Raw genomic sequence first — 119480 nt, 5'->3', positions numbered from 1 at the left:
TACAGCATGTATCAGGCCCAACTCATAAGCATGGCCACATTTTAGATTTGATCATTTCTAAACGTATAGAGGTTAATAATACTGAAATTACTGATGTTGCAATCTCTGACCATTTTGGTGTATTTTTTAATATGTCATTATCTACTAGAACACTCAGTGAAAAGCGTACAATAACCAAGCGTTATCTCAGTGCTGGCAGTGCCGTGGCCTTCACAGACATGATACAGTCCCTCCCTCCCCTCTCAGAAAATGGGAATGAGCTAGTTGAAACATTCGCACACAGAGTTAGGAACTGTATTGATGCTGTGGCACCAAAGGTAACTAAAATAATCTCTGGTAAAATTAAGATGCCCTGGAGAAACACTCCATCTATTGTAAAATTTAGGCAAGATTGTAGGCAGGCTGAGAGACGTTGGCGAAAGTCAAAATTGCAAGTACATTTTGATATTTATAAAACAACATTGCAGAATTACAACAGTGAAGTGAAATCAGCAAGGAAAAACTATTTCTCTACCTTAATAAATTCATCCAATAATAACTCAGCTGTCTTGTTCAGAAGCATAGATCTGCTAGTAAACCCCACCTCCTGTAGCTTCCCTGAGACTGTTTCAGTTGAAAAATGTGAGGAGTTTGCTATATTTTTTAGGGACAAGATTACTAGTATAAGGCAGAACATAGCAACAAGCACTAATAGACCATCAACCCTTACATCAGTTACTCAGCCTAACTTTAATATGTCTTATTTACAAGAAGTTGACATGGTAACACTACTTGATGTGATCTCATCACTAAAATCCTCTACTTGTGAACTGGACCCTTTACCAACAAGCTTTTTCAAGCATGTTCTGAGCTCATTAGCAAATGAAGTTCTAACGATTGTTAATCAGTCTCTGAAATTGGGTGAATTCCCTAAAATTTTTAAAACTGCAATGGTTAAACCACTATTAAAGAACAGAAATCTTGATCCCACAATTCTTAATAATTATCGACCTATATCTAACCTTTCCTTTCTTAGCAAAATAATTGAAAAAGTAGTGTCAATCCAGTTGAATGACTATGTCAAAGTAAATCAAATAAATGACACTTTTCAATCTGGTTTCAGAGCTCTCCACAGCACTGAAACAGCCCTAGTTAAGGTAGTAAATGACTTGAGATTGAATAAGGATGCAGGCAAACTCTCAGTCCTTTTTCTGCTAGATTTAAGCGCCGCTTTTGACACCGTTGATCATGAAATACTTCTTGATCGACTACAGAGCTGGGTAGGCCTTAGTGGCTTAGTCTTAGACTGGTTTAGATCATACCTAACTGGGCGTGATTACTATGTAGCATTAGGTACCTCTTCCTCCACACGTCAAAAAATAACTTGTAGCGTCCCCCAAGGATCAATTCTTGGGCCGTTACTATTCAACCTATATATGCTTCCGTTACCACACATCATTAAAAAACATGGTATTAGTTATCATCAATATGCAGATGACACTCAACTGTATATCTCGCTAGAACCTAAAGCCCTAAAATCAATTTGCTCACTGTTTGACTGCATAGATGATATACAGACATGGATGTCTGACAATTTTCTACAGTTAAATAAACAGAAGACAGAGGTTCTTGTTCTTGGCAGTGATTCACAGAGGAATGATGTCCAGACTTATTTAAATCATATGAATCTGAATGCCAGACAATGTGTTAAGAACCTGGGCATCACCTTTGATAATGAGCTCAACTTCAAATCACACATCATGACTACATGCAAGACAGCTTACTTTCACCTTCGAAACATCACTAAGGTACGAGATATGCTCTCTCCTGCTGACAGTGAAAAACTTGTCCATGCATTTATCACATCAAGGCTAGATTATTGTAATGCTGTTCTATCTGCTCTTCCAAAGAGCTCTATTTCGCACCTACAGCGAGTTCAGAACGCGGCTGCAAGGGTTCTGACCCGCAGGAGAAAGAGAGATCATATTACACCTGCACTCCACTCACTGCACTGGTTACCTGTCAGCTTTAGAATAGATTTTAAGGTTCTAGTGATGGTTTTTAAATGTCTTCATGGTCTTGCCCCTCTTTACCTCAGTGAAATGATGGTTAGATATGTTCCAGTCAGGTCTCTCAGGTCTTCAAACAGTAATCTACTGGTGATTCCTAAAAGCCGATTAAAGATTGGCGAGGGTGCTTTTAGCCACTATGGCCCAAAGCTCTGGAATTCTCTTCCTGAAGAGCTCAGAGGCATTTCATCCTTGCATAGTTTTAAGAACAGTCTCAAAACATTCCTGTTTAGATCCGCTTTTAGTTAAGAAATTCTCAATCTTATTTACTTTATTACATTATGTTGTCTATTATTTTTAAATCCAATTATCTAAATAGTTTTATCTTATTTACTTTACTTCTTATTATCTTATTTACTTTACCTTTTTACTTTTTATGTTATTTTTATATTTTTATCTTTAATTTCTTTTAACATTTTCCTTTTGTCTTTTTGTCTTATCTCCTTTTAATGTTTATTTTATTTATACTGTAAAGCACTTTGAGTTGCATGTATGTATGAAAGGTGCTATACAAATAAAGATTATTATTATTATTATTATTAACCTGTCAGCGACTTCCTCGTGAGACTGACCAGAGTTCACACTGACCACAGCGGTCTTGTAACACCAGCACAACGAGCGGAGGCCGGCGGAGGCCAGCCCATGGGAAGCCCACCTGAGAAACAGCTTCCTGGTAAGCATGAGAAAAGACATCAGTGACCTCATCAGAGCCCAGTGCATCGGGTACAACAACGCCACCCTGAAAACCATAGAAGATCATGCCAAGCATCACGAGGCACAGCTGGCATGGAGAGTGAACAAGAAAATCCAGAAGCAAGCTGAGACCATGGTGCAGAGAACTCACAGAGAACGCGGGAGGGGCCGCGTCAGAGGCAGAGGAAGAAGACGAGGTGGATGGGGACGAGAGAGTTACCCCAGAGGAGAGGTGGTGAGTGTGACAACTGTGGAAAACTAGGACACTTTGCAAGAGATTGTCCTGAAAATGAAGAAAATGCTGAACAGAGAAACAGAAATTCCAGAGATTGACAGGCAGCGGAGAGGCTGGACGGTACAGGACCACTGGAAGACGACAAAAGGAAAGTAACTGGTTTAAATTATGATTTAATTTATCAATGCTTGCAGAAGATTAGTGTAGGGCTGCAGGGCCTGCCTAAAATAAAAGTAATTGTAAATGGTTTTGGTTAAAAAAAAAAAAAAAAAAAGTTTTTGGTTTATAGTGGTGCCACCAAATTCAAAGAAAAGAAAAAAAAAAAAAGAGCCTCTCTGATGTAAATGAAATAATACATTTGAACATGAATTTTTAATTTAATTTAATTTAACTGCTATGGGTTGTGACTTAATGTGTAAATTGGGCCTGAGTAGCAGGCCTGAGGGGTTGTTTATGGAGTGGGAGTTAGCTGTGTTGGGGTTCAGTTATCAGCAGGAGTTCCACTGTATGCTTATGAGCTGCAGAGTGCAGGAGGAGAGTGTTGGGAACACTTCATGTGTGAAGTGTGTAGTTTGTTGCCAGGTGATTTGATGTTGAGACCGTAGGGGCCACTGCACTGCACGCTGCATGTGAGTGAGGGCCCCGATAGAAGTTTTGAGGATAAATTTGATGTTGGAAAACATGATTGCTTGGTTGTCACTGCTATTGTGTGGGATTGCGTGTGGGCTGCGGCAATGGTGCAAACCACATTAGAACAGGAAGACCTGTTCTCATTTCCTCGATCTAAACCACACGTGTCACTAGCAAACGTGTGCGAGGAGCCACAATGGCAGGACGTCGGTGAATGGATGACAGAGATGTCTGACATTACTGATTGGGAGAGAGTTCCTGGCAGGAACACCATGTTTAGCCCTAGCAGGAGGCGTGGATGCAGCCGTGCTGGCTCCCCTGCAGGCGGGGAGTGGAACTGATTAACCCCCTTGGTATTTTTTTAGCTGCCTCCCTTACCCTCTCAGAGAAGAAAAAAAAATGAGAGGAAGAGGAACTCAGAACTGTTCCTGCAGCATTATGGGCACAAGGTAAGAGCGATGTTGGGGCTCATACAGGGGGTGTGAGCCCATACACATCACCCCAAAATCTGACTATAGGCCAAAACAACATCAATACCCTTTGAAGCTTGAGGCGCTCAAAGGAAATTAGGCCAGTTTTTCCAATCACTTAGGCAAGTTAAGAAACCAGGGCGGGAAGAATGGCGATTTGTGCAGGATTTGCTGGCTGTCAATGCAGCAGTACACGTTAGAGCCCCAAAAGTGCCAAATCCTCACAATATTCTTTCCCAGATTCCCCCAGATAGCCAGTGGTTCAGTGTAGTGGTCCTAGCAAATGCATTTTCAGTGCATCCAGATAGCCAGTACTGGTCTGCATTTTCCTTTGAAGTAAAAAAAAAACATACACATCACCCACCATTTACAATGCAGCGCTGCGAGACAGTCTGGCCTCTCTGAAACTTCCAGAGGGCATTGCACTGTTGCACTACGTAGATGTTCTGATACTCTGTGTAAACACATGAGAAGTATGCAAAGAGGGCCATAGTGGCATTGCTACATCACCTAGCAAGGGAAGGCCACAAGGTTCTTAAGCAAAATTGCAATATTGCTGACAAAAAGTGCACTTCCTGGGTCATGACGTAGTATGTACTGAAATTCTGACATAACAGAGACAAAAATAACATTTGTTAAAGAGAATAAGCCCGTTTGAACAAATGAGTCTTAAGAACAGTTTTGAATTCTGAAATAAAAGTTCAGAATTTATGTGTGTGTAGTCAGTGTTCGTATGTGTGTGGGGAGTGTTGACGTTAAAGGACCAGTGTTTTGACTCAAGCCCACAGTGACAGACAGAGGCCAGTAGCCTACTTTTCAGGAAAACTAGACCCCGGGGCAGCCGGGGTGCGGGCACTGGTAGCATTCAGAGATATAGTGGAGTACGCTCAACTCGCCCTTTGGGTCAAACATTTTTAAGGACCAGAGAAAAAAAAGCACATTTATCCACACAAGAGGTTTTGGAAACAATATCACTCCCGCCACATTATTCTGCCCAAGCAGCTGAGCTCACCATTCCTTACCAGCTCAAGGTCAAAGATAAAGCACCAACTAATCTCACAACTGCAATCATCAAATGTGCCGCACACACCAGAACAGGCGACACAGTAGCAAAAGGCAATGCCTTCACAGACTCCACAGCCCAACATACAGTTTTGCAGGCTCCAGTACGGTGGCCGATAAGGGCAAAACAAGTTTACATTTTAGGAAACAAATTTACAAAAATACAAAAAACGAATTTACAAGTATCGAAACACTTTTACCAGCTACCGAAACACTTTTACCAGTAGGCTACCGAAACAAATTTACAAACGGCGAATCTGACGGAAAGGGTAGGTACAAAACAAAGGAAGTGCTTGTTGCTGACCATTGTGTCAATCAAACTTGTTCGCGGGGATAGAGTGAGTGGAGTTAGCGGTCAAGTCAAGATTAGCAATGTTTTGTCCATTTTGCGGCACCCATTTTAGCCAGTTGGCAAGTTTTTGTTTTTCATGTGGGAAGTCTTTGGAGTTTTTAAAAGAGCAGTCAGAAACCGATGCTACGTCGATGTCTAAACCACTTGGAAATGTTAATGACAGTAAGTGTAACGCTAGCTAGCTAGTAATGTAAACGCTAGTAATGTAAGGATAGAATTGTAAACGCTAGCTAGCTAGCTGTCTTTATCAGAGATGTTTTTTATGCTATGCACTCATTTATTTGATTAGAAAAGGGCTGCCAAAATATGAAGCCAGCTTGGCATAACAATCGGGACAAGAATGACAGAAAAAATATTTTGTGGGAGAGCAGGAATGACGGATGTTTGATTGATAACTTTCAGTTGAAAATGTTGATTAGGTCTGTTTGTTCCAGCTGAACAGCCTTGCCCATCTTACAAACATTTCATGGAGTACAGAAACAGCAAATCAAAAGAAAGACAGGCCTTTAGCTGTGGGCCAAAGAGACGATCAAAACAAGAAAGGAGACAAGTTCAGGTAAGTTGCTCAACATGGATAGCTGCAAGAGAATGTGTTTACAGTTAGGTCAGGTTTTATCAGTAGACGAATTTGATTAAAAATGGTAAAAAATCCCAGGCCCGTCGGCGGGCCCGGAATCGATCATAGTGTGTATAATCTATATGACTATTTTAAGCATCCAAGGTAAAAATAGAAAGCTTCTCTATTTTTCATTGCTTTGGGCCATTTTAGCATTAGTTACAGTCAAAAAAAATAATAACCACAGATTAGCTTACAAGGACAGATTTCATTATATAATATTCATTACAGTATGAACGTTTGTATTGCTATTTAAATAGCTGTTGCATATAAAATGTACAGTAATCATATTCTTTGTTTATTTTGCTAGATAAACATTGGATTGATGGTACCACATGGATGTGACTTAAAACCTGTGAGAGGAAAAACACTCCCCTTACTTACTGACCCAGAGATAGAAGCACGTGATTTGCTGAAACAAGCTGTTCAGAAAATGAGGGTGTTTTACAAGGACATGGAAGAAGGACCATATGTCCTTTTGTATCCAGACTGCTCTGAGGTGGTCTATGTGCCTGGGACTGAAAGGTCATTCACATTGGCTGGATATAAAAAGGAAATTGGAAAGACGTATTGCAAGATCACTTTGTTTGTGTGCCTGCAAAAACATTTTGGAGAAGGTCTGTGGATCTGATATAGTACTTTTATATAATTACGGTTACATACATAATTGTGATTTTAATTTTTATTTTGTTTCATGTATCTGCAGTCAATGTTAACTCTGAATCAAACTCTGATTCTGAAATTGTCATCACAACTAGGAGCAGAGCTGAATTCAGTGAGGCTGACACTGTGGTGAGTTAACATTTAAGCAAATTAGGAAAAAATATACTTAGTCCTGAACACTGAATCTGAACTACAGTGTGCATCTCTATGGTCAGTAGTCAGAGTGAGGATATGAGTGGAGGAGTGTGGTGGCTTTAATGAACTGGCTGGTCAGTATATGTGTCGTAAGAGAAGAACAGTACATACTACCTAATGTTTTTGTGAATTGTTTGTTTTTAACCTCAGGTTTTTAAACCCCAGAACCAAAGTACACCAAACAACAGACCCGAAGATGAAGTGTAAGTACTAACATGTAAACGTAAGTCCTTTGTCAAATATAGTATGTGTTGAGGTCACATGTTTGATTTGATTTGATTTAATTTATTCCAAGCCAAGCCAACAATTACAATCCAATATACAATTATATATAAATATTCATATTTTACAGTTACACATATGCATACATTACGCATACATCAACATACATACAACAACTTGGAAAGGAGTGGGATGAAGCCATGCTTATTAATTCCCACCCCCCGTCCATCCCAAATCAGAATCCATCTTTTTGCTGCCATCCACAACCCACAACACTATCACACATACAAATATTATAGATACATAGTATCCCAGATTTATTCCATATTACATATGTCCATTTCACATTACTATGTAGGTAGTTATATCAATATGAATTACTCTACTAACAATAACAACATTAACCATGATAACAACAACAATGGTTATCATCACTATTACTATTAACCATCACCATCATCACTACTATCGTCATCATCAATATTTATTATTATTATTATTTTTACTGTTATTTATATTATTATTATTATTATTTTTAATCCAACAATGACTGCCTAACTGGCTGCCATGTATTGCAACCAAACTGTTTCTTTATATTTTGATTTAAAGTAATGAATATTTGGACATTGCTTTAGTTGTTGCCCCAGTTGGTTCCAAAGCTTAACCCCACACACAGACACACACAAACTTTTCCTCTTTGTTCTTATTGGCTGAATCTTAAAGTTGCCACTACCCCTCAAGTTATATGCCCTTTCTCTCTTTGTGAAAAGCTTTTGAATATTAGTAGGCAAACTATTTTTATTTGCTTTATATAGAAGCTGTGCTGTATAGAAATCCACCAGATCAGGTAGTTTTAGTAATTTAGACTGTAGGAACAACTTATGAGTGTGATCATAAAATCCTACTTTATGGATAACTCGTACAGCACGTTTCTGAATTAAGAAGAGGGGATACAGAGAACTTTTATAGTTATTGCCCCAAATTTCTATACAGTAAATTAAGTATGGCAATACTAATGAACAATACAATAAATACAATGCATTGTAATTCAGGAAGTATTTGACCTTATTGATAACTGAAACACTTTTAGAAACTTTACTTTGTATGTGTTTGATGTGTGGTTTCCAGCTTAGTTTACTGTCTATGGTTATTCCTAAAAATTTTACTTCTGACACAGTAGCAATACTAACACCATCTATATTTATAACCTGATCTAAATTTTCCTTATTGTACCCGAAGAATACAGCTTTAGTTTTATTTAAATTTAAAGAAAGTTTATTAATATCCATCCATACCTTTAATTTATTTAATTCACTGTTAACACTTTGTATTAGGTCAACATAATTATCACTAGAATAAAATACATTGGTATCATCTGCAAATAAAATTAGTTTTAATGACTTTGAAACTTCAAATATATCATTTATATACAAAATAAACAGCTTAGGACCCAATACCGACCCCTGTGGAACCCCACAAGCAACGTCCAAATATCCTGACTCAATTTCATCCATCTTCACAAACTGTTGTCTCTTCGTCAAATAGCTTTGAATCCAATTTAAGGCCACTCCCCTGATGCCATACCTTGTCAGTTTATTTAGTAAAATTTCATGATCCAGTGTATCAAAGGCTTTTTTCAAATCAATAAATATTCCAGCTGCATATTTTTTCTTGTCTAGTTTATTTGTGATCTCTTCTACTGCATCAATTATAGCCATAGATGTTGATCTCTTTGACCTAAAGCCATACTGACTTTCATTAATTATATTATGTTTATCTAAAAACTTCTCTAATCTATTGTTGAACAGTTTCTCCAATATTTTTGAAAACTGAGGAAGTAGAGAGACCGGTCTGTAGTTAGTGAAGATGTGCTTGTCGCCGTTTTTATAAAGTGGTATTACTTTTGCAATCTTCATTTTATTTGGAAATGTTCCTGTTTTGAAAGATAGGTTACATATATATGTTAATGGTTTAGAAATACTATTTACAACTTTTTTAATTACAGTCATATCTATGTCATAGCAATCGGTAGATGATTTATTTTTACACTTATTAACTGTATCGACTAGTTCAGACTCGGTTACTCCAGACAGAAACATTGTACTTAGTTTGCTTCCTATTGATAAATTATCTCTTTGGTTTACTTTGCATTTCGGAATTTTAGCAGCCAAGTTTGGCCCAACATTTACAAAAAATTTATTAAATTTATTTACAACATCATCCATATTATAATTCTCATTGGTCTCACTGTCAGTAAAATAATCTGGATATGATTTCTTAATTTTATACCCCTTAATAACTGTGTTCAGTATTCCCCAAACCTTTTTAGTGTTATTCTTATTATCCACTAATAAATTGCTATAATATATTTTTTTACTAGTTCTCATAATATCAGTGAGTTTATTTTTATAAATTTTATATCTCTGCTCCGACTCCCTAGTCCTTAACCTGATAAACTGTTTATACAAAGTATTCTTCTTCTTACAGGCATTTCTTAATCCATTGGTTAGCCATGGACATTTTATAATGCTATTGTTTTTACTAATTTGATGAATTGGACAGTTTTTATTATATGCTAAAGTAAATTTTTGTAGAAATTTCTCAAATGCACAATCAACATTACTTTCTTTGTATACTATATTCCAGTCTTGTTCTAGGAGATCATAATACAATGCATTGATAGTTCTATCATTTTTTATTCTTTTATATATGGGTTTTTTGGGTGCTTTATCGTGATTACAGTCGTCATCATATATTATAAAAACAGGTAAATGATCGGTTATATCACAGATCATAAGGCCACTAATATTTATAAATTCAATATTATTTGTGAAAATATTATCAATGAGTGTTGCACTGTGAGATGTAATTCTACTAGGTTTAGTAATAGTTGGAAAAAAGCTCATACTATACATCATGTTAATAAATTCATCGGTTGCTTTGTTATTATTAGGATTAATTACATCAATATTGAAATCCCCACAGATAAACACTGATTTATTCTTCATTGTAGAAAAAGTTTTTTCCACCCAATCTGTAAAAATATCCAGACTTGAACCTGGTGACCTGTATACACAACTTACAGTAATATTTTTCTTTTTTCCATTAAATATTTCTATTGATATACATTCTAATGTGTCTTTTATTGTAATAGTCATATTATCTATTACTTTGTATCTAATACTATTGTGAACATATATAGCAACGCCCCCTCCCCTTTTGTTATTTCTGTTCAGATAGTTCAAATTATAACCCTCCAGTTCAAAATCTATACCTATATCCTCATTAAACCATGTTTCTGAAATTGCAATAATGTGAAATGATTGTGGAAACTGTTGTAAATAGTCTTTTATATAAATGAAGTTACTATACATGCTTCTACTATTAAAATGAATAATGGAGAATTTCCCTTTAGAGTTAACATATTTGTAATCATCGTCCGTGAAGTACTTACACTCTATTGTTTTTGATATTAACAGGTTATTGTCTGGATCTAAATCATCACCCAAACCTGACACTTTATGATCAGTGTACTCAAATAAGTTCAGGTCTAAGTGCCCATAATTCACAATCATTTGCTGTATCCCTATTTCTTTTTCCATCCTTATAATTTGATCATTATTAGATATCATTGTTTCAGACTGATAGTTTTTCCTACTCATCGTATTTTTTCAGTTCCTCCAAGTCCTTAATGACCATCACCTTGGCTTCTTCTGGTGTACCTTTAAGTTTTATATATATTTTACAATTCGCGACCCATGTGCTCTGTATTTTGTTTTGTTTCCGCAGATACCTGGCTTTTTTGGCAATGTCCGCATTCCGTTTAATCAAATGATCATTCAAATAAACATTTGTACCCTTCAGCTTTTTCCCTTGTTTCATTAGTGCAAGTTTGTTTTTTCTATTTACAAACCTCAGGATTACAGCTGGTGTGGTGTTACCTATAGCTGGAAGAGGATGACAAGCCTCGATAGAGTCAATGTCCAGATGTATGTCTCTGGTCGCAAGAAAAGCCGCCACTTGTTGCTCCGTGGAGCTCACATCCAGCTTGCCGTCTCTGTCCTCGCTGTCCGCGGTCACCGCACGTGCGTAAGACCGGGGTTTTAGCTTTATGCCGGTCACAATCACGTCGTTCATCCTTGAGTATTGCTCCAAGTCGTCCACTCGTCGCTCCAGCACTGCAATCTTCATGTCTTTCTCCTCGACCAGCGCCCTTAGTTTGTAAACCTCCTCCACAAGTTGCAGAATCTTGTCTTGTTTGGACTTGATTTCCGACACATCTTGTGTGAGAGAGTCTAGAGTCTTCCTGAGATCCTCATTCTCCTCCACTAACGTGCTTCTTTTTGGTGGCATAATGACGCTTTGACGGTATGCACCGCTGAGTAGAGGCCGAGTTTGAAGGTAGGAGCGCCGTCTAGATGTTCGAGCGAGCTAGCTTAGCATCAGGCTAGCCGGGCTGCGACACACACAACAATCTCCCAAAAATCATAGAATCACTATTGTAAATGTATCTGAATGCCTAGATTTAACAGGATTTCAGGTATTAATTTCCAAAAGCATGACCGTTAGACCCTTAAATTTATGTTGAGACCAGTTTTTCCTCTGACTAAGCAGTGCAAAATTTATGTGAAATATAACAATCAAGATTACCCTGTTGCACTAAACTAGTACTTTTAACATATTTCAGAGGTGCAGTAGGACATTCCTCTACAGTAAATCATGAACAGGTATTAAAGCCGGCTTTAGTTCAATTTCTTTGCTTTCAGTTTTGTGTTGTGTTGGACATTTAGGTTCCTTTGTCAATTTATTTTTCAGATAGTAATATCTGATTCAGAGGACAATTTGGTCAAGTCAACTTGCTACAGGTAAGGAAAAAAAAATTTTGATAACTCATTTTGTAAATCACTTAAAGTAGTGTAATTTTTTATTTTTTTTGTAAAATGGCCATTTCTCTACAGTAAATACACAGACCTTTATGCACCATGTGTGGAAGAGGATGAAGAGCCTGTCCCTGTAGATTTTAAGACTATTCCAGACTTGACCATGTAAGCTGACAGTTGCCGGTTGTGACAACACAATTTTTCTCTTTACATTTACAGCTTTAAGATTTAATTTCTGGCAATATATGAAAGCAGCCTTATACTACAGGCTTATGTAGCGTTGTGTAAAATAGCAAATTGTGTACTGTCTGAAATCTTTACCAATGTAGGTCACTTTTGTGTAATTACAGAGAGGAAGTAAAAATTACACTACCTGATATCATCACAAACCTGTCGCATCCAATTGATCATGGAAGAGTCAGCCGGTTCAACATTTCACGGTCAAATGTCTGGGATGGAGCAGTCCGAGGTTTCAAGCGTGCAACCTATTCAGAAAGCTGTGACATGCTGGTCAGATTTACTGATGATGCTGGTGTTTTTGAAGATGGAATCGATGCAGGTGGTCCAAGACGAGAGTTTCTAACTCTACTAACGAACAATCTGAAAGATCGGCCTATTTTTGATGGACCAGCAGGACAACGTTTTTTGGTCTACAATGCAAATGGTATGCATGGGGGGGGGGGGGGTGGGGGGGGTTAGAAATCACTGCCATCTTCTGGTGAAATATAACATGCTGTGGTCAACAGAGGCTGTGGGCCGGAAAATTTGAACGCGGGCCCGCATTTTGCACTAGAGGCTGTGGGCCAGTAAAAATGTGAACGGGCGGGCTATATAGATGTTTATGTAGTGTATCTGAATATAGAAATATTAATAATTTTCATTCACAGCTGTCAGGGAGGATGAGTACTACATGGCAGGAAAGATGATTGCAGTTTCAGTGGTGCATGGCGGTCCAGGCCCACATTTCCTATCGGAAGAGCTTGTACTTTACCTTGCAGGGCAGAGTTCATTCAAAGGAACAGTTGATTTAATAACTGATGAAGGAATAGGGGAAGCTTTGCGAGAGGTAAGAAAACAAAGCCTATGTTAGGGCAGATGCTCTCATTCATCTCAACTTATGATCTTCAGTCATGTTAGAGGCATGCGAGTAGTGTTAGGAGCCTTGCCCAAGTATTATTGGTATAGTGTAGAACAAACCCAGATGGAGTTTGAACCCCATACACTTTGCCTGACCAAACATTGAACAACGTGTAATTGAATGAACCAGTTTTAGTTTCTCAATCAGTAGAGTAAATGCAACTGAAGGGATGCTCATTTCACTACTGAAAACACAACTAATTTAACTTTCTGTTGGAAATAATCAGAAAATTATAGTTTTAAGAGAAAGGTAAGGAGTGACCTTTTTGTTTTAGTTACCTTTTCTCCTGTTTCTCAATGAGCCCACTCTACCCCAAAGCATGGAATATATAAGTGGTATTCTCAGCACAGTTGTAACACTGGTGTTTGTACATGTATTTTCTTTTTTTGTGTTGTAGATTGAGAGTGCTGCTTCAGTGGATGCGCTGCGAGAAAGTATGCTAAGGCATAGTACAATGCTACAGACAGCTGGTTGTCTGAGACATGTGAATACTCTTGAAGAAAAGGGAACAATTGTGTCAGACTATCTTCGATGGTATATTATTGACCGCAACTCGTGTGTAATCAACAGGTAACATCCTATTCTTAGAATTTTGTGTTGGTTTGCCATGTTCCCAACAAGTGCTGCTGGTCCACAGTGTAGCTGTTAACAGACAACTTAGAATGAATACTGTGTGAAGGGCTGTATAAATAATGTACAGCACATTTAAAATGTTTCTGGTGATTTAGCAGATTGTCATTTTAGAGAATGTTTATATTGTCATCATACTATTTGTATTATGTTGGCATACTATTTACTGATTGGTATACTATGATTGGTATAACAGTGTGTTGTCCTCTCCAGATTTAAAGAAGGTCTTTCAGCCCTTCAGTTTTTGACAGCACTGCAGCTTTACCCTACATTGCTGGTCCCAGTCCTGTGCCACTCAGAGAAGAAACTCACTGCTCTCCAACTTGAGAGTCTTTTCCAACCTGACCTCAGTCCATCCGGGAGCAACAGGAGAATTAGAGAAGGTCAAACGTTGGGTTACTGGGCCGACTATCTTCTTGATTGTGAAGGTTTGCTAAAGAGATTGTGTAATAAATGACCATTTTTACTACTAATTAAAAACACTCGCAGTATAAGCATCACAGTTCTATTGCTTTACAGAAGGCCAGGCTGCTGTGTGTGTGGATGACGTTTTCATGTTTGCAACTGGACTAACTTCACTTCCCCCTGCTGGATTGGATCCACTGCCAAAGATTGAGTTCCTGGATGATTCACCATTTCCAATGGCAAATACATGCTCAAACACACTGAAATTACCACTTCTGGATTCATACAATGAGTTTAGGACAAATATGGACTTTGGAATTCAGAATTCCCCAGGATTTACATGTTATTAAACCATGGTATACCTAGGTGATAGATTTATATGTTTGTGATGGAAAACACATTGTTATTGCTATATTTTAAGCATAAATGAAGATGTGAATGTTCTTGATGGCAAATACATTTTGATACAGCAATGATGTATTAAGGGGAGAAACAGTACTTGAAAAAAAATGTTTATTTTCCATATTTGCAGTATATTTCATTCTATGTATTACTGTTACTCCATATTTCAAACATATTCATGTGAGCTTCAAGTAGTTGGAAAGGTAAAATTATAAAATCTACTCAGTTAATGTCTAATCAGAACAATTACAGCTGTGATATGTCTTTGAGACAAAGGTACAGTTGTGCTGCAGTCTCCCAGTTGCTTGGCTTTTGTAGCTGTCTGTGTTCCATCACAAAGTCCAAGTACTCCTGGATGTTTGGGTCACCACACGGATTAACCGTCTGTCTTATCTCAGGAAAACCATCCAGTTCTGTCTGTTCAACTCTAAAGCCACAGTCTCTGGAGCCAAATCTAGATTGAGGAATGGATCTTAATAAAGCATTCATTTACATATATGCCACAAATAACAGCTACAGTAAAGAAACAATACATCACTAATTAGTTACCTGTGTGGTAAGTAGTAAAGTTCATTAGGCACTCCTCCAGGACATGATGCTGTTCTTGAAGTTCGAATCCTGTGACTGTTCCACAGTGTCACACATTCATCCAGGTCCTTCTGTACGACATCGCCAAAGCAAAACCTCAGTAAACACTGATGTTCATGACTTCCACTGAAGTGTCCTGCATCTCTGAGGTCAGCAAATAGTTCCATCCAGAACTGAGACCTTTAGAAATGGAGTGCAATAATAATGGTCTATAGTCAGGTTAAATATACTGTACAATGTAACTGGTGTGTTTACGCTGAATTATCTTCCTATACAGTGATATTCATGTCAGTTAATCTACATGATTATGAATGACAGTAAAAATGTTATATCTTTAGACTAATAGCAATTATGAAAACAAATCCTTAGGGCTGCATACCTTCCCTTTCTCAATATCGACCACCACGACTCAATGCGTTGATTGCTGGTGGATGAGCCATACACGTGACTAGACACTCCTGAGTAGTAGTCGGTGTGCTGGTGTCGAAGAGTGCACTGAACTGCAGCCATAAGGCCATTCTCCGTACCGCAATCGGTCCTCAGTCTCATGGGGACAACACCAAGTTTTTGTGCACAAGAGAGGAAATTGCGAGCGATTACTGATGGGTTATTATTTGTTGGTCCACACACAAGCCACAATACTTTCCGTGAAAACCCATCTATGCAGCCCGAAATGGCCAATCCAAATGGCTTGAGTTTGTCGTAACCATCAGAATGCCATATATAGTTGGGCCCCATTGAATAGTAGGTCCTTCTGACGAACCTTCTGCGTGCTCTCATCTCGCATCCTCGAAGACACCGCAAACTAATGTTTACACCGTGTAAAGAGGACATCATATCGACGATTACATCATAGGAGTGACCTTCATTGAAGTAGCCTATACAAAAACGCATTACGTCGTCTTCTGACTGCTCTTTTAAAAACTCCAAAGACTTCCCACATGAAAAACAAAAACTTGCCAACTGGCTAAAATGGGTGCCGCAAAATGGACAAAACATTGCTAATCTTGACTTGACCGCTAACTCCACTCACTCTATCCCCGCGAACAAGTTTGATTGACACAATGGTCAGCAACAAGCACTTCCTTTGTTTTGTACCTACCCTTTCCGTCAGATTCGCCGTTTGTAAATTTGTTTCGGTAGCCTACTGGTAAAAGTGTTTTGGTAGCTGGTAAAAGTGTTTCGATACTTGTAAATTCGTTTTTTGTATTTTTGTAAATTTGTTTCCTAAAATGTAAACTTGTTTTGCCCTTATCGGCCACCGTACTCCAGACACACAAATGATGCTAACGGATCACAGTAACAGAGAAGACACACCCTTAACAACCAGAGCAATACAAACACAAGCCACAATGTAAGACAAACAGAGATGGGCAAAAGGGGGGGTGCAAAACAATGGGGGGAGTCTGGACACACACACGGAGACAGGTAAGCCGTGTCTCCCTACAGCCTACATGAGAGGACTGATTGAAATTGCTCATGGTAGGAATCAATGAGCAAAGGGGGGATAGTGGCATGCACTAGCATGCACTAAGAATAACCATACTCACCCAAAAAATTTTGTTCACATTGTCTGGTATCCCACCACAGGGGTATAACAGACCTAAACATGCATCCACCGGACACCTGCCGCCGACCGAACCCTTTCAACACTGGCAAATTGATCTTGTTGAACTAACACATGCTGAAATACAGGCTTGTGTGTATGTATGTCTAGCAAATGGACGGAGGCCTTCCCCACCACAAAGCAGAATTCAGATACGGTGGCAAAGATGCTACTAAGGGAAATAATCCCACGATGGGGGTTACCCAGGAGGGTGTCGAGTGACAACGGCACTCCCTTTGTACACGAAGGGCTAAATGAGCTAAATTAACTAAATTTTAAAGGAAATTAACTCAGGAAACAGGATTGAAATGTCTGCCTCTGGTTTTGTGGCAGAGCAGCACTCTGCCCCAAGCTCGCACAGGCTTATCAGCCTTTGAGTTTGTGTTTGGAAGGCCTCCAAACATGGGAGTAGTGCTGCTGGAATGGGACACACACACACACACACACACACACACTTGTTGAGCCATTAATATGTTATCCTGCACAAGTTTGTCTCTATTTTGTCTGAGCAGGTCAAAGCTGTCAGAGGTGTCAGAGAATCCACTGCACGAGTTCCAGCCGGGAGACTGGGTGCTGATCAGAGATCCACGTGCTGCTAACAACCAACACAGCTGTGAAGACCAGCGGCCGAGCCACGTGGACACACCACACCCACTGCAAAAGAGCTCCAGAGCAGCCGCCAGAATGAATGTTATGCTGTTGTTTTTTACATGATGCTTTTCTCAACAGGAGGGGCAACTGTCATCTCCCCCACACCGGAGGAGAGGTGTGAGGGAAAGAAAGCATGTGTAATGTCCAATGTCACTGCTACTGCAGTGAAACCAAACTAGCCCTGTCTGGTTTGCCATCCTTTCCACATGCCGTGAACACCAACACCAATCACTTATGAAATGGCTACAATGTTAATTAACAGACCCATATGCGAGATTGATAACAGGTCAATTCTACAACATGTCTCACGCCATCATTCACAGTGGTAAGGTTCCTGATTGGGTAGGTGATGATGTTGCAAGTATGGATCATAGGAAATAAACGACTGCGAATCAAATGACGAAGTGTCACGAGCCGGCATTCGCAACATGACATTTGACACCGCCCCTGTTGAAGGAGAGTGGTGTCTATGCTCAGAGGGGGCCTTGAAGGCCATCTTTGAATAGGGCACACCAAGTGCCAGGTTGATCTGGTAGCAACAGCCAGAGACGAATCAACATGCACCATTAGACTAAATAACTCCTCTGCAAAATGGAGTTTCACCTCCTGTCATGGCATCGTGAACCCAGTAACAGAAGGGGCGACGATGTGGGCATGCAGAGAGAAAACCTACTCTGCTCTACCTGAGAGATCATACAACGGGGGTCAGTGTTCCTCAGAGGAGGAACGGCAGCAACAATGAATAAGATCAACGGACTTGCAGGGCAAGTTCTGACTTTGGCTTCTCGTACTGAGACTGCCCTGGACATATTAAACAAAAAGTGAAAGAAATTAGACAAGTATAGGTCCAGAATAGACTAGCTTTAGACCTCCTCCTCACAAAAGAAGGAGATGTGTGTAAGAAAATCAATGTTTCATGTTGTTTCAGCATTCCAGATTACTATGATAATATTACTGATTTAATTGATCACATGAAGGCCGAGGTTCAAGAACCTGGTTTGGGTGGATCACTTCATGGCTAGGCCCATGGGGACATTGGATGCTGACTATGATTTTACCAATTGTAATAATCATTTAGTTGTTGTTGTGTTTAGTGCCTTGTATTTTGTCTTGCTGTTCGTCGTGGCTTACTGGCCTTATGCGTCAGCATTTTCAGCTGGCCTTGCACAACGACTTAAAGGAGCCTGAGATAGCAGACTCCTTGGGACATCTGTTTAACGAAGACGTCTGGGACGACCTGGCAACTGGCTGGGTTGTGCCCAATGGCCCTGAGCAGCTTAACTGACTCTAGAGCCTGACTTAAGTTGACGATTTATGATAGACTTAATGATTTATTCTCTCCTTTTTAATGATTACACAGAATCAAAGGGGGGGGGGAGTGTGAGAGAGAAATTATTGATTATTGACTAATCATCATTGATTAGATCATGTTTAGTTATTATAAGAGATCATTATGAACTTTATGATTTAGTACATGTCCATTTTGACTAAGCAGAAGGACTACAATAATGAAGTAGTGTGATTCAGTGTAACCATGTTTAGTTCATATTATGCATGTGTGCTATACTGTGACCCAGGTCAGGGAGAGTGCTGAGGGTAAGAGCACTCTGTTAACTGGTAGTCACTAGGCTACTAGTCTTGGGTCATTTAGCTTTCTCTGCGTTCAACTGATACATCAGTTGCTTCCGCTAACTCTAGGGAAGTCCATATTAGGAGATACACACGTGAGACAAAGTAGCCTGCTGGACGCTTATGTTTTGGAACATGCTGTGGTAAAGATAACCTGCTGTTAGAACTGCTGAATTCTAACAGCAGGATGCTCTAATTGGATGCTCTAAACAGTCCATAAAGAAGCTACAACTTGTACAAAATGCTGCAGCTAGAGTCCTAACCAAGGCCAGGAAATTCGATCATATTAGTCCTACTCTCGCGGCATTACACTGGCTTCCGATTAAATATCGCATTGAATTTAAATTTCTTCTGTTAACCTATAAGGCGTTAAATGGTCTTGCCCCACAATATCTGAGTGAACTCATTGCTTACTACTACCCATCTCGCCCTTTGTGCTCCCAAAATGCTGGATTTCTCCTAGTTCCAAAATTTGTAATACTACAGCCGGAGGCAGAGCTTTCTCCTTTAAAGCCCCTCAATCCGCGATTCTGACACAGTTTCAATCTTTAAATCTAGACTTAAGACTCACCTATTTAATCAAGCCTTCAGCTAAAAATCCCCTTGTCAGACGTTGAGATTTCTGGTAATCTGAGATGTTGATGCTGTCATCCAGCTGTGTCATGACTTGACTGGAAAGCAACGTCTCAGTGAGCCCTCATGCCTATGGTCACCTCTGAACCCCTCCTTTTAGTTATGCTGCTATAGATTAGCCTGCCGGAGCCACATGCTGATCACTGGCATGTGAGCTATGTACATTTAAATCTATGGTGGTTTAAATTGATGTCCACTCAGTCTGTATTGTCTATCTTTTTGCATGCCTCTACCCAAGACTATTGGATACAGGCACCTGCAGGCACCTGGGGGATGGTCTGGCTTGCCGGTGGATGTACTGATGCCGGGGTTGGATATGCCATTGCCACGGAGGGTCGTGCTGGTGCTGGTTCCTGCCTGAGGCCCATCGCCTGCACCGAGGGTACTGAGGCTGCTTGGCCGGGGAACAGGAGCCTTGACTGTTGCTGTGAAACCACCCTGCGACCACGGACTTGTGCTAACAGGCCACCCTTGAAAAAAAGTCTAGCTCCACCACTGAGTACACAGTTGAGAAGATGGTGGAGCATGGTGAACGAAGAAAGGCAGAGTTGTATAATCCAGGTTCAGAAAGTAAAAGTCCTCACCAGGATTTTGCTCAAGCTTGCTAGATTTCTAATTAGTGCAATCCAGGTAAAATTAGTGGAATCAACACAATCCAGGAAGCCTGAGCAAAATCCTGGTGAGGACTTTTACTTTCTGAACCTGGATTATACAACTCTGAAGAAAGGTGAGTTAGCTACCCATCTAGGTTAAAAGTAAAATTTGGGTTGATCTAACTTATAAATATAATTTAATTTAATTTAGACAGTCTTAACACGTAATACCCATGATAAGTTTTACTTACGTGGTCATGGAGTTTTGTACTGATGCGTTAAATGGTTGGAAAATTAAGCTAGCTGGTTTAGTTAGATATCTGGTTATAAGACTCAGCACCCTCGTCGTGTTGTCACATTACGGCCCCCGACCCCTCCCTTTTGGGCGTGTGTTTACATTGTCTACGTCTAGTCGTCTGCATCTGTGGATCTCCGTGGGTGCGGTTACGTCGTGTTAATCCGTCTCACCTGTGGCTCGTCTCGTCATCACTTGGGGTTTATGTGGTTTGTCTATTTAATGTGCGTTCGCGCAGTGTCCTGTGCTCGTCGTTGTTTGAGTCAGTAGATGTTATATGTTCTCATGTTATACGTGCGCTGTCTGCGCTTTAGTTGTGTGAAAATAAGTGACGTTAGCCGTACAAGGTCGAACTCATGCCTCGTCCTTCCAGCCGAGCTCAACGTGACACGTGTCACGCGGCCTCTTCTCGCGCGCTGTACGACTTTGTTTTGAAAACATACAATTCACTTCTATATCGCTAAAAATTATGAGATAAAAATATTGTTTCAGTCAACAGTGATTGAGCTCTTTTCTGAAAATCAGCGATTTCTATGTTATTTTAAATATCTTGGTAATGAAGCAAATGACAAGCGTCCAGAAATCAACCCGGTTAGTAAAAAGTTAAGTGGTCATGCAGTTCAGAATTGGTATCTGTTGAGATTGGTGCCTTTATTGATTGGAGACAGGATAAAGAATCCTTTGGAAAGTAGAGTATGGAAGTTGATTTTACTCCTCAGAGAGGTGGTTGGTTATGTGTGTGCACCGAAGATAACTGTTGATCAGCTTACTTATTTGAATGTCCTCATTGAAGAATATATTCAATCTAGATTCGAGCTATTTCCTGCACACACCCTTAAGCCGAAACATCATTATCTCTCCCACTATCCTGAGCTCATACTTAAATTTGGACCTCTCATTCATCTTTGGACATTGAGATTTAAAAGTATCAAATCAAAAATTATTTATATAGCACCTTCCATCAGTGCCTTGCATTGCAAGTGCTTAACAAAACAAATAAAACAATATCATAGCAACCATTCAAAATAAAAGTAGAAGTAATTTAAAGTGTCAAGAATTATATGTCAAAGGCCTTTTTGAATAAGAAGGTCTTAAGTTTGGCCTTAAACAGAACCAGGTCAGAGATGGAACGTAACTCTAAGGGAAGACAATTCCAGGCAATTGGATCAGCAACAGAAAAGGAGAGATCCCCCCAGTGCTTGCATCTAGATTCAGGCCCTTTAAGGAGGTATTGGCCAGCTGACCATAGGGCTCTGCTGGGCTGATGGATTTGTTCAAGTTCTGTGATGGTCATTCAAAGTTTTAAAAACAAAGACCAGCAGTTTAATCTGTATTCTAAACTGAACCGGGAGCCAGTGCAAAGATGAAAGAACAGGTGTAATGTGCTCAAATTTACGTGCGCTGGTCAACAAACGAGCAGCAGAGTTTTGAACAAGCTGTAAACGAAGCTGTAAACGAATTAATTCCAACATGTAAAGTGTTACAATAGTCGAGTCTAGAGCTCACAAATGCATGGATGGCTTTCTCCAAATCAATACGGCTGAGGAAAGGCTTTACTTTAGAGAGCAAACGGAGCTGAAAGAAGCTTGTTTTCACAACTGAATCAATCTGTTTATCAAGATTTAAATTACTGTCAAGCTTCACTCCTAGGTTTTTTACCACCCGGTTAAGGTGGGGGAGCGAAAAACTTCAACTGAAAGAATTGTTACATGGATTCCTGTTAGTGTGAAACAAAATCCATTCAGTTTTGTCATTGTTCAAATGGAGAAAATTGAGACAGCCAATGCTTAATGTCATTTAAGCAGCTGATAACAGCTTATTTTGCAGCAACAGGCAGATGGATTTGTAAATTATATGCATACAAATGGAAAGAGATTATGACGTGCAATGATAGGTCCTAGTGGCAGCATGTAAAGTGAATCGAGTACAGGCCCCAGAATGGATCCCTGCGGAACACCAGAGGTCAAAGGAGTCGCCGAAGTGGAAGACATCACCCATCATTACAGAGAAAGTTCTGTCGGTTAGATAGGACTTAAACCACTTAAAAACCACTCCCTGGAGACTGATATGGTGAGCCAGATGAGTAATAATCTGATGGTCCACAGTGTCAAAGTTGCTGAGAGGTTTAACATGACCAGCATAACTGGTTTTTGGCATCAAGGGACAAAACAACATCATTTTGTACTTTACGTAGTACAGATTCTACACTATGACGAGATCTAAAACCAGATTGGAATTTTTCAAACAAGTTATGATATTCTAGAAAAGACTGCAACTGAATAAAAACAAGCCTTTACAGAACTTTTCCAGAGATTTGCCTGAAGTTAGAAAGAACTTTAGGATCTAGATCTGTTTTTTAAGGAGTGGCCTGACCACAGCGTGCTTAAAGACGGACGGGACAAAACCTGAACTTTGACAGTGTGCTGTCTTGAAATTTATTAATAGCTGTCTAAGCACTGCTTGAACATCTTGGAAGGAATGATGTCCAGAGGTCAGTTTGTGGATTTCATATGTTCATCTGAGCCATTTAGTAGGAACAGGAAGCTGGGAACAAATTATGGAGTTAAGGGAATATTGAGATGAGGACAGCTCAAACTGTGTCCACAATGGACAGTCAATGGAAGATTTACCCACATTTCAATAGATTATTTTATGGATATTGCAACCCAATTGTAATGCCGAAAATTAGGTAAGGCCAGTCCCCCCAATCAGTCTTCCGAAGTTGAAGCGATGCCCCTTTCAGACGGGCAGGTTTGTTAAACCAAATAAAGGGAGTCAGTACACCATCAAGTTTATTTAAAAATGCTTTGTTTCCAGCACTCAATAGCAAAATTAAAGGAGTCCAGTATGAGAGGCCCTACCAAATCCCAAAGATCAAGGTATAGGGGGATCACGTGACCTCTCGGCGGCGATGCACGAAAAGTTTTGAGCTCTGCTTATAAACCCATAATTTTTCATCTATCCTGACATATGCTGGACTTGCTTTCACTCAGTGCCTTGCTGATATCAATCTCCACATGGAGCACCGAAAAAGAGAAAGTGAGCATTCGCCATTAAAGAAAAAATTCAAGGATCATTCTATCTCTAAAGAGGAGCTGGATGAAGCTATTGCTAACGGCATTAGGCTAGCCCTTAAAGAGCAACAGGCTACCTTGGATTCTGCCGTCGCTGCGGCGGTACGAGAGGCTGTGGACTCGATTCTGACTCCTAGGTTTCGTGATATCCAAGTTAGTTTGCAGAAAAACAACGAAGCCATTCAGAACCTGAGCTCTGAACTCGAACTACAGGCGAAAGCGGTTAAACAAACCCGCGATAGAGTGGACTCCATGCAGGCCGCGGTAAGGGAAGATAGGCGTGCAGCTGCAGACCTCAAAAGTCACGTCGATAAACTTACCGACAAAATTACAGACTTGGAGGACAGAAGCAGGAGGAATAACATAAGACTGGTTGGGCTACCAGAATCGGCCGAAGGGTCAGACGCAGCGGGTTTTCTTCGCGCTAACATCTCTAAATGGATCCCTGCATTAAAGGGGCGAGACATTGAGATCGACCGCGCACACCGCGTTTACAGCGGTAAAGAGAACGACACCGGCCGGCCACGTACTCTGATCTTTAGGGTTCTAAGATGGCAAGACAGAGTCACTATCCTCAACGGAGCTTGGAAAGCTTATCCGGTGAAGCACGCACAAAACACATTATTGGTTTTCCCTGATTTTAGTCCAGCTACAACCGCAAGACGAAAAAGCTTCAAACCAGTCATGAAAAAAATGAGCGCAATGGGTTTACCGTTACCTTTTCTCCTCTATCCTGCAACGATTAAACTGCAACATCATGGGAAAATGGTAACGTTTGATGATCCTCAAAAAGCAGAGAACTTCGTTCAATCACTGTCCCAGCACTCTATCAACGAAGAACAGAGTCCATCAGAACCGCGAGTAGTTGCTGGTGCCCATGTGGGAGATATGGATGAAAGTTAAGTGACCACTAGGCTGTAATGCTTATTCAAACACGAACTATAAAGGCACACTTGGGCTATTTGAATACATATTGGTTTACAATGGGAGTAAGACCAGTTATTAATATTGACACTTCTTTTTGATGGGTTATATGGGTTGATCTCGGTTGTCGTGGGTTGCAGCGGTCATGCCACGGATCAACAGCTGTTTTTGTTTCTTACAGACCTATAGAATTTATATCTGTGCGGTCTGTGCTTTTCTTGTATATAGTTTTCTTATTTCCCCTAGCGACAGACTACAAACTGTATTACTGTGGGTACATCGCTACTACTTTTGCATATGTGCATGTATGTGTACGTATATATCTATATGTGTATATTTTGCTTTATTTGAAGGACCGGTCTCCACCACCCATTCTATTATACATTCGAGGACAATTTGATATAGATTATGGCAACAATACCCCTGAATATATTAACACTTAATGTAAATGGGCTTAATTCAGCAGTAAAACGAACACGAGTTCTGGAGTACCTCCATCGGAAATCTGTCTCGATAGCTTTGATACAGGAAACACACCTTAAACAATGTGATATCCATCGCTTCCAAAATAAGTGTTATAAAATTGTTGTGTCCTCGTCCGCTCCTAATAAAACTAAGGGTGTTGCTATATTGGTTCAAAGGAGACTACCCATCACCATTGACCATGTAGAAAATGACCAAGAGGGTAGATATGCTTTTATTAAAGTAAGACTAGGCACAACTCGACTTGCCTTAGTTTCAGTATACTGTCCCAATGAATTGGATAGAACATTTTTAAGTGGGCTCTGCAACAAACTGCTGGAATTATCAGACTCTCATTTGCTGGTCGGTGGTGATTTCAATGCTGTGATAGATCCTGTAATCGATAAGTCCTGTCCTGATAGCTCTATCATTAAATTCCAAACTTCTTAATACATTTATTAAAGAGCTTGATATTATTGATTTATGGCGTTTTAAAAATAATGCAACTAAAGCATATACATTTTACTCACATAGACACAAGTCTTTTTCTAGGATCGATTATATTTTTGCTAGTCCCCCCCTTGTTTCAGCAGAAACGTCCATCACTATTTTACCTATGTTGTTATCTGATCATTCAGCTGTTTTTTGTAGTTTTCTCCTTCCAGAAATAACCAAAGCCCCCAGGTGGAGGTTCAATAGCTCACTCTTGAATTTTCTTAGTTCAATTAAAACCGAGTTACGTATCTTTATTTCCACTAATAGTTCTCACAGTTGTAACCCTCAAATCCTGTGGGAGGCAACAAAGTGCTTTATAAGGGGGTTTTGTATATCATTCTCTTCAACTCTCTCCAAATCACAAAGACAAACACTTAATGATTTAGAAAATAATATAGAATTTTTAGAAACCCTGCAAAAACAATGTTTTTCTGAAGATCGAATGGTCAACCTAAGATCCTTAAAGGAACAACAAACTTCTTTCAATTGCTAAGGCTGAGTTTATTTTACATAGAACCAGATATAAATACTATGTTGATGCAGAAAGGCCCAGTCACTTGTTGGCTCTCAGACTGAAGGAATGTGAAGCTAAAGCCTACATAAACGGAATTACAAACTCGAATGATCAACTAATCACTGATCCTCCAGCTATCAATGATGTTTTCAAAACGTTCTATACAAATCTATATAAATCAGAGATAGCTTATGATGCCACTCAATGTCAGAAATTCCTGGGTGGGTTAAAGCTTCCAGTCCTTTCACAATTGGATAGAGATCTCCTTGATGCTCCTATAAAATTGGAAGAACTTCACAAGGCTATTAAAGACCTTCAGAAGAACAAATCACCAGGCTTAGATGGGTTGCCACCTGAGCTATACCTTGATCTTTGGGATTTGGTAGGGCCTCTCATACTGGACTCCTTTAATTTTGCTATTGAGTCTGGAAGTTTTCACAGGGATCAGAAAACTGCGTTAATATCCCTTTTACTGAAAAAAGGAAAGGACCCGTTACAATGCTCAAGTTACAGACCCATATCACTTATTTGCAGTGATGTGAAATTATTCGCCAAAGTTCTTGCCTTACGTTTAGAAACTGTGATATCTACATTAATTAACGAAGATCAGGCTGGGTTCATTAAGGGACGTCTTGCCTCAGATAACATTCGCAGGCTGTTCCATATTTTAGATGCTGCACACACGTTCTCTAGCCCCTGTGCTGTTTTCTCTTTAGATGCAGAGAAAGCTTTTGATAGGGTTGAATGGAGTTATATGTGGGCTGTCCTTGAACACTTTGGTTTTGTACAATTCACCTTTGGCATCTGTACTAACTAACAATATCATATCACCTGCATTTCAACTTGAGCGTGGAACTAGGCAAGGATGCCCAATCTCTCCCCATATTTTCTGTTTATCCTTGGAACCTTTAGCGCAAGCCATTAGACAGTCCTCAATATCTCCCATCAATATTCGAGGTCGTAGCAATTTTATATCACTTTACGCTGATGACATTCTCCTATATTTAGACAACTTGGGCACTTCTATACAAATTGCAATGAAAATATTTGACAACTTCAACAGTTTATCAGGGTATAAGATTAATTGGTCCAAATCAGTTCTAATGCCGATAAATGACCTATGCAGAAATGTTACTATCCCTTCAATAATTCCGATTAAGCAGTCATTCACCTATCTTGGCATTGTTGTACATCTTGACATTCACAAATCAAAGGAAAATTTTATGACTACGCTGGATAGACTTAAACATGATCTGGAAAGGTGGAATAGTCTTAAGATCTCCCTGCAAGGAAGAATTGCGACAATCAAGATGAATGTACTGCCTCGACTCAACTTCCTATTCTTTATGCTACCACTCCCACCTCCTCTAAAATATTTTACTGAGATTGACTATTGTTTCAAAATTCTTGTGGAACAATAAACGACCTAGAATCCGGCTGACAACATTACAGCTGCCGAAGTCCATGGGAGGTTTAGCTGTACCAAATTTCAAAGTGTACTTTCTGTCCTTTCAGTTAAGAGTTTTACGTGCTTGGCTCGACCCAGAGTGCAAAACCACATGGGGGGCTATCGAATCTGCCCTTGTAAGGCCACATCGTTTACAGGATCTGTTATTTACAGGTACTGGCTCTAAAAATACCCACCTGAAATTTGGTTGTATTATTGCTCATTCCCTCAAGATCTGGTTCCATGTAGAAAAACTAATTGGGGGACCCTTTAAAATCTGCTTTTCCACTCCGTTATGGCACAATTACAAGCTCTTGAGAGGCACACAACCCTTTGTAGAACCCTCTTGGTCTTCTAAGGGTATCAACATCTGTGGCGACCTCTATCATAACAGAGGCTTCCACTCTTTTCAATCACTAAAGGTTACTTTTGATTTACCAGCATCTACTTATTTTGTGTATTTACAATTGAGATCAGCACTCAGGGCCTATGGAGTCCCCTGGGACTCTTGTATACCCAGTCACCCAGTGGTGAACTGGATACAACCTCACTTACCTTCAAGAGGTTGTGTTGCTAGGATCTATCGCAATCTAATTGAAGTCTCCATAAAACCTCTTTCTGTTACAACATTATGGGACAGGGAACTCGCCACCTTAGGTTGTACTCCAGAATGGGATACTATTTGGTCCAATCTTAGCAGGACATAAAAAAATGTAGCACATCAGCTCATTCACTTTAAACTTATTCATAGAGCATACCTTACACCATACAGAAGATTTAAAATGAACATTCAAGCCGACTATTACTGTCATATATGCAACACATCTGCCCCTGGTACATTTCTGCATATGTTTTGAGAGTGTGTGAACTCAGGGCTGCGTGATATCTTAGACATAGAATACAATTGGGATCCATGTTTATGTCTCCTGAATGACACTTCCAATTTGGAGCTGAAGATGCTACACTGTAAACTATTGTTCTCTGGATTTACTGCTGCTAAAAAGACAATCCTACAAAACTGGATTACGCCTGGACTTCACATGGAATCATACTGGGTAATGAATCTATTAAATATCGCAAAACTTGAAAGTACTGCTGCCCGACTTCATAATGCTAAACCCAAGACAGTTGAAACTTGGCAAATCTTTGTGTTGAGTATTCTGGACTTTCTGCAAAATATACATTGAATATAGATACTTCCTTCTATTTATCCTTTTTATTTATTTATTTATTTTTTTTCTGTGTTTCTGAAGCTGAATGTACCATTCAAATATGTAAAACTTTCTTTCTCTTACAATTGTACTGTTTGTCTGTCGCTCCCCACCCCTCTGTTATTGGAATGTTGTGTGAAAAATAAAAAATTTTGATCAAAAAAAATAAATTAATAAAAATGCTTTGTTGATTAAGGAATTGATTCTGGATTTCAGGAATCTGCGTGGAGAGGGTCAGCTCCATCAGGTTCCTGGGTAACAACAGTGGTGAAGAAAGACCAGCAGCGACTCCACTTTTTGAGGGTTCTCAAGAGGAACAAGATGGAGGAGAAACTGTTGGTGCTCTTTTATAGATCCATCATTGAGAGCATCCTTATGTATTGCATCACGGCATGGTACGGTGGGTGCTCAGTAGCAGACAGAAAAGCGCTGCAGAGGGTGATCAACATGGCCCAGGGGATCACTGGTTTCTCCCTGCCCCGCCTGGAGGACATTGCCACCTCTTGCTACCTCAGAAAGGCGGTCAGCATCACCAAGGATGCATCCCACCCCAGCAATCACCTATTTGACCTGTTACCCTCAGGCAGACGGTACAGGTTGCTCAAAACTCATACAAGTAGGCTCAGGGACAGCTTTTACCCAAGAGCCATCACTGCACTGAACAACATGTAAATAACAGCAATAATGTAAATTCCCAACCCATGTAAAATACTTCCCACATGCAATAGTATGTAACATACACTGTAAATAGCTTGAGCAATATTCAACATATCACGGAAACAATCTACTGAACCATTTGTAAATGTGACACTACTTTTAACTTATGTCGTTTTATGTCATTGTGTGTATTTATTGTCCCATCAAGCACCTTGGAGTAGAATCAAATTTCATTGTAATGCAAATTGACAATAAAGGCAATTCTGATTCTGAAGATAGGGATATGCTGAAATAAGTATAAATTGTAGCTCATTCATTTTAATTAAATAAATACGGCCAATCAGTGATAAGGGTAATGATGCCTATCTATCCAGGTCTGATATAGTTTTGTCAAGTAGAGGAATAAAATTTTCTCCCAGTAAATCATTAAATGAGTGCATAAATGTAATGCCCAAATATCTAAATTTTCTATGAGTTACCCTAAAAGGAAAGGAGGATAAGAGAAGCGACTGAGCAGCTGAATTGACCAAAAATAACTCACTTTTCTGGAGATTCAATTTATAACCTGACACTATCAAAAAAGGGAGGAGCTGGGGTTAGAAACGTATAAAAGATCATCAGCATATAAAGAGACTTTATGCACAGAATTGGAGCATGAGATTCCTTCAAAACCCTGATGTTCACGCAGCCATATAGCCAGGGGTTCCAAAGCCAAATTGAACAGTAAAGGTGAAAGAGGACAGCCCTGACATGTTCCACGCTGGAGAGGAAAGGAGGGAGAGATAGTGCCGTTAGTAAGAACAGAAGCGGTTGGAGCCGCAAACAAAAGACGGATCCAAGAGACAAACCTAGAGCAGCTAAATAGTGCTATTCCACCCTATCAAAGACCTTCTCTGCATCGAGAGAGATGATATCCTCTGGAGAGTCAGAAGGATGAGAGTATAAAATATTTGCCAGTCTTCTAGTGTTAAAGAGTGAATGTCTACCCTGCATGAAACCAGTTTGGTCCTGAGCAATTAAGTCAGGTAGAACCCGCTGAAGATGAGAGGCAAGAACCTTGGCCAGGATCTTAAAGTCCACATTAAGAAGAGATATCAGTCTGTAGCTAGCGCAGAGGATGGGGTCTTTGTCATTTTTGAGTAGAAGTGAAATGGTGGCATGAGACATGAATGTGGGTAGAAGACCAATGAGAAGTGAGTTATTATATACCCTGGCCAAAACAGGAGCGAGAAAGGAGGAAAATTCATTATAAAATTCTATTGTAAACCCATCTGGGTCAGGAGATTTTTTCAGAATTCAAAGACTTTATAGCTTATATCTCTTTAGAAGAAAAATCTCCTGTGCTTTTGCTACTGGTTGTTCCCAATGCATTTTTTTCCCCACACTTTTTTTTATAATAAACTGCTTACATTTTAAAATACATTGTCAGTTATATTGTAATTTTTAAGTTACTGACCATGCAAGTATGAAATAACCATATGTAGAAATAATTTTGATGAGCTGTATGTAGCCTCCGAGTATGAACATCAAGATACACATGCATATCTGAGCGTGTAGTGTGCTTGAGTCATAGACAGTGATGTCAGTAACGCGTTACTTAGTAACGCGTTACTCTAATCTTACCACTTTTTTCGGTAACGAGTAATATAACGCGCTACTATTTCCAGTCCAGTAATCAGATTAAAGTTACTTATCCAAATAACTGTGCGTTACTATTTATATTTTCCCTAGTAAAATATATATTTTTGCTTTCTTCTTGGCTCAGTTCTACTTTTGCGTCTGACCGTAGCGCTCGACCCTGTGAGAGCGCGAGCACGTTTTACAAGTCATTCTGTGCAGTGTCCTCCCGTAACGATATGTGGTAGTATAAAGAAACACCCCTCAAAAACGGGAAGGAACATTTGCCTGACCAATTTTAATGTTGCTTTGTGTTCCACGTTTGAAAAGTGCTGGAATTTTGACTAACGTCGCCTACTTTAAAATGCTTGAAATTGTAATGGTATTTCGTTTCACAAGCTGTCTGACTGAACTGGGGTGGGTTTCCCGAAACGTTCGTAGCGCTAAGTACTTCTTAACCTCGTACGTTTCACAGTTATTTGGATAAGTAACTTTAATCTGATTACTGGACTGGAAATAGAAGCGCGTTATATTACTCGTTACCGAAAAAAGTGGTAAGATTAGAGTAACGCGTTACTGACATCACTGTATATAACTAATACACTACTCAATAGACTACTAATTAACTCATTGATTATAATTCCCTTTATGGGCATCCTGCTGTACATAAAGCAGGACTGGATTTTAATAAAACAATATTTAGATAATGGTTGAACCAAAGTTGATCAACTGTCCAGTGTCAACCGGTTTTCAACGTTGATTCAACGTAGAACCGTATGTGCACTTTAGCGTTGAATCAACGTCACATTTCAACGTTGATTCAACATTTCTACGTTGAGCAAGACAACGGCGAATCAACGTTGAATCAACGTTCTTTTGCTATCTGGGAAGTTGTAAAGTATCTAGTCCCACCACTAGGCCACTATATGAAAGTCTAGCTAGTGTTGCCAGATTGTGCAGTTAACCGCCAAATTATACGGATGTTGTTTGAAGTTGGTAGGGAAACTATATGCTTTCCAAACTAAGGCACACTACAAGATAGGGTCGTGTGTCGCAACACAAAAACGCATTAATAATTTCATACTCTGAAAACATGCAAATATATATGTTTGGAAGATTTTCATGTGTATTGATTTTCGTGCATTTTGAAACACGTTTGTTTTTGCTGGAAAACACTGCAGTAATCTGGCAACCCGGAGGTTACCATTCACGGACATTGTAGCTACCGTCATTCCCAAAGCAGTATAAAACCAGTTAAAGTAGAAACATTCAGGTAAGTCAGGAGACACGGGGGACATTAAGACCACATGTGAAAATGTTGGCTATAAAACGGTAGAAATTAATGTTCTTGAATTTGGCTGAGCTCGCTTCATGTACACAGTGCGTGTAGCTAGCTAGATCCTTAACGGTTCTGGTAGAATGACGAATTGTTTCTTAAAGAAACTGGCTTTACAACGACATGGCATGAACCATCTCGCGTTTCTGTTTGCAGGTCGATGAGCACCGCGATCAAACAATTCCCCTTACTTTCGATTAAGCCGACGAGGGGGCTTGTGGATGAGAAACTTCAAATCGTGGTGAAGAATTTAAGACCAAAACAAGAGGTGACACTTCACTCACTGCATCAGTCAGAAGACAATGATTTTTGGGAAGCTTTCGGACATTATGTCAGCGACGCAAACGGAACAGTGCCCGGTGAATACATTTTTAATAGTAAACATTTTTTGCTTGATTCAGACAAGGTATCTAGATAAATATTTATTTGAGGTTTAAAAAGCTTTGACTACCGATGACTGCTACTTCTTAATTACGTTCATGAACAGGGTTGAGCACATTTATGAATTGGTGCATGTGTGCACGCAGTGGTAAAGGACGCTAGTGTGAGCGGCACCTATGTAGGTGTGGAGTCCATGGGACTGATGTGGAGTCTTCGGCCAGTACCAGGGAGCCGAACAGGAGTAAGGTAATACCTACTGGACTACACCGACGTATGAGAAGGTGTTTCAGTAGTCTTTAATACACATGGTCGTTATTATGTTGGCTTGCGAAGCAGCCAACATACTGTTCTCCCTATTCTTCTTTTTATGTTGGCTTGACAAAGCCAACATTCTGTTATCCGATTTCTTCTTTTTATTATGTTGGCTTGACAAAGCCAACATTCTGTTATCCGATTTCTTCTTTTTATTATTATTATTATTATTATTATTATTATTCTATTTCGATTTTCGGTCGTTTTCACAGGTCACAGTTTTTGAGCTAGAACCTTGAAATTTGGCATGTTCGCAGATCTCATTTGGAAGAAGTGTGCTTGTGCTTTTGGGACATATTGGACATACGGTGTCCGCAGGACAAGTCCTCAAAGTGGACTTTTCCCCATAGGGAATGAATGGCGGAATGTTCAGAAATGTCCCCAGTTAGAGTGTGCAGTCATGAAAAATCATCAAAAATCTCCTGGATAAACAGCTGTAAATTCCTTCCACTTTCATCTAGAAACTCCATTTAAATTTTAAATGGGAGAGAAACTTGTCCTTTCTGTTAAACCAAGATATCTAATCATTTGATCAATTACTTTTAGAGTTATGAGCATTTGTTTGGCATTAGACACAAAAAACGGCCCCATTAACTCCCATGTTAATTTCTCAACATCAGAATTGGATTTTCACAATTTGCCTCTATATTTAACTTGTCATAAATCAGACAATATTGGGTCAAACAACACACAAATTACATCAAAATGATCCGCCAGGGGTCCTCTCTCATACAATATCTTCAGTTAAGCAATAAGTTAAACAGGTACCGAACTACAACCGTTTGTTCGGAGGGTGCAAATCACATTCTAGAGTGGCAGAGACAGTGTCAGTTAAGGGATTTTTCACAATTTGCCTCTGTTTTTAACTTGTCATAAATCAGACAATATTGGGTCAAACAACACACAAATTACATCAAAATGATCAGCCAGGGGTCCTCTCTCATACAATATTTTCGGTTAAGCGATAAGTTAAACAGGTCCCGAACTACAACCGTTTGTTCGGAGGGTGCAAATCACATTAAACAAGGCTTCTCAACTCAGACAAGCAGAGATAGTGACAGTTATTTTGAATGTCTCTCCCCCTCCCCCCACACACGCACGTCCACATACAAACATGTTCCTCATACCCACTCCACACAGACACACACAGCCTTCAACATCATTTAGCAGGATGTCAACATTTAAACAGCCTTTAACATCATTTAACATGGATAACATTAAAACAACCTTTAACATCATTTAACATTGATAACATTAAAACAACCTTTAACATTATTTAGCAGGTTATCAACATTTAAACAACCTTTAACATCATTTACCAGGTTTTCAGCATTTAAACTGCCTTCAACATCATTTAGCAGTTTGTCAACATTTAAACAACCTTTAACATCATTTAGCAGGTTATCAACATTTAAACAGCCTTCAACATCATTTAACAGTGATAACATTAAAACAACCTTTAACATCCTTTAACAAGTTATCAACATTTAAACAACCTTTAATATTATTTAGGAGATTATCAACATTTAAACAGCCTTCAACATCATTTAACAACAACCTTTAACATTAGGTCAATGGAGCAGATGGAGTAGAGGGGCAGATGGAGCAGAGGGGCAGCTGGGGCAGAGGGGCGAAGGGGCAGATGGAGTAGAGGGGGCATATGGAGCAGAGGGGCAGATGGAGCAGAGGGGCAGATGGGGCAGAGGGGTGAAGGGGCAGATGGGGCAGGGGGGCAGATGGAGCAGAGGGGCAAATGGAGCAGAGGGGCAGATGGGCAGCAGTGATAACATTTAAACAACCTTTAACATTATTTAACAGGTTTATCAACATTTAAACAACCTTTAACAAGTTATCAACATTAAAACAACCTTTAACATCATTTAGCAGGTTATCAACATTTAAACAGCCTTCAACATCATTTAGCAGGATATCAACATTTAAACAGCCTTCATCATCATTTAGCAAGATGTCAACATTAAAACAACCTTTAACATTATTTAGCAGGTTATCAACATTTAAACAACCTTTAACATCATTTAGCAGGATATCAACATTTAAACAGCCTTCATCATCATTTAGCAAGATGTCAACATTAAAACAACCTTTAACATTATTTGGCAGGTTATCAACATTTAAACAGCCTTCAACATCATTTAGCAGGATATCAACATTTAAACAGCCTTCATCATCATTTAGCAAGATGTCAACATTAAAACAACCTTTAACATCATTTTAACATTAATAACATTAAAACAACCTTTAACATTAGGTCATCAAACATTCAAAACAGCCTTTTTAGCTGCTTTGTCAAGCCAACATAAAGTTTGTTCCACGAACTTTGCCTTTCTAGTATTATATTGTACTTCTTCCATATGAAATTTCGACACTTTTCACAGGTCGCAATTTTTGAGCTAGAACGTTGAAAATTTGCAGGTTCGCAGATCTCATTGGGAAGAAGTGTGCTTGTGCTTTTGGGACATGTGGGACATACGGTGTCCTCAGGACAGGTCCTCAAAGTGGACATTACCCCCATAAGGAGTGAATGGCGGCCTGTTCAGAAATGTCCCCAGTTAGAGTGTGCTGTCATGAAAAATCATCAAAAATCTCCTGGATAAACTGCTGTAAAATCCTGAAACGTTCACCTAGAAGCTCCATTTAAATTTTAAATGGGAGAGAAACTTGTCCTCTCTGGCACGCCGAGATATCTAATCATTTGATGAATTAGTTTTAGAGTTATGAGCATTTGTTTGGCACCAGACACAGAAAACTGCCCCATTGGCCCCCATATAAATGTATGAGAATCAGAATCAGCTTTGTTGAGATTTTTGTGTGTTTTTAACTTGCCATAAATCAGTCATTTTAGGGTCAAACCACACAGAAATATATCAAAATCATCAGCAAGGGGTCCTCTCTCACACAATCTCTTCGGTGAAGCGATAAGTTAAATGGGTCCCGAACTACGACCGTTTGTTCGGAGGGTGCAAATCACATAAAACAAGGCTTCCCCACACAGGGTGGCAGTTATTTTTGAATGTCTCTCCCCCTCCCCCACACACGCACGCGCACACACCTGCATCTCTCTCATACCCACTCCACACAGTCAAACACATATACACCACAGACACACACACATACATACATGCAGATGGGGCAGATGGAGTAGAGGGGGCAGATGGAGCAGAGGGGGCAGATGGAGCAGAGGGGGCAGATGGAGCTGAGGGGCAAATGGGGCAGATAGAGCAGATGGAGCAGAGGGGGAGATGGAGCAGAGGGGCGAAGGGGCAGATAGAGCAGAGGGGCAGATGGAGCAGAGGGGCTGATGGGGCAAAGGGGCAGATGGAGCAGAGGGGCAGAAGGAGCCGAGGGGCGAAGGGGCAGATGGGGCAGAGGGGCGAAGGGGCAGATGGAGCAGAGGTGCAGATGGAGCAGAGGGGCAGCTGGGGCAGAGGGGCGAAAGGGCAGATGGATCAGAGGGGGCAGATAGAGCAGAGGGGCAGATGGAGCAGAGGGGTGAAGGGGCAGAGGGGCTGATGGGGCAGAGGGGCTGATGGGGCAAAGGGGCAGATGGAGCAGATGGGGCAGGGGGGCAGATGGGGCAGGGGGGCAGATGGGCAGCAGTGATAACATTTAAACAACCTTTAACATTATTTAACAGGTTTATCAACATTTAAACAACCTTTAACATTCTTTAGCAAGTTATCAACATTTAAACAACCTTTAACATCATTTAGCAGATAATCAACATTTAAACAACCTTCAACATCATTTAGCAGGATGTCAACATTTAAACAACCTTTAACATCATTTAACATTGATAACATTAAAACAACCTTTAACATTATTTAGCAGGTTATCAACATTTAAACAACCTTTAACATCATTTTAACATTAATAACATTAAAACAACCTTTAACATTAGGTCATCAACATTCAAAACAGCCTTTTTAGCTGCTTTGTCAAGCCAACATAAAGTTTGTTCACGAACTTTGCCTTTCTAGTATTATATTGTACTTCTTCCATTCCGATTTTCGGTCATTTTCACAGGTCACAGTTTTTGAGCTAGAACCTTGAAAATTTGCAGGTTCGTAGATCTCATTGGGAAGAAGTGTGCTTGTGCTTTTGGGACATGTGGGATATACGGTGTCCTCAGGACAAGTCCTCAAAGTGGACATTACCCCCATAGGGAGTGAATGGCGGCCTGTTCAGAAATGTCCCCAGTTAGTGTGTGCTGTCATGAAAAATCATCAAAAATCTCCTGGATAAACTGCTGTAAAATCCTGAAACGTTCACCTAGAAGCTCCATTTAAATTTTAAATGGGAGAGAAACTTGTCCTCTCCGGCACGCCGAGATATCTAATCATTTGATGAATTAGTTTTAGAGTTATGAGCATTTGTTTGGCACCAGACACAGAAAACTGCCCCATTGGCCCCCATATAAATGTATGAGAATCAGAATCAGCTTTGTTGAGATTTTTGTGTGTTTTTAACTTGCCATAAATCAGTCATTTTAGGGTCAAACCACACCAAAATATATCAAAATCATCAGCAAGGGGTCCTCTCTCACACAATCTCTTCGGTGAAGCGATAAGTTAAATGGGTCCCGAACTACGACCGTTTGTTCGGAGGGTGCAAATCACATAAAACAAGGCTTCCCCACACAGAGTGGCAGTTATTTTTGAATGTCTCTCCCCCTCCCCCACACACGCACGCGCACACACCTGCATCTCTCTCATACCCACTCCACACAGTCAAACACATATACACCACAGACACACACACATACATACATGCAGATGGGGCAGATGGAGTAGAGGGGGCAGATGGAGTAGAGGGGGCAGATGGAGCAGAGGGGCAGATGAGGGTGAGGGGCAAATGGGGCAGATAGAGCAGATGGAGCAGAGGGGGAGATGGAGCAGAGGGGCGAAGGGGCAGATGGAGCAGAGGGGCAGATGGAGCAGAGGGGCAGATGGAGCAGAGGGGCAGATGGGGCAAAGGGGCAGATGGAGCAGAGGGGCAGAAGGAGCCGAGGGGCAGAAGGAGCCGAGGGGCGAAGGGGCAGATGGAGCAGAGGGGCAGATGGGGCAGAGGGGCGAAGGGGCAGATGGAGCAGAGGTGCAGATGGAGCAGAGGGGTAGCTGGGGCAGAGGGGCGAAGGGGCAGATGGAGCAGAGGGGGCAGATGGAGCAGAGGGGCAGATGGAGCAGAGGGGTGAAGGGGCAGAGGGGCTGATGGGGCAGAGGGGCTGATGGGGCAGAGGGGCAGATGGGGCAGATAGAGCAGAGGGGCTGATGTGGCAAAGGGGCAGATGGAGCAGAGGGGCAGATGGGCAGCAGTGATAACATTTAAACAACCTTTAACATTATTTAACAGGTTCATCAACATTTAAACAACCTTTAACATTCTTTAGCAAGTTATCAACATTAAAACAACCTTTAACATCATTTAGCAGGTTATCAACATTTAAACAGCCATCATCATCATTTAGCAAGATGTCAACATTAAAACAACCTTTAACATTATTTAGCAGGTTATCAACATTTAAACAACCTTTAACATTATTTAGCAGGTTATCAACATTTAAACAACCTTTAACATCATTTTAACATTAATAACAAAACAACCTTTAACATTAGGTCATCAACATTCAAAACAGCCTTTTAGCTGCTTTGTCAAGCCAACATAAAGTTTGTTCACGAACTTTGCCTTTCTAGTTATTATTATTATTATTATTCTTCTACAGCAAATTTCGACACTTTTCACAGGTCGCAATTTTTTAGCTAGAACCTTGAAATTTGGCAGGATCGCAGATCTCATACGGGAATAGTGTGCTTGTGCTTTTGGGACATATTGGACATACGGTGTCCGCAGGACAAGTCCTCAAAGTGGACTTTTCCCCATAGGGAATGAATGGCGGAATGTTCAGAAATGTCCCCAGTTAGAGTGTGCTGTCATGAAAAATCATGAAAAATCTCCTGGATAAACAGCTGTAAATTCCTTCCACTTTCATCTAGAAACTCCATTTAAATTTTAAATGGGAGAGAAACTTGTCCTTTCTGTTAAACCAAGATATCTAATTATTTGATCAATTACTTTTAGAGTTATGAGCATTTGTTTGGCATTAGACACAAAAAACGGCCCCATTAACTCCCATGTTAATTTCTCAACATCAGAATTGGATTTTCACAATTTGCCTCTATATTTAACTTGTCATTAATCAGACAATATTGGGTCAAACAACACACAAATTACATCAAAATGATCCGCCAGGGGTCCTCTCTCAGACAATATCTTCAGTTAAGCAATAAGTTAAACAGGTACCGAACTACAACCGTTTGTTCGGAGGGTGCAAATCACATTCTAGAGTGGCAGAGACAGTGTCAGTTAAGGGATTTTTCACAATTTGCCTCTGTTTTTAACTTGTCATAAATCAGACAATATTGGGTCAAACAACACACAAATTACATCAAAATGATCAGCCAGGGGTCCTCTCTCATACAATATTTTCGGTTAAGCGATAAGTTAAACAGGTCCCGAACTACAACCGTTTGTTCGGAGGGTGCAAATCACATTAAACAAGGCTTCTTCACTCAGACAAGCAGAGATAGTGACAGTTATTTTGAATGTCTCTCCCCCTCCCCCCACACACGCACGTCCACATACATACATGTTCCTCATACCCACTCCACAGACACACACAGCCTTCAACATCACTTAGCAGGATGTCAACATTTAAACAACCTTTAACATCATTTAGCAGGTTATCAACATTTAAACAGCCTTCAACATCATTTAACAGTGATAACATTAAAACAACCTTTAACATCCTTTAACAAGTTATCAACATTTAAACAACCTTTAACATCATTTAGCAGGTTTTCAACATTTAAACTGCCTTCAACATCATTTAGCAGTTTGTCAACATTTAAACAACCTTTAACATCATTTAACATTGATAACATTAAAACAACCTTTAACATTATTTAACATTGATAACATTAAAACAACCTTTAACATCATTTAGCAGGTTATCAACATTTAAACAGCCTTCAACATCATTTAGCAGGATGTCAACATTTAAACAACCTTTAACATCATTTAGCAGGTTATCAACATTTAAACAGCCTTCAACATCATTTAGCAGGATGTCAACATTCAAACAATCTTTAACATCATTTAACAGTGATAACATTAAAACAACCTTTAACATTATTTAGCAGGTTATCAACATTTAAACAGCCTTTAACATTATTTAGCAGGTTATCAACATTTAAACAACCTTTAATATCATTTAGCAGATTATCAACATTTAAACAGCCTTCAACATCATTTAACAACAGCCTTTAACATTAGGTCAGTGGAGCAGAGGTGCAGATGGAGCAGATAGAGCAGAGGGGCAGATGGAGCAGAGGGGCTGATGGGGCAAAGGGGCAGATGGAGCAGAGGGGCAGATGGGCAGCAGTGATAACATTTAAACAACCTTTAACATTATTTAACATTGATAACATTAAAACAACCTTTAACATTATTTAGCAGGTTATCAACATTTAAACAACCTTTAACATCATTTAGCAGGTTTTCAACATTTAAACTGCCTTCAACATCATTTAGCAGTTTGTCAACATTTAAACAACCTTTAACATCATTTAGCAGGTTATCAACATTTAAACAGCCTTCAACATCATTTAACAGTGATAACATTAAAACAACCTTTAACAAGTTATCAACATTTAAACAACCTTTAACATCATTTAGCAGGTTTTCAACATTAAAACAACCTTTAACATCATTTAGCAGGTTATCAACATTTAAACAGCCTTCATCATCATTTAGCAAGATGTCAACATTAAAACAACCTTTAAGATTATTTAGCAGGTTATCAACATTTAAACAACCCTTAACATTATTTAACAGGTTATCAACATTTAAACAACCTTTAACATCATTTTAACATTAATAACAAAACAACCTTTAACATTAGGTCATCAACATTCAAAACAGCCTTTTAGCTGCTTTGTCAAGCCAACATAAAGTTTGTTCACGAACTTTGCCTTTCTAGTTATGTTGGCTTGACAAAGCCAACATTCTGTTCTCCCTATTCTTCTTTATGTTGGCTTGACAAAGCCAACATTCTGTTCTCCTTATTCTTCTTATTTTTATGTTGGCTTGACAAAGCCAACATTCTGTTCTCCCTATTCTTCTTTTTATGTTGGCTTGACAAAGCCAACATTCTGTTCTCCCTATTCTTCTTTTTATTATTATTCTTCATCTTATTATTATTCTATTTCGATTTTCGGTAACTTTCACAGGTCACAGTTTTTGAGCTAGAACCTTGAAATTTGGCATGTTCGCAGATCTCATTTGGAAGAAGTGTGCTTGTGCTTTTGGGACATATTGGACATACGGTGTCCGCAGGACAAGTCCTCAAAGTGGACATTTCCCCATAGGGAATGAATGGCGGAATGTTCAGAAATGTCCCCAGTTAGAGTGTGCAGTCATGAAAAATCATCAAAAATCTTCTGGATAAACAGCTGTAAATTCTTTCCACTTTGATCTAGAAACTCCATTTAAATTTTAAATGAGAGAGAAACTTGTCCTTTCTGTTATGCCAAGATATCTAATCATTTGATCAATTACATTTAGAGTTATGAGCATTTGTTTGGCACTAGACACAGAAAACTGCCCCATTAACTCCCATGTTAATTTCTCAAAATCAGAATTGGCACTTTCACAATTTGCCTCTATATTTAACTTGTCATAAATCAGACAATATTGGGTCAAACAACACACAAATTACATCAAAATGATCCGCCAGGGGTCCTCTCTCATACTGTATCTTCAGTTAAGCAATAAGTTAAACAGGTCCCGAACTACAACCGTTTGTTCGGAGGGTGCAAATCACATTCTAGAGTGGCAGAGACAGTGTCTCAGTTAAGGGATTTTTCACAATTTGCCTCTGTATTTAACTTGTCATAAATCAGACAATATTGGGTCAAACAACAAACAAATTACATCAAAATGATCAGCCAGGGGTCCTCTCTCATACAATATTTTCGGTTAAGCGATAAGTTAAACAGGTCCCGAACTACAACCGTTTGTTCGGAGGGTGCAAATCACATTAAACAAGGCTTCTTCACTCAGACAAGCAGAGATAGTGACAGTTATTTTGAATGTCTCTCCCCCTCCCCCCACACACGCACGTCCACATACAAACATGTTCCTCATACCCACTCCACACAGACACACACAGCCTTCAACATCATTTAGCAGGATGTCAACATTTAAACAACCTTTAACATCATTTAACATTGATAACATTAAAACAACCTTTAACATCATTTAACATTGATAACATTAAAACAACCTTTAACATTATTTAGCAGGTTATCAACATTTAAACAACCTTTAACATCATTTAGCAGGTTTTCAACATTTAAACAGCCTTCAACATCATTTAGCAGGATGTCAACATTTAAACAACCTTTAACATCATTTAGCAGGTTATCAACATTTAAACAGCCTTCAACATCATTTAGCAGGATGTCAACATTCAAACAATCTTTAACATCATTTAACAGTGATAACATTAAAACAACCTTTAACATTATTTAGCAGGTTATCAACATTTAAACAACCTTTAACATTATTTAGCAGGTTATCAACATTTAAACAACCTTTAACATTATTTAGCAGGTTATCAACATTTAAACAACCTTTAACATTATTTAGCAGGTTATCAACATTTAAACAACCTTTAACATCATTTTAACATTAATAACATTAAAACAACCTTTAACATTAGGTCATCAAACATTCAAAACAGCCTTTTTAGCTGCTTTGTCAAACCAACATAAAGTTTGTTCCACGAACTTTGCCTTTCTAGTTATGTTGGCTTGACAAAGCCAACATTCTGTTCTCCCTATTCTTCTTTTTATTATTATTCTTCATCTTATTATTATTCTATTTCGATTTTCGGTAACTTTCACAGGTCACAGTTTTTGAGCTAGAACCTTGAAATTTGGCATGTTCGCAGATCTCATTTGGAAGAAGTGTGCTTGTGCTTTTGGGACATATTGGACATACGGTGTCCGCAGGACAAGTCCTCAAAGTGGACATTTCCCCATAGGGAATGAATGGCGGAATGTTCAGAAACGTCCCCAGTTAGAGTGTGCAGTCATGAAAAATCATCAAAAATCTTCTGGATAAACAGCTGTAAATTCTTTCCACTTTCATCTAGAAACTCCATTTAAATTTTAAATGGGAGAGAAACTTGTCCTTTCTGTTAAACCAAGATATCTAATCATTTGATCAATTACTTTTAGAGTTATGAGCATTTGTTTGGCATTAGACACAAAAAACTGCCCCATTAACTCCCATGTTAATTTCTCAACATCAGAATTGGATTTTCACAATTTGCCTCTATATTTAACTTGTCATAAATCAGACAATATTGGGTCAAACAACACACAAATTACATCAAAATGATCCGCCAGGGGTCCTCTCTCAGACAATATCTTCAGTTAAGCAATAAGTTAAACAGGTCCCGAACTACAACCGTTTGTTCGGAGGGTGCAAATCACATTCTAGAGTGGCAGAGACACTGTCAGTTAAGGGATTTTTCACAATTTGCCTCTGTTTTTAACTTGTCATAAATCAGACAATATTGGGTCAAACAACACACAAATTACATCAAAATGATCCACCAGGGGTCCTCTCTCATAGGATATTTTCGGTTAAACGATAAGTTAAACAGGTCCCGAACTACAACCGTTTGTTCGGAGGGTGCAAATCACATTAAACAAGGCTTCACTCAGACAAGCAGAGATAGTGACAGTTATTTTGAATGTCTCTCCCCCTCCCCCCACACACGCACGTCCACATACAAACATGTTCCTCATACCCAATCCACAGACACACACAGCCTTCAACATCATTTAGCAGGATGTCAACATTTAAACAACCTTTAACATCATTTAACATTGATAACATTAAAACAACCTTTAACATCATTTAACATTGATAACATTAAAACAACCTTTAACATTATTTAGCAGGTTACCAACATTTAAACAACCTTTAACATCATTTAGCAGGTTTTCAACATTTAAACAGCCTTCATCATCATTTAGCAAGATGTCAACATTAAAACAACCTTTAACATCATTTAGCAGGTTATCAACATTTAAACAGCCTTCAACATCATTTAACAGTGATAACATTAAAACAACCTTTAACATCCTTTAACAAGTTATCAACATTTAAACAACCTTTAATATCATTTAGGAGATTATCAACATTTAAACAGCCTTCAACATCATTTAACAACAACCTTTAACATTAGGTCAATGGAGCAGATGGAGCAGAGGGGCAGATGGAGCAGAGGGGCAGTTGGGGCAGAGGGGCGAAGGGGCGGATGGAGTAGAGGGGGCAGATGGAGCAGAGGGGCAGATGGAGCAGAGGGGCAGATGGGGCAGATGGAGCAGAGGGGCAAATGGAGCAGAGGGGCAGATGGGCAGCAGTGATAACATTTAAACAACCTTTAACATTATGTAACAGGTTTATCAACATTTAAACAACCTTTAACAAGTTGTCAACATTAAAACAACCTTTAACATCATTTAGCAGGTTATCAACATTTAAACAGCCTTCAACATCAATTAGCAGGATATCAACATTAAAACAACCTTTAACATCATTTAGCAGGTTTTCAACATTTAAACTGCCTTCAACATCATTTAGCAGTTTGTCAACATTTAAACAACCTTTAACATCATTTAGCAGGTTATCAACATTTAAACAGCCTTCAACATCATTTAACAGTGATAACATTAAAACAACCTTTAACATCCTTTAACAAGTTATCAACATTTAAACAACCTTTAATATCATTTAGGAGATTATCAACATTTAAACAGCCTTCAACATCATTTAACAACAACCTTTAACATTAGGTCAATGGAGCAGATGGAGCAGAGGGGCAGATGGGGCAGAGGGGTGAAGGGGCAGATGGAGCAGATGGGGCAGATGGGCAGCAGTGATAACATTTAAACAACCTTTAACATTATTAACAGGTTTATCAACATTTAAACAACCTTTAACAAGTTATCAACATTAAAACAACCTTTAACATCATTTAGCAGGTTATCAACATTTAAACAACCTTTAACATCATTTAGCAGATAATCAACATTTAAACAACCTTCAACATCATTTAGCAGGATGTCAGCATTTAAACAACCTTTAACATCATTTAACATTGATAACATTAAAACAACCTTCAACATTATTTAGCAGGTTATCAACATTTAAACAACCTTTAACATCATTTTAACATTAATAACATTAAAACAACCTTTAACATTAGGTCATCAACATTCAAAACAGCCTTTTTAGCTGCTTTGTCAAGCCAACATAAAGTTTGTTCACGAACTTTGCCTTTCTAGTATTATATTGTACTTCTTCCATTCCGATTTTCGGTCATTTTCACAGGTCACAGTTTTTGAGCTAGAACCTTGAAAATTTGCAGGTTCGCAGATCTCATTGGGAAGAAGTGTGCTTGTGCTTTTGGGACATGTGGGACATACGGTGTCCTCAGGACAAGTCCTCAAAGTGGACATTACCCCCATAGGGAGTGAATGGCGGCCTGTTCAGAAATGTCCCCAGTTAGAGGGTGCTGTCATGAAAAATCATCAAAAATCTCCTGGATAAACTGCTGTCAAATCTTGAAACGTTCACCTAGAAGCTCCATTTAAATTTTAAATGGGAGAGAAACTTGTCCTCTCTGGCACGCCGAGATATCTAATCATTTGATGAATTAGTTTTAGAGTTATGAGCATTTGTTTGGCACCAGACACAGAAAACTGCCCCATTGGCCCCCATATAAATGTATGAGAATCAGAATCAGCTTTGTTGAGATTTTTGTGTGTTTTTAACTTGCCATAAATCAGTCATTTTAGGGTCAAACCACACCAAAATATATCAAAATCATCAGCAAGGGGTCCTCTCTCACACAATCTCTTCGGTGAAGCGATAAGTTAAATGGGTCCCGAACTACGACCATTTGTTCGGAGGGTGCAAATCACATAAAACAAGGCTTCCCCACACAGAGTGGCAGTTATTTTTGAATGTCTCTCCCCCTCCCCCACACACGCACGCGCACACACCTGCATCTCTCTCATACCCACTCCACACAGTCAAACACATATACACCACAGACACACACACATACATACATGCAGATGGGGCAGATGGAGTAGAGGGGGCAGATGGAGTAGAGGGGGCAGATGGAGTAGAGGGGGAGATGGAGCAGAGGGGCGAAGGGGCAGATGGAGCAGAGGGGCAGATGGAGCAGAGGGGCTGATGGGGCAAAGGGGCAGATGGAGCAGAGGGGCAGAAGGAGCCGAGGGGGAGATGGAGCAGAGGGGCGAAGGGGCAGATGGAGCAGAGGGGCAGATGGAGCAGAGGGGTGAAGGGGCAGAGGGGCTGATGGGGCAGAGGGGCGAAGGGGCAGATGGAGCAGAGGGGGCAGATAGAGCAGAGGGGCAGATGGAGCAGAGGGGCAGAAGGAGCCGAGGGGGAGATGGAGCAGAGGGGCGAAGGGGCAGATGGAGCAGAGGGGCAGATGGAGCAGAGGGGCAGAAGGAGCCGAGGGGGAGATGGAGCAGAGGGGCGAAGGGGCAGATGGAGCAGAGGGGCAGATGGAGCAGAGGGGTGAAGGGGCAGAGGGGCTGATGGGGCAGAGGGGCGAAGGGGCAGATGGAGTAGAGGGGGCAGATGGAGCAGAGGGGCAGATGAGGGTGAGAGGCAAATGGGGCAGATAGAGCAGATGGAGCAGAGGGGGAGATGGAGCAGAGGGGCGAAGGGGCAGATGGAGCAGAGGGGCAGATGGGGCAGAGGGGCGAAGGTGCAGATGGAGCAGAGGTGCAGATGGAGCAGAGGGGCAGCTGGGGCAGAGGGGCGAAGGGGCAGATGGAGCAGAGGGGGCAGATAGAGCAGAGGGGCAGATGGAGCAGAGGGGTGAAGGGGCAGAGGGGCTGATGGGGCAGAGGGGCTGATGGGGCAAAGGGGCAGATGGAGCAGATGGGGCAGGGGGGCAGATGGAGCAGAGGGGCAGATGGGCAGCAGTGATAACATTTAAACAACCTTTAACATTATTTAACAGGTTTATCAACATTTAAACAACCTTTAACATTCTTTAGCAAGTTATCAACATTTAAACAACCTTTAACATCATTTAGCAGATAATCAACATTTAAACAACCTTCAACATCATTTAGCAGGATGTGAACATTTAAACAACCTTTAACATCATTTAACATTGATAACATTAAAACAACCTTTAACATCATTTTAACATTAATAACATTAAAACAACCTTTAACATTAGGTCATCAAACATTCAAAACAGCCTTTTTAGCTGCTTTGTCAAGCCAACATAAAGTTTGTTCACGAACTTTGCCTTTCTAGTATTATATTGTACTTCTTCCATTCCGATTTTCGGTCATTTTCACAGGTCACAGTTTTTGAGCTAGAACCTTGAAAATTTGCAGGTTCGCAGATCTCATTGGTAAGAAGTGTGCTTGTGCTTTTGGGACATGTGGGACATACGGTGTCCTCAGGACAAGTCCTCAAAGTGGACATTACCCCCATAGGGAGTGAATGGCGGCCTGTTCAGAAATGTCCCCAGTTAGAGTGTGCTGTCATGAAAAATCATCAAAAATCTCCTGGATAAACTGCTGTAAAATCCTGAAACGTTCACCTAGAAGCTCCATTTAAATTTTAAATGGGAGAGAAACTTGTCCTCTCTGGCACGCCGAGATATCTAATCATTTGATGAATTAGTTTTAGAGTTATGAGCATTTGTTTGGCACCAGACACAGAAAACTGCCCCATTGGCCCCCATATAAATGTATGAGAATCAGAATCAGCTTTGTTGAGATTTTTGTGTGTTTTTAACTTGCCATAAATCAGTCATTTTAGGGTCAAACCACACCAAAATATATCAAAATCATCAGCAAGGGGTCCTCTCTCACACAATCTCTTCGGTGAAGCGATAAGTTAAATGGGTCCCGAACTACGACCGTTTGTTCGGAGGGTGCAAATCACATAAAACAAGGCTTCCCCACACAGAGTGGCAGTTATTTTTGAATGTCTCTCCCCCTCCCCCACACACGCACGCGCACACACCTGCATCTCTCTCATACCCACTCCACACAGTCAAACACATATACACCACAGACACACACACATACATACATGCAGATGGGGCAGATGGAGTAGAGGGGGCAGATGAGGGTGAGGGGCAAATGGGGCAGATAGAGCAGATGGAGCAGAGGGGGAGATGGAGCAGAGGGGCGAAGGGGCAGATGGAGCAGAGGGGGAGATGGAGCAGAGGGGCGAAGGGGCAGATGGAGCAGAGGGGCAGATGGAGCAGAGGGGCTGATGGGGCAAAGGGGCAGATGGAGCAGAGGGGCAGAAGGAGCCGAGGGGGAGATGGAGCAGAGGGGCGAAGGGGCAGATGGAGCAGATGGGGCAGATGGGGCAGAGGGGCGAAGGGGCAGATGGAGCAGAGGTGCAGATGGAGCAGAGGGGCAGCTGGGGCAGAGGGGCGAAGGGGCAGATGGAGCAGAGGGGGCAGATAGAGCAGAGGGGCAGATGGAGCAGAGGGGCAGATGAGGGTGAGGGGCAAATGGGGCAGATAGAGCAGATGGAGCAGAGGGGGAGATGGAGCAGAGGGGCGAAGGGGCAGATGGAGCAGAGGGGCAGATGGAGCAGAGGGGCTGATGGGGCAAAGGGGCAGATGGAGCAGAGGGGCAGAAGGAGCCGAGGGGCAGAAGGAGCCGAGGGGCAGATGGGGCAGAGGGGCGAAGGGGCAGATGGAGCAGAGGGGCAGCTGGGGCAGAGGGGCGAAGGGGCAGATGGAGCAGAGGGGGCAGATAGAGCAGAGGGGCAGATGGAGCAGAGGGGTGAATGGGCAGAGGGGCTGATGGGGCAGAGGGGCTGATGGGGCAAAGGGGCAGATGGAGCAGATGGGGCAGGGGGGCAGATGGAGCAGAGGGGCAGATGGGCAGCAGTGATAACATTTAAACAACCTTTAACATTATTTAACAGGTTTATCAACATTTAAACAACCTTTAACATTCTTTAGCAAGTTATCAACATTTAAACAACCTTTAACATCATTTAGCAGATAATCAACATTTAAACAACCTTCAACATCATTTAGCAGGATGTCAACATTTAAACAACCTTTAACATCATTTAACATTGATAACATTAAAACAACCTTCAACATTATTTAGCAGGTTATCAACATTTAAACAACCTTTAACATCATTTTAACATTAATAACATTAAAACAACCTTTAACATTAGGTCATCAAACATTCAAAACAGCCTTTTTAGCTGCTTTGTCAAGCCAACATAAAGTTTGTTCACGAACTTTGCCTTTCTAGTTATTATTATTCTTCATCTTATTATTATTCTATTTCGATTTTCGGTAACTTTCACAGGTCACAGTTTTTGAGCTAGAACCTTGAAATTTGGCATGTTCGCAGATCTCATTTGGAAGAAGTGTGCTTGTGCTTTTGGGACATATTGGACATACGGTGTCCGCAGGACAAGTCCTCAAAGTGGACATTTCCCCATAGGGAATGAATGGCGGAATGTTCAGAAATGTCCCCAGTTAGAGTGTGCAGTCATGAAAAATCATCAAAAATCTTCTGGATAAACAGCTGTAAATTCTTTCCACTTTGATCTAGAAACTCCATTTAAATTTTAAATGAGAGAGAAACTTGTCCTTTCTGTTATGCCAAGATATCTAATCATTTGATCAATTACATTTAGAGTTATGAGCATTTGTTTGGCACTAGACACAGAAAACTGCCCCATTAACTCCCATGTTAATTTCTCAAAATCAGAATTGGCACTTTCACAATTTGCCTCTATATTTAACTTGTCATAAATCAGACAATATTGGGTCAAACAACACACAAATTACATCAAAATGATCCGCCAGGGGTCCTCTCTCATACTGTATCTTCAGTTAAGCAATAAGTTAAACAGGTCCCGAACTACAACCGTTTGTTCGGAGGGTGCAAATCACATTCTAGAGTGGCAGAGACAGTGTCTCAGTTAAGGGATTTTTCACAATTTGCCTCTGTATTTAACTTGTCATAAATCAGACAATATTGGGTCAAACAACAAACAAATTACATCAAAATGATCAGCCAGGGGTCCTCTCTCATACAATATTTTCGGTTAAGCGATAAGTTAAACAGGTCCCGAACTACAACCGTTTGTTCGGAGGGTGCAAATCACATTAAACAAGGCTTCTTCACTCAGACAAGCAGAGATAGTGACAGTTATTTTGAATGTCTCTCCCCCTCCCCCCACACACGCACGTCCACATACAAACATGTTCCTCATACCCACTCCACACAGACACACACAGCCTTCAACATCATTTAGCAGGATGTCAACATTTAAACAACCTTTAACATCATTTAACATTGATAACATTAAAACAACCTTTAACATCATTTAACATTGATAACATTAAAACAACCTTTAACATTATTTAGCAGGTTATCAACATTTAAACAACCTTTAACATCATTTAGCAGGTTTTCAACATTTAAACAGCCTTCAACATCATTTAGCAGGATGTCAACATTTAAACAACCTTTAACATCATTTAGCAGGTTATCAACATTTAAACAGCCTTCAACATCATTTAGCAGGATGTCAACATTCAAACAATCTTTAACATCATTTAACAGTGATAACATTAAAACAACCTTTAACATTATTTAGCAGGTTATCAACATTTAAACAACCTTTAACATTATTTAGCAGGTTATCAACATTTAAACAACCTTTAACATTATTTAGCAGGTTATCAACATTTAAACAACCTTTAACATTATTTAGCAGGTTATCAACATTTAAACAACCTTTAACATCATTTTAACATTAATAACATTAAAACAACCTTTAACATTAGGTCATCAAACATTCAAAACAGCCTTTTTAGCTGCTTTGTCAAACCAACATAAAGTTTGTTCCACGAACTTTGCCTTTCTAGTATTATATTGTACTTCTTCCATTCCGATTTTCGGTCATTTTCACAGGTCACAGTTTTTGAGCTAGAACCTTGAAAATTTGCAGGTTCGCAGATCTCATTGGTAAGAAGTGTGCTTGTGCTTTTGGGACATGTGGGACATACGGTGTCCTCAGGACAAGTCCTCAAAGTGGACATTACCCCCATAGGGAGTGAATGGCGGCCTGTTCAGAAATGTCCCCAGTTAGAGTGTGCTGTCATGAAAAATCATCAAAAATCTCCTGGATAAACTGCTGTAAAATCCTGAAACGTTCACCTAGAAGCTCCATTTAAATTTTAAATGGGAGAGAAACTTGTCCTCTCTGGCACGCCGAGATATCTAATCATTTGATGAATTAGTTTTAGAGTTATGAGCATTTGTTTGGCACCAGACACAGAAAACTGCCCCATTGGCCCCCATATAAATGTATGAGAATCAGAATCAGCTTTGTTGAGATTTTTGTGTGTTTTTAACTTGCCATAAATCAGTCATTTTAGGGTCAAACCACACCAAAATATATCAAAATCATCAGCAAGGGGTCCTCTCTCACACAATCTCTTCGGTGAAGCGATAAGTTAAATGGGTCCCGAACTACGACCGTTTGTTCGGAGGGTGCAAATCACATAAAACAAGGCTTCCCCACACAGAGTGGCAGTTATTTTTGAATGTCTCTCCCCCTCCCCCACACACGCACGCGCACACACCTGCATCTCTCTCATACCCACTCCACACAGTCAAACACATATACACCACAGACACACACACATACATACATGCAGATGGGGCAGATGGAGTAGAGGGGGCAGATGAGGGTGAGGGGCAAATGGGGCAGATAGAGCAGATGGAGCAGAGGGGGAGATGGAGCAGAGGGGCGAAGGGGCAGATGGAGCAGAGGGGGAGATGGAGCAGAGGGGCGAAGGGGCAGATGGAGCAGAGGGGCAGATGGAGCAGAGGGGCTGATGGGGCAAAGGGGCAGATGGAGCAGAGGGGCAGAAGGAGCCGAGGGGGAGATGGAGCAGAGGGGCGAAGGGGCAGATGGAGCAGATGGGGCAGATGGGGCAGAGGGGCGAAGGGGCAGATGGAGCAGAGGTGCAGATGGAGCAGAGGGGCAGCTGGGGCAGAGGGGCGAAGGGGCAGATGGAGCAGAGGGGGCAGATAGAGCAGAGGGGCAGATGGAGCAGAGGGGCAGATGAGGGTGAGGGGCAAATGGGGCAGATAGAGCAGATGGAGCAGAGGGGGAGATGGAGCAGAGGGGCGAAGGGGCAGATGGAGCAGAGGGGCAGATGGAGCAGAGGGGCTGATGGGGCAAAGGGGCAGATGGAGCAGAGGGGCAGAAGGAGCCGAGGGGCAGAAGGAGCCGAGGGGCAGATGGGGCAGAGGGGCGAAGGGGCAGATGGAGCAGAGGGGCAGCTGGGGCAGAGGGGCGAAGGGGCAGATGGAGCAGAGGGGGCAGATAGAGCAGAGGGGCAGATGGAGCAGAGGGGTGAATGGGCAGAGGGGCTGATGGGGCAGAGGGGCTGATGGGGCAAAGGGGCAGATGGAGCAGATGGGGCAGGGGGGCAGATGGAGCAGAGGGGCAGATGGGCAGCAGTGATAACATTTAAACAACCTTTAACATTATTTAACAGGTTTATCAACATTTAAACAACCTTTAACATTCTTTAGCAAGTTATCAACATTTAAACAACCTTTAACATCATTTAGCAGATAATCAACATTTAAACAACCTTCAACATCATTTAGCAGGATGTCAACATTTAAACAACCTTTAACATCATTTAACATTGATAACATTAAAACAACCTTCAACATTATTTAGCAGGTTATCAACATTTAAACAACCTTTAACATCATTTTAACATTAATAACATTAAAACAACCTTTAACATTAGGTCATCAAACATTCAAAACAGCCTTTTTAGCTGCTTTGTCAAGCCAACATAAAGTTTGTTCACGAACTTTGCCTTTCTAGTTATTATTATTATTCTTCTATTCCAATTTTCGGTAATTTTCACAGGTCGCAGTTTTTGAGCTAGAACCTTGAAATTTGGCATGTTCGCAGATCTCATTTGGAAGAAGTGTGCTTGTGCTTTTGGGACATATTGGACATACGGTGTCCGCAGGACAAGTCCTCAAAGTGGACATTTCCCCATAGGGAATGAATGGCGGAATGTTCAGAAATGTCCACAGTTAGTGTGCTGTCATGAAAAATCATCAAAAATCTCCTGGATAAACAGCTGTAAATTCCTTCCACTTTCATCTAGAAGCTCCATTTAAATTTTAAATGGGAGAGAAACTTGTCCTTTCTGTTAAACCAAGATATCTAATCATTTGATCAATTACTTTTAGAGTTATGAGCATTTGTTTGGCATTAGACACAAAAAACGGCCCCATTAACTCCCATGTTAATTTCTCAACATCAGAATTGGATTTTCACAATTTGCCTCTATATTTAACTTGTCATAAATCAGACAACATTGGGTCAAACAACACACAAATTACATCAAAATGATCCGCCAGGGGTCCTCTCTCATACAATATCTTCAGTTAAGCAATAAGTTAAACAGGTCCCGAACTACAACCGTTTGTTCGGAGGGTGCAAATCACATTCTAGAGTGGCAGAGACAGTGTCTCAGTTAAGGGATTTTTCACAATTTGCCTCTGTATTTAACTTGTCATAAATCAGACAATATTGGGTCAAACAACAAACAAATTACATCAAAATGATCAGCCAGGGGTCCTCTCTCATACAATATTTTCGGTTAAGCGATAAGTTAAACAGGTCCCGAACTACAACCATTTGTTCGGAGGGTGCAAATCACATTAAACAAGGCTTCTTCACTCAGACAAGCAGAGATAGTGACAGTTATTTTGAATGTCTCTCCCCCTCCCCCCACACACGCACGTCCACATACAAACATGTTCCTCATACCCACTCCACACAGACACACACAGCCTTCAACATCATTTAGCAGGATGTCAACATTTAAACAACCTTTAACATCATTTAACATTGATAACATTAAAACAACCTTTAACATCATTTAACATTGATAACTTTAAAACAACCTTTAACATTATTTAGCAGGTTATCAACATTTAAACAACCTTTAACATCATTTAGCAGGTTTTCAACATTTAAACAGCCTTCAACATCATTTAGCAGGATGTCAACATTTAAACAACCTTTAACATCATTTAGCAGGTTATCAACATTTAAACAGCCTTCAACATCATTTAGCAGGATGTCAACATTCAAACAATCTTTAACATCATTTAACAGTGATAACATTAAAACAACCTTTAACATTATTTAGCAGGTTATCAACATTTAAACAACCTTTAACATTATTTAGCAGGTTATCAACATTTAAACAACCTTTAATATCATTTAGCAGATTATCAACATTTAAACAGCCTTCAACATCATTTAACAACAGCCTTTAACATTAGGTCAATGGAGCAGAGGTGCAGATGGAGCAGAGGGGCAGATGGGGCAGATAGAGCAGAGGGGCAGATGGAGCAGAGGGGCTGATGGGGCAAAGGGGCAGATGGAGCAGAGGGGCAGATGGGCAGCAGTGATAACATTTAAACAACCTTTAACATTATTTAACAGGTTTATCAACATTTAAACAACCTTTAACATTCTTTAGCAAGTTATCAACATTAAAACAACCTTTAACATTATTTAGCAGGTTATCAACATTTAAACAACCTTTAACATTATTTAGCAGGTTATCAACATTTAAACAACCTTTAACATCATTTTAACATTAATAACAAAACAACCTTTAACATTAGGTCATCAACATTCAAAACAGCCTTTTTAGCTGCTTTGTCAAGCCAACATAAAGTTTGTTCACGAACTTTGCCTTTCTAGTTTTATTATTATTCTTCATCTTATTATTATTCTATTTCGATTTTCGGTAACTTTCACAGGTCACAGTTTTTGAGCTAGAACCTTGAAATTTGGCATGTTCGCAGATCTCATTTGGAAGAAGTGTGCTTGTGCTTTTGGGACATATTGGACATACGGTGTCCGCAGGACAAGTCCTCAAAGTGGACTTTTCCCCATAGGGAATGAATGGCGGAATGTTCAGAAATGTCCCCAGTTAGAGTGTGCTGTCATGAAAAATCATCAAAAATCTCCTGGATAAACAGCTGTAAATTCTTTCCACTTTCATCTAGAAACTCCATTTAAATTTTAAATGGGAGAGAAACTTGTCCTTTCTGTTAAACCAAGATATCTAATCATTTGATCAATTACTTTTAGAGTTATGAGCATTTGTTTGGCATTAGACACAAAAAACGGCCCCATTAACTCCCATGTTAATTTCTCAACATCAGAATTGGATTTTCACAATTTGCCTCTATATTTAACTTGTCATAAATCAGACAATATTGGGTCAAACAACACACAAATTACATCAAAATGATCCGCCAGGGGTCCTCTCTCATACAATATCTTCAGTTAAGCAATAAGTTAAACAGGTCCCGAACTACAACCGTTTGTTCGGAGGGTGCAAATCACATTCTACAGTGGCAGAGACAGTGTGTCAGTTAAGGGATTTTTCACAATTTGCCTCTGTTTTTAACTTGTCATAAATCAGACAATATTGGGTCAAACAACACACAAATTACATCAAAATGATCAGCCAGGGGTCCTCTCTCATACGATATTTTCGGTTAAGCGATAAGTTAAACAGGTCCCAAACTACAACCGTTTGTTCGGAGGGTGCAAATCACATTAAACAAGGCTTCTTCACTCAGACAAGCAGAGATAGTGACAGTTATTTTGAATGTCTCTCCCCCTCCCCCCACACACGCACGTCCACATACATACATGTTCCTCATACCCATTCCACACAGACACACACAGCCTTCAACATCATTTAGCAGGATGTCAACATTTAAACAGCCTTTAACATCATTTAACATTGATAACATTAAAACAACCTTTAACATCATTTAGCAGGTTATCAACATTTAAACAGCCTTCAACATCATTTAGCAGGATGTCAACATTCAAACAATCTTTAACATCATTTAACAGTGATAACATTAAAACAACCTTTAACATTATTTAGCAGGTTATCAACATTTAAACAGCCTTCAACATCATTTAACAACAGCCTTTAACATTAGGTCAATGGAGCAGATGGAGCAGAGGTGCAGATGGAGCAGAGGGGCAGATGGGGCAGATAGAGCAGAGGGGCAGATGGAGCAGAGGGGCTGATGGGGCAAAGGGGCAGATGGAGCAGAGGGGCAGATGGAGCAGAGGGGCAGATGGGCAGCAGTGATAACATTTAAACAACCTTTAACATTATTTAACAGGTTTATCAACATTTAAACAACCTTTAACATTCTTTAGCAGGTTATCAACATTTAAACAGCCTTCATCATCATTTAGCAAGATGTCAACATTTAAACAACCTTTAACATTATTTAGCAGGTTATCAACATTTAAACAACCTTTAACATTATTTAGCAGGTTATCAACATTTAAACAACCTTTAACATCATTTTAACATTAATAACAAAACAACCTTTAACATTAGGTCATCAACATTCAAAACAGCCTTTTTAGCTGCTTTGTCAAGCCAACATAAAGTTTGTTCCACGAACTTTGCCTTTCTAGTTATGTTGGCTTGACAAAGCCAACATTCTGTTCTCCCTATTCTTCTTTTTATTATTATTCTTCATCTTATTATTATTCTATTTCGATTTTCGGTAACTTTCACAGGTCACAGTTTTTGAGCTAGAACCTTGAAATTTGGCATGTTCGCAGATCTCATTTGGAAGAAGTGTGCTTGTGCTTTTGGGACATATTGGACATACGGTGTCCGCAGGACAAGTCCTCAAAGTGGACTTTTCCCCATAGGGAATGAATGGCGGAATGTTCAGAAATGTCCCCAGTTAGAGTGTGCTGTCATGAAAAATCATCAAAAATCTCCTGGATAAACAGCTGTAAATTCCTTCCACTTTCATCTAGAAGCTCCATTTAAATTTTAAATGGGAGAGAAACTTGTCCTTTCTGTTAAACCAAGATATCTAATCATTTGATCAATTACTTTTAGAGTTATGAGCATTTGTTTGGCATTAGACACAAAAAACTGCCCCATTAACTCCCATGTTAATTTCTCAACATCAGAATTGGATTTTCACAATTTGCCTCTATATTTAACTTGTCATAAATCAGACAATATTGGGTCAAACAACACACAAATTACATCAAAATGATCCGCCAGGGGTCCTCTCTCATACAATATCTTCAGTTAAGCAATAAGTTAAACAGGTCCCGAACTACAACCGTTTGTTCGGAGGGTGCAAATCACATTCTAGAGTGGCAGAGACACTGTGTCAGTTAAGGGATTTTTCACAATTTGCCTCTGTTTTTAACTTGTCATAAATCAGACAATATTGGGTCAAACAACACACAAATTACATCAAAATGATCAGCCAGGGGTCCTCTCTCATACAATATTTTCGTTTAAGCGATAAGTTAAACAGGTCCCGAACTACAACCGTTTGTTCAGAGGGTGCAAATCACATTAACCAAGGCTTCACTCAGACAAGCAGAGATAGTGACAGTTATTTTGAATGTCTCTCCCTCTCCCCCCACACACGCACGTCCACATACAAACATGTTCCTCATACCCACTCCACACACACACACACAGCCTTCAACATCATTTAGCAGGATGTCAACATTTAAACAACCTTTAACATCATTTAACATTGATAACATTAAAACAACCTTTAACATCATTTAACATTGATAACATTAAAACAACCTTTAACATTATTTAGCAGGTTATCAACATTTAAACAACCTTTAACATCATTTAGCAGGTTTTCAACATTTAAACAGCCTTCAACATCATTTAGCAGTTTGTCAACATTTAAACAACCTTTAACATCATTTAGCAGGTTATCAACATTTAAACAGCCTTCAACATCATTTAACAGTGATAACATTAAAACAACCTTTACCATCCTTTAACATGTTATCAACATTTAAACAACCTTTAATATCATTTAGGAGATTATCAACATTTAAACAGTCTTCAACATCATTTAACAACAACCTTTAACATTAGGTCAATGGAGCAGATGGAGCAGAGGGGCAGATGGAGCAGAGGGGCAGCTGGGGCAGAGGGGCGAAGGGGCAGATGGAGCAGAGGGGCGAAGGGGCAGATGGAGTAGAGGGGGCAGATAGAGCAGAGGGGCAGACGGGGCAGAGGGGTGAAGGGGCAGAGGGGCTGATCGGGCAAAGGGGCAGATGGAGCAGATGGAGCAGAGGGGCAGATGGGCAGCAGTGATAACATTTAAACAACCTTTAACATTATTTAACAGGTTTATCAACATTTAAACAACCTTCAACATCATTTAGCAGGATGTCAACATTTAAACAACCTTTAACATCATTTAACATTGATAACATTAAAACAACCTTTAACATTATTTAGCAGGTTATCAACATTTAAACAACCTTTAACATTATTTAGCAGGTTATCAACATTTAAACAACCTTTAACATCATTTTAACATTAATAACATTAAAACAACCTTTAACATTAGGTCATCAAACATTCAAAACAGCCTTTTTAGCTGCTTTGTCAAGCCAACATAAAGTTTGTTCACGAACTTTGCCTTTCTAGTTATGTTGGCTTGACAAAGCCAACATTCTGTTCTCCTTATTCTTCTTATTTTTATTATTATTATTCTTCTATTCCAATTTTCGGTCGTTTTCACAGGTCACAATTTTTGAGCTAGAACCTTGAAATTTGGCATGTTCGCAGATCTCATTTGGAAGAAGTGTGCTTGTGCTTTTGGGACATATTGGACATACGGTGTCCGCAGGACAAGTCCTCAAAGTGGACTTTTCCCCATAGGGAATGAATGGCGGAATGTTCAGAAATGTCCCCAGTTAGAGTGTGCTGTCATGAAAAATCATCAAAAATCTCCTGGATAAACAGCTGTAAATTCCTTCCACTTTCATCTAGAAACTCCATTTAAATTTTAAATGGGAGAGAAACTTGTCCTTTCTGTTAAACCAAGATATCTAATCATTTGATCAATTACTTTTAGAGTTATGAGCATTTGTTTGGCATTAGACACAAAAAACGGCCCCATTAACTCCCATGTTAATTTCTCAACATCAGAATTGGATTTTCACAATTTGCCTCTATATTTAACTTGTCATAAATCAGACAATATTGGGTCAAACAACACACAAATTACATCAAAATGATCCGCCAGGGGTCCTCTCTCAGACAATATCTTCAGTTAAGCAATAAGTTAAACAGGTACCGAACTACAACCGTTTGTTCGGAGGGTGCAAATCACATTCTAGAGTGGGAGAGACAGTGTCAGTTAAGGGATTTTTCACAATTTGCCTCTGTATTTAACTTGTCATAAATCAGACAATATTGGGTCAAACAACACACAAATTACATCAAAATGATCCACCAGGGGTCCTCTCTCATAGGATATTTTCGGTTAAACGATAAGTTAAACAGGTCCCGAACTACAACCGTTTGTTCGGAGGGTGCAAATCACATTAAACAAGCAGAGATAGTGACAGTTATTTTGAATGTCTCTCCTCCTCCCCCCACACACGCACGTCCACATACATACATGTTCCTCATACCCATTCCACACAGACACACACAGCCTTCAACATCATTTAGCAGGATGTGAACATTTAAACAACCTTTAACATCATTTAACATTGATAACATTAAAACAACCTTTAACATTATTTAGCAGGTTATCAACATTTAAACAACCTTTAACATCATTTAGCAGGTTTTCAACCTTTAAACAGCCTTCAACATCATTTAGCAGGATGTCAACATTTAAACAACCTTTAACATCATTTAGCAGGTTATCAACATTTAAACAGCCTTCAACATCATTTAACAGTGATAACATTAAAACAACCTTTAACATCCTTTAACAAGTTATCAACATTTAAACAACCTTTAATATCATTTAGGAGATTATCAACATTTAAACAGTCTTCAACATCATTTAACAACAACCTTTAACATTAGGTCAATGGAGCAGATGGAGCAGAGGGGCAGATGGAGCAGAGGGGCAGCTGGGGCAGAGGGGCGAAGGGGCAGATGGAGCAGAGGGGCGAAGGGGCAGATGGAGTAGAGGGGGCAGATAGAGCAGAGGGGCAGACGGGGCAGAGGGGTGAAGGGGCAGAGGGGCTGATCGGGCAAAGGGGCAGATGGAGCAGATGGAGCAGAGGGGCAGATGGGCAGCAGTGATAACATTTAAACAACCTTTAACATTATTTAACAGGTTTATCAACATTTAAACAACCTTTAACATCATTTAGCAGATAATCAACATTTAAACAACCTTCAACATCATTTAGCAGGATGTCAACATTTAAACAACCTTTAACATCATTTAACATTGATAACATTAAAACAACCTTTAACATTATTTAGCAGGTTATCAACATTTAAACAACCTTTAACATCATTTTAACATTAATAACATTAAAACAACCTTTAACATTAGGTCATCAACATTCAAAACAGCCTTTTTAGCTGCTTTGTCAAGCCAACATAAAGTTTGTTCACGAACTTTGCCTTTCTAGTATTATATTGTACTTCTTCCATTCCGATTTTCGGTCATTTTCACAGGTCACAGTTTTTGAGCTAGAACCTTGAAAATTTGCAGGTTCGCAGATCTCATTGGTAAGAAGTGTGCTTGTGCTTTTGGGACATGTGGGACATACGGTGTCCTCAGGACAAGTCCTCAAAGTGGACATTACCCCCATAGGGAGTGAATGGCGGCCTGTTCAGAAATGTCCCCAGTTAGAGTGTGCTGTCATGAAAAATCATCAAAAATCTCATGGATAAACTGCTGTAAAATCCTGAAACGTTCACCTAGAAGCTCCATTTAAATTTTAAATGGGAGAGAAACTTGTCCTCTCTGGCACGCCGAGATATCTAATCATTTGATGAATTAGTTTTAGAGTTATGAGCATTTGTTTGGCACCAGACACAGAAAACTGCCCCATTGGCCCCCATATAAATGTATGAGAATCAGAATCAGCTTTGTTGAGATTTTTGTGTGTTTTTAACTTGCCATAAATCAGTCATTTTAGGGTCAAACCACACCAAAATATATCAAAATCATCAGCAAGGGGTCCTCTCTCACACAATCTCTTCGGTGAAGCGATAAGTTAAATGGGTCCCGAACTACGACCGTTTGTTCGGAGGGTGCAAATCACATAAAACAAGGCTTCCCCACACAGAGTGGCAGTTATTTTTGAATGTCTCTCCCCCTCCCCCACACACGCACGCGCACACACCTGCATCTCTCTCATACCCACTCCACACAGTCAAACACATATACACCACAGACACACACACATACATACATGCAGATGGGGCAGATGGAGTAGAGGGGGCAGATGGAGCAGAGGGGCAGATGAGGGTGAGGGGCAAATGGGGCAGATAGAGCAGATGGAGCAGAGGGGGAGATGGAGCAGAGGGGCGAAGGGGCAGATGGAGCAGAGGGGCAGATGGAGCAGAGGGGCTGATGGGGCAAAGGGGCAGAAGGAGCCGAGGGGGAGATGGAGCAGAGGGGCGAAGGGGCAGATGGAGCAGAGGGGTGAAGGGGCAGAGGGGCTGATGGGGCAGAGGGGCTGATGGGGCAAAGGGGCAGATGGAGCAGATGGGGCAGGGGGGCAGATGGAGCAGAGGGGCAGATGGGCAGCAGTGATAACATTTAAACAACCTTTAACATTATTTAACAGGTTTATCAACATTTAAACAACCTTCAACATTCTTTAGCAAGTTATCAACATTTAAACAACCTTTAACATCATTTAGCAGATAATCAACATTTAAACAACCTTCACCATCATTTAGCAGGATGTCAACATTTAAACAACCTTTAACATCATTTAACATTGATAACATTAAAACAACCTTCAACATTATTTAGCAGGTTATCAACATTTAAACAACCTTTAACATCATTTTAACATTAATAACATTAAAACAACCTTTAACATTAGGTCATCAAACATTCAAAACAGCCTTTTTAGCTGCTTTGTCAAGCCAACATAAAGTTTGTTCACGAACTTTGCCTTTCTAGTATTATATTGTACTTCTTCCATTCCGATTTTCGGTCATTTTCACAGGTCACAGTTTTTGAGCTAGAACCTTGAAAATTTGCAGGTTCGCAGATCTCATTGGGAAGAAGTGTGCTTGTGCTTTTGGGACATGTGGGACATACGGTGTCCTCAGGACAAGTCCTCAAAGTGGACATTACCCCCATAGGGAGTGAATGGCGGCCTGTTCAGAAATGTCCCCAGTTAGAGTGTGCTGTCATGAAAAATCATCAAAAATCTCCTGGATAAACTGCTGTAAAATCCTGAAACGTTCACCTAGAAGCTCCATTTAAATTTTAAATGGGAGAGAAACTTGTCCTCTCTGGCACGCCGAGATATCTAATCATTTGATGAATTAGTTTTAGAGTTATGAGCATTTGTTTGGCACCAGACACAGAAAACTGCCCCATTGGCCCCCATATAAATGTATGAGAATCAGAATCAGCTTTGTTGAGATTTTTGTGTGTTTTTAACTTGCCATAAATCAGTCATTTTAGGGTCAAATCACACCAAAATATATCAAAATCATCAGCAAGGGGTCCTCTCTCACACAATCTCTTCGGTGAAGCGATAAGTTAAATGGGTCCCGAACTACGACCGTTTGTTCGGAGGGTGCAAATCACATAAAACAAGGCTTCCCCACACAGAGTGGCAGTTATTTTTGAATGTCTCTCCCCCTCCCCCACACACGCACGCGCACACACCTGCATCTCTCTCATACCCACTCCACACAGTCAAACACATATACACCACACAGACACACACACATACATACATGCAGATGGGGCAGATGGAGTAGAGGGGGCAGATGGAGTAGAGGGGGCAGATGGAGCAGAGGGGCAGATGGAGCAGAGGGGTGAAGGGGCAGAGGGGCTGATGGGGCAGAGGGGCTGATGGGGCAAAGGGGCAGATGGAGCAGATGGGGCAGGGGGGCAGATGGAGCAGAGGGGCAGATGGGCAGCAGTGATAACATTTAAACAACCTTTAACATTATTTAACAGGTTTATCAACATTTAAACAACCTTTAACATTCTTTAGCAAGTTATCAACATTTAAACAACCTTTAACATCATTTAGCAGATAATCAACATTTAAACAACCTTCAACATCATTTAGCAGGATGTCAACATTTAAACAACCTTTAACATCATTTAACATTGATAACATTAAAACAACCTTCAACATTATTTAGCAGGTTATCAACATTTAAACAACCTTTAACATCATTTTAACATTAATAACATTAAAACAACCTTTAACATTAGGTCATCAAACATTCAAAACAGCCTTTTTAGCTGCTTTGTCAAGCCAACATAAAGTTTGTTCACGAACTTTGCCTTTCTAGTATTATATTGTACTTCTTCCATTCCGATTTTCGGTCATTTTCACAGGTCACAGTTTTTGAGCTAGAACCTTGAAAATTTGCAGGTTCGCAGATCTCATTGGGAAGAAGTGTGCTTGTGCTTTTGGGACATGTGGGACATACGGTGTCCTCAGGACAAGTCCTCAAAGTGGACATTACCCCCATAGGGAGTGAATGGCGGCCTGTTCAGAAATGTCCCCAGTTAGAGTGTGCTGTCATGAAAAATCATCAAAAATCTCCTGGATTAACTGCTGTAAAATCCTGAAACGTTCACCTAGAAGCTCCATTTAAGTTTTAAATGGGAGAGAAACTTGTCCTCTCTGGCACGCCGAGATATCTAATCATTTGATGAATTAGTTTTAGAGTTATGAGCATTTGTTTGGCACCAGACACAGAAAACTGCCCCATTGGCCCCCATATAAATGTATGAGAATCAGAATCAGCTTTGTTGAGATTTTTGTGTGTTTTTAACTTGCCATAAATCAGTCATTTTAGGGTCAAACCACACAAAAATATATCAAAATCATCAGCAAGGGGTCCTCTCTCACACAATCTCTTCGGTGAAGCGATAAGTTAAATGGGTCCCGAACTACGACCGTTTGTTCGGAGGGTGCAAATCACATAAAACAAGGCTTCCCCACACAGAGTGGCAGTTATTTTTGAATGTGTCTCCCCCTCCCCCACACACGCACGCGCACACACCTGCATCTCTCTCATACCCACTCCACACAGTGAAACACATATACACCACAGACACACACACATACATACATGCAGATGGGGCAGATGGAGTAGAGGGGGCAGATGGAGTAGAGGGGGCAGATGGAGCAGAGGGGGCAGATGGAGCAGAGGGGCAGATGAGGGTGAGGGGCAAATGGGGCAGATAGAGCAGATGGAGCAGAGGGGGAGATGGAGCAGAGGGGCAGATGGAGCAGAGGGGCTGATGGGGCAAAGGGGCAGATGGAGCAGAGGGGCAGAAGGAGCCGAGGGGCAGAAGGAGCCGAGGGGCGAAGGGGCAGATGGAGCAGAGGGGCAGATGGGGCAGAGGGGCGAAGGGGCAGATGGAGCAGAGGTGCAGATGGAGCAGAGGGGCAGCTGGGGCAGAGGGGCGAAGGGGCAGATGGAGCAGAGGTGCAGATGGAGCAGAGGGGCAGCTGGGGCAGAGGGGCGAAGGGGCAGATGGAGCAGAGGGGGCAGATAGAGCAGAGGGGCAGATGGAGCAGAGGGGTGAAGGGGCTGATGGGGCAGAGGGGCTGATGGGGCAAAGGGGCAGATGGAGCAGATGGGGCAGGGGGGCAGATGGAGCAGAGGGGCAGATGGGCAGCAGTGATAACATTTAAACAACCTTTAACATTATTTAACAGGTTTATCAACATTTAAACAACCTTCAACATCATTTAGCAGGATGTCAACATTTAAACAACCTTTAACATCATTTAACATTGATAACATTAAAACAACCTTCAACATTATTTAGCAGGTTATCAACATTTAAACAACCTTTAACATCATTTTAACATTAATAACATTAAAACAACCTTTAACATTAGGTCATCAAACATTCAAAACAGCCTTTTTAGCTGCTTTGTCAAGCCAACATAAAGTTTGTTCACGAACTTTGCCTTTCTAGTATTATATTGTACTTCTTCCATTCCGATTTTCGGTCATTTTCACAGGTCACAGTTTTTGAGCTAGAACCTTGAAAATTTGCAGGTTCGCAGATCTCATTTGGAAGAAGTGTGCTTGTGCTTTTGGGACATGTGGGACATACGGTGTCCTCAGGACAAGTCCTCAAAGTGGACATTACCCCCATAGGGAGTGAATGGGGGCCTGTTCAGAAATGTCCCCAGTTAGAGTGTGCTGTCATGAAAAATCATCAAAAATCTCCTGGATAAACTGCTGTAAAATCCTGAAACGTTCACCTAGAAGCTCCATTTAAATTTTAAATGGGAGAGAAACTTGTCCTCTCCGGCACGCCGAGATATCTAATCATTTGATGAATTAGTTTTAGAGTTATGAGCATTTGTTTGGCACCAGACACAGAAAACTGCCCCATTGGCCCCCATATAAATGTATGAGAATCAGAATCAGCTTTGTTGAGATTTTTGTGTGTTTTTAACTTGCCATAAATCAGTCATTTTAGGGTCAAACCACACCAAAATATATCAAAATCATCAGCAAGGGGTCCTCTCTCACACAATCTCTTCGGTGAAGCGATAAGTTAAATGGGTCCCGAACTACGACCGTTTGTTCGGAGGGTGCAAATCACATAAAACAAGGCTTCCCCACACAGAGTGGCAGTTATTTTTGAATGTCTCTCCCCCTCCCCCACACACGCACGCACACACACCTGCATCTCTCTCATACCCACTCCACACAGTCAAACACATATACACCACACAGACACACACACACACATACATACATGCAGATGGGGCAGATGGAGTAGAGGGGGCAGATGGAGCAGAGGGGGCAGATGGAGCAGAGGGGCAGATGAGGGTGAGGGGCAAATGGGGCAGATAGAGCAGATGGAGCAGAGGGGGAGATGGAGCAGAGGGGCGAAGGGGCAGATGGAGCAGAGGGGCAGATGGAGCAGAGGGGCTGATGGGGCAAAGGAGCAGATGGAGCAGAGGGGCAGATGGGGCAGGGGGGGCAGATGGAGCAGAGGGGCAGATGAGGGTGAGGGGCAAATGGGGCAGATAGAGCAGATGGAGCAGAGGGGGAGATGGAGCAGAGGGGCGAAGGGGCATATGGAGCAGAGGGGCGAAGGGGCATATGGAGCAGAGGGGCAGATGGGGCAGGGGGGGCAGATGGAGCAGATGGAGCAGAGGGGCAGATGAGGGTGAGGGGCAAATGGGGCAGATAGAGCAGATGGAGCAGAGGGGGAGATGGAGCAGAGGGGCGAATGGGCAGATGGAGCAGAGGGGCGAATGGGCAGATGGAGCAGAGGTGCAGATGGAGCAGAGGTGCAGATGGGGCAGAGGGGCAGATGGAGCAGAGGGGCAGATAGGGCAGAAGGGTGAAGGGGCAGATGGAGCAGAGGGGCTGATGGGGCAAAGGGGCAGATGGGGCAAAGGGGCAGATGGGGCAGGGGGGCAGATGGAGCAGAGGGGCAAATGGAGCAGAGGGGCAGATGGGCAGCAGTGATAACATTTAAACAACCTTTAACATTATTTAACAGGTTTATCAACATTTAAACAACCTTTAACATTATTTAACAGGTTTATCAACATTTAAACAACCTTTAACATTCTTTAGCAAGTTATCAACATTAAAACAACCTTTAACATCATTTAGCAGGTTATCAATATTTAAACAACCTTCAACATCATTTAGCAGGATGTCAACATTTAAACAACCTTTAACATCATTTAGCAGGTTATCAATATTTAAACAGCCTTTAACATCATTTAGCAGGATGTCAACATTTAAACAGCCTTCAACATCATTTAACAACAACCTTTAACATTAGGTCAATGGAGCAGAGGGGCAGATGGAGCAGAGGGGCATCTGGGGCAGAGGGGTGAAGGGGCAGATGGAGCAGAGGGGCAGATGGAGCAGAGTGGGCAGATGGAGCAGAGGGGCAGATGGGCAGCAGTGATAACATTTAAACAACCTTTAACATTATTTAACAGGTTTATCAACATTTAAACAACCTTTAACATCATTTAGCAGGTTATCAACATTTAAACAACCTTTAGCTTTATTTAGCAGGTTATCAACATTTAAACAACCTTTAACATTATTTAGCAGGTTATCAACATTTAAACAGCCTTCTACATCATTTAGCAGGATGTCAACATTTAAACAACTTTTAACATCATTTAACAGTGATAACATTAAAACAACCTTTAACATTATTTAACATTGATAACATTAAAACAACCTTTAACATTATTTAACATTGATAACATTTAAACAACCTTTAACATCATTTAGCAGGTTATCAACATTTAAACAACCTTTAGCTTTATTTAGCAGGTTATCAACATTTAAACAACCTTTAACATTCTTTAGCAGGTTATCAACATTTAAACAGCCTTCTACATCATTTAGCAGGATGTCAACATTTAAACAACTTTTAACATCATTTAACAGTGATAACATTAAAACAACCTTTAACATTATTTAACATTGATAACATTAAAACAACCTTTAACATTATTTAACATTGATAACATTTAAACAACCTTTAACATTATTTAACAACAACCTTTAACATTAGGTCAATGAAGCAGAGGGGCAGATGGGGCACTACGACCATTTGTTCGGAGGGTGCAAATCAGATTAAATCAGATTACATTGAACATTTCAACAGCATTTAACATCATTTAAGAGTGTTAACATTTAAACAGCATTCATCATGATTATAGTAATAGTAATCAGCAGGTTATCAATCATGAAACATCCAAACAGCCTTTTATTCATTTTCACCTGCCTTCAGCATTATTGCAGGTTTACATTGAACATTTCAACAGCATTCAACATCATTTAAGAGTGTTCACATTTAAACAGCATTCATCATGATTATAGTAATAGTATTCATAGTAATCAGCAGGTCATCAATCATGAAACATCCAAACAGCTTTTTTTTCATTTTCACCTGACGTCAGCATTATATAAGTTTACATTGAACATGTCAACAGCATTTAACATCATTTCATAGTGTTAACATTTAAACAGCATTCATCATGATTATAGTAATAGTATTCAGCAGGTCATCAATCATGAAACATCTAAACAGTCTTTTATTCATTTTCACCTGCCTTCAGCATTATTTTAAGTTTATATTTAACAGCAATTAACATCATTTAACAGTTTTATGACAATGAAAGTAAGTAAAAAATAATGAATCAACCAAACAATTAAATAATTTTTGTAAAATATGTCATGGTCAACAACAGGGTCTTTAGTTCAGCAGGGTCATAGATGGTATCCTAATATGCACATGGTTGTCCAATGGTTGACCTGGTCAGTGGGCAGGCCTGTATAGTTTGTCCCATCACTTTGTGTGCACTGTGTGCATCCGTCTCCCACCAACACGGCCTGTTTACACACGTTGTCTGTAATCCCAGTGAACACTGCTGGGGCCATGCTACAGAGTCCTTATGGAACCTTGGGTCCCATTGCTTGAGTGCTTGACCAGACAATCTCTGCCACTGTCAGGGTGGGTGTAAGCCTCTGCCTCACTGTGGTAGTAGAGAAGCCAGTTCTCACTGTTCTTCCATAGTTTTTTTTTTTTTGGTTATGGTCGACAACAGTGTCAATAGTCCAGCAGAGGTCATAGACAGCGTTCCAATATGTGTTGAAGGTTGGGGCTCCTCTCTGTCTCTGTATCTGTTTCCCACCAACAGGGCCTGTTTACCCACATTGTCTGTAATCCCAGTGTGCGCTGCTGGGGCCGCGCTACAGAGTCCTTATAGAACCTTCCCTTGGGTCCCATTGATCTGCCACTGTCTGGGCTCTGTTGGGTGGACATAAGTCTGTGGTATCACTGTGGTAGTGAAGAAAACATCCCTCGCTGTTTCGACGGGCCTTGCCAGGTCCTGTGCCAGCACACAGACACACATGCACACAGTGCACACAAAGTGACGGGACAAACTGTACAGGCCTGCACACCGACCAAGCCAACCATTGGACAACCGCGCTCCCCCCACCCCACCCCCTTCCTGGTAGCTGAACTGAAACTGCAGTTTCAGTGCAGAAAAGGACATAAAATGTAGCATAAATGAAAAATGACCAACAGCAGTTATAACATAAGGAGGGGTTAATTTAAAGGCATACATAAGGCTGTAACCCCCTTCAGGTAATGAGCTAACTGATGCATAATGCCCACCTCCTGAAAAACAACAAAAAAAAAAACAAAAGGCAATTAAACACATCTGTTGATGTCATATAAGGACACAAAACAAAGGAGAATTAAACACATACATTCATGTCATATATGGACACAAAACAAAGGACAATTAAACACATCTATAGATGTCATATATGGACACAAAACGAAGGATAATTAAACACATTTATAGATAAAAATAAAGGACAATTAAACACATCTGTTGACGTCATATAAGGACACAAAATAAAGGACAATTAAACACATCTGTTGACGTCCTATAAGGACACAAAATAAAGGACTATTAAACACATATGTTGATGTCATATATGGACACAAAACAAAGGAGAATTAAGTACATATGTTGATGTCATATATGGACACAAAACAAAGGACAATTAAACACATCTATTGATGTTAGATATGGACACAAAACAAAGGCAAATTAAATACATTTATAGATGTAATATGTGGACATTAAACAAAGGTCAATTAAACAAGTATTTTCATCATGTCATATATGGACACTAAACAAAGGACAATTAAACACATACCTTGATGTCACATATGAACACTAAACAAAGAACAATTAAACACATATTTTAAAGTCATATATGGACACTAAACAAAGGACAATTAAACACATACATTAATGTCATTTATGCAGGGCCGGCCCGAGCTTCCATGGGGCCCTATGCAGAATTAAATTTTGGGCCCCCCATACCACCACCTCAGCACCAAATGCTACAACATTTTGGTGCTCTTGGGAGCCCCCTATTGGCAAGGGGGCTCTAAGTGGCTGCATAATTTAAGTATGCCTTGGGCCGGCTCTGCATAAATGGACACTGCACAAAGGACAAAATTAACACACATATTAATGTCATATATGGACACTGAACAAAGGACAATTAAACATACGCTGACATCTACGTGACTTCTGTCTCCGCTAAGGGAATCCACTGGAATAGGGCATCTTGCTAGAAAGCTGCATTCTGTAACAAATAAATAGTAATGTAACATGGAGAAACAAGTATGCAAAAACAGGCACAGTGTCAAAATATCTGAAAAGCACACAGGAGAGCAGACAAAATCCAAAGGGGCAAACTCGGAGGTCAAGGTGCAATACTAGATAAGTTAATTGTAGACAAAAATTATAAATAGAACTGCTATTTCAAGAGAAAATCATGATTCACAAAATTAAGAGATTGGCAATAGATTGCAACAAACTGAGTCAGTAATCAGGTGATGTGGATCTCTGTCTTCGGGGTTGAGGTTGCTGGGCAATGTTGTTCTGGAAACTGGGCTGTGTGACGTACTGATTTTCCTATCTTACAAAACACAATAAACAGGATTGTGGTAGCTGTAGTATGTGTTGAGAAGTCCTGCTGCAACAATAGTGTGAGGGTTAGAAATAAACACAGGGTCCAGAAGTGTAGTCTTCTCTGTTGTTGCACTGGTTATCAGCTGTGTGTATCCTTTTGACTGAAACAAATTAAAAATGGGCTTATTTGCAAATGACAGCTGATCTTCATTAAAGTCGCCACACACCACAACAGGTCTGTAGTCCATGATGTCGATTGAGGTCAAAAGGGCATCTAGGTTTGGTAAGAACTCTGTCAACCTGTAGTCTGGTGGTCTGTAAATAACTGCAATAAGAGCTTGTTTAGGGGCCTCTACTTTTAAAACCACAAACTCCAGATCAGTTACATTCTGTATATACTGAATAGCATGAGCTTTGATATTGTCTTTCACATACATGGCAACTCCCCCACCACTCCTGTTGGACAGATGTGTGTAGTTGGTGTAGGCCGCATGTCTGTTCCGCTTGTATATTTTGTAGCCATTCAACTGCAGAGAATCAGGAAAAACAGAACCAGTCATATGCGTCTCAGTAAGACACAAAACATCAGATAAGAGGAGCTCATGATGGCTTTTGATATCCTCAATATGAGTTTGAAGGCCTTCTGTGTTATGATGTACAATTTTAAGACCAGAGTTCAAATGAGGTTCTTTTACTAAGTGCAAAAGTGGCTGAATAGCACTTAAATCCAGTTTGGGCATATTCTCCAATGAGGCACTGATTTCAGTGTCACAGTAAATCTTCCTTTCATCAAAGTCAGTGATGTGTAGTCCACTGAGTGATGTGGTTCTGCTGAGTGCAACATATGCCATACCTGGTTCAAAAATCTTCTTTAGTGATACAACAGCACACAGAGTTGTCATTCCTTGCACTTTATGAGTGGTGCATGCAAAGGCCAACTTTAAAGGAAATTGCCGTCGAACTGTTCCCTTTTTCTTCAGATTTTCCTCTACCCTCTCAATGTAAACTACATTGTCATCACCTCCAGGCACTTTGTTGCGGTGTTTCTGTCCTGCATCAACATTATCCAGCTTAAGACCAATCATATGCACAACTGGAACATCTTTACGAATGTGAGTGACTATTTTTACCACTTTGCCAAATGAGCCATTGACCAGTCCATCTTCCACATCAATATTTCTGGTAAGCATTACTCGGGCATCAGTTGCCAGCTGTAGTGTGTCAACAAGATCACCTTTTTCTCCTTTGAAAGGGACACCTTGCTTCTGCATCTGGCCTGTTCGTGGGTCTTTTTTATAATCCTCTGCATCTATATTAGTAATATTTTGAAAGCGTGATGATATGACAGCTGAATTATAATCATCAACCTCTTTATTAGTAGCAAATATGTGTAATGCATCAGAGGGGCAGTCTTCAGGGGATTTAATGACTTGTTCCAGCATAGATCGGTCAGCAGCGGACAGTGCGTCGTGTTTCCGTTTCACTCTGAGTCTGTTAAGGAGCTCAGCATATGCAAGGTCATCTTTCTGACGCATGATTTCTGTCAGTGTCACCATCTTAAAATGATCTCTCCAAAAGTCCAGCACATGGTCCTCATACACACACAGGGACTTTGCCTTTCCAAGCGGTGGTAATTGCTGGAAGTCACCAACAGCCATAATAGAAACGTTGCCAAAGGGTTTGTTGTTCCCTCTAATCTGCTGGAGTCTCCAGTTAATGTAAGCAAATAATGGCTTTGACACCATTGATATTTCATCAATGATTATAATTTGCACATTTGAAAAGTTTGCCCTGATTTCATCCAGACTGTTCCCAAGTCCTTGATATGGAGGCTTCAAGCTTCGTGGGAGTTTAAAAAGTGAGTGGAGTGTTTTTCCATTAATGTTATGACTAGCACAACCAGTAAAAGCTGACAACAGAACTGTAGGTTTTGAAATGTCGGTTTCCTCACGTACACATGGAAGTTTGTGTAGTATTTTTGTAGCCTCTACATACACAGATTTAATAAGGTGGCTCTTTCCTGTTCCTGCTGTTCCTGCGATGTAATAAAGAAACTGCTCTGGGTTTTCATTGAGGACTTTTCTTTTGCACCAGTCACGCACAGTGTAGAACACAGCTGCTTGTGTCTCATTCAAGCTCTGGTACATTTTTTTTATCTCTGCATGGCTCAACTGTGGTCCTTCCATTACAGGCATTGCAGTGGTGTTCTCAGATCTAGATGCAACGTAATCTGGAACGTCATCTTGTTCGTTCGCATCATTGGGATTTACTGGCTCTTGCTCTAGAATGCATTCCAAACGAATCAGTTCATTTGCTGGAGCCAAAGTAGTCCAGGCATCTTCAATGGGACCGTTCTGTTCAAAGTCCTCGATTGCTTGTTCAATAGCATCACTGTGCTTTTCATACTTTTCTTTGTTTTCATGTACAATGGTAAAAACACGTTGAAGAGTATCTGTACCTGGCAGCTTTACAGAGGCATAGATGTAGAAAGACTCATAATTGTGGAACTGAGCAGACGTAAGCTGTGTGATTCTGCGGTGGGGCAGGTAGAGTTTCAGCAGCGTTCCACAGTATTTCTCAGGATCTTTTTGTGGTGAGAAACGAGCAAAGCGAATGACAGCAGGTTTTCCTCTGGTGCGCTTCTTTATGTGCCCCATATTGTTTTGCAAAGAGAAGACATTTTTACCCTTTTTCTGTTCTGTATAAACAATTCGGTATTCACTTGCAAATTCTGCCATGCACATATTCTCAAACACTGGTGTTTTTGGCCTGGCCATGTACTTTTCTGGTAATCCTGTCATCCACACGTTCTCATCATCAGGATCTTTGTTCTCCAAGTACTTCATAGGTAGGCTCATGCGCACAGCATTGTCGTCTGTGGGTATGAAAATAACAGCACGGGATGATGATTTGAGTTTTAAACTGCAAGTGCGTGCGACTGCTTCCTGGGCACTGACCTCTCTGTTTTTGGCATAGGCATGCATAATCTGTTTCATGGTTTCCCTTTCAGATGAGCTGTCACATGAATCTCTCATGACTTGCTTTAGATAATCGCTCATTTCATGTTCGGCTTTTGAAATGTATGACAGTATATACATTATACAGGTATATGGATTCAGTATGAACTGGATGTCCATGTTGGCGTTCCAGGCTCTTAACAGCAGAGGATTGTAGCCATTTACCCAGCAGTCTTTTGGTGCTCGTTCCATTATGATCTGACTGGATGTAGAAAGAGACTCGACACTTCTCTTGTAATCCTGGTAAGACATATTGACCTTTTCAAGCAGTTCTGTAATGCTTTCAAATTGTTGATTTTTGTCATTCAACAGATCCCACACAGTCTGTAGATTTACTTTAGCCTGTGCTTGTTCATCTATTTCTGTATTTTCCTCATCAGAGTCTGTGTCAAGGGGTGGTGGTCTGGGGCGTGTAATCATTGTTGTTGCCATAGGTGGTTTAGGAAATCCAAACCTGCAGTGCTTATTATTCTTTTTGCAAGATTTAGAGTGATTTCGGCTGTGTGTCTGTACTTCTGTTACTATTGTGTTCAGCTCTTGGTCTGTGTTTGGGTCTGGCAACTTGCATGATATGTATTTGTCAATGAAATCACATACAACTTGATCTGGGTCATCTTCAAATTCTGGTGCATCTTTCACCCAAAACAGGCAGTGAATGTGTGGAGAACCTCGCTGTTGAAATTCTACACGGTAAAAATAGTCAACCACCTCACCAATGGGCTGTGCAGGAGACAGAATCAGGTTCATCAGCCCTTCTACACGTTTCTCAAACATTCTCATGCAAGTAACTGGATTGCTACGTAGTATCTCACACTTCTGTGACCAATCCAAAGCTGAGAAGTCCACAGTTTGACCTTGTTGTGCTTTAATTGCTGTGATTACCTCTGGCCATCTCATCTCTGCTGCACTGAATGTACAGAAAAATGTGGGAGTTCCCAGCTGTCTGAGCATGGCAAACAGATCTCGGAGTGTTTTTTGCCAGTAAGCAGGTGTACCTCTCAGAGGCTGCATGAATCTGGTGCCCTCATTATTCTTTATAAGTTTATCTAATTCAACTTTGTCTCGTAAAAGTGAACTGTTGATTTTACGTCCATCACGTGTCCTGGTTTTTGCTTTTCGCAGTTGAATGGACATACTTGAAGAGGCTAGATGCATTTCAGTTACAAACTGTGCAAAGAAAATGTAGTTTGTGTCCATCGCAAAGCGATTATCAGCAGAGAATAATCTTGCATTGAAGTATCTGCTAGGTGAGAGAGCAACCTGTCTGTGTGGTTCATCAAATGTATTTTTACCACAAGGAAACTGTACTGGGAAAGCCATTGCCTCGAGCTTAGGGACTTTAAACACACTGACTGGATTGTTTCTCTCTGCTGGAGCAATACAGAATATCCCATCATTGAAGGATAACAGATGATGACCAATATCTGGTGGCTGAAGACATGTGTCTAACGCTAGACCTGTGTGCTGATCAGTGCTCTGATTCTCATTATCTGCATCAGGCTCCATACTCTCAGGGTTCTGCTGTGGTGTGTTCTCACTCTCAGTATTGTTGTCAATATCCATTTCCTGTTCTGGAGCACTTTCATCTGTGACGTCTGTAACATCATTAAATAAATCATCTTCCTGTACAGGGTTGAGAACAATGTCTTTATATTCAGAATGTATTTCTTTCAGTTTACATAACGCAGACAAGACTTTGTGCATAGATATTGTCTGGAACTGATAATGACCTGAATAACACAACCGTCTCTTGAGTTTCACTGTAAGCAACTGTGATTCACTTCTTGGTCTGGGTAAAACATTTACTGTTGTTTCAACATCTGAAGGAACTGACACCACAGCACCCTTGATGGCTCTCTGTTGACCTTTGGGAAGACTGATGACCTTGGCAAAACACACATATTTGGCTATAACATGCCTTTCAAGTATATTCAAATCACAGAGTTCTGGTGGAACTGGTGTAAGTTCAAGATTATTAACAGCAGCAATGGCAGGCATCTTTCCCTTTGATAAATTTTCATGACAACAGTGGCAGATCCATTCTCCCTTCCTTTCTTCAGTTACACAGTTATTTGGACAGTCAGAGGAACAGATGTGAACATATTTGCCAGTCAAACAAACTGAAGCAACCGTAGGATTCTTCTGATAGTTTCTGTGTTCACACATACGAACCTGGTTAGAAAACAGTGCTCTGTGACAGACGGTGCAAACATAGCTTGGCCCATCTTTTGCAATCTCTTTAAAGTGACTTAATGCTGTCAGCTGTTGTGGATTGTGGATGTCAGAAAAAGAATGATTATTGATATTTTCATGCAGACTGTGTTGGTGTAAATAACGATTTAGTCTGTATTTTCTCTGTATATGTTGTGCACAACGTATCTTGTGTAGCAGTTTGGACTTTCTGTTCATTGACCGAAGTAAGCACAGGTCTCTGTGATGGGATCTAAAAACTGCATCAGTCTGATATAATCTATTAAATTTTTGTTTTCTAAGATCATAAAATATAGAATCATTTCTGCACCTGTTTGTAAAATATTGTTTTCGCTTTTGCCTGAAAATCGGATCTTTTGAATATTTATCAATTATGTGCTGTTTGTGCTTCTCTCTGTACACAGCGTTGTTTTTGTAATTACTGATGACATATTGTTTCTGTCTCTCTCTGTACACAGAGTTGTGTTTGTAACTGCTGATAACGTATTGTTTTTGCTTCTCTCTGAACACCGCGTCATGTTGGTATTTAGTTGTAATGTTCCGTCTCCGTTTCTCTCTGAACGCAGCGTCATGTTGGTATTTAGTGGTAAAGTTCCGTCTCCGTTTCTCTCTGAAAGCAGCGTCATGTTGGTATTTAGTTGTAATGTTCCGTCTCCGTTTCTCTCTGAACGCAGCGTCATGTTGGTATTTAGTGGTAAAGTTCCGTCTCTGTTTCTCTCTGAACGCAGCGTCATGTTGGTATTTAGTGGTAATGTTCCGTCTCTGTTTCTCTCTGAACACTGCGTCATGTTGGTATTTAGTGGTAATGTACCGTCTCTGTTTATCTTTGTAAGTAGTGTTTAGCTTATAATTAACCCTTAATGTTCGTTGCTTGGCAAGTCTGTAATTAGCATTTTTTAAGTAGCTATTTCGACTGCGTTGTTTCATTTTCTCCTTGAACTGAGGGTCGTTTGCATATTGTAGCTTCCAGTTAACACGTTTCCCACATGTTTGCGAGGATGCGAGTTGTTGCATCTGTTGTTGAATTTTTTTTCTTCTGCGTGTTTTGTTTAATTTAACGATGGGTTGTTTGTCATGCTGGCTAACAAGACTAGGTTGCACGTTTAACGTTTGAATTTCACAAGGGAGTTCTTCGTGTTGAGTACTAGCTGTGATCTCAAAAGACACGGGCAGAAGTTCGTATTGTTGATTGTCCCGCAACTCAAGGCAACCCTGATACAGCAGTAGCAACCTTTCGGTCAAATCTGTCAAGTTCGCAAAAGTAAGCATCACGGCGATACCCGTGTTCTCATCATCAGGCCGTAATCCGTCAGGTGTTCTGCTGTGAGAATCGAAAAACCCAAATCTCCCTTCGCGATCTCTGAATACTGCAATGCACGTGTTTCCAACCATCAGAAGCGCGTCAGTTACGTTACCTTCAAGACAAGCGAGAGCGCTCTCTAGGTTCATAAACTCGTCCATTCCTTGTGGCGCATCGTCTTTCAAGAAACCATACGTTTGTGGGTGTTTAATAAGGTTGTAACATTGCAGATCGGTGTCGACTGTCGTTGGTAACTCGTCAGAAGTTAAATAGTTACTCACAAACCTTCCTTCATTCAGCAATGTCCGTTTCACAGTAGTATATAAAGCATCTCCTCTCGTTAAAACGTTGTCAAGACCCATAGAGTTCAACTCGTTAACTTCATTGTGCATAGCAAGAAATGTCAGAGCGTTGCACGTACACTGTGTACCACGCGAGAATTCCCTGTATCTCTGATCATTTTGACAGTGCGATGCCTGAACTGACTCCACATATCTATTAGCAACAGTGTTTGCTACCTGGTTAGTGCTTTCGCTCTCCACTTTCAGTGCCTCGCGTCGTTTAGCAGCAACAGACTTCTTGCTTTTTCTCGGCATGGTTTAACAGATTTCAAACAGTATATATGGAACAGTGCCAAAACAATATTATTCCAAAAGGTTGTTTTTAAAACGTTTACTGTAATCAAATCACAATAATACTATTACAATTTTTTTAAAGGTATTGACAATTCTCAATAACAGTTATAACAGCCTAGACCTATGCAACGATATATGCACAAACATACAATTCAAAACTATATCAGTGTGTCTGCTGAAGGCAAAGATGGTCCTGCTGCTTACTGTTGTTTGTCTGAAACAAATCAATTCAACACAAAGCAACAAGAAAATGGCAATGTATATAAAACACACAAAAACTATATATGCACTAATATCAAACAGTATGTGGTCTACTTCTTTTAAAATGCACTTATGTGATTTACAAAACAATTTAACTGTAGTGAGATATATAGTACACTATTCCTTCACTGAGATAACAGAATAATGATGTGTGTGATGAGTGTCTGATGCGGGTCTTCAACAGCAGTCAGCAATGATGGTTCAATCAAGAATCTGGTCTGAAACAAATAAACACAGTTGCCTTTCGGCTTGTTTTGTTTGGGGTAATCTTTTGGGGTAAATCGGTTGGGGTAAATCGGTTGGGGTAAATCGGTTGGGGTAAATCAGTTGGGGTAAATCAGTTGGGGTAAATCAGTTGGGGTAAATCAGTTGGGGTAAATCAGTTGGGGTAAATCAGTTGGGGTAAATCAGTTGGGGTAAATCGTTTGGTAATCTTGGGTAATCGTTTGGTAATCTTGGGTAATCGTTTGGTAATCTTGGGTAATCGTACTTGCAAGGGCAAGCAAAAAGACTCAGCAAGAAAAGATTTTAAAATTTTGGGACGGGGACAAGAGAAGAGAAAATATTGGGACGGGGACAAGAGATGGTTGTAAAAGGAAGACAGACAGAGTATGAAAATCGTTTTACTTGCAAGGGCAAGCCAAAAGACGCAGCAAGAAAAGATGTTAAAATGTTGGGACGGGGGACAAGAGAAGAGAAAATATTGGGACGGGGACAAGACTTGGATCTAATAGGAAGACAGACAGAGCAGAAAATTCTTCAGATCAGGACCTGTAAAGACAAAAAAAAGAATCAATCTTCATGCATATAGAACTGTTCAGTGTTTTAACAATACATTATTATTGTAAATGTTCAATATTATTGTAACATCAAGTTGGAGAACTTAATCCTGATTATGCCATTTCATACTTAATTTTCTTGTGTGAAGCACTTTGAATTGCCAGTGTATGAAAGGTGCAATATAAACAAAGCCTAAATGCAGCAAATTGTGAATTCAATTGTACTACTTCACAATCAGACGCTTAGATTCACAGGATATTGGGTGATTTCAGTATGAACACAGGATGCTTGCTTGCGTTTCCTCTTCATGTGATGTATGATGTTATGGCTCTTACATTTCTGCAAATGTTCATGTTGAACCTTTAAAAACCCTTACTTTCACAAGCCAGAGGAACCTACACCAGGACCACAGTGAGGTCACCCTGCCAAAATCACGAGAGAGAGAGAGAGAGAGAGAGAGAGAGAAATGCATAAGTGAAACTTGTACAAACAATCTACATTCAGACTGGTCACATTTGGTCCATTAGCCAAACACTGAGTTTAATGCCTTATGTACATGTACATTTAGATGGTATAAAATAATGGCAGTTTCATGATATGCATGTGTGTCGTATTTAAGAGGAAACAAAGGCCTTATATTAAATTCTTTAACTTACTCTGAGGTTAGGTGAGGTGAGCTGAACCTACAGAAACATACAAGTGCACATTAGTGAACATTTTCACAATTTGGCAGGTGCTCTTCTCCAGAGGACCTTACAGAAGTGCTTTGTGGTCTCTTTCTAATAGATAATGTTAATACATAGGTATGTGTCAATAATGCTGTTAGGCTAAAGTCCTGTCCAGTGTGGAACTTGGATATTGGCCAAAATGCCATAATTATGTTAATAAAATGCTCTTAGCTCACTGGCCCATTTTTTTACTATAACAAGACAGCATCCACTGGTGTCTACCATAACAGATCATGCCCAACACATCATGCCTATCACACTCATATTTGTACACTCCAATTTTGAATTAAAAAAGCATTCAGAAAAATTTACATTGCTACAGAATGGACAATTTTTGTAACCTCAACCACACCATGTATGCAGAAATGGCAGTTTTAATAGCTTTCTACTCACTTCGAATAGCTTGATGTAGACATATGGATATGCAAATAGAGAAGAGAAACATTTAAATATGTGAAAAAGGTTTGCATCTTTCAAACAAACCTTTCAACTGTGACACTGTAAATATTTTGAGATTTAACACACATGACTGATTTAGTGAATTCTGATCAATTGTTCAAAAATCAAGTGAGCTGCCTAGTGCTTTTCATTGACACCAATAATTCTATACCTTATTACTGAACTTACACACACTGTAGATGAATGATGGATGTAAAGAACCTGTAAGGAAGCACAAGAATAGAGACGCATTTATTTTCATCACATCTTATTAAGTTTACTACATCATTAGGCCTACTTGTCAATTATATGTATGAATTAGTATCAACATGTACTTACACAAACTGTCAGTATTTGTAGCTTTAGAACCTGCAAATTACAGTGCAACACAACAAGCAGGGTCAAATATTTTGCCAAATTTTAACAGGCTACAATATCATACAAGTAATTTAACTATAACATTTAGCTTCAGCTTACGTTATACGATGGTTTTCTGCCAACTTTGGGAAAGAGAGAAACAACATTATCTTAATGTGAAGCTTATAAAAGCGTAAGATACAAGGGATGCACCTACATATTTGTAATATAAACACATATCAGGTAACCAGATAGCTAAATGAACAAGATTTCTCAGGAATTTTAAAATGGTTTAAATAATGAATTAAGTGTTTGTCTTAAAAAAGATGAACAACTCACTAAAATGCGTTGGATGATTGTTACACATAGGCCCGAATTACAGAAAACCTCTAGCTAACTGTAATAGCTTGATAGCTACCAAACCAGCTATCTTAGTGCTTTTGGTCAGTCATGTAATGACACAAATATCAGCCAGCTACTCAATATAGCAATACAAATACATAAGAATATATAATGGCCAAAAAAGTAGCTAGCTCCAGCATTTATTGGTAGTTCGCGAAAGGTTGTTCTTTACACCATTATAAAACACTTGGCCATAGCTAGCTAGCTAACTAGCAAAGCTGGCTATCTCTCGTGCACTAGTTTTGTGAGCTAGGTAGCTTGGCTAGGTTAGCCAAGATGAAATAGCTAGCAGGCCTTCCAGCACAAGGAACATTTTATCATTTATATCTAAAATATTCACGTAAATTTCAAAGCCTGACGATGTACACGTACAATGGTAGTTATGAATCTAGAGTAGCCAGGTTAGCTATGTGCTATCCGTGTTCATACGTGTTCACTATGCTAGTAAAACAAACCTGGTATCCAGCGGTCCAAAACGTTAGCCAACGGCTAACTGGCTACCTCACAAATTTAGCCATCGGCCTTGCCTTAGTTAAGCAAATAACTAACTAACAATTAACCTTGCTTGTTAACAATTGACAACGAAGGTGTATTTTAAACATTTTGGTATGTCAAATTACAATTTATCAATGTTTTTAACGTTTTTATGAGCGCTGAATGGTACTTACGGTAAAACACAGCCGTTTCTCTCCGGAGAAAAAATCGGATGACGGTCTCGCGCATATGTCTCCGTCATGACCAGCGTTTGCGCGCGCGTGCGCGCGCTTATTTTTCCACCTTCGCCTGCTGGAGAGTAGCACATTATATTTACAATAAATTAATATTGTATAAATATTAATTATATATAGGCTAAAAGCCGCATACATCTACTGAACTGAATGCATTTAACTGAACTGATCAGTTTCTGAACGGTGCCTGTAGCAATTCACGTTTGACAGATTGGGGTTCAGCCGGTGTTGTGCCCAATTCCGACCTCGTTTATCCGCATAAAAACGCTACAGATTATATTAGGGAGCTACAGTTTTGTCTTAAACTAGATATTTAGACATAATTCTGCTCTAATACTGCAAAGTCATGTGGTCAAAGGTGAACTTCGGTATAGCCGGTATGTTTTTTATTTAAAATAATTAACACCCTTGAGCCAGTGTGGCTTTGGACATAGATAATGTCGCACGCACACATATAATGTATAATGGAGCAGAGGGGCAGATGAATCTCATTTAGCAGTTTTAACATTAAAACAACCTTTAACATTATTTAGCAGGTTATCAACATTTAAACAACCTTTAACATCATTTAGCAGGATGTCAACATTTAAACAACCTTTAAACATTATTTAGCAGGTTATCAACATTTAAACAACCTTTAACATTATTTAGCAGGATATCAACATTTAAACAACCTTTAAACATTATTTAGCAGGTTATCAACATTTAAACAGCCTTTAACATCATTTAGCAGGTAATCAACATTTGAACAGCTTTTTACAAATTATTAGATGATTCAGCAGAATTTATCATGCTTTATAATCTGCTGATTATTGTGAAATCATGATTCATGGAAGTCCGACTGAGGCGCACAGGCTAAAAGCCGCATATATACTGACAGTGTTGTGAATGAACGAGTTCAAAAGAACGCGTTCATTGAACACGCTCATTTTTTCGTTTTTTCGTTCATTTTTAAATACTTGAACGTGAATTAGTTCACATTATGTGTCATGAACGGCAGACATCACTGTAAATGAACGTTACTCCCTCCTGCATTCTCGCTATCGCGTATCACCAGACAGAAATGGTTTTTGACATGGTGTGCGCAATGCATTGTGTGCAACGTAGTGTCCGGCTGACAGTAGTTAACATACTGGCTAGTTAATAACATACTGGCTTCCGCACTACGTTACCCGTGATTAATTGCAGCAGAGCGGGGCAGCAACGCCGCGTAGCAGGCAACGACCAGAGCGGAGGGCTGAGAGAGAGAGAGAGAGAGAGAGAGAGAGCGAGCAATGACGAGAGTGAGAGGAAGCGTTGCTATAAAAAATATATTTGAATGTCTCACGAAAAAAGTTACAAAAAAAAAACAAATCTGAACACAGTGTGTGTGTTACCTAATCAAAACTGTCGCACGTGAAATGCTACAGGCACCGTTCAGAAACTGATCAGTTCAGTTGTATTCAGTTCAGTAGATGTATGTGGCTTTTAGCCTATATATATATATATATATATATATATATATATATATATATATATATATATATATAATTAATATTTTTAGAATATTAATTTATTGTAAATATAATGTGCTACTCTCTAAGCCCGGTGTGTGGAAAAATAAGCGCACGATTCCCAGGATTTTATTCAAGCTTGCTGGATTTACTAATTAGTGAAAACCAGGTAAAATTAATGGAATCAACACAATCCAGGAAGCCTGAGCAAAATCCTGGTGAGGACTTTTACTTTCTGAACCTAGAATGTCCACCTCTCTGCCTGATGAAATAAGATGTGACATTTTATCAGAGGTGTCAATTCCAGGTTCAGAAAGTAAGTCCTCACCAGGATTTTGCTCAGGCTTCTTGGATTGTGTTGATTCCACTAATTTTACCTGGATTGCACTAATTAGAAAATCTAGCAAGCTTGAGCAACATCTTGGTGAGGACTTTTACTTTCTGAACCTGGAATTGACACCTCATTAGAGGTGAGTGTTGTACTGTTGAATCTTAACTTGTCTCATCACTTTATATGATGGCATATAGTTGAACATATGCTTAAATATCTTTAAATATCTGCTATTTTTTGGTTAGTATTTGCTAAGTGGCTATCTTAGCTACCAAGCTAGTATATGTCTTATTTAATTGTAGTTAGTTCTCTCTTTTTCTACTTTACAATTCACAAGCATGAATTAGGCAAATTAATATTTATTAATCAACAAACAACAATATAACAAACAACAGCAACAAAACAACATTCAGTCCTCTGTAAAGAAAGGGCAATCAACTGAGATAATGACCCCCTCGTTATGCTTTATCAGCATTGTAAGGGGGAGATTCAATATTAGCCTATCAGTATCCCCACTCCAGACATGAGGAGGAATGGAGAATTCCTCCATGCTGGAAGTGAGGATCTTGATGTCTGTGGGAGTAGGGCAGATTCCTACAACTTCCACCTCTTCAGCCGTTGGCACGATCTCAGATTTCTGTGAATAACATGGCATATGATATATTAAGATATTAAATTTCTGCCTGACATGTGGTCAAAGAGAAATTCTGAAGTGTTAGAAGATGGCTAACCCACATATTGTGACAGATGGGGTGTTTCCAAAGACCTTTCAATTTACCTTTATAGTGGTATATGTCGTGGAACTGAAGGTCACTGCCTGGTTGTTCCTTTTAACGCTGACGTGGCTGATTTCAATGGTAGCTGACAGTGAGATGTCTTCCAGTGCCACATCTCTCCAGAGGGACACCCTGAATACGTCCCTCCCAGCACTGAGCTCTATTTCCCGGAGTGGAACACCCCCATCCTTTGTGGATTGAAGTTTTGTTGTACTCAACTAAAATGAAACAAAAACAAAACAGAGAGTCACAGGTGATATAAGGCGTAACTGGTTAAGATTAAGATTCAATGAATCACTTATGACACTGTGGGTCATAGCATAGATTTAACTAGAACAATTAATTAATACTCACACTTGCTACTACCCCTGAAAGTGTGCAGTAGTCTGCCTTGTTGCCTTCTTGGTAGGCTGGGGAGGGAGGGCAGACGGCGTGGTGGCATAGTCTCTCCAAGTCAGGGGATACTGTCACCTCTGTTGTGCTGAAAACTACCGTCGACGGGTTGAAAAACATTTTGCAGGTGCCATATTTTTCTGATACATTGTATCCTTTGATGTAATATGACCGATTGTCATCAATACGATGACAATCGTCATTTTTCAGATGGGCAACTACAAAATGTTTCCCATCGCAGAGGGCACAGGTAGCAACCATTTTGGAGGTCTTAATTGCCACCACGCCGTCCACCACTTCGTAAGTCTCTCCCCTCTGGCCCGTATGTTTCGCCACACATTTGACCTTGATGGGAGCCGGTCTGGAATACGGTCCAGAAATCTTGGAGAACATGCTAAGGGATCAAGACAAATAAAACAAATTCAGCCTGAAGAAATGGATTACTGTATCACAAACCACAAAAGTTGCATTACTGTAATCACAATATTAAACAAGATATTTTAAGCTTGGCTAAAATGTTTGTGAGGTTTGTGACTCTTATTTGTGAGTTCGCACTGAACGTCCGAATGTTGCTATGGATAACGACGCTCGCGACGTTTAGTTTCCTCTCAGCTGTTAGCTAGCTAGCTAGCTATCTATTACACAGTCTATTTACACACTGTCGCCGCTTAACGTAACTTTTCTGAGGTAAATTTCCTGAGGTAAAATACTGTTAAATAAAATGATTATGAAATCATTGTTGAATATGGTGACATTTATCATTTCTGTCCTGATTTCTCACAACACTGTTTAACGCTTGAAACGTCAGAATGTGTTGGTTATTTACCACAGACACCGACTAGCATTAACAGTGAGAGATCGAATATAGTAAACGATATCCAGAAAATCACATTATAAAAAAATATTTCCTCCACAGTAGGCTATTCTAAATGGTATAATAATAATAAAAACATTCGATATATTTATTAGTGTATTAAATTTCATTCAAGAACATACAGACCAGTCTTTCACAGACCCTTCTTGTGGAAAACTATTCCTAATTATTATTTCTTTCATGATAAGAAATTATTACTTTATCATGTATTAAAAAGATTATTCCATATTTATTATTATTACTTTATCATGAATAAAAAAGATTATTCCTTATTATATATTATTATATAATTATATTATTATTATTAATATCCTTATTATTATTTTATCATGAATAAAATATATTACTTTATCGTGAATAAAAACGACGGGCTACTTACTTGTAAATTTTCCACAGTCAAAAAACTTCCACAGCTGTGACGAGAAATATCTGACAGACTGAGGGGATCTGTGCTGAAACTCTTCACGCGCACGCAGAATTCGCGCTCAGCGCCTTCCACGAGCGCTGATAATTCGCGCTAAAATCACAGTCTCACATAACGCATATAGGCATATCGAAATATTAATGTTAAACACTCAGACAATTATCATCTTTATTTTTAGCTGGTTTATTTAACAGTATTTCATGGTTCCGCATTACCAGAGGTTTATGTTTCAACCATATATCTGAGCTGTCAACAGCATTTAAATATCATTTAACAGTGTTAAAATGTAAACAGCCTTTAACATTATTCAGCAATTTTAATACTTAAACAGCCTTCGTTATCATTTCACATTAATTATTCATTTTTAGCTGATTTTAGCGTTATTTTGTTTATTTCAACAGCCTTTAACATAATTTAGCAGGTAATCAACATTTGAACAGCTTTTTACAAATTATTAAATGATTCAGCAGAATTTATCATGCTTTATAATCTGCTGATTATTGTGAAATCATGATTCATGGAAGTCCGACTGAGGCGCACAGGCTAAAAGCCGCATATATACTGACAGTGTTGTGCATGAACGAGTTCAAAAGAACGCGTTCATTGAACACGCTCATTTTTTCGTTTTTTCGTTCATTTTTAAATACTTGAACGTGAATTAGTTCACATTATGTGTCATGAACGGCAGACATCACTGTAATTGAACGTTACTCCCTCCTGCATTCTCGCTCTTGCTGCTTAAATCGCTTAAACCAGACAGAAATGGTTTCGACATGGTGTGCGCAATGCATTGTGGGCAACGTAGTTTCCGGCTGAGAGTAGTTAACATACTGGCTAGTTAATAACATACTGGCTTCCGCACTACGTTACCCGTGATAAATTGCAGCAGAGCGACCAGAGCGCGGAGGGCTGAGAGAGAGAGAGAGAGAGAGAGAGAGAGAGAGAGAGAGAGAGAGAGAGAGAGAGAGAGAGAGAGAGAAAGAGAGAGCAATGACGAGAGTGAGAGAAAGCGTTGCTATAAAAAAATATTTGAATGTCTCACGAAAAAAGTAAAGTGAACTGAACTTTGAACTGGTTCAGAATTAAAATTGTGAATTTTGAACGTGAACTGTTTTCACTTTGAACATGTATGAACTGAACTTGAACTAGTGTGGCTTTGGACATGGACTGTGCAGTGCTAGGGTACACGGACTGACAAACCCCGCCCACGCGCCAGCAGAGGAGGCTGGGAGATGGGACAGAGAGACTAGGCATTATAAATAGTCCGTTTAAATAAGTGAGTTTGATACAGTTATTTTGATGTTTGCAGTTATAGTAATATGGGGATGCATATGTGTTTGTTCTGTGGGGAAAACCGGGTGCACCCTCACCGTGAAGTAAGTGCAGCTGAGTGGGGTAGTTGCCATCAAGCGCGGTGAAATGAGCTTGTCACTCGAGTATCATTTCTTCGCCACCACATTATATATGCAGGCTCTCAGCAGTGTCTGTGTGCAATTGGTGTCTCTCTCTTAACATGTCACTCGTGGAATACAAACAGGGAGATATAATTAATGTATCATTAGTATGGACAAGGCTTTTCCAGTTCGTGACTACTTGTATTAATAAGTGACACAGCTGCAGTATGTTTTCTTAGTCCGGCCCGGATTTTCATTTCATTTTAACATTGATAACATTAAAACAACCTTTAACATTATTTAGCAGGTTATCAACATTTAAACAACCTTTAACATCCTTTAGTAGGATATCAACATTTAAACAGCCTTCAACATCATTTAGCAGGATGTCAACATTTAAACAACCTTTAACATCATTTTAACATTAATAACATTAAAACAACCTTTAACATTAGGTCATCAAACATTCAAAACAGCCTTTTTAGCTGCTTTGTCAAGCCAACATAAAGTTTGTTCACGAACTTTGCCTTTCTAGTTCTTATTATTATTATTCTATTCCACTTTTCGGTAACTTTCACAGGTCGCAGTTTTTGAGCTAGAACCTTGAAAATTGGCAGGATCACAGATCTCATATGGAAGAAGTGTGCTTGTGCTTTTGGGACATGTCGGACATACGGTGTCCTCAGGACAAGTCCTCAAAGTTGACTTTTTCCCATAGAGAATGAATGGCGGAATGTTCAGAAATGTCCCCAGTTAGTGTGCTGTCATGAAAAATCTCCTGGATAAACAGCTGTAAATTCCTTCCACTTTCATCTAGAAGCTCCATTTAAATTTTAAATGAGAGAGATATTTGTCCTTTCTGGCACGCCAAAATATCTAATCATTTTATCAATTACTTTTAGAGTTATGAGCATTTGTTTGGCACTAGACACAGAAAACTGCCCCATTAACTCCCATGTTAATTTCTCAAAATCAGAACTGTCTTTTTCACAATTTGCCTCTGTGTTTAACTTGTCATAAATCAGACAATATTAGGTCAAACATCACATAAATTAGACCAAAATGATCAGCCAAGGGTCCTCTCTCATACAATATCTTCGGTTAAGCGATACGTTAAATAGAGCCCGAAGTACGACCGTTTGTTCGGAGGGTGCAAATCACATTAAACAAGGCGTCTACAGTGGCAGAGACCGTGTTTCAGTTAAGGGATTTTTCACAATTTGCCTGTTTTTAACTTGTCATAAATCAGACAATATTGGGTCAAACAACACACAAATTACACCAAAATAATCAGCCAGGGGTCCTCTCTCATACAATATCTTCGGTTAAGCGATAAGTTAAATAGGGCCAGAACTACGACCGTTTGTTTGGAGGGTGCAAATCACATTAAACGAGGCTCCTCCACTCAGAGTGGTGTCAGTTATGTTGAATGTGTCTCCCCCTCCCCCCACACACGCACGCACACACACATGCATCTCTCTCATACTCACTCCACACAGTCAAACACATATACACCACACACACACAGATGGAGCAGAGGAACAGATGGGGAAGATGGAGCAGAGGGGCAGATGGGGCAGGTAGAGCAGCAGGGCAGGTAGAGCAGCAGGGCAGATGGAGCAGACGGGCAGATGGGGCAGATAAAGCAGATGGGGCAGAAGGGCAGATGGATCAGAGGGGCAGATGGGGCAGATAGAGCAGATGGAGCACACACGCACGGAACCTCTTCTCTCCCTCAGTCCCTGCAGCAGTATTAACTGTATAACTGAACAACCACTCAATTTTAACTAACCCACAACCAATTACCCCTCAACAGTAATTGCCCCACCACAGGTAAGAACCCCCTCAACAAAAAAATCACATCTAAACAAGCTTTTAACATAAATTACACAGTAATCTTAATAGCCATCAACAACAATAACCCCAACAGGTCAATAACCCCTCAATATCAACTACCCCACAGCCAATTACCCCTCAGCAGTAATTGCCCCAAACAGCTATATTACCTATTAACTGCAACAACACCATTAAACGAATAGCCTTCAACAATATCAAATACATCTGCATTAACTACCCCAATGGCAATAGCCCCTCAACAGTAATTGCCCCACCACAGGTAATTGCCCCTCAACAACAAATACAACATCTAAACAAGCTTTTAACAGGAACTACACAGAAATCTTTAAAGCTATCAACAACAATAACCCCAACAGGTCAATAACCCCTCAATGTCAACTACCCCACAGCCAATTACCCCTCAACAGTAATTGCCCCACCACAGGTAAATACCCCCTCAACAAAACATTCCACATCTAAACAAGCTTTTAACAGGAACTACACAGTAATCTTAATACCCATCAACAACAATAACCCCAACAGGTCAATAACCCCTCAATATCAACTACCCCACAGCCAATTACCCCTCAGCAGTAATTGCCCCAAACAGCTATATTACCTATTAACCGCAACAACACCATTAAACTAATAGCCTTCAACAATAACAAATACATCTGCATTCACTACTCCAATGGCAATAGCCCCTCAACAGTAATTGCCCCACCACAGGTAAATACCCCCTCAACAAAACATTCCACATCTAAACAAGCTTTTAACAGGAGCTACACAGTAATCTTAATACCCATCAACAACAATAACCCCAACAGGTCAATAACCCCTCTATATCAATTACCCCAAAGCCAATTACCCCTCAGCAGTAATTGCCCCAAACAGCTATATTACCTGTTATCCGCAACAACACCATTAAACGAATAGCCTTCAACAATATCAAATACATCCGCATTAACTACCACAATGGCAATAGCCCCTCAACAGTAATTGCCCCACCACAGGTAATTTCCCCTCAACAACAGATACAACATCTAAACAAGCTTTTAACAGATACTACACAGTAATCTTAATAGCCATCAACAACAATAACCCCAACAGGTCAATAACCCCTCAATGTCAACTACACCACAGCCAATTACCCCTCAGCAGTAATTACCCCAAACACCTAAACTACTCCTTAACCGCAACATAATCTAACAATGATAACATTAAAACAACCTTTAACATTAGGCCATCAACATTCAAAACAGCGTTTCGACTGCTTTGCAAGCCAACATAAAGTTTGTTCACAAACTTTGCCTATCTAGTCTTATTATTATTATTCTATTCCACTTTTCGGTAACTTTCACAGGTCGCAGTTTTTGAGCTAGAACCTTGAAAATTGGCAGGATCACAGATCTCATATGGAAGAAGTGTGCTTGTGCTTTTGGGACATGTCGGACATACGGTGTCCTCAGGACAAGTCCTCAAAGTTGACTTTTTCCCATAGAGAATGAATGGCGGAATGTTCAGAAATGTCCCCAGTTAGTGTGCTGTCATGAAAAATCTCCTGGATAAACAGCTGTAAATTCCTTCCACTTTCATCTAGAAGCTCCATTTAAATTTTAAATGAGAGAGATATTTGTCCTTTCTGGCACGCCAAAATATCTAATCATTTTATCAATTACTTTTAGAGTTATGAGCATTTGTTTGGCACTAGACACAGAAAACTGCCCCATTAACTCCCATGTTAATTTCTCAAAATCAGAACTGTCTTTTTCACAATTTGCCTCTGTGTTTAACTTGTCATAAATCAGACAATATTAGGTCAAACATCACATAAATTACACCAAAATGATCAGCGAAGGGTCCTCTCTCATACAATATCTTTGGTTAAGCGATACGTTAAATACAGCCCGAAGTACGACCGTTTGTTCGGAGGGTGCAAATCACATTAAACGAGGCTTCTAGAGTGGCAGAGACCGTGTTTCAGTTAAGGGATTTTTCACAATTTGCCTCTGTGTTTAACTTGTCATAAATCAGAAAATATTGGGTCAAACAACACACAAATTACACCAAAATGATCAGCCAGGGGTCCTCTCTCATACAATGTATCGGTTAAGCGATAAGTTAAATAGGGCCAGAACTACGACCGTTTGTTTGGAGGGTGCAAATCACATTAAACGAGGCTCCTCCACTCAGAGTGGTGTCAGTTATGTTGAATGTGTCTCCCCCTCCCCCCACACACGCACACACACACACACACACACATGCATCTCTCTCATACCCACTCCACACAGTCAAACACATATACACCACACACACACACACAGATGGAGCAGAGGAACAGATGGGGAAGATGGAGCAGAGGGGCAGATGGGGCAGGTAGAGCAGCAGGGCAGGTAGAGCAGCGGGGCAGATAGAGCAGACGGGCAGATGGGGCAGATAAAGCAGATGGGGCAGAAGGGCAGATGGATCAGAGGGGCAGATAGAGCAGATGGAGCACACACGCACGGAACCTCTTCTCTCCCTCAGTCCCTGCAGCAGTATTAACTGTATAACTGAACAACCACTCAATTTTAACTAACCCACAACCAGTTACCCCTCAACAGTAATTGCCCCACCACAGGTAAATACCCCCTCAACAAAACATTCCACATCTAAACAAGCTTTTAACAGGAACTACACAGTAATCTTTATACCCATCAACAACAATAACCCCAACAGGTCAATAACCCCTCAATATCAACTACCCCACAGCCAATTACCCCTCAGCAGTAATTGCCCCAAAAAGCTATATTACCTATTAACCGCAACAACACCATTAAATGAATAGCCTTCAACAATATCAAATACATCTGCATTAACTACCCCAATGGCAATAGCCCCTCAACAGTAATTGCCCCACCACAGGTAATTGCCCCTCAACAACAAATACAACATCTAAACAAGCTTTTAACAGGAACTACACAGAAATCTTTAAAGCTATCAACAACAATAACCCCAACAGGTCAATAACCCCTCAATGTCAACTACCCCACACCCAATTACCCCTCAACAGTTATTGCCCCACCACAGGTAAATACCCCCTCAACAAAACATTCCACATCTAAACAAGCTTTTAACAGGAGCTACACAGTAATCTTAATAGCCATCAACAACAATAACCCCAACAGGTCAATAACCCCTCAATGTCAACTACCCCACAGCCAATTACCCCTCAGCAGTAATTACCCCAAACACCTAAACTACTCCTTAACCGCAACATAATCTAACAATGATAACATTAAAACAACCTTTAACATTAGGCCATCAACATTCAAAACAGCGTTTCGACTGCTTTGCAAGCCAACATAAAGTTTGTTCACAAACTTTGCCTATCTAGTTTATAATGTTGTAGTCTACTCCATAAAGCAACAGGTTTATTTGCAGGAGCACCACTAACACAGCAGGAATCCAACGGTTGCAACATAGAAATAAATGAGACGAAATCCTTCCTCAGCCTCTAGGGCATATTCATTTTAATAAACAAACTGCTCTAACTGCCATCACGTATATATATATATATATATATATATATATATATATATATATATATATATATATATATATATATATATATATATATATATATATATATATTAGGGGTGGGACGCGATTAAAAAAATTAATCGAATTAATCGGAAGCTTTGTAATTAATTAATCGAAATTAATCGCATTTTAATCGCATTTCAGTATTTAACATGAGAAATATTAATTTAAGTTTGAATGATGAATGAATCAATGAACATAATCATAAACTTCAACATCTTGTTTTTTTTTTTTCCACCAGTCTACTACACAGACCAATATATGTGTAGTGTGCAGAAAACAGTTCAGAACATTGGAAATTCTGATCAAAAATGTTTAATTTTAGGAGTTTTGCTCAGGATATTGGAAGAATTGAAGTAAATCAGAAGATGTTTTTTAATAGCATTTTAGCAATTTCTTTAATTTCCCAGGCTTCTGCCACAGGCATCTCCATAGTGCCTAGAAGTGGTCTTCTGCATGCTCAAAGCAAATGACTGGATCTTCCATTCATCATCTATAATATGAGCTGTCACACCAAGATCATTCTTGTTGCTAACAGAGGTCCAGTGATCCCCAGTCAGAACCACATTTGTGGCACTCTTCACAATAACCTGTTTTAATTCTTTCCTCATCATACAGCTGCTGGATTTTCTTCGACATTGTCTTTCTGGGGTGAGTTTCCCAAAACGTTCTTAGTGCCAAGTACTTCGTCACCTTGTTCTTACGTACGAGGTTAAGAAGTACTTGGCGCTAAGAACGTTTTAGGAAACTCACCCCTGGACGGTAGTTCGTAACTTGCATCAGTTGACGCAATGTGCAGCGCTTCTTGTAAGCATTTATCTTCGACCACTGAGAGCGGACAACACAAATAATGTGACGCGTCATGTATAAACGCGTGCGGAGTCGCGCGCTACGGCCACTCGCGAAAGTTTAATCCAGTCTTAATGGTCCAATGAAGGTAATTTAAAAACCAGGACATTTCCTCACAGGATGTGAATTACGGACGTTTGGTCACCCTATCGTACTAGGAATACATTTAGCAGCTAAGTTATCATTACTGACCTGCGCGTTAAGCTGGGCGTACACTGTGCGATTTTTGGCCCATTTTCAGCCGATTTTTCACTCGTTTCGGCTCAATCGCGTGTCGTGCATCGTATAGTTTACACAGGTATACGAGGAGCGATTCACAACTCCCGATCAGAAATCGCAGCGTCGCAAGAACATCAAACATGTTTGAAATTCAAATCGCTCCTCGTGAGAGTATCGCACTGTTGAAGCTAGGGATGCAAATTATCGATTAATTCATTAATCGTTAGTTGACTGATCTTATCGATCGACTTTCGATTAATCGATAAGCGGCGTTTTTCACCTGAATTTCAGTGTTTCAATAGGGCTTTTAAAAATATCAGCTAAATATACTGCTCAAAAAAATTAAGGGAACACTAAAATAACACATCCTAGATCTCAATTAATAAAAATCTTTGAAATCAGTTGAAAATCTCTCATTTCTACCTGTTGTCTGTTCCATTTGCACAAGAGCAGTTGAAATTGATTCACAATCAGTGTTGCTTCCTATCTGAACACGAAGTGTGGATGATTTTGAGTTACATTGTGTTGTTTAAGTGTTCCCTTTATTTTTTTGAGCAGTGTAGTTAAAACACTTTGTTCAAAAAGTATATATTATATTATGATAATTATATTGTATTATATTATATATTGCTCAAGTAATTATGCATGAGGAAATTTTTATGGTATAACAAAATACATTCTTTCATTTAAAAAAAAGGAATAAATTAAGGACTGGCTCAGTTCAATTTGAAACATTAGACATAAAAAAAAAATGTTTTAAAAAAAGAAGAAATTAAATAGAGAGCCAAACAGAATATTATTGAGCCCATGTTTGGACAATGTTTCTAGCTTTGTAGTGAACACATACTGTAACGCGACCGGAGAGTGCCCAAGTTTCCACAACATCATTGAGCTTGTCAGTTAAACTGTCAGCGGTGTGTCTATCCGACATGTTCGTCGTAATCAGCACTGCATATTTTACCTGCCAGTTCTCGTCAGTGTAGTGGCACGTCACAGTAATGTAAGTTTCTGTTGTTAGAGCCATCCAACAATCTGTTGTAAGGGCTACAGTAGTAGCAGTAGATAGCTTTGTTTTTAGCTCACTCGTATTTTTTTGTAGCGAGCTTCGAAAACGCTCGCCTTCCCAGTGTAGCTGTGATTTTAGGTTGACCAGGTGCACTGGTGATATGCAGGACAGCTGCACGGTGTTCAAATGATAATTGAGTGAGCTAGTGGAACTGTTGTACTTCAATACCGCATTACACACAGAACATTTGACTTCTTTGCCTAAATTACCAATGTTGAAATTGTAGCGACTACTACTCCTCGCAGCGAGTTCCCTAACAGACAGGCACTTGGCCCTTTAAGTGACACTGGGAGAGCGGCGCCTGCGCGCGCCAGGGGAGGGGAAGAGAAGAGTGCTATTGTTTGAGTTGCGTGGAAAATAAAGTTTCCCTCCTTGGGATTTTCTGGATTACGCAGTTTCTGCCTCGTTTCCCGAACACGCTTCAAAATGGTCCCACACCGCACGTCTTTTCGCCCACTTCATTTTGTTTTCCACTCTGGTCTTTCGCGACACGTGTTCACCTCTCGTTCTTACGCTCTGTTCAAGTTAATACAGGAGCGCTCTCTAATGATTAATCGTGATTAATACATTTTGATCGAGTAACGTCTTAATCGACAATTAATCGAAAGTCGATTAATCATTTGCATCCCTAGTTGAAGCAGCTCCACGAGCCGACTCTCCCTGCGATTTAGTCGTACAGTTTGAGCTGGAGCTGAGTACACAATTTAAAATATCGCACAGTGTACGCCCAGCTTTAGCCGCAACATGTTTTGCGTTGAGGTGGTAACGAAGGGTGGAAGTGCTCCTGTGATAAGCGAACTCCTTCCTACATAAAGTGTAAATAACACTACTTTTGTTTGTAGCCTACTTCCATCTGGAAGTTTATATTTAAATTTCCCATCCACCAGCGTAGCCTCTTCAGTCATATCCATCATGATCTTATTGTGCGTCCATATAATCTGTATGTCTGGAACTCGTGCACTGAGAAACATTCCACGGTGCAAAAGTGTCTCGTCCGTTAAATGCGTTAAAATGCGTTAATTTTTTTAGTGCGTTAATTTTCCTGTAATTAATTAATCGAAATTAACGCGTTAAAGTCCCACCACTAATATATATATATATATATATATATATATATATATATATATATATATATATATATATATATAAAAGGGTAGGGGCGAGAACGAGTTTTCAAACCTGTGAATTACAAATCGTACGTGTGTTTACATGGATGCAGCTTCATGGAAAATTCATGTTTAGGAACGTAAAGTGTTACTGGAGCGGAGCTCCTAGCGCTAGATTTGTCGTTTTTAAATATTTCTTTTTAACCGTTAAAACTGCAGAGGACCAAAACCGGCTTTTGAAAAAGTCCCCCCCGAATTACGTCCGTGAGGTTAAATGTACTAAATGTTGGCTTACATTTCAAATATCATGTTTAGCTGAATAAACATGTTATCAACCCCTTTTAATGTACAGTATGTAGGCTTACAAATTCATGTTTAACTGAATAAACCGTTGAACACGAGTAGCCTACATTTTATTGAGCATGTTTTTTTTTCTTCAAGTATCAAAGTAGAACAGCTTTCTCAAGCAGTCATTGATGCATTTTGGAAACAGGAGATGAGCCCCTGGTCTAATGCACCCTCTGTATTAAGAAACCCTATCTCAAAAACTGACTTTTAGTCATTACTTGGGTAGCACGCATATGAGCCATTTTAATATAGATTAATTTCAAGATTTCAGCAAGATTAATCTAGATAAAAAAAATAATAATCTATGCCCACCCCTAATATATATATATATATATATATATATATATATATATATATATATATATATATATATATATATAATGTGTATATATATATATATAATGTGTATATATATATATAATGTGTATATATATATATATATGTATGTGTATATGTATGTGTATATGTATGTATGTATGGGGTGTGACGTCACCAGTCATATTACAACCATCAAATTGATAACTTCCCCTTGTGGTGTGAACAGATATACATTACAGAATACATCACATGTCAATCATACACATGTCTCAACACTCCCACTTATGAGTGACTTGTATCCTGTACAGTTTTTAACAATCAGGAAAAACCCAGAAAGAAATCAAACATTTACAGTACATACAATACTTAACATACAATTCATCAAACACTTGCACCAAACATAACTCCCGAGAATTTCATCAATGTAACCTTTGAGACAGGCTTGGTCACAGAATCTGCTATCATTTCATCTGTAGGACAGTAAACAAGTGTCATCTTTCCTTCTTTAATGGTTGACCTTATGAAATGATACTTGATGTCCACATGTTTACACCTTTGTCTGCACACAGGGTTCTTCACAAGTGCAATAGTGCCCTGGTTATCCTCATGAACAACAGTTTGAACATGTTCATAGGAATCCATACCCTTCAGTAATTGCTCTAAATAGATACACTCCTGTATTGTTAGAGCTAAAGCCATGCATTCGGCTTTGCATGTCGATAACACTAGTGTGGGTTGCTTTTTGCTTCTCCAAGATACCAGTGAGCTGCCTTTGCTCATGCTCACACAGTAGCCAGACGTGCTCCGTCTGTCACTTGTGTCTGCCCCCCAATCTGCGTCACTGTATGCGCGGAGGCCTAAACCATCTGCTTTTCCTGAAAGTCAGCTGCTTGTCTGTGGTACCTCTTAGGTTACACAGTACAGTACATGTTTTACTGTAATCCAGTTTTCCTCTGTGGGATTTGCAAAATGTTGTAATAATTTACCTACCGCAAAACATAGATCAGGTCTCGTACAAGTAGCTAAGTAGATGAGACTACCTACAGCTTCCCTGTATTTCCTTACATCAGCCATCTTAGATGCATCATCAGTGTAGTCAACCTTTTGTTCACATGGTGTCTCGTGTGTTCTGCACTCCTGCATCTCAAATCGGTTGAGAATCCTTTCAAAATACCTCTGTTGTGACATTGTTATACAATCATCAGATTGGCTGAAGTCTCTGCCTAGAAAGTGCTTCAGCCTGCCTAGGTCCTTCATCTTAAACCTGGTGCAAAACATTGCCTTCACTTGCTCTAAACTACATGTGTTGTTCGCCGCGATGATAAGATCATCCACCCAAATGACAATTATCACCTTCCCTGCCTGTTCAGATTCTTTAGTGTAGACACAATGGTCCGCTGGGTTCTGTGTGAAGTTGTCATTTATCAAACATTTGTGCAGCATCTCATTCCAGTTACGTCCTGATTGCTTCAGACCATAAATAGACTTCTAGTTTACACACTAGGTTTTCTCTCACTTTCTCATAACCACCTGGTTGATCCATATAAATGTCTCGGTCTATGGGTGCATGTAAGTACGCCGTCTTTACATCCATTTGGTGTAGTGCTAAATTTTCTTGGGCTGCCTTTTGCATGACTACACGCACACTGGCCATGTTGGCCGTGGGGGAGAACGTCTCGCCATAATCTATCCCCGCTCTCTGGCTATATCCCTTCGCCACAAATTTGGCCTTGTACTGTTCACATCCATCACCACCCTCTTTAATAGAGTATACCCACCTTCCTCCCACTGTTTTTCTGCCCTTTGGCAATTTGGTCAGGGTAAAGGTCTGGTTTTCTTCTAGTGACTGTATCTCCTCGTCCATTGCCCTCTTCCATTCACCTGCCTGTGGTGATGCCATAGCCTGTTTAAAGGTCAGTGGCAAACTACACACCGCTCTGTAGCAGTAGTCAACACTGGTGAGTGTACTACAGGGGTGCCCACAATTTTTCAGCTTGCGAGCTACTTATAAGATGAGCAAGTCAGAAAGATCTACCTATTTATTTTTTAGCGCCGTGTGTCGATCGTTGACGGGGGATCGTAGTCATTCATCCACTACTTTTTAATGTCATGCGATCTACCCACACTTCCTTCGCGATCGATGTAATGGGCACCCCTGGTGTACTATCATCATCTCCACTATCTTCATGAGTATAATCACTAAGATACCTCGGGGGCTTACGCTCTCCAGTGGGGTATCTCCCACTGCTTGAGACCTGTGGCATCACCCTGTGGTGCTCCTCGCCATCATCTCCTGGAGATTATGAACTGTCTGTCTGTATGTCTGTGCTCGTAGTACTGGGCTGAGATGCATCTGTCTTCTCACTATTTATAATGGGGTCAAATCCTAGGTCCTGAGTCTGAGTCTCGCTCTCACATGTTGTCTTTGTGATAAGTTTGTGAAGAAGTTTTGCAGTTTAGCCTTGAACTCCACCAGTTTCATCCCCGCTGAACTCCGCTGTATTTTTCTGGAAGTCCCCCCATAACCATTGCCATCATCAGTCCCTCACTCGGTGCCTCGCCTGCATCTCTGAGCGCTGTGAATATTTGCTCTGCCCGGATAATGTTCTCAGTTACAGTTTCTGTATCCGCTTTCTTCAGCGAGGTCAACGTAATGTACAAGGAAACAATCCGTGGCCTACCTCTGCCAATGTAGTGCCCTCTCAGCACTTGTAGACTCTCACATCTCTTGTTTTTAGTGTCTCTGAATATCAGTCCCAAACTCACGTTGTCCAGCAATGGCGCCAATGCGCAGTATGCGTCAGCATTCAGCTCATCATCCTTGGCTCGTTCCTCAGCGGTCAGCGGTTCAGGAGGCTTGTTCAGAATAGTCTCTTTTAATCCAACATGGTGCATGCAACACAGCATCCGTTCTTCCCAGAGCTCATATTCTTCAGCTTTACTGTCGAACGTCGGCCACTTTGCCTTTTGGTTAGCTATTCTTCTCAGCTTTAGCTTGGCTCTCCGGTTTTACCGCGCTAAACTAGCTATCACACTTTCTCTTGTTGCAACAATTGTTGTTGTTCCTGGGCCCATAACCTGTTAGCAGGAACACCACTATCACAGCAGGAATCCAACGGTTGCAACATAGAAAGAAACAAGACTAAATCTTTCTTCAGCCTCTAGGGCAGGGGTGGCCAACCCGTCAGAGACCAAGAGCCACTTTTTTTTTACTGTGTTACGGCAAAGAGCCACATCATACACGGACATGTAAATTAGAGGTGTGCCAAAAAATCAATTCATATATCAAAAATCGATTCTCATGTACTACGATTCAGAATCGATTTTAAATGTCCCAAAATCGATTCTAAGTCGTGGTGAAGTCTTGCGTTACGTAATTACAAAATTACGCGAGACTTTACGCAGCATTTTCTGGGACACACTCATGCGCAGAAAAGGTTCAAAACAGATGGAGGAAAGAGATATTCAACCTGTCCGGTCTTCATTTAAGGCAAAAATATGGGTTCACTTTGGTTTTTGCCGAATGCCGGGGAAGACCGAACTGGACACAATGTAGCTCGTGTGCAAGGTTTGTGTAACGCGGTGAGCACGGGAGCGTTAATATAGAGAAGGGTGAGAAATAATATAGAGAAGGATGGACCCAAGTGCCGGCTCGCAAAATCAAGACATTTGACACTCAAATGTATTAGCGAGAGGGAAACGCGCACAGCGACCCAGAACGAACAAACAAAACGACACAGAAGACTTGACGCGCAAGAGGATTGAAACCAAAACCGCGAGGGCACGGAGTAAATAGAAACAAAAAACCAATGCGGAAAATACAACGCGTGAAAAATAACACTCAACCGTAGTGAGACGGGAGGAAGAAACAAAACAACAGTAACTAAAAAACAGCACGGATAAATGCAACTCGAAAACGAAACCAAGGACACCAGCAGAAGTAACTGGCAAAAAACGCTGCAGCAAAATAAAACCCTTCCCAAAAATAAAGGCAAAACGGATAGGAAGACATACAGGATTGGGAAAACTTGAGATGGGTCAGGAAGCGACGCATGAGATACTCGAATAAGTAAAGAGAAAGCATAACGGAGAGAGGTGGCGAGACACCATTAAACGATAAGCAATCACAGAGAAAGCAGAGACTGGCTGAGAACGTACGGTTACGCCGGTTTAGTCTGGGACTGACTCTGGTGCCCCTAGCGACGGCTGGGGGAACTGCATCTGAGCCAGCCCTGACAGCTCGCAAAATGAAGCTCAAGAATTTTGGTAACAACAAAAACCATTTTATTTTACGAAAGCACTTAATTTTTGTTAATTAAATGTGAAAGACACTTAGTTTTCTGTATTTATTGTTCTGTCTTGCAAAGTAGACTGTAGTAGATCATGCAGATTTTATAGACTGAAGCAGACATTTTTATAAATCAAATAGTGTTTTGAATCGAAAATCGATTTTTGAATTGAATTGTGGCCCCCAAAATTGGAATCGAATCGAATCGTGAGATAGTAAACAATTCCCACCCCTATTGTAAATTGTTGACGGGGGGAGGGTGTTGAGTGTAGATTGTTGACGGGGGGGGGGGGGGGGTTTAATGGGCAAAAAATAAGTGTGTGTGTGTGTGTGTGTGTGTGTGTGTGTGTGTATGTATATATATATGTGTGTATATATATATATATATATATGTGTATATATATCTATCTATCTCTCGATCGATCACCAGTAGTTGGCGAATTAGTAACTCGTGTGAGCCGCAGGTTGGCCACTACTGTTCTAGGGCATATTCATTTTAATAAACAAACTGCTCTAACTGCCATCACGTTGGGAGAGTGCCAAGAGAGAGAATCAAGTGCAGTACATTCATGTGTGTGTGTGTGTGTGTGTGTGTACACACATGTGTAATGTATGTATGTATATATAATATATATATATATATATATATATATATATATATATATATATATATATATATATATATATATATATATTAGTGGTGGGACTTTAACGCTTTAATTTCGATTAATTAATTACAGGGAAAATAACGAACTAAAAAAATTTACGCATTTAACGTATGAGAAACTTGCACCATGGAATGTTTCTCAGTGCACAAGTTCCAGACATACAGATTATATGGATGCACAATAAGATGAGCATGATGGAGATGACTGAAGAGGCTTTGCTGGTGGATGGGAAATTTAAATATAAGAAACTTCCAGATGGAAGTACAAACAAAAATAGTGTTATTTGCACTTTATTTAGGAAGGAGTTCGCTTATCATAGGAGCACTTCCACCCTTCGTTACTACCTCAATGCAAAACATGTTGGGGCTAACGCGAAGGTCAGTAATAACTTGGCTGTTAAATGTATTCCTAGTACGAGCAAACAGTGTTGCCAGTCAACACTCGACCACATGTCGGGGTTCAAATTAAGAAACAAAATGTTAAAGTCCACGTCAAATTGACCAATTCACTGCACTCATCTATTGGTCTGTGTAGTAGACTGGTGGAAAAATAAACAATATGTTGAAGTTTATGATTATGTTCCCTGATTCATTCATCATTCAAACTTAAATTAATATTTCTCATGTTAAATACTGAAATGCGATAAAAATGCGATAAATACGATTAATTTATTACAAAGCTACTAATAAATTTTTTTAATCGCGTCCCACCCCTAATATATATATATATATATATATATATATATATATATATATATATATATATATATATATATATATATATTAGTGCTGTCAATTCCAGGTGCCGCAATTAAAAGTCCTCACCAGGATTTTGCTCAAGCTTGCTAGACAGCACTAATATATGTGTGTATATATATATATATATGTGTGTGTGTGTGTGTGTGTGTATATATATATATAGGCTATATTACACATACACACCACCGTTCAAAAGTTTGGGGTCACATTGAAATGTCCTTATTTTTGAAGGAAAAGCACTGTACTTTTCAATGAAGATAACTTTAAACTAGTCCTAACTTTAAACAAATACACTCTATACATTGCTAATGTGGTACATGACTATTTTAGCTGAAAATGTCTGTTTTTTGCTGCAATATCTACATAGGTGTATAGAGACCCATTTCCAGCAACGATCACTCCAGTGTTCTAATGGTACAATGTGTTTGCTCATTGGCTCAGAAGGCTAATTGATTATTAGAAAACCCTTGTGCAATCATGTTCACCTGAAAACAGTCTAGCTCATTACAGAAGCTACAAAACTGACCTTCCTTTGAGCAGATTGAGTTTCTGGAGCATCACATTTGTGGGGTCAATTAAACGCTCAAAATGGCCAGAAAAAGAGAACTTTCATCTGAAACTCGACAGTCTATTCTTGTTCTTAGAAATGAAGGCTATTCCATGCGAGAAATTGCTAAGAAATTGAAGATTTCATATTCATTTATATGGTTAATCATGAGTGTTTTAAAACTATGAAGTCTTTTTGTTAGCTGCTTTCTTTCTCTTTTCTCCCTCTCTGTTGTCTATTCATTCATGTATTTACACTCTATGTAATTTAGGTTACGAAAGAAAGATGTCCTCTCGCCACGGGTATTCCACATTTCTGTGTATGACGGACATGTTTCTCAGGGTTTTGCCCAGCTCACAGCGTTAGCGAGCCTGGTCATAGAGCGCTGGTACATGGCTCCAGGTGTACGAAGAGTGGATATCCGGGAGAAAGGTGTTAGAGGAACTTTGTTCATCCCTCCAGGTACAAACCCAAACCTACAAACACACTCTGTGATAACCTGACGTCTCCACCTTATAGACATCAATGGGCACTTAAAGGGGAGAACAGCCAACCTTGAAGTGCTGATAGATGAAAAGACTGAGTGGTAGCGTCATACTGCTTAAAGAGTATACTGCTTGTTCCTCTTCGTTTGGAAACGTTTGCACAGTAATACATCAAAATAAGGGGTACCTAATGATCTAATGCACATTGACGTCTGTCTGTCCAATAAACGTATTGCCTCAAGGGAGAATCAAAATGATGTGTGTGTGTGTGTGTGTGTCCAGGCCCTGGCCCATTCCCTGGAGTGCTGGATATGTGGGGAGGGGGGGGAGGGTTGGTGGAGTATCGATCTGCCCTCCTGGCATCACACGGCTTCACTTCTATGGCGCTGGAGTATCTGTCTCCAAGGAAATTAAATAAAACAAAGGCTGACATCAATTACTTTGAGGTAAATAATTTTGTTCTTTTTCCATGACACTTTCACACACCTTTATGCCTGCGCTACAGGCCTATAAGTATGGAAGCAAGCTGTTGCTCTGGACTGAACAGAATTGGTCCTAATTTGACACACTTTAAAAATATTGCCATAACTATTCATATAGGAGAGTACTGCAGTTCTGAAAACAAACACTAGGAACATAGAGCTTCTTCTTATCAGTTTGAGTTGGCCGAGTTACAGAACTGTGATGTTCTGAAAGACATGTTCAAGCCCAACAGTCTTATTGACTTCTATGCCGCACTCCCAAACGACACGTACCCTAACATAAAAAAACACGCAATGAAGATGTCCACACTTTTTGGAAGCACGTATATCTGCGAACAAACATTTTCGCACATGAAACTCCTGAAAACTTCGCTGAGATCAAGATTGACAGATGAACATCTGCATCAGTGTTTGAGACTGGCTGTGACTAGAATGGAACCTGACATTCAACTTCTCACCAGCCAAATGCAGGCCCACAGTTCACACTGATGAACATACATAGGTAAGCTCACTTTTCTGACTTGAATGAGTCATTCTGAGTATAAACAAATATGATCATAAAATCTACTGGGATAAAATGCATAAAAAATGTATTGTGCTGTGTAGGTCACAAGGAAGTTGATGAGAGAGAAAGGTATCTACAAGCCTTCTAGAACCTACAATCTACAAAAGGATTATAAGGAAGGAACACGAGAACTTTGAGGGACTACTCATATGAGTCATTTAAGGAAGAAATTCTGTTCTGACAACTTTACCTGTTAAGATGTGCACGGCACAACAGAAAGTTAATGTTCCACAGACTTTTTTTTTTCTGTGAAGAACCCAGAGAGCATTTTTTGGTGTTATTTATTTTAATAATGGTGTTATTTTTTTCTTAAATAGTGTTATTTAGTTGGTTAATAGTGTTATTATTTATTACCAGACTTTTTTCTGTGAAGAACCCAGAGAGGATTATTTAGTTATTATTTCATAAATATTGTTATTTATTTTGTTAATGGTTAATATTTAGTTTGTTAATAGTGTTATTGTTTATTTCTTGACTTTTTTGTGTGAAGATCCCGGAAAGTGTTATTAATGTTTGGTTATGTGTCGCTTTCTGAAAACAATAAATGTTGCAGCACCCCTGTGATTGTCAAACTTTTCTGTTTCAAACTGACCCCGGCCCCCCATCAGAGAAGAGAAAAGTTATTTGGCCCTCGCGGGAAAAAGTTTGGGGACCCCTGATTTAAATGCAGTATTCATGTTGTTGGTCATGTTTTCTTGTGCCTTGTCATCTTTACAGATGAATAGGCTGATACTGTTAACTCAGTATTTGTCATTTCGCATACTGTGTGTGTGTGTGTGTGTGTGTGTGTGTGTTGTAGATGGCATATCAGATCCTGCAGAATCATGCCATGGTGCAGAGAGACAGATTGGCTCTGTTTGGTCTCTCGTTTGGCACGTCTGTCACCCTCTCCATGGCCGCCAACTCCAAAGTCATCAAAGTGAGTTTCCCTTAAACACACGCTTTATCTTTTGTTTCATGTACTGCCACCAAATAAGCATAAATAATACAACCACAGATGCACAAATTGTAATAATTTTTGTGTATGTGCATTTACATGGGTGTTTGTGCATTTGTGTTTGTGTGTAGCCCCAGTGTTGTGTGTGCGTTAATGGCAGTCATACTCCAGTAGTCACAAAGTCATGGGATGAAACCTTTGACAACGTGACCAAGTAAGCACTCAAATTATTTCTTATTATAGAATAGATTTACATATTAGAGAGGGAACATTATCACGTTCGACTAAATTACAGCTATGATGTAATTCATGACACATGACCACATGTGTACTGTTGCTTTTACAAAACAGTTTTACAAAATAAAGAAAAAATTAAGCTGAAAAGAGATTTTTAGTATGTTTTAATATTGTAATTTCTGTCCTACAAAATGTACTTCCACAATGAATAAATTAAGTTACCGTACTTTCCGGACTATAAGCCGCTACTTTTTCCCCCATGATTTGAATTATGCAGCTTATAATGAGGAGCAGCTTTTCTGTAGATGTTTCTTCACCTGTCAGGGGGCGGAGCAGAAAGTGAATCAGGTGGTAGGTCAAAGTTGTAAATCAAAGAAGAAAGTGCTCATTTTCATTTAGCACATGCAAGCAGCAGGCACGACGGAGAAACAAACGTGTTGTGCCAAATTCCCAGTCCCCTTGTTTGCACACGCATAAAGACGCTACAGATAATATTAGTGAGTTACAGTGACTATAACTTAGTTCATTGAGCAGTCTAGTTTTGTCCTAGTTTTGTTTGAATGTTTTGTGCTAAGCGCGATTCAAACCAAAGGATTCTTATTTTCAGCATAGGAATTCAGCATAGGAATAATTACCTTTGCGCTATAAAGAAAGATAGATTCACAGGTTGTAACTTTGAACTGCTTCTTGAAGCTGTGTCAAAAGTAGTGTTGCACGGTATACCGATACTAGAGTAGTATCGCGATACTTCGTCATTAAAAACGGTACTATACCCAGTTTGCGTAGTATCGGTGCTATAGGACTAAGTGCGTTTTTTTTTTTTTTTTTTTTTAAGAGCATTATTTCCAAAGAGTGCCACACGGGGGCAGTGTGCGTGTACAGCAGTGCAGCGCTTGCCTCCTCTCTGCAGAATAAGAAGAAACCGTGTACGATGGCTGATAATACAAGCAATATTGCGGACCGTCCTCAGCTTGTTGAAAAACTACACGCACGAAGCGAAATATGGAATTATTTGCATACATTTCAGACAGTCATGGCAACCCCGTGGACACATCAAAACCGGTCTGCAAATGGTGCTTTAAAGCTGTACCAACCAAAGGAGCCAATCGATTCTTTTGACATAAAATGCGCTTTCGTTTGACCCACCCAAGGTGCCGTAATGCACAGAACAGTTGGTAATGCTGAAATGGCAGCTAAAACAAACGCAGTGTGTTCGCAGCCCGTCTTAATTAAGCAAGGAAAGCAGCAGAAGTGCTGTGTGGAAATACTTTGGATTCGAAGCAGATACAGATGGAAAACCGAAGGACATGAACAAGCCAGTTTGCAGGCGGTGCATTCGGAACATTTCAACGAAGGGCGCTAAAGCCTGGTTTATACTTGACGCGCCGCGAGCAGCGCGAGGGTCTGCGCGGCGAAAATGATGTAATCGCGGTAGCCTCGCGCGCTGTCAATTCGCGAGGTCGTGCACCTTTTTAGAATTTTGTAACTTAGCGCGCGCCGCAGCGCAATGAACAGTCATGTTTGTAGGGTTCATACACCAACAAGGTGGAATTAAAGCACTTGTACGTCACTTTCAAGGTCCATTTCAATATTTCCCAGCACGTTAAACTTTAGTTAAATATGTATACATATACTCGAAATTATTCGCTTTTTTATCACATTATTTAATGGTTGTTTATTTTCAAAACGCCCAATTTTAACGTCTTCACGTTCTCTCATGTTTCGTCCTAGAATTACAAGAGGCTCGTATTTGTTAACGTAATACAAAAGAACGGTTCAGTCAGACAGCTATTTGTTTCAAGCATTTTCAAGCACGCGGACAAGGTGTGCGGACTTGCGCGCTACGGTCACTCGCGAAAGTTTAAACCTAACTTAACACAACGAATCTGGCCAAACACCTGAAGGCACGCATATTTGTACAAAACATTCCAAGAGGTTGGTGATTATTCCCATTTCTAGTATTATAGCTTACAAAATTATGTGTCCAATTATGGTACTCTAGCAAATGTCATATTCTTGGTTTAAGAGCCGTAAGTGCGACAGCATACAGGGAGAAAAAAAGTGATCGTACTACAATGGATCAATCATCTATGAATACTGAACTCTAATACTGAAGTTTTAGTTACATAAAGAGTTAAAGTTGTTTAAAGTATACTTAAAATACACGTTTTGCACTAGCCTTTTTTAACTTCTAAATGTGAATTCCAGAGTGCACTAGTATTATTTATGTTAATTTATATTAATGTGCAATTATTTATTTTTCTGTTTTAATGTGGTAGGGACTACACCTTTTATTTATTTGACATTTGTGAAACAAAATACAATATTCATTTGTTTGTTTATAAAAAATAAATAAAAAGCCTTTAAAACGGAAATGAGCACAGTATCTGACTTTGGTATCGAAAATCGTATCGAATTTCAATACTTTTTAAAGTATTGTATCGAAGTTGTAATTCTTAGTATCGTGACAACACTAGTCAAAAGTGCTATACAGATGAGCTGGCCAAGTTAGATTTCCTTGGAAAGGAGAGTGGGGGTCAGCGATTCCAACACGTACCATGTCATTAGCAAGACAAAGGGCACTAATCGCCTCACAGCAGGAAAGTGGGCTACTCGGTGGCTGATTTTCCTCGTGAAGATTTTTGTGGCGTTTGCAGTCCTAGTGTTAAGTGAAACAATATTTTTGTTCAGTAGTAGCTAGCTAGGTGGCACAGTCCGTATGCTCGACCCCGTCTATACTGGTGGGGGTATCCTAACGAATGTGATCAGAGTTGGGGCGGAAATACTGTCCTGCCTAGCAGTTCTAATGCGCATGCTCTGTCTCCAATTTTCATCTACTGCGCAAGCGCATCCAAGATGAGAGCGTCCGTGCGGCCATCTTGGTGGCTTCAAAAATTCACAATGGCAGTCAACGGTGACGTACCGTCCATTATATATACGGTCTCTGGTTGAGGCCAAGACGAGCTTAGGCTTTGCCCTCAGTATATCAGTGACAATGCAGATATGTCTCTTTCCAAGATATGTGATTTATGATTTATGTTTTTTATTTTTTATTTATTTTTTGCTTTTTTTAAAGAAATTTTGACATTTTTTTTCTGACTTTTAGATGTGTAAATAAAATGCGGGTAGAGAATAATCAGCTCATCTGGAGAGACATTATCCTGCCAATCCCAACAGATCCTAGTTTGAAAGTGGATGTAAGTTACATGATGATTATTATAATAATGTAAAATATATGTTTATTTACTATATTGTGCTTCAGTGTAGTTTGTTTTACTGCAGAATATTGTTAATGACGAATGGGTGTGTATCATATTTTGTGTGTATCTGAATGTGTACAGGTTTGTACACATGTGTTTGTATCTTTTTGCCCATAATGAAGTACAGTATAACACACAGGTTGGCCAGATAACTTGTCCAGTGCTGTTGGTGGTTGGTGGTGATGATCAGAGCTGGCCCACTCTGGAATCTGCTGAAGATGTAAGATGATACCCGTGTGCCATAATATACATACATAACCTATAGTACACAGTATAATGTTTTATTTGTTCTAGTAATACTGATGTATTTTATGTTGCATAGTGACCACTGACTCATGTCACTGTTAGTACACGAAAATTCTTAAAACGCAAACACAACACACTGATTGTATTTTTTTTAACTAGTATAACATCCTGCATACCGATTTTCAGCCATCTCAGGGTACCCGCGGGTCCTTAAAAAGTCTTGAATGAATGATCATTTTCATATATGTACAACTTGAGATATCTAGTTTTATAGTGGACTATGTCAGGCATCTGAGGAATTTTAAAAATGGCCGCTGGAATGTAGCTGCACAAAGGGGTTAACCTTCCATTTCCAAACAGGACTATAACTAAGATAAACGATTTTATGTTCTAAAAATGTGATCTAGGTTGATTTTGACAGCAGAGCAGCCTACTGGCAAAAAATATAATGAGTTATGATAGCTTGTGTGTTAGCTGGTTTATTAATACATTCACATTAAGAATCGACAAAGTGATTATCTGGGATTTTCAATGTTGTGCAAAGTAGGTTTGAGGGCACTTTGTGTCTTTTGTTAACTTACCAGGCTAGCTACCACACAGAGACCCCTCTTGCAGGCACAGTACAACAATGGGAATCAGTCCTTATGTCAGTGGGTGCATAGGTCAGTTGGCAGTCTGGTAGTCAACCAGCTGCTTGGTGAATACTCAGCAGCCACTTTATAACACTCAATATAGAAACTCTTGTATGTCTACAATTAAAGTCTATACTCCTTCTGCTGTGATTCAGAATGTGTGTCATGATTTAGCCCTTTCTGACCACAGTTTTTTACCACAGAACCCCTGATGGCTGGGTATTTTTCCATGGTGAACCACTCTTAATTCAATGGTGGACTACCCAAATAATTTCGACTGTTATAAGAGGCTGACAGGATGTGCATATCATACAGGGTAGTTGTCCATGACGAGACAAATCTGTATATCTGTGTTAATGTTCATATAAAGTGGTGAAGAGGGCTGTAGATTTAAATGTTTAGTATTTATATATTGGTCAAATTCAACAGATTAGACATTTCAGAGTTCATGTGCAAAATCACTACAAAGTGTTCTAAAGTCTGTTTGAATTACATTGGTACAGACTGTAACCAATGTAATTCAAAATAACCAGTATGTGGAGTTATGTTTCATGTGCACTACATCATGTGTATTTTAATTGCAGTTTTGCCTTTTGACTTCATATAGTCCTTAAATGTTTTTAGTTTCCTGGAAAACTACCAGGCTAATATTTGTTGTTACACCTTTTTCTGCAACTGCTAAGAATGCTAGCTAAACAGCAGTATTTTGACAGCTTGCTGGTAGTCCAAGTGTTTTGCCATGTCTGAGAGTGATATGTTTACACTCAAACCTTGTATCACTACAACTACCAACACAGGAATTAAAACCTGTACCAAGAAGCACAAATAACCATAGACAGAAACATACAATTTAAGAACAAGGACAGCAAGTGCTATCTGCCGAGTTAGTGCTCATTTAATTAAGTACTCAACAAACAGATGAGTCTTCAGTCTATGTTTGAAGACAAGAGACTCTGCAGTCCAAGCATCTAGTGGAAGATAGCTCCACCATCTCAAAAATAGGACAGAGAATAGTCTTGAGTTTTGTGTTCCCTTATACTTTACCAGGTGTTTGGAGTTGAGCTATAACCCATTGTTTGTTTAGCACCATCTATTGTCCACTTCCCATAGATTCAACAGATAATGGAAAAGGCAGGAAATCTTCATCTGCTCCAAGTCCTCATCTACCCTGAGGCAGGTCACCTGATTGAGCCACCATACACACCACACCACCGGGCCACCAACTTCATACTGCAAGATGGCAAAGAAAAAGGTACGTGTACACGTAATTAGAGATGCGACCGATCCGATATAATATCGGTATCGGGGCTGATAATTACGTAATTTAACATATCGGATATCTGCCGAATGCGGCCGATCTACTTACCGATCCATTATCCAGTCTGCAACTTCAGCTGGACAATAAATGTGCCGTAACGTTAACACGAAATGTTCCAGTGATCCGGACTCCACAGTTTACCTTCAACCCCCAGCAGCTTCAGTCTGCAGCTGGCTGAAAAATGACCGTGATAATGAACTAAAACAGTGATTCTCAACTGGTGGGTCACAGACAGCTTGTAAAAAATGTAATAGTCTATTCTTCTAATTTTGTACTCGTCTTTTATCTTGAGAAAAGGCAGAGACACATGCCAGGGCTCCAGACTGTGACTAAAATGGTCGCAATTGTGACCCAAAATACACTGCTCAAAAAAATAAAGGGAACAGTTAAACAACACAATATAACTCCAAGTCAACCACACTTCTGTGAAACCAACCTGTTCAGTTAGGAAGCAACACTGATTGTGAATCAATTTCACCTGCTGTTGTGCAAATGGAACAGGACAACAGGTAGAAATGAGAGGCAATTAGCAAGACCCCCCCTATAAAGGAGTGGTTCTGCAGGTGGGGACCACAGACCACTTCTCAGTACCTATGCTTTCTGGCTGATGTTTTGGTCACTTTTGAATGTTGGTGGTCCTTTCACACTCGTGGTAGCATGAGACAGACTCTACAACCCACACAAGTGGCTCAGGTAGGCGAGCTGTGGCAAGAAGGTCTGTCAGTGTAGTGTCCAGAGGCTGGAGGCGCTACCAGGAGACAGGCCAGTACACCAGGAGACGTGGAGGAGGCCGTAGGAGGGCAACAACCCAGCAGCAGGACCGCTACCTCCGCCTTTGTGCAAGAAGGAACAGAAGAAGCACTGCCAGAGCCCTGCAGAATGACCTCCAGCAGGCCACAAATGTGCATGTGTCTGCACAAACGGTTAGAAACCAACTCCATGAGGATGGTATGAGGGCCCGACGTCCACAGATGGGGGTTGTGCTCACAGCCCAACACCGTGCAGGACGCTTGGCATTTGCCAGAGAACATTAGGATTGGCAAATTCGCCACTGGCGCCTTGTGATCTTCACAGATGAAAGCAGGTTCACACTGAGCACATGTGACAGACGTGACAGAGTCTGGAGACGCCGTGGAGAGCGATCTGCTGCCTGCAACATCCTTCAGCATGACCGGTTTGGCAGTGGGTCAGTAATGTTGTGGGGTGGCATTTCTTTGGAGGGCCGCACAGCCCTCCATGTGCTCACCAGAGGTAGCCTGACTGCCCTTAGGTACTGAGATGAGATCCTCAGGCCCCTTGTGAGACCATATGCTGGTGCGGTTGGCCCAGGGTTCCTCCTAATGCAGGACAATGCTAGACCTCATGTGGCTGGAGTGTGTCAGCAGTTCCTGCAAGATGAAGGCATTGAAGCTATGGACTGGCCCGCCCGTTCCCCAGACCTGAATCCGATTGAGCACATCTGGGACATCTCGCTCCATCCACCAACGTCACATTGCACCACAGGAGTTGGCGGATGCTTTAGTCCAGGTCTGGGAGGAGATCCCTCAGGAGACCATCCACCACCTCATCAGGAGCATGCCCAGGTGTTGTAGGGAGGTCATACAGGCACGTGGAGGCCACACACAATACTGAGCCTCATTTTGACTTGTTTTAAAGACATTACATCAAAGTTGGATCAGCCTGTAGTGTGTTTTTCCACTTTAATTTTGTGTGTGGCTCCAAATCCAGGCCTCCATTGGTTAATAAATTTGATTTCCATTGATGATTTTTGTGTGATTTTGTTGTCAGCACATTCAACTTTGTACAGAACAAAGTATTCAATGAGAATATTTCATTCATTCAGATCTAGGATGTTATTTGATCGTTTATTTTTTGAGCAGTGTATTAACTTGCAAGTAATATAATTATTTCACTCGTCAGTGGCGACAGGTGATACAACATGGGTTTTTATGGGTTAGGTTTTTTTGTCATTGTAAAAATATCCACCATTTTCTTTTGAGTTTGTATTTTAAAAGTTAACCGATATGCTGCAGCTCCCAACTTGGTAAATTTCATTTCACATTCGCATATTCAGAATTCTTTCTTCAATAACTAAGTTAAAAGTGCCAAAAGACAAACATCTACAACTTTGTTTACATCATGAATAGATGATGTAAACATCTAACTTTTTTTCTTAGGTCCAACAGCACAAGTTAGGTGCACCCAAATTTTTCGACTGCATCACATTTAACACCGCAGTTTTACCGGTTTCACTTTTTTTATTGCTGTCCATATAGACAATATTGATTTGTAAATAAGTAACTAACAATTTGTTGCACACGACATCATTGCTGTACGTTGGGTTTACATTCAAGCCATTTTTCTTCTGAAGAATTATTTCTGACTTGAATTTAGTGAAGGGAAGTTCTTCTTTTGCAATATTGTAGGCAACGTTAAACTTGATTATCATCTCTGCCTCATCTGATGATCTGTGTGCTGCTGCCTGCCGGTGAAAGGCAGAGGGGAGCAGTGTTAATTTTGACAGCAATTTCTGATTTAGTTTTAGTCTTAGTCTTTTGACTAAAATGTAATTTAGTTTTGGTCATAAATTAGTCATTGGAGTTGTTTTTAGTTTTAGTCGACTAATTATCATTAGAATTTAGTTGACTAAAATATAAATGGTCATTATATACACTTGCACAAAATGAAATTTAATAACCAGTTACATAATATTATTGTTTGTATGTGCAATATATACAAAAACAGATTTCCAAACAACTTTATTGACCTGAACTTGTAGCTATTGAGCATAACAATAACAAAACATTGAAGACCAGTAGGCACGCTCTACCTAAAAACATATGGAGTTTGTTATGAACAATACATATTACATTTTATATAAAATGGTGTGCCGTAAAAACAGCAATGCCATAGCCCGCAGATGTCGTTTCATTTGTCGCATTTTTCCCGACGTCGTCGTCCCACATGGTTTACACACCGACTTGTTTTTCTCAAAGTCAAAGGAGAAATGTGTCCATATATCGCCGCTCATCTTTCTCCCTGCTGACGTTGTCGAGTTAACTTGGAGTTGAATTTCATGAGTGACCACAGTTCACAGGCTAGTATGGTCTTCCCAGGTTCTGAGCGATGTGAAGACTTTAGTTCTGATTGGACAGTAACCCGGTTTGTCCCGCCTCTCCGTGTACGCTAAAATAGTTATGGTTGGATCTCTCCTTAACTTATCCCTACCTTTCTCAAAATAAATCAGGTCTGATTGGATGTCGTCGCTGGCCAATATTTTCGTCTCGTTTTTATTAGTTAATGAAAATGTCCATTAATTTAATCATTGTTTTTATCCCTTCGTATAGTTTTTATTTAGTTTTCGTCATGAAAAAAATGTTTGTTGACAAACTATGACAAAATTTATGAAGTCGCACTCTAGAGCCCTGCTCCTGTCACCACTGCAACGTCTAAGGCACCGTCTACAAATGACCTTAATATGTATACAACTTGTTTTTATCTTATGAAGAATAATTTAAAAACTATTGAAATTATTGCAGAATTATTGCCTTTACAACCACCGTCCATGTTAAGGTAATTTGTAGACGGTAACATTTAAAATAACATGCCTAATTCCGAATATGCGAACATGAAACCAACTTAACCAGTTACAAGGAAGACAAAGACATGTTGGATGGCAGAGATCCTAAATAACAGTTGATCTGTTGCTTATTAGTTTGTATATTATTATGGCGCCTAGAAAAAGTTATTGGTGCCTGATTTTTTCCTTTTAGGACCTACTGGCTCCTTGAGTAATTTATTTGTCTGGAGCCCAGCATGCAAACCAATCCTGTTGCCATGGTAACCACCAATTGTTTACCCTTTTAATTTGTTATAACATTATAATGTTCTGTATAAAATTGGGTCACGACTTTATGACGATGAGAAAATGTAGGACCCGGGATGAGACAGACCAGTTGAGATCCCCTGAACTAAAGAGCTCTTGTATCGGTATTTGTATCGGTGTCGCTATCGGTATTGGCAGTTATATATCGGTATCAGATCGTAACTGAAAAACACTGGATCGGCCCATCACTACACGTGATATTGCACTTGTACCCTGATATTGTTATGATGTGTATATGCCCAGATCTTGTGTGTGTGTGTGTGATTATAGTGCTCCTGCTCTGGGGTGGACAGACCAAACCGCATGCAGATGCCCAAGAGGACTCATGGGAAAAAATTCTGGCCTTTCTACAGCAACATCTCTATCACACAACCCCACAAGCAAAACTGTAGTGGTGCATCATTTGTAAGGAAGAGGATTTGAATAGAGAAAACCAAAATAATTTGAGAAAAACTCAAATAATTTTAGAAGTAGAAGCATGATTAACAACGGGAGATGAAGGAGACCTAAAGGGAGGTTGTCCACTCTGGGGGAAAAAAGGAGATCCCCTTATGGGCAGCTGTGTCTGAGCAATCATCATTCAAGTCTGCTACCTGTAGGAGAGCTGGTAGGCTGTACCCACAGCATTCTCAGTTTTGGTGTCTGTATTGTAAGAAGTTGTCTCACTCATTTTTTTGTTGGTAAGTTATAAGGTTGTGATGGCCTACCATCGATCCTGTCATGTGTGGCTAATATGATAAGAAAACATTCTGCTGATGGTTTTCGACTACAGTCCTTGAAGTTAACTGCAAGTTAGTGAAGCATCCAGCTGTAGCTTTATGCCAGTTCCTGATAGTTCTATTCTATTCATTTTTTCTTGCACTAAGTGAAGCAACACTTCACTAAGTGAAGCAACACAACTAGTTTACTAGTAACATATTGTAAATATATGGAAAAATCGGAATTTAAGCCTTAACTTTATCTACCAAGATTGTTGTTGACTTCTTCCACGTTTTGGCTTGGGGTCCTTCACCAGCACCACCTTCCATTGCACCAATAACACAGGGCAGCCCACAGACTTGCCTGACTTTTAGTCTGCGCTACTAAACATGGATATTGCCCGATGCAGTTACATTATAAATGGCAAATATTGGTCGATATAGGCCGCCTTAAAAAAATATATATATATATATATTTCAGAGTCTACAGCAGCTTATGTTGATGGAGCAATTTAAAGTTTTAAGGTTGTCCCATTAAACATCTATGGTGGGATCATATGGGAATCCATAAGACACAGGAGAAGATATCGAGGCACATTTACTGGCTAAAAAGGCATAGGATTGTGGTGGCCTACTGTCGATCCAGCCATGTTTAGCCTGAAAATCAGACCATGTTCTCAAAAGGTACCTTTGCAGCTAAGAGAAGCAAGCATTTGTTCTTGACACTACTGGACATGACTCAGGTGTTCTTGTATGATTGTGTCCAGCTTTACTTCATATTTTTTTCTGATACAGATCTATTACTGATATCTTGCATTTGAATGCCAGATATTGTTTCATAAAAAAAAAACACACACCATGGACGTATAGTTTAGTTAGTTGGGGAATTAGTTGGATCAGGGTACCTGCAGGTCCTTAAGTCTTAGAATGTCTTAAATTTAGTTTTACATATTCAAGGTCTTAAAATGTCTGGAATTTTAGGAGGGGAGGCATTAAATTATTATAAGTGTGTGTTGCTCAGTTTTTCTGTTTTATTTTACCGACAATATCATTACCATATCCCACAATATCATTTCCGCAATGGCCGTATACTCCGCCTGGTACATGGCAGTAGTCACCTAACAGGTGGAAACAGCAGACGAATGCTTTAGCTGCCTAACAAGCTGCTTTTCTTATTTGAGTGCTGCGGCGGGAACAACAATACAAGGCTCCAATGCAGACATGAGTAAATGTCGATTCAGTGAAGTGGCTGGAGGATGAAAAATATTGTGGCTGGCTGAAACCTTCCAGTGATTTGTATGAGGCGCGATGTGAACTTTGCTGAAAAACATTCAATCTTGGTACAATGAGCTGTAAAGCACTTGATTCTCATGAAATCTGAAAAACACAAGCGATATGATAGCACTCATAAAAGTAATATGTGTAACCCAGGTATAAATATTGCTCAGTGGATTAAATGTAAAATAATTAATTATTCGCAGTAATTATATAAGCATATTTATTTTACTTCTTTGAACCAAGGAAGTAGGCTACTAGCCAATCAGGTTTAAGCCCCTCCTACCACACTCACAATTTTAAGGTTGGTACAAACTTTCTCTCTTTTTTTCTCTTTGTACTTGTTCAGCACGGACATGCAGCTGAGCTTTCCGTTTTAATTAAACTGTTAAGTTTTGACTGAACGAGAGACCATATCCAGAAGGCCCTAGAACCCCATCTTGACATTGAATGTGTTTAACGAGCTTTGGTCAGGTTTTATTGGAGCTTTGAGACAGTCCAGCAGGGTCAAAGTGGAATCCCTTCCCATTGGCAGCAACTCGAACGATCCTGATGCCTCCTGTCAGGTTTCTTGAACGTGCGGAACCTTGAGGGATCTAACAGCTCTGATAGCAGGACACCCCATCCACTGGTGCCATTCTTGAATTCTGATTTCTCCGGTAAGGAGTGGCGAGCCAAGTCCTGAAACAGGAAATAAAGAAATTGCATGCAGAAGAGAACACTACAGAACTGGACTGAGACACACGTTTCTATTTATTATTTTATTCTGTTTACCCATTCACCTGATCCATGTGCATTGTGTACTGATGTGCTGATAATCTCCAGGTTTGTAAGATCCCCAAATTAAAATTTTCTTTACATGGTCTCAGTCGCTGAATTCGTCCTCCAAAACTTACCAGCTCTTTCACAAGCCTAGATCTGGTCCAAACAGTATACGGAACACCATTGCCAGTGTTGAACCCATTACACTTACCCATGATGTAATGGCCCTGAGACGAAACTTAGTGAGGCAGGACACTGAAAACACACTGCCTTCTAACATCAGTCTCCCCCTTAGAACCATGGCAGATTTGGATCAGACAGAGGTCATCCTAAGAGATCTGAAGGAACTTCAAAAGATGGTAATTTTCCTTACATAAAATTTAAACTTTGTGACAGGATCTAGCAAGAGTAATAAATTACAACCAATAACTCACCTCTTCCGTCCTCTCCCCAGTATGCACAGTGCTGAAAATAAAAACATCTCTTATTAGCATAAGCGTGCAGACATAGACATCATGTGGTGCTAAAGCACCACCAACTCTGCCCTTTATCAACAAAAGTGCCCTTTTGAATCTTCAGTTTAAAAAATATATATTATTATTAACATTTTACTGAGGTCTTTTGAAAACCTGAGCGATTAAAAACTGCCCTGAAATGAGCCACCACCTTGCACACACCTGACCTCTCTCTTTCTTTAACACCAGATGCGCTGCAGCAGCAGTTCAGTTCAGCGAGTGGAAGGAAGCGTCTTCAGCACAGCACACACGCTCACAGATAGACTTCTTCTCCCGTCCCCACCAGCCAGGTCACATACACATCAAGTACAATCGTACCGTTTGCCCTCCAAGCCCAACGTGAAATCATTTTGTTGTGCAGTAAAATGTCTCATACAGCACCAAACTACTAAGCATTTTAGCCGACTGGTCACCTGATAAACTAGTCACTCTAGCCCAAAGATAACGTGAGGTGACCACATACAAATAATTAAGGTAGAGTTTGAAAATCTATGTTCAGCTATGTTAAGCTGAACATTTTCTGTTGTATAGGTTTTGTTAGGCAACATAAATTAACACATTCATTTGTGAAAGAAGAAATGGGAAGTTCCCCATTACCTGTGAAAAATGCCCATCTACATTCATGTAGACAACATGACAACACTCAGTAGCCTATAACTCCTTCTCCTACTTTCTGGTCTTTTTACTGTCTTAATTGTAGGCCTATATTGATTTACTAATTGCAAAATATATGCAACAAGGCCTGCAGACAGTGGAACAGAAATTCTTAACAATGAAAGACTTAACAATGACTGTAGGCCTATATAGTTAATATTGTATATGGATTTTATCAGTTGGTGGTGTGACTTTTTTCCATTGAAAACTCGCGTTTAGAGAATATTCCAAATAAAAGTTACATTTCATTCAACATATGCATGCAATTTTTTTAATAATGAAGTGTTCCACGTGTGCTAAAAAGTGCCCTTTTACCTCCCTGAGCACTTGCCCCCCAAAATGTCTGTGCACGCCACTGCTTATTAGTATACCGGTCAATAAGGCATATAATAGAAACTTTTTGACTGGCTTATCATTCATTACATACCATTGTTAAAGCTCCCTTTGTTATTACATAGTTTTTTGTTACGCATCATCAATGCTATCTTCTTAGGTGTCTTACCTTTCCATCATGGGTGGACACACACAAGAAATGGTTGTGAGACTGACGCTGACCCATGCCCTTTTTAAT

General features: G+C 40.0%; 4 protein-coding genes and 1 long non-coding RNA gene across 8 annotated transcripts; 2 read left to right on the top strand and 3 right to left on the bottom strand.

The window, feature by feature from the left end:
• Positions 1-5040: 5040 nt before the first annotated feature.
• On the top strand, positions 5041-14815 carry LOC143500367 (G2/M phase-specific E3 ubiquitin-protein ligase-like). Its single transcript, XM_076994483.1, has 10 exons — positions 5041-5407; positions 5925-6046; positions 6417-6723; positions 6813-6898; positions 7115-7167; positions 12417-12730; positions 12954-13132; positions 13602-13774; positions 14048-14262; positions 14354-14815. Exons 1-10 carry the CDS (start codon positions 5152-5154, stop codon positions 14587-14589), a joined length of 1941 nt encoding a protein of 646 aa, XP_076850598.1. The 5' UTR covers positions 5041-5151; the 3' UTR covers positions 14590-14815.
• LOC143500366 (uncharacterized) lies at positions 14752-16354 on the bottom strand. Its single transcript, XM_076994482.1, has 3 exons — positions 15609-16354; positions 15191-15409; positions 14752-15095 (listed from the first exon to the last, which is right to left on the bottom strand). Exons 1-3 carry the CDS (start codon positions 16226-16228, stop codon positions 14888-14890), a joined length of 1047 nt encoding a protein of 348 aa, XP_076850597.1. The 5' UTR covers positions 16229-16354; the 3' UTR covers positions 14752-14887.
• Positions 16355-32230: 15876 nt separating this feature from the next.
• Positions 32231-117838, top strand: LOC143500352 (peroxisomal succinyl-coenzyme A thioesterase-like). Of its 3 annotated transcripts, none has more exons than XM_076994465.1 (11): positions 32231-32310; positions 32530-32641; positions 32901-33000; positions 103299-103419; positions 103725-103888; positions 105289-105408; positions 105558-105640; positions 108770-108860; positions 109063-109143; positions 110912-111053; positions 115276-117838. In XM_076994465.1, the coding sequence occupies exons 4-11, from the start codon at positions 103350-103352 to the stop codon at positions 115395-115397; spliced, it is 873 nt and encodes a 290-aa protein (XP_076850580.1). In that variant the 5' UTR covers positions 32231-32310; positions 32530-32641; positions 32901-33000; positions 103299-103349; the 3' UTR covers positions 115398-117838. The 3 variants fall into 3 exon arrangements, with proteins under 3 accessions (XP_076850580.1, XP_076850577.1, XP_076850578.1); XM_076994462.1 differs by having other exon boundaries at positions 32530-32732; XM_076994463.1 differs by lacking the exon at positions 32231-32310 and adding an exon at positions 32315-32369 and having other exon boundaries at positions 32530-32732.
• On the bottom strand, positions 78016-87687 carry LOC143500355 (uncharacterized). 2 transcript variants are annotated; one of them, XR_013126764.1, is made up of 8 exons: positions 87349-87687; positions 81628-81745; positions 80678-80700; positions 80540-80569; positions 80390-80422; positions 79691-80164; positions 79411-79456; positions 78016-79025 (listed from the first exon to the last, which is right to left on the bottom strand). It is a non-coding gene; the product is annotated as an uncharacterized LOC143500355 (long non-coding RNA). The 2 variants fall into 2 exon arrangements; XR_013126763.1 differs by lacking the exon at positions 87349-87687 and having other exon boundaries at positions 81628-81759.
• LOC143500368 (uncharacterized) lies at positions 83855-86822 on the bottom strand. The gene is made up of 4 exons (XM_076994484.1): positions 85934-86822; positions 84642-85074; positions 84290-84505; positions 83855-84148 (listed from the first exon to the last, which is right to left on the bottom strand). The coding sequence occupies exons 2-4, from the start codon at positions 85071-85073 to the stop codon at positions 83921-83923; spliced, it is 876 nt and encodes a 291-aa protein (XP_076850599.1). The 5' UTR covers position 85074; positions 85934-86822; the 3' UTR covers positions 83855-83920.
• Positions 117839-119480: the final 1642 nt, after the last annotated feature.

Source organism: Brachyhypopomus gauderio, unplaced genomic scaffold, assembly GCF_052324685.1.
Source record: "Brachyhypopomus gauderio isolate BG-103 unplaced genomic scaffold, BGAUD_0.2 sc142, whole genome shotgun sequence".
Taxonomy (NCBI): domain Eukaryota; kingdom Metazoa; phylum Chordata; class Actinopteri; order Gymnotiformes; family Hypopomidae; genus Brachyhypopomus; species Brachyhypopomus gauderio.
The sequence above is the reverse complement of the archived record's forward strand: the minus strand, read 5'-3'. Positions and strand labels throughout refer to the sequence as shown.

What these genes read in the sequence shown, in the direction of transcription:
- LOC143500367 (XM_076994483.1), top strand. Translation starts at nt 5,152, where the DNA reads ATGTGCCGCACACACCAGAACAGGCGACACAGTAGCAAAAGGCAATGC. An exon ending in TCAGTGAGGCTGACACTGTG is followed by an intron (nt 6,899 to 7,114) that starts GTGAGTTAACAT and finishes TTTTAACCTCAG; the next exon opens with GTTTTTAAACCCCAGAACCA. An exon ending in AACAGACCCGAAGATGAAGT is followed by an intron (nt 7,168 to 12,416) that starts GTAAGTACTAAC and finishes GTGTAATTACAG; the next exon opens with AGAGGAAGTAAAAATTACAC.
- LOC143500366 (XM_076994482.1), bottom strand. Translation starts at nt 16,228, where the DNA reads ATGTTTTGTCCATTTTGCGGCACCCATTTTAGCCAGTTGGCAAGTTTT. An exon ending in TCGATATTGAGAAAGGGAAG is followed by an intron (nt 15,410 to 15,608) that starts GTATGCAGCCCT and finishes CCATTTCTAAAG; the next exon opens with GTCTCAGTTCTGGATGGAAC. An exon ending in CTTTACTACTTACCACACAG is followed by an intron (nt 15,096 to 15,190) that starts GTAACTAATTAG and finishes TCCTCAATCTAG; the next exon opens with ATTTGGCTCCAGAGACTGTG.
- LOC143500368 (XM_076994484.1), bottom strand. Translation starts at nt 85,073, where the DNA reads ATGTTCTCCAAGATTTCTGGACCGTATTCCAGACCGGCTCCCATCAAG. An exon ending in TTTCAGGGGTAGTAGCAAGT is followed by an intron (nt 84,506 to 84,641) that starts GTGAGTATTAAT and finishes GTTTCATTTTAG; the next exon opens with TTGAGTACAACAAAACTTCA. An exon ending in CGACATATACCACTATAAAG is followed by an intron (nt 84,149 to 84,289) that starts GTAAATTGAAAG and finishes TGTTATTCACAG; the next exon opens with AAATCTGAGATCGTGCCAAC.
- LOC143500352 (XM_076994465.1), top strand. Translation starts at nt 103,350, where the DNA reads ATGGCTCCAGGTGTACGAAGAGTGGATATCCGGGAGAAAGGTGTTAGA. An exon ending in ACCTTTGACAACGTGACCAA is followed by an intron (nt 105,641 to 108,769) that starts GTAAGCACTCAA and finishes TCTGACTTTTAG; the next exon opens with ATGTGTAAATAAAATGCGGG. An exon ending in ATCCTAGTTTGAAAGTGGAT is followed by an intron (nt 108,861 to 109,062) that starts GTAAGTTACATG and finishes TATAACACACAG; the next exon opens with GTTGGCCAGATAACTTGTCC.